Source organism: Rattus rattus, chromosome 6, assembly GCF_011064425.1.
Source record: "Rattus rattus isolate New Zealand chromosome 6, Rrattus_CSIRO_v1, whole genome shotgun sequence".
Classification (NCBI taxonomy): domain Eukaryota; kingdom Metazoa; phylum Chordata; class Mammalia; order Rodentia; family Muridae; genus Rattus; species Rattus rattus.
This window is the reverse complement of record NC_046159.1, coordinates 92,243,494-92,384,427: the sequence shown is the minus strand read 5'-3', so window position 1 is coordinate 92,384,427 and position 140,934 is coordinate 92,243,494. Positions and strand designations below refer to the sequence as shown.

Genomic DNA, 140,934 nt, shown 5'->3' with positions numbered 1-140,934 from the left:
CCACAGAAACTAGTCACCTTATTTTTGAGACAGGGTATCTGGCTGGCATAGAGTACACCAAGAAGACAAGCTAGGCTGGACTTTTTTTTAAAGTAAAGTCTTTAAAAAATACTTTTGACCAAATTAGATATATGACAAATTACTATACAACGTACTATTTATAAACTGTATATGTGATAATTAATTTTAGTATGGTATCAGGTGGAGATGACGAAGGAATATTGTTATACAGTTGTTATACACATCACAATTTTGCTGTTTCGAATAATACATAATTAAAAAGGCTTCCCTCACCGATACTGAGCTGTGTCTCCTCCTTTCCTAAGAAGGCCAAGGCAGACTGCTTATCTGATGAAGATGGAGTTTCCGAGCTAACTGAAGATGTACCTGAGTTTCAAACAAACCAGAGGGTAAAGACGGGGGTCGAGGCAACTGTATTGGTTTCCTTTCTGTTAGTGCAATAAGATACCACGACATAGAAAGAAGAGCTCACTTGCGGAGGAGAGCTCACAATGGTGGAGAAGGAGAGTTCATCGGAGGAGGAGAGCTTTTCACAAGGTGGAGAGGAGGAGAGCTTAGTGCTCAAATGGCGGAGGAGATACCACAATGGTAGGAGGAGGAGAGTTCATGGCGGAGGAAAGTTCACAATGGTAAGGAGCTCACTTTAGGAGAGCTCACAATGGAGGAGAGAGCTCACAATGGCGGAGGAGGAGAGCTCACAATGGCGGAGGAGGAGAGTTCACAATGGTAGGAGGAGGAGAGTTCACAATGGCGGAGGAGGAGAGCTCACAATGGTGGAGGAGGCATGGTAGAGGCTTACTTCCTTCAGCAAGGCTGTGCCTCCCTATAACCTCCTTAAACAATGCCACAAATGAGACAGAGTATCCAAATTCGCGCCTATGGGGACTTCATTCAAGCCAACACAGTGACAATTCTTTCAATCACCTGAGTGGCTCTACTGAAAGGGTGTTTGGGCAGGCTGAAGCTGCAGCCCAAGGGCTTAGTTATTTAGTAAAGAAGTACAGCGGACACCTGCAAACAACAGCACGGCAGCCACTGGGAGCATAGTGCTCCATGATGCATGTGCTCTGCTGCACCCCAAAGCCTTTGCCGTGACAAGACAGAGTTTCTGTCCTTCTCTGAACCAGACCTGGCTTTTAGTAGATACTAAAGCAAGGGCAGACAAACACACACTGGCTTCTAAATCCATTTTTAGAAAAGATTTATTTATTTTATGTATGTGAGTACACTGTCACTGTCTTCAGACACAGCAGAAGAGGGCATCGGATCTCACCACAGATGGTTGTGAGCCACCATGTGGTTGCTGGGAATTGAACTCAGGACCTCTGGGAGAACAGTCAGTGCTCTTAACCGCTGAGCCATCTTTCCAGCCTCTAAATCCACTTAAAAAAATAAATTGAATAAGGTATGACTGGACCCCAGCTAGGCATTAATAGAGGTGTGTAAGAATAGTCTTTTGAAGGGATAACAAAGGATTTTTAAACCAAGCTAAGCACTTGGTCTCTCTAGAGAAGCACCTGATGGTGTGATGTGTTCCTGGCAATGCCTTGGACTGTGTCACAAAGAGGTGTGGAAGTAAATTGCAGAGTGCCTTCCACCAAGTGTGTTCTTGTGTCATGATGTCAGACGCTCTTCAGAGGCAGGGCTCTCCAAAGTGTCTTGCACCCAGTTATTTTGACTGGAATAATGCTCTAGATGAGACAGTGGGTAGGGCCCTGATGCAGTCTGTCTGAGAGGCTTGGTCTTGCTCATTACTGCTCTCATAGACTGATCGACTCTTTCTCTGTGAATAGCGGCACTACTTCTCTTGCTCTTAGGCTTCCCTGTCCTGCTTAACGAGGGAAGCCAAGGAAGAAGCTGGACAAGTCTGTGTGGTTTCCTTAGGTTGGTGGAGCCGTGGGGTGGAGCTAACATTGTCATCTTCCTTTGTCCACAAGCACCTGGTGGGCAGGCACCTTGAGCCAGACACCTTTCAAGATGCTGCTGTACACTGGTGGAAACAACAAACCAAACATCTGTCTTCTTGTAGCTCATTTTGTGGTGGGGAGCAGGAAAAGAGCCTTGTAAGTGTCTGCTGCATCAGCAGATGCTATGAAGAGCGTTAAAGCTGAGCCCTGGGCTAGAAGGCATGGGAATGGTGTGATGGACTGAATAGCACACCCCGAAGGTAACCCTTCCCCTATTTGGGAATCTTACCTTACATGACCAAAAAATCACTTTGCAAATGCAAACTGAGTCGTGACATGAGGAGGTTGGAGAGATGGCTCAGGCATAAGAGCATTTGCAGTTTTTGTAGAGGACCTGAGTTCAGTTCCCAGCATCCACATCGAGCAACTCACACCTGCCCTCTTCTGGTCTCCTCAGGCATCTGCATGCATGTGTGTGCACACGAACACACCCCCCCCCACACACACAGAGCCACAAACACACATGAATAAAATTAAAATATTTTAATAATGATAATAGATTAAATTGGGAAAAACATGAAAACTTGGAAAGTTTCTAGATAAAGATAGAAGAGAAATAAAACAGTTTTGTTTGAAGCCACGATGAGAGCTGCTGAGAATGCACACATGAAAACCCACCCTTTTCCATGGTCTGCTAGTCACACACCTGCTTCAGTATTACTGACCCCCTGATGGCTCATCTACCTTGTCACCTTGTCCCGGCTTGGAACTGCCTAGGAGACACACCTCTGGGAATGTCTCTAAGAGAGTCTCCTGAGCTGTTTAGCTGAGGAGAACCTCCCCTGAGTGTGAATGGCATCCTGGATGAGGGGCTTTGTCAGAGCCTCCTGGGTCCTCTGCAGTGTTTCACCCCTCTTGTCAGACCCTTCTGGGCCCCTTGCAGGGTTTGACCCCTGCTGAGCCTTGGGGATGCATGTGGAAGCCTTTTGTTCCTAACAAAGGAGCAGCCTGGCCCAGACACACCTGGTTGTGTCAATTTGTTCCTGCCTTTTGTCTTTTCCCAGAGTTTTGATTTTGGGATTTAGGCTGGTCTTCCTGGATTTCTCTCCAGTAAATTCCGGGCACATATTCTGTCTTTTGTTAACGAGGCCTTTAGCTGGGGTTTCCCACTGTGTTTCCCAGATTTTTCCACCTGGTCAACTTGGGGTATATATTCGGTAAATAAAGCTACAGAATTGCCTTTTCTTGCTTAACACGAATAACCCGTGTGTGTGTGTGTGTGTGTGTGTGTGTGTGTGTGTGTGTGTGTGTGTGTGTGTCTTGTGTTCCCCGCAGGCTTACACCTGATTGGTGCCATGTCGGTGCAGGCATGGACAGGGCTTAGCTTGAATAGAAGGAGAAAGCAAGTTGATCACCATCATCTCTCTCTCCTGCCTGACTGCAGAGATAACATATCAGCTGCTTCAGGCTCTGGCTGCTGCAGCTGGCTCTGCTTCCTGCCATGGTGGACCGTTCCCTCAGACCATGATGTGAGGTAAACTCTTCAGGAGTTTGTGTCAGGTAGTCCATCACAGCAGTGAGGGAGGCACCTCCTATACCCCTTAAAGCACACACACAAGAAACTTAATCTGCGATGTGCAACGTTAGAGTTGGGCCTTAAAACGGTGATTAGGTCTTGAGAGAACAGACTGATGCTGCTATTGAATGAGTGGGTTCCTCACTTGCCCTCCTCTCATGTGTGATGTATATATGCCATTTGCTCTTCCACCATCCATTATGAAGATTCTCATCAGGTGTGAGCCCTTTGACTTTGACCTTCTCAGCTTCTAGAACTATAAGAAGTCAATCTCTGTTCTTTATAAATCCCCAGGTTGGGAACTGGACATGGTGGTTCCAGCCTGTAATCCCAGCAGTGGGGAGGCTGAGGTAGGAGGGTTACAAATTCCAAGGTAGCCTAGACTACATAGCCTGTCTCAAAACAAGTCTAAACCAAAACCAAATAAAATATTACCCACTCCTGGTGCTGGAGAGCCGGTGGGCTGACCAGCTCAGGTACTTCTTGGGCCCAGATCCAGGCCTTTGAATTAGCCCACAGCAATACCCAGCCCATCTATGAACTGCTGGACTGTGTGAAGGGGCTCATCCTACAGATCCAAAACAGCAAGATCGCCATGACGCAGAGCAACAACAGGATAGGCAAGAGGAGTCCCAGTGAGGTTCCAGTAGTGATAGAGTAGCAGAAGGCGGAGGTCTCAGACCAGATCAATGAGTCATTCACAGGCAAGGAAGTGTGGACAAAAGGCTATACTGTGGGACACACTGTGACACACTACAGCTTTCATAACAATTTTTTTTGTTTCTGTTTCAGAAGAGGTTGCAAGAGTGGAGGATGGATGTGAGGTGGGGGTATTTTTAAAAATTACCCACTCTCAAATCTGTTACAGAGGAGAATGAGTAGTTTTCAGGCAGGAGGACCCGATATCATCATCTGTCACTAGTACTTCACTCTAAATTCCACCAGTGATTAGAGAAAGCCACTCACTTGTGCTTCTATTGCCCGCATCCAAAGAGAACCTTGTGTGTATTTTTGTTTTAAGGCAAGGTCTCCTGTAGCCTAGGCTGGTTTGGAATTTACTCTCTGGTCAAGGGTGGCCTTGAACTCCTGACCCTCCTGCCTATATTTCCTCAGTGCGGAGTTTGCAGGCATGCCATTACCTACGTTTATGACTGGAAGTTGCCTTGCCACTTGGAAACCTCAGAAGTTCCCCACTCCCTGGAGCCTGGATGATCAGTTCGATTTGCTTTGATGATTACAATTCCATGATGTGACTTTTGTCCTGGTGTAAGACGATCGCTGTAGGTGACCTTGGAGAAAGGAACCATAGCTTTAAGAAAGAATTAATCGGGCCTCAAATAGACAGACGTTCTCAATTACAAGTTTTCTGGGGTGAATGCCTTAGCCAAGGGGGAGCCTGCTGTGGGGAGGTTTTTTTCCTTTTTGCCTGTATTTGTTGGTATAGTGATCCTGGATTATCTGGGCACACTTGCCTGGGCCTTTATATGTTGATGCATGGAAATTCCATGTAGCAAAGTGACACTGAGGCTGGACACTTTGCTTTGCAGATGGTGGGAGGGGCTATGAGCCAAGGACAGGAGGATATAGCTGCAGGTGAGCAAGGCAGGGACACAGGTTCTCCCTGGAGAAAGGTGGGTGGCCCATCAGACAACTTGATTTCATTTTGGAATTTTGAAAGAATAAGCTGGGTTGTTAAGCCAGCAACCTAGTGACATTTTATTACAACAGCTCTAAGGAATGTGGTGTGAAGGTGGGGCAGGTGAACCAAAATTTGAATCCAGGCAAAACTGAGTCCCGAGAGGAACTGTAGGGCATCATCTGGGCAGATAGCCCAGCAGAGGCCGGTTGGAAGCAATTTGTGACTGGCCAGAGCTGAGGTCAGCAGGTATTCAATGTGCCTGAAAGTGGCTGGCTATACCAGTTCATGCCATAATGGTATTGGTTTGGATGCTATTAAAAATTACAAGGGAGGGATAGAGTGTTTGTTGAGAATGTACAAAGCCCTGGGTTCAATGACCAGCATCGTATAAACTCTGTATGGCAAAATATATCTGTAATCCTATCATAAAGAGACGAGGCTGGAAGATAAGTAGTTCAAGGCCATCACTGGCTCTATTATAAATCTGTGGCCAGTCTAGGTGACATGGAACCCTATCTGAAACACACACACATACACACTCAGGCAAGGAAGTCATTGACTGCCCTCAGGCAGGGATGCAGTCTGCCCTGATTCACCTTTAAAAGTGTCAAGCTGATGAAGGGAAAGAAACAAGGGGGAAGCTGGAGAGTGGGCAGCTGCTGGGGGTGGGCAGAGAACCTCATGGCTGTGGGGCACCCACACACATTCTCTTCCTCTGCAGGAAACCTGAGTTACCTGCTGGCTTCCTTCCTACCAACTGTATTCTGTTTCTTTTAGCAGAGGAGACTCCAGGAACTGGGTATGCAATAGAAAAGCGCCTCCTGTAGCAGAGCTGACACCCGATCTCCACCCAAGGCTGAGGGCCTCTCGTGGCCTTGTCTTCCCCATGCAGTATGCATGTCTCCATGCAGCTACAGCTATTTTTAGAACATTATAGCCGAAGCACTCTGATCTTTTCCACACAGGCCGTCAAGGGCATTTCCATCTAAGATGCTAACCTTTAGAAAGGCCAGGGCTGATTTAGAATGTTTGGTGTGTGTGTGTGTGTGTGTGTGTGTGTGTGTGTGTGTGTGTGTGTGTGTGTGAACTGCTGGAGACAGAACCTAGGGCCTTATGTGTGCTCTGCTGCTGAGCTAGATCCTCAGCCCTTTCCCTTCTTTGGACACAGTCTTGCTTTGCAACCCAAGCTGGCTTCCCATCTAAGATCCTCCTGCCTCAGTCTCTTGAGTGTGGAGATTATAGATGGGTACCACCTTTCCCAGCCTTTCAGTTTGTTTTCTATTGTAACAAAATACCTGCAATTGAGAAACTTACAAGAGAAGACGTTGACTTTGGCTCAGCGTCCTGGAGGCTGGGAAGTTCAGGATGTCACTTCTGGTGGGGACCGTATAGAATGTCACATTGTGGTGGGTTTCAAGAGGATGTGCAGACATGCATGGAAGAGACAGCATGGGAGGTACCCTGGCTTTATGACAACCTGTTTCCATGGGAACCCACCCTGTCCTGTCAGAAAGGCCTTAGCCTCTCTAAAGCCCAGCCATCCTTAAAGTCTCCCATCACAAGGCTTCTCCACCTCCCTTCCCCACCTCTCTCCATGCAGGACTTGGATCTGTCAGTCAGTGTGTCTCTTAGAGGGGATAAGCCATCCTCGCTCACAGCAGACTTGCTTCAGCTGTGTCGGGGCTTCTGTGGAGGACTTCCTTTCCTCAACCTCAACAGGGTCTTAGTTGTATCTGACTCCTATAACACAATCTGGATTGACCAGAAATCAGATGCTCCTTCCACCATTTTACACAGGTGGGGGCCACTAAGAGACTTCTAAGAGTAGTTCTCAACAAGGTGGCCTTGAATTTCAGCACATTCAGTGCCGCAATAAACAAGAGTGAATTCTAATTTTTTTTAACCATCAGTTTTCCACTGTGTTTGAGACCTAACCTAACCCAGGACTTCCTGTTAATCATAGTGACTCTGAGCTATATCCCAGCTCAAACTGTGGCAAGGCAAGGTAAAGGACTTTGAACCTCTAGGGTGGCAACTTGCGAAACAGTGGTGGGGGCCACAAAGGACAGCTAGTACATCTTATTGATGGTTTACTTTGGTACTGTCTAAGGGCCTTCCAGGGCTTCAAGCTGTCCTCAGGGCCTTGGCTTTCCCCGGTGGTGGACATCGTCTGTCTCATAACAGGCCAGGGTGGACACAGGGCCTTTCCGCATCTATTCCTTAATTGTCCCCAGCCCAGCAGCAATTTTCGTATTGGAAGGATCTCATTCTGGTCTCTCCCACTGTTTTCTTTTGTTCACCAGCTGGGAGAGCCAAGGAGGCAGGGTTGTGTAGGATGTTACGGCCAGTGGCTTGTCCATTACCCAGGTCTGTGTGGGATGTGCCTACTGCATTCTCTCCCGGAACAGCTCCGAGGGTCCTGTGATCGGCCTCACGCATGTTGTCAGAGGCAGCAGTTAATATGCAACGTCACGGGAAATCTACTACAGTGGACTCTCCCCTCTCCTCCCCCAATCCCTCATTTCCAGATTTTCATCAGCCAACCATTCAGAGATCATTAACGACACACTACAGTTAAGAACTTCTTGCCCTTCTCTCTCATTCTGGAAAGCCAGCACGGGTCACTTCTGCTGGGTCATGAGGAGACTCAGTGCCTGCACAATAGAAGATTTTTCACTTTAATTAAATAGTTGCAGGATATATGAACTGGCACTGCTGGGGTATTCTGTGGGCATCTTCAGACATGTTTTTTCATCCTCCAGCTGCTTATCCACTTAGCGATCTGAAGTGGAAACCTCTGGTTTCTTTGGAAAGTCAGTTATGTCACATGACGTTTTACTGAAGCAGACACAGGTGGAAGAATGTTTTGCTATAGCAGACTCGTGAAAGTACACACGATGAAAGAATATAAATTTGACCCCACAGACGGTGGGAGTTAGAATATTTTTTTGCTTTGCTCCATCTCGCTATTCGTTGATAAGAACACACATGTATTGATTCGCCTTACATTGTCTTACTGAGCTCTGCTTGTGGTGACACCATTTGAGAGAAACTTGCCAAAGATCTTCTTGTGAGGTTCCTGTGGCTTCTTGCAGCCTCTTGTCACTTCTGCGGACCCTGGCTGGTTGGCAAGCCTTGAGGCGCCTCTCACAGCTCCTTGCTGTCCTGTGTGGTGTCTGCTGAGTTGTTGGGGATGCAGTTACTGGTCTGTGGGTGGTGGTTTGCTAGAGGACTGGATTGCTGATATCCTGACAATGAAGATTGGACTCGACACCAAACAGGTCTACTTCTCCTGTGTCCTAATAACTTTTCTCTTCCACTACCTCTGGTGGATGGTGGACTAGAGGGGAGGTTGAACCCTTATTAAAGATGGCTGAAAAAAATTATGCCTACAGCCACATACCTCAAAATAAGGACCAGATCTTCCAGAAGAGACAATGACTTTCCCAGGGCCCTCCAGGGTGTCCTCAGCCTTGTCTGGCCCTGTGCTGTTCCAGTAAACATGTCAAAAGCTGGGACATTCTACATTAGGCTAGGTCACTTGGCCATTTGGCTGGCTAAGCCATCAACTCCAGGGTCTTACATTTCTGGCTAGCACAAAGGCTCAGGAACTCTTGCCCACGTCCTTGCCTTTCATTCCCTTGCAGAGTTGAGCCTAGTGCTCTGTTCCTTTTATTTAGGTCAGAAGTAAGGACGATGGCATCTCGTGTGTGGAGGTGGTTGGGGGAGCAGGGTCCTTCCTTTGGGAGTGGGGAGAAAAGGGCTGCTTTAGGTAATGGTTCTCAACCTTCCTAATGCCATGACTCTCTGATACAGTTCCTCACATTGTGGTGATCCCCAACCATAAAATTATTTTCATTGCTATTTCATAACTGTAATTTTACTACTGTTATGAATTGCAATGCAAATATCTGATATGCAGTATATTGGATATATGACTCCCAAGGGGTTTGAGACCCACAGGTTGAGAACCACTGGTTTAGGGCCTTGTTTAAGAAAGGAGAAGGGCTGATCACGGATGGGATGAAGTGGTCTCTGTGTGTATGAACTCTGCTCCAGGGGCTCTTGCAAGGATACAGTAAAATAACTGCATCCTTGAGGCATCCATCTGATTTGCACCCTCATTAACCACCTGCAGTTTACATTTCACGATCACTCTGCTGGGCCCATCACCAACTGCAGTGGTTAAGGGTGAGGCTGCCCTGTTCCCATCACCCACCATGCAGCTGTGCCGCCTCTGAACATCTCCCAGGCTCAGAATGCCATTTGTAAAATAAGGAGGAGAGAGCCTGCTTCATGGGGCTGTTAAGGGGTGGAACAAGCGGTGCATGAGGAGTTTGTCACCATATTGCACAGAAGAAGCAAGTTCCCCTGAGGGTTTAAGCAGTCATAAAACATGCAGGTGAAACTGACGGGTCTTACAAAATCCTCTGCAACTGTTGTGCTGGGTGCATGTTCTGCACGTGCTCCTTCCGTGCTTGTGTGGAGGGAAGCTCTATCATCTCAGCTGTACTGTATGGGAAGTGTGAATGGTCTCTGTGTAGCCCACATACCAAGGACTCCAAAGTGAGAGGAGGAGGATGACCCACGTAGTGCAGAGATGCACATCTCCACTCGCTCCAAACACAAACGGGGTTTCATAATATTGACACATTCTAAAGTTCACGTGGAAAAACAGGAGCGATTCTGGACAAGGAATCTGAAAATCAAAACAAGACAGACTCACTGTAGGGGGTGCTGAAACTGTGAAGTGGTTAAACCATCCTGCGATGAAACTATCAACATAAAGAGTAGCTGGGGGCAGATCACTTTCCAAACACAAACAGAAAGGTGAACACCAGAAGGAAAACGATGGGCAGATTAATTAATGCTGCTGGGTGAGGCGGGCAACCCTGTAATTCCAGCACTCGGGAGACAGGCAACTGGGTTTGGTTATGAGGTCAGTGGGATCTGCATAGTGAGATCTTGCTCCGCCCCAAAGAACAATCTTTTGGGGAAAATATTTTCCACATACATGACAAATTAACACCTTTAAGCATGAAACCCAAACAACAAAACCAACTTTCCCAGCCTTGAAAGTGAGCAAATAGAAAATCAGGCAAAATTCTCAAAAGTCATAGCATAAACTGGTTAAAAAAACAAATCATGCAAAAGAAACAATTCAGGAAACCAGCAATCTGAGAAACAAAAACTGAAGCAAATAGTCATTTAAATTAAATTTGCGGAAATAGCCCATGTTGTCAAGGAAATGGAAAAATGGTCATTTCTCAGGGATAACTAATAAGTCTTGGATGATCATTTAAAAATATACACCTTGTCTTTGACCATCTGTTCTCACCTCCAAAAGTTTGATCCTGGGCATGGGCAATGAGGCCTTAATCTATAAGGATATAGGAACAATGTGTAATACAACCATTAAAATATATGAAAGAGAACAATGAAATGGGAGAAAATTTATAATATCTTAAGTGAAGAGCCAGCATATACAGTTGCAAGGGATTACCCCAGGCTTCCTCAGAATAAAATACTATTTAGAACATTCGAGTATGTCAAAATACCAAATGTAATTGACTCTAGGAGGCTAATATATGAGAGGGCTAGATGGCCCTCAATTTTCTACATATGGGAGAGATTTTAAAAGTGTTTTTTTTTTAAAAAATAATTGTACAATCCAAATTCTGTTGAAAGCATTAAAAGACACGAAATTGCACTGGTCTGGAAGCTCCAAGATGGGGTTCTTTTGGAAAGCCAAGGCCACCTGCTAGTGAGTGGTGAGTCATCACCACAGGCTTGCACCTGCCTCCGCAGACGCCACACTGGCTGCTGTGCCTTTCTATGGGTAAATGACCCACTTGTGCCAACAGCCACCTGGGCCTGGCCTGCATCTCTAGAGCTCAGGCAACTCCGGATCTTAGTTGTGGGAATAGAGGGCCTTGCAGAATTCACAGTTGCGGGCCATTCATTCTCCGTCCAGATGCGCTCTGTTGCCGTGGTGCTGCGTTGCAGCCACAAGCTAGAGCGCCCTGGGCAAAGCCCCAGGCTCGACGCCAGGAGAACCATTGGTGTCTTGTCTAGTTCTCTCTGGCTTTGACTCTTTAAAAAGCCAGTAAGGGTGGACCAGACGCAGTGACCACAGCCTGGCCACAAGGTGGCCCAGGGGCGAGCATCCTCTGCAGGGCAGAGGGCTAGGAAACTGAAGCTCCGGCCGGTGGCCAAACCGGAGCTGATGGCTGCCATGGCGACGGAGCCAGGGGCCCTCCCTGGCCCTGTGCCCGCGCTGGAGAGCAGCGGGGTGACCTGGCCCGCCCCGCCCCCAGGCCGCGGCCGCCTAGCCGAGACTGACCCTCCGCAGCTCCTGTAGTCACGTGGAGCTGGGAACCCGGCGCGTGGGGGGAGGTTGGGGACGGGCCTGGCAGTTGTGAACTCGAACCTGCTGCTGTCGCCGCTGCAGGGCGGGGAACCGGCCGCAGAGGCCGGCTTGGTGCTCTATGGATGGGCGCCGCGTCCCTGCAGAGCACGCGGGAGAGGTATGGCTCGAGTAGGGGCGCAGGGGCCACGGAGGGCGTGCGGGGGCAGCTCCACCTGTGGGGCGCGTGACCGTGAGTGTGTGCGGCTGTGGGGTTCGCGCGCGCGCGGAATGGGGAGGAGGGAGTGTTGCTGCGCGGGGCGAGCGCACCTGCGCACAGGCTCCGCGGGCTGCGCCGTGCGTGGGACCCGAGATGGCCCACTCGCTAATCGGAACTGGACCGGCGAGCCAGCGAATGTGGACGGAGGACACGCACCGATACAAAGGGGGAGTGTGTGGGCTTGCTCCCACCCGGGGCTGCCTTAGATATCCAAGGGAATTCTGGCGAGTCCCAGGCACACTGGCGCTCTCTGCTTAGACCCTCGGGAAACAGGCCTGGAATTTATGTTGCAAGGAGAGTGGGGGAAGGGGAGCTAATAGGGATTCCAGAGTTACTGCCTAGGCAGCCCTTTGGCCACCGAGAAAGAATCTCGCCGCAGTTGGAGAATTCTTCTGTGGCCCTACCACGCTAGGAGGTGGCCCCTAAAGGCAGCACTGTGCTTGCATAGTGAAGGGTCATATTCATGCTTTAGTCCAGTGCCCGCTAGGTCATTCGGCCAGGCTGGGTATGGAGCTTAAGGCTGAATGAACCCTGTAGCCTTGAATCTGGGAGGGACTGGGTGATGACACAAACCTGCCCTGGCAGAGCGCAGAGCCTCACACTCCCTTTTTTTTCTCCCTTCCCCAGGTAAGGCTGACCTCTCAGCAGTTAGAGGTCTGAGCTCTGCCATGGGGATAGGGATGTCTTTATTGCTACAGTTTTCTCTGACATCCGGGGGCTACCGAAGTGTGGGCCGAAGCAGGCGCTGCAGCAGAAGTATCCCCAGGAACATCCCCAGAAGGAGCTGGAAAAAGCCTCACCCCCAGCTCTGCAGTCTTCAGGGTAGAGTTTGGCCTTTCTTGTGCCCTCAAACCAACCCCAAACTGAACGCTCATGTCTCCTATACTTGCAGGACAGGGACGTACTGGGGAAGGAATCCATTCTCATATCGTGGAGTCTTCCCTGGGTTCAGGCGGGGGTGGAGTGGGGGTTGATGGGGTTGTGAGTCATGTCAGTAGTCCCCCAAGAGAGCAGGTTGTAAAGGACTCGGGAGGCTGCCTCTGGACAGAGGCCATGAGCAGACATGAAAAGTCTCTGGGAAGTCTTACTGCCACCCCTCAACTGACTCTGTGTAGGAGGCTCTCAGGAATCTGGGCTCCCTGTGGGGTATAGCCAAAGATGGGGCAGTCCTTGGCCCGGTTTGGGCAGGACCAGGCAAGGGACAGAGATTACAATCTCTTCTTCCCACTCCTTTCTTTACCCCAGCAATCCCTAGCACCCTTAAGAGGTGCTGAGCCAGGGTTCTTCCTCACCCCAGGGGAGGGGCAGCAGACTGTGGGTGTTCCTTGGATTGAGAAGTGCTTCCCCCCAACCCCCATCCAATGTTCCAATTGCAATTGCTTGGGTGTGGTTGGAGAAGGCTGGCAGGCAGACTGTGGGTAGTCCGGATACGTGGTGGCCTGGCATTAGAGCCACCTTGCCCACCTCCCGGGTCTGAAGAAAGGCTGTTCCCACTTGCCCTCCAGACTTAGAGCCGAGCTGGAGAGGCTGAAAGTACCTTCCCAAGGTTTTAGTCAGATGGTTTTTGAGGAGATCTCCGCACATCTAGGTGTTAATGAGGAGTACACACTGGCCTGGATGTTCACCAGATCCTGTCCCCAGCTTTGGTTTACTAATGGTTTACAGTGTCACCTCAGGCAAGTCCTACCACCATTTTATGCCTCAAACTTGCTTCATGTGTCAAGTAGGGAGCTGCGATGTAGAAGGGAGTGCCTGCCACAGGGAAAGGCAACAGGAGGTAGGGTACAGTAGGAATATTCAAAAATATTTTCTGAAAGTCCTTCTGACGTAAGGTAGATACCATGGGAGAAATCCCAAGGAGTATCAACATGCCTCCCTTCTGGAAGTTTCCAGGGCAATAAAGATACCAAAATAGCAACAAAATAGAACAGCGATGGCAGTTCGCAGAGGGAAGCTTTCTTCTTCCTTGGGGTCGGAAAGGAGAAACTGGGGTTAGTTCCTGCAGTGATTGTGCTTTTCCATCCTCAGCAGAGGAAGAACCGATGCTGGAACGGCGCTGCAGGGGCCCCACGGCCATGGGCCCAGCCCATCCCTGGCTCTTTTCTGGGCCCTCCCAGGAGTCCTCCCAGCCCAACAGAGGGTTGAGGTACCAAGGCAAATCAGTAGCACAGCCAGGAGGCCCAGCCCCAGTCAAGGTCCATCGTTGTGCTCACTGTCGGAAGCGTTTCCCAGGCTGGGTGGCCCTGTGGCTTCACACTCGGCGGTGCCAGGCCCGGCTCCCTCTGCCCTGCCATGAGTGCAACCAGCGCTTTCGCCACGCCCCCTTCTTAGCGCTGCATCTTCAGGTTCATGCTTCTGCAGTCCCTGACCTGGGTTTCATCTGCCACCTATGTGGGCATAGCTTCCGGGGCTGGGTAGCCCTGGTTCTGCATCTGCGGGCTCATTCAGCTTCAAAGAGGCCCATCATTTGCCCTGAATGCAACAAACGCTTCTGGCGACAAAAACAGCTTCGAGCTCACCTGCGGAGGTGCCAGCCCCCTGCCCCTGAGGCCCGGCCCTTCATATGTGGCAACTGTGGCCGGAGCTTTGCCCAATGGGACCAGCTCGTTGTTCACAAGAGGGTGCACGTGGCTGAGGCCTTGGAGGAGGCAGCAGCCAAGGCCCTGGGTCCTCGCCCGCGAGGACGTCCTTCAGTGACTGCTCCCAGGCCAGGTGGAGATGCTGTGGACCGCCCCTTCCAGTGTGCCTGCTGCGGCAAGCGCTTCCGCCACAAGCCCAACCTGATTGCCCACCGCCGCGTGCACACTGGCGAGCGACCACACCAGTGCCCAGAGTGCGGGAAGCGTTTCACCAATAAGCCCTACCTGACCTCGCACCGCCGTATACATACGGGCGAGAAGCCCTACCCATGCACCGAGTGTGGCCGCCGCTTCCGCCACAAACCCAACCTGTTGTCGCACAGCAAAATCCACAAGCGCTCAGAGGTCTCAGCTCAGGCTGCCTCCCACACCGGGAGTCACTTGATTGCAGCGGAGCCTATGGCACAACCTACGCTTGGGGTGCCCCTGGGGTCCCTGAGGACCCCGGCCGAGGCACCTGCGCCCCTGCATAGCTGCACTGACTGCGGCCGCAGCTTCCGGCTGGAGCGTTTCCTGCGGCTACACCAGCGGCAGCACACAGGCGAGAGGCCCTTCACCTGCACAGAGTGTGGCAAGAACTTCGGCAAGAAAACGCACCTGGTGGCGCACTCACGCGTGCACTCGGGTGAGCGGCCCTTCGCCTGCGAGGAGTGTGGTCGCCGTTTCTCACAGGGCAGCCACCTGGCAGCCCATCGGCGCGACCATGCACCAGAGAGGCCCTTTGTGTGCCCAGACTGCGGCAAGGCTTTCCGACACAAGCCCTACCTGGCCGCGCACCGACGCATCCACACAGGCGAGAAGCCCTATGTGTGTCCCGACTGTGGCAAAGCTTTCAGCCAGAAGTCCAACCTGGTGTCCCACCGGCGCATCCACACAGGTGAGCGGCCCTACGCCTGCCCCGACTGTGATCGCAGCTTCAGTCAGAAGTCCAACCTTATCACACACCGGAAGAGCCACATCCGGGATGGCGCCTTCTGCTGTGCCATCTGCGGCCAGACCTTTGACGATGAGGACCGTCTCTTGATGCACCAGAAGAAGCACGATGCCTGAGAGGGACCCAGGAAGACAGACCTAGATGTCCTTGGCAACAGGGTGTCAGTGGCCTGGGTGGGGTACCTACACTGACGCTGTTAGAGGGACAGGCAGAGATCCCAGAGGGATAGAGGAGACAGTGATCTGGGCTCTGTTTAGGAATGGACTTTCTCCCAGGTGTCCAGGGAACCCATTTTAGAATGCCGGGACCTGGCTTTGAGCTAGTCAGGCCCCCAGCTGGTTTTTCTAAAGGTCAACTCAGACTGCCCTGTACCCTGGAAAAAATAGCAATAGCAGCCCCATCTACCCTTTGAGTCCTCAACTAGCCACCAGTGGGAAGGGAGCCACTCCATCCTCTGGTGTTAACGCCTTAATGTCCCCAGTCTTTACTATGAGTTACTTCAGGTCTTTTTTTTTTTTTTTTTTTTTTTTTAAAGTAGGTGTGGTATAGTCGTTAGCAAATGAATCCTGGAGCAGGGAAAATGGGCCGGCTGGCTGCACCTTGGTGAACCTGCTGGCTTGTTAGGCAGCAGCAGACATGAAGCTGAGCTGTTTCTTTCCTTCCTTCCTTCCTTCCTCCCCTTCCTTCCTTCCTTCCTTCCTTCCGTCCTTCCTTCCGTCCTTTTTCTTTTTTACCAGAACCTTTCTGCAATGCCTCCAGCAGAGGTACCCAGATGTGTAGCGACCCATCCACAGCTAGCAATTCCATCTCTTTTGTGCATATTATCCTCCCAGGGCATTTATTTACTTCTTCACCTGCCTGGTTTTTTATCTGCCCGCTCTTCCCCAAATATAGGCCTTCCTGGTGATTTTGTTTAAACCCCTGACCCTCCCCAACTCTTTTCAGAGCTTCAGGGGTTATGTGAAAGACTAGCTGGGGGGTTGGCTGCAGGGAAAGTCCTGGGTAGATTTCCTTTTTAAGGTCTCCAGGGTATAGATGCTAGCCTCTACCCACGCACCTGGGTGCTGGGTCACCGTTACCTCCAGAAGGCATTGCTTCTATTGTCTAATTGTTAGAAATTCTTACAAGGATTGGGTTCTGCTTTCCTACGACTTCTGCCTACTGGGTCTTGTTTTGTTCCTTGGATTGAAACATAACAACCGTTTACCTTCCTTTACAAACTAGAGAATAAAGATTTGGTTTTAGAACTCGTGGCTGCTGGTGTTCTTTTCTGCAAGAGCTGAAGTGATGGGGGAGCAAATGTCACTCTGTTTCCCAAAAGGGAGCCTGGCCATGGGGTTTGGGAAGCCACTGACTTCCCACCCCCACCCCGAGTCCTTGTTGGAGGCAGAGGTAGATATACCCAGACTCTGCAAATTCTGTGTGGTGGGAAAGAGCACCAGAGAACAAGGATGCTCATTTTGGAACCAAGGTCTTGTAATATGAGACCCAGGATAATCATTGTTTTTCTTATCACACGTCACATCACAAGAGCCTCCTTTGAAGGGCGGGTGGTGGGCCTTCATGCTTTGGTCACTTTGCTCACATCTGCAGCCTTGTCTGGGCATTGTCACAAAAAAGGGAAAGAGATGTTCTGAGCAGCAAAGATAACTTTCAGCTCACATATCCCCCCAACACTGATTACAGATCCACGCAGACATGAGCTCAGCCTTTTCTAGGGTCAGCTCAGAGTCAGCAGGTCCCCTAAGCTCAGGTGGTGGTGGTAGTTTGATTTTTTTTTTTTTTTTTTTTTTTTTTTTTTTTTGTCTGGCAGGGCCTCCCTGGTTGGTGTGCTGAATGCACATCCCTCATTGATAGCTTCACACACAGCTGGCTGCTATTCTTGTCAGGCACCACAGGCCCTGCTGCCTGTCAATTCAGCATCAATCCCCAGAGTAGTGAGTAAGAATAATGATTTGTTTTGTGAATGGACTTTGCTAAGTTCTATCTGATCTCACCTGATGGGCTGTTCTGCATGCTCTTGTGCTCCCTTCAAACTCATACAAACACCTGCACAGGGTCCTGGAGTGCTAATTGCTATAGGCTGAGACTCAGGTCTGTCTGTCTCTGACCCTCTTTGTCAAGATTGTGTGTGTTTGTGTGTTGTGTTCATGTATGTTTGTGTACATGTGTGTACACATGGAGGCCAGACCAGGAGAGGGTATTGGGCTTCCTGGAACTGGAGTTACAGATGGTTGTGAGCCAGCATGTGCTCTGAACTGCTGAGCCAACTCTTTGGCTCCTCCTTTCAGCTTTGACCATGGCTGTATGCCAAAAGAAAAAAGAAAAAGAGAAAAAGAAAGAGAGAAAGCAAGCAAGCAAGCAATTAGTGTGCTGGTTTTGGTTACATAATACTGGGTTTGGGGAGATGGCTCAGTTTGTAGAACATATATGCCTTGCAAGCATGAAGACTGGAGTGTTGCTTCCCAGAGGTCACAATTGTAATCCCACAGGTACTGAGAACCCAGTATCTTCCCGGTTCCCTCAGTTAGCTTAGACTACTTGAAGTTCCAGGCTAATTACAGACCTTGTCTCAAAAAAGATGGAAGGTGCCTAAAGATACATAATGTGATCCTCTGACCTTCACATGCACCCCATACACATACACACTTTATAACGTAGATCCCTGTGCATGTGTATATATATGGGCATCAACACATAGTTTGCCTTTTTGGGGGGTGTGGGGACAGGGTCTAATACAGTTCTCCAGGCTGGCCTTGAATTCACTATCTCATTGTGTAATGTAGGCTAGCCTTCACTTACTGTGCTTCATTCTTTCCACACCGGAAACAGCCTTGGTCCTGAATGTCAGTCTGGAGAGTCTGTCACTCTAGATTCAAAGTGCTGTTCCTGGGCCACACTAGCTGGTGGAGGATCAGAAGCTAGAATGCTGCTCTGAGAGGTAGGAATGGAAATCCAGAAAGGTATATAAGCAGGTGGAAAACCTTATCCATCTATTTCACAGGCAAACGTCCAGAAACAGGAGAGTCTCTCCTGTGATTACTGCACATGAATTTGTAGGAAATGGCTAGAAACTTGGCCCCCATTTCCATTGTGCTTAACAGCTGAACATCAGCTGGGCCTAGGGGCTTGATCAGTTACGGACTGTTGCCATGGTAGGGGTTAAAGGACACCCACCTTGATCCTAAACGCACCTTCAAAGTAGCTCTGGAGAGAAAATGCAGTTTCCCTGTAGTTGACCCCACTGTGATTACCCAGCTGTGACCAAACTTGAGACAGGGGTGGGAGGAATTCCTATCAGATGTATAGGAAGGGGTGGGAACAAACACATTTTCCTAGAGGTGTTTGGGAACCAATCACCCTCCTTGGCAGTCTGGACCTGGTCACCAGCTAGAAGATGTTTCACTCAACTCAACTCTAGTGCGCAGTGAAATTAGGTGCGGTTAGGTAATCTCTTCAGACCTGTTTTCTCAGGTGGAAAAGGCGCCCCTGACTGCAATGATTTCCAAAGCCATTCGCAAACAGTTCCAAACATCACTTATCATGACTCAGTGTGGTCAGCTGATGTGCTGGCTAGCAATGGCTCACTGTACACTCATGAGGCAAAAGAGCCCTGCAATATGCAACAGGCAAGTGTGAGCAATGCCACCTAAACACAGCATTCAGGGAATAAAGAAAAAGAGTCCAATAAAGTAGACGTACTCTCCAGAGGGCTCCTAAAAGCGGTATATTTTATGTGTCTCGCAATGGCTTCCAAGCAAGGACACCAAGTAGCACCTCGCTACCGCGGTACCCCGCACTTATGCCGAGAGTTCAGATGTCAATACACGCTTGTGCGTGAAGCAGAGCGCTCAAAGGCAGGCAGATCGGAGGCACCAGGTGGTCAGGCACAGCATCATCGCGCTGTCGTGGAGCACAGAGGGACCCCTTCTCCCAACCCAGCAGTGTTCAACTCACTGATAAATTGCTGAGGGCTGCGCGGCCGCAGGCGAGGTCAGACCCTGGCTATTGGCTCCGGAGAACAAAGGGGCCGCCCCGCGGGTTGCTCCAATAGGACCCGGAGTGTCATCTGAGCCGAGCATCCAATCCGCAGCGGGGCGGTGCAGGGCGGCCAGCCAATCACGTGCGCCCGCCTGCCCCGCCTGCCCCGGGACTGGCCATGGCCCGGAGCCCGGTACCCAAGTCGCCCCTTGGGTAGCAGTTCCCGTTAACCTTAGCCACAAAGTCAAAGGTATTTATTTCTCAGGCCCCCTCCCACCGAGTCCCTGTGCAATTCTGGCGGGGAGGGGCGGTTCAGGGACGGACCAGCGCCCGACCGCTGTTCCGGTGCTGCTCCGCTGTCCCGGACTGTAGAGGAAAGATGGGTACCGGGCCTTGAGGTGCCCGGGATCCCGCGTGCGCCTCAGCTCTGGGCCCCAATTTTCTGCACCACCAGCTCAGTGGGAGGGACCTGAGGTTGGCTGGGAGGGCAACAGGCCAGGGCGGTAAGGTCAGGAGGGTAGGACTGTTGGAGAACCTAGAGGCGGCCCCTCCTGACCATCTGGTTGTTCTGAGTTCCCTGTCTGTGTCTGCACCCTGTGTAGAAGAGCTTGGGGCAGCAATCCCAGTGTCGGCTACAGAAAGACTCGTAGTAAGGGGATCCCTAAGTGAGCGATTCCGTGAGCCGGGATGAAGATGGAGGAAGAGGAAAACACTTAGAACTTACAAATGTGTGCGCGTCTTGAGGGGTGGTTACTGAGACTTCTTTCAAGTAAAATGACCACAGCCTCAGTGGGTGTGGTGTCTGGCGACACGGAGTCCGAATGGTCTCTAGCAGCAGTGGGAAGTTGGGTGTGGTCACCTGAGGCTGGAGGCAAGTGACAGTCCAGACTCTGCATTTTTATTTGTTTGCTTTTGGATTTTAGTTGTGTTAAGCAATAACATGCAAATATTTCATAGCATTTGTGTCCTGCCAGTTCCAAGAGTCCATGATTCTGTGCTTCTTCCAATCAGTTGTGGTTGACGTTTATGTAAATGAGCCCTCATAACCGAATTTTGTAATGGTTTACAAGGCTGGGGCCTCGACTGTGTGTTAGGAATAGAAGCATCCTGTCTTCGGGTGCGTTTGGTGTTCTGGTGGAAAAGCACGGATGACAGTTACCCCCATGCGTACTTGTTTGGGTGACACATAAGTTAAACAGTACCTTTGAGTCTTCAAAACGTGTCTGTCTCTGGCAAAGTGACCCCTGATTTGGGCCAGGGAGGGGAGTAAGGGCAAGGTTCACTGAAAGATAGACAAGTAAATTATAGGTAGGCAGGCATGTGAGATATTAGGTGATATACTGGGGACAATGGGGGAAAACTAACCAAAGACTATATTTTGAATGGCCTTGCCAAGACATTTTTGTCTAAATTTCCAAGTATCAGGGAGCTCTTAAAGTATGTTAAGAGAGTAAAATGTCAAAATCACACTTTTAGAAAAATCAGTTTGGAACTTGGTGATGGTGGCCCACACCTTTAATCCCAGGATTTAGGAGGCAGAGGTAGGCAGATGTCTGAATTCGAGGCCAGCTTGGCCTACAGAGTGAGTTTCAGTACAACCAGGGCTACAAAGAAACCCTGTCTTGTGAAGGGTGAGGGGAAGAAAGAGAGAGAAGAGAGAGAGGGGGAGAGAGAGGAGAGGGAGAGAGAGAGAGAGAGAGAGAGAGAGAGAGAGAGAGAGAGAGAGAGAGAGATCAGTTTGGGTTCTGGTGGCAAATGGATTTGGATGGACCAAGAAAATCAGTAAAACTTTAAAACCATTCATTCATTCATTGAATTTGTATGGGTATGTGTGTGTGAAAGAGAGACAGAGAGAGAGAGAGAGAGAGAGAGAGAGAGAGAGAGAGAGAGAGAAAGGACAGAGGACATAATTTTTGAAAGATGGTTCTCTCACTCTACTATGTGGATTCCATGGATTCCATGGTATCAAGCTTAGGTCAACCAGCTAGCATGTCAAAATACTTTAACCCACTAAGCCAGTAGCTCTCAACCTTCCTAATGCTTCCTAATACAGTTCCTCATGTTGTGGTGACCTCTAACCATAAAATTATTTTCATTGCTACTTTCATAACTGTAAATTTGCTACTGTTATGAATCATAATGTAAATATCTGTGTTTTCTGATATGGTCTTAGGCAACCTGTATTGAAAGGGTCATTCGACCCTCAAAGGGGTCTTTGTCCCACGGATTGAGAACTGCTGCATTAAGCTTGTTTTGTTTTTTGAAGTTATTTAGGTGAGAAATGGTGAGATCTGGACTCAGGATTGGTGTCAGGTGGCCCAGGCTCCTGATTCCCATGCTAGGTGCCATGAGAAAGCCTGGAAGAACTTTGCTGACCTTGGGTGTGGGCTCAAGGGAGAAACTTGGGCTGATGATTCAGACTTGGGGTAACACAACTCACCTAAGGTTGGTAGAGGGAAAGGGGCCTTTGCTCCTGTGAGGGCTGGCCCTGGAGGAGCTCACACTGCATGGACTACTGGGCACAGTCTGTTTTTTTATGTCCTACAAGGCTGCACAGCCTCTGTTCCTGCCTCCCTTAGTTCTGGCTTTTGGAGTGAATAGCTGTGTTAATGTGGCTCTGGATATTCAAAGACTCTTTAAAAACACAAAAAACAAAAACAGGGGTTCATGTAGCCCAGACTAGTGTTGAACTTGATATGTAGCTTAGGCTGGACTTGAACTCCTGGCGCTCTTGTTACTGGAAGCTTAGTTTACATGAATGTACGACCGTTCAGCTTTGAGAAGATGTATCTCACGACTGATTGTTTCTGTTGTCACGAGTGGACAGTACAGAGAGCTGTGTTGATATGCTTCACGCTGGCACCATTGTATACTGTTGGAAATGCACCTTAAAAAGACTTATTTTTACCTTATGTGTCTAAGCGCTTTGCCTATGTGTATGTCTAAGAACTACATACATGCAGTGCCTATGGATCAGAGGAGGGAGTCGGTTCCAGTTCCAGGAGTTACACATGATGATCCGTCATCATGTGGGCTCTGAGAACTGAACCCCATCCTATGCAAGAGCAGCAAGAGCTCTTAATATCCGAGTCACCTCTCCGGCCCCTATGCCTTATGTTCTAAGAGGCTCTCCTCTTTGCTTACAAGTATAGCCTTTCAGTCCTCCTTGTGTCTAAGGGACAGTGTTGTCTGTCCCAATGTTGCCTGTCTCCCAGTGGTTGTTTGAAACTGCAGCTAATATTGGACCATATTCAGTCTTTTCCAGCACACAATCTCACAGTGTAATTTATAAATCAGACATACAGAGAGGGTAAGGTCAATTAACGCTTCAATATAACAGTTAGGACAGTTGTACCATAATAAATGTCATGTGGTTCTTGGTTCTCTCAAAATGTCTTATGTATTGCACCAGGTGAGGTTGGCCATGACTAACTGAATCTGGAAAGCACACTGTGGGCAAAGGGCGGGCCCCTTGGAGCTCCCTTCTGTGTCCTTGAACTTCTGTCTCCGTAGCTGATTTGAATAGGAGGCATTTGCTTGTGTCTTCCAAGCTTCCTGCTTGCCTTTTGGCATGTTTGAATGAAGTCTTTTCCAAGGCAGAGAAAATGTGTTGTTATTGACAAAGGACTGGGGCAGAGGAGTGACAGCATTTAAGTCTTCAGTCTAATTGGCCAGCCATTTCAGTGCTAGTGGAGGCTTTTCTGTGTCAGGGCTCCGGCAGGGCAGCCTTCCTAGAGCTCCTCCTGGAAGACACAGTGGCATTGGCTGCTAGTCATGACCACACGTGGCCTCTGACTCACACATGACCAGTGTCATTGAGAGACTGAATCTAAAGTTAGCTTATTTGAATTGAGGATGTTTTTGCTGTATTTTTAAAATGATTTTGCTTACTTTTATTTCATTTGTAGTAATGTTTTGCTTGCATGCATGTCTGTGTGAGGGCATCAGGTTCCCTGGAACTGGAATTACAGGTAGTTGTGAGCTGCCATGTGGGTGCTGGGAGTTGAACCTCTGAAGGGCTGAGTCATCTCCACTTTATTTGAATTTAAAGAACAGAGTTGGGCATAGAGACCAAACTCCTGAAGATGAGGAACCTCGGGTTTGTTTACGGTCACCTTCCAAGTCTCATGCCCTCTCTTGGAGGCCACATAGTTACAGAGTTAAGGTACCAGCATATCCAGAACTTGAACAATGACTTAGCCTCTTGGAGGCAGGATTTCCACCCATTCTTTCTTTCCCCAGGTCACTGTCAAGGTGTTTAAGGAAGCCTTACCCCCTCCTCCAACAAGGGGGGGATGTGGGTGCTGCAGCTCCTCTGCCTCAAGGGGAGATCTGTGAACCCCCACCGCACAGAGATACAGAGGTTTTTCTCATCTATCCCAATGCAGATGTTGTCCCAGCTCTCCAGCAATTTCCTGGTGAGGCAGGCAGGCAGGGAAATCGAGCAGAAGGCAGTCACTGGTGGTGCTCTGGGGAGAGGTGGGGTCAGTGAGCTCTAGGAGGGAATTGGCAGGTAGGGGGGTAGGGGGAATTGGCAGGTGGGGAGGGCCCCTAGGCAGACTGTCTCCTGTCTGGGTCTCCTGGAAAGGTAAAAGGTCATTAGTCCATATGAGAGTTCAACAGGGCGAGGACTTTGTGGGACCTCTTGACTGAGGAAAGCCAGTGGCTGGGCTTTTGTCATTGGAAGTCTACTTTACTACTGAGGAAGGAGATGAGAGGTACCATCTGCTTCTCACTTCCATTCCTGGGCAGGGTCCTGTACTGTGGGAGGGGTGAGGAAATCTGACAGGTCCCTGAGGTGCTGGTCCCTGGCACTTGGCCTCATCTCATTCCTACTTCTGTACTTCATGTTTTTCAGTCTATGCTGACACCAAAGTCCCTGGTTATCTTCCCAGTCCCAGGCCCCACCACCTGCTGCAGGCCACACTCCCCTCTTTGTGTTTCTGCAGTTGGCAGTGCAGCTGGTAGCTTGGGGACTTCCCATCAGGGGAGTCCATTTCCAAACTGCAACCTGACCCAGTGTGGGGATCTAGGCTTGAGCAGGCCATGGGAAGATGGAGGTGACCAGGGCTTTATCTTGTATGTGTTCTGTCCTTATGGTATCCGTGGGTGGGGTGAAAGGAAGAGAGCGTCAGGACTAGAGGTCAGGCTCCCTGTGATAGACCAACATGTGTTCCTGTCTGGTGAGGCTGTATAGGAAGGTGCGTGTGTGTACACCTGTCCCTGTCCCTTAGCTTCTGTGTCCTGCTGGGTGGACAGTCAGCTCACTCTTGTCAGCTGACTGGTGCGTCAGGTGGGCTCTGAGAAGGCTAAGTGGTGTGGTAGAATGATGGATGGAATGAGAGACAGACACCCTTGGTAAGAGTCTGTGGTGACACAGAGGACCCAATAGGGTCCACGCGCAGGGCCTGCCTTGGGCTTGGTTTTCCTAGGATGTTGTTCTGTAGACATGGAACATCTGAGCATACAGGAAGTAGGTCTCAAAAGCCATGGCCTCCCTCCCCCATCTCTGTCTCTTTCCGTATCCTCCCTTGACTCTTTTGAGCATGTGTGGGTCTCCTTCCTTCTGTCCCCACATTTGTCCCTCCTGAGATCCCAGAAGAGTGCTTTCCCCTGCCTGCTGTGGCCTGCTGTGGCCTGCTGTGGCCTGCTGTGGCCTGCTGTGGCCTGGACAGACATATTAAGGTGGTGCTCAGGTTGGGTCACCAGGAACCGAAGCCTTTCTGGTTCCGTTTTTAAATCAGTTCTTAGAAGCCAGAGTAGGTAAGGTGGGCTCTGACTGTGTGGTTTAGGGCCTGCCCCGTGTGGTGTAGGTGAGACCTGGCCCTCTAACCTGGTTCTGCATTTCTGACCCACACTCTCTGTCTGAGTTTCCCCATGGGTATGTGACCTCTCTGTTTGCAGTTCTCAAGGCCTCTTGAGGTAGTCCCCAAGGTGTGGGATGTAGAGGGACCAGGAGACAGTGGGTGCAGGCAAGAGGGAGCTCCAGTCCCCAGATGCCTCTTCAGGTAGAGGTTGCTTTTAGCTTCCTGTTACTCCCTTGTGTCTGCCCACCAGTGGGTTTCAGTGTCTAGGAGAATGCACAGTGGGAGTTCTCCCCAGATCCACATGGGGAAACCTGCTTCCTCCACAGAAGAGATCTCCACAGGGGTAAAAGGCTGAGGTTTGTTTTGTTTGTTGAATAAATATTAGTAAGAACGGTGACATTGCCAGACAGTGGAACTCAACCCCCAGATATAGCCCAGGCAGATGCTCTCCCAACAAATCACGTTGGTCCCCAGGCAGGAGGACACGTCACATGCAGCATCACATGGTCCACCTGGTCATTGGGGTGCCATCTGTTAGATAATGGCTCTAATCCAAATTAAAAATAAACATATTTTTATAAGGGAAAAGTTTCTATTTCAGCCAGCCTACGTCTCTCTGGAAGATGAGGCTCTGGGCTTCCTTTCTGTTCACGTCTCCAATGATGGCTTCCAGACCCTTGAGGAAGACATTAGTGGGTCATCAAGCTTGCAAGCTTGGCTTATTTAGTTTTGCAAAGATCTACAGCTGTTTAGAGAGGACAGGGCCAGAGCTTAGCAACTGCAAGTTTCTAGAGAAAATGTTCTGAGAAAAAGAAAGGTGTTTCTTCCCTTCCTTACAGCCGGGGTTTGTCTTTCCAGTCAGGGCACTGGTTTCTAACCTGGGTAAGTACTCCCAAAGCAGACTCAGGAAGGTGGCCTGGGGATTATCCAATCGAGAGATAGTCTCTGTTCAGGTCTCTAGGGCCCAGAGTTTGTTTTCTAGTTGACGATAACCCAATCAAAAGTACCAAGAAGGCCCTGTCCAAGGCCAGCATGAAGTCCACAGGGCAGCTAACATAGCCCCTCCTTGTGTTAAGGTGGCATTAGTGGGTGAAGCCAGACCCTAACTTTAGGAGAGAAAGTCATGTGTCTGTGGTGGGTAGAATGAGCCCACCGTAAGCCACAGCTCAAAGCCAGGCACAGTGTTGGGAAATGCACAAACCAGTAAGTGTTGGAGGTGAGCTGGGGAGATGCTGGAAGCCTTGAGTTCTAGCCCTAGCCCTGCATAAAAAGGCCAGGCACAGGTCAGTGATGGAAGCAGTAGGGATATAGGAACAGGGGGCCATAAGCTGAAGATCTTCTTGGGGTACCTGATAAGCATGGGTAGCCTGGGATACACAAGACCCTGCCTTATACTCCTCTAAATAATGGGAGGGGGGAGGAAGAAATGTGAGGGGAGTTGGCTTGTCCATGGAGGTCCCAGGATAGGCCAGCTACTGTGGAAAGGTGACACTTAAGCAGAAGAAGGATTCAAGAGTGAGACAGGTGGGGATGAGCAGAGCAGTGCAGCTCAGACTTGGGTATCCAAGAAGCTCCACGGTCTGTCTAGGGTGTCCACACAGCTACACTGCCTCAAGCCATACCCAGGTATAAAGGGAAGCAGTTGGGAATCAAAAGATGAGTGTGAAGTAAGATAAGATCGATGAATGCCAGATCATGAATAAGGAGTGTGGGCTAGCATGTTCTTGGCAGTGATGGCATCAGTGGCAGTGGCAGTGGCAGCGGTAGCAGCAGTGAGATGTCCTGGAGGGGTTTACTCTGGGGCATCGGAAGAGTGTCCCGCTGACTTAGGACACGTGGGAGAAGGTCTGCCTTCCACGTGTTGTTTTGGTTTTGCGATGATGCTGGGGGTTGAATTCCAGGCCTTGCACACGGCTAGGCAAGCGCTCTGCTCCTGGGAGTCACATCCCCAGTCCCTCCAGGTATCTTCTCTAGCAGGTTTCCCACATCTATCTTTGCCTGATAGACCTGGTCCTCGGGTGGCATGGTGCTCACACACCCTCTACCCATGCTGAGGGCATGGGCCTTAAGTCTCTAGTGGGGGGTTTGTCCAGTTCAGCTGTTTAGTTATCTTTATGTCTCTGGGCACACCAAGGCCTCTCTTGGGCCCAGGTCCTCTTTGTACATGAGAATTGTGCCAACCCAACCTTTCCATCTGCACATTTTTACCTGAGGGAATGGATAGAACTGAAAAACAAACAGAAACCCGAAACCCCCCCCCCAAAAAAAAAAAACCCAAACCAAAAAAGCCTGGGCTATGAGAAGGGAGAGGGGCTGGGCAAATGGTCTGGACCATGTGCCATTGGCCACTCTTTCTCTTTTCTTCCCTCTTAGCCCCCAGGTGGCAGGGCTCAACCTCATCAGCACCGATGCAGTAGGAGACCTGCAGGGATGGAGAGGGGCCCTGCTGGCAGCACCTCAGGTAAGAGAATCAGACTCCCCATCCCAGACCCCTCGCCCTCCTTGGAGCCAAATGTAAGTTGATGTCCAGAATGTAGAATTTCAGTGTGGGTACCAAGACTCTGAAGGTCATTCAAAGAATAAAACAAGGACATTAATGTTGAGGGGGGAGGAGCAAAGGTGGGCTGGTAGAGATATGCAGCAGACTGGGTAAAAAGTGGGGTGTGTTTTGGGTGTGGAACTGGGGCTTAAAGACTCTCTGGCTGGTCAGATATGGAGAATGAGCTTTCAGGGTAGGATGGCTGGCTAAGAGAAGCTGGTATTGATTGAATCCAGAGTACCATAGGTCCTGGGGTCACTTGGAGTGCAAGGTCTTCATCTCTCTGCGGCTGCTATGATGACAGACAGTAGGCAGCCTGGGGATTTCCTAGGCACATGCTGCCTGGAGTGGAAAATTTTCCTACCTGGTCATGTGCTCTTGATAGGAGCCCACTGCAGGCCTGCAAAACCCCCCTACTGCAAATGGCCCTCTCATCTCTTAGTAGCAGTTCTGTCATGGCAACAGGGAGCATCATTTTGTTATTAACGAATGGGGACAAGTACCCACAGGCCAGGGGCTTTCATCACATCTGAGCCCAAGAGAATAGACCTCTGGGCAGGCTGAGGTCCAAGCACACCCCCTTCCTCAGCTGTAGGACCTGCAGGGACCTGTGCTGTCCACATTCCTCTCTACTTCTCAGTGGGCAGATGGAGAAGAGCTCTGCTCAGGGTCATCTTTCTGGTTGGATGTCAAACCTTGCAAGTTTAACTAGCAAGGCATTAAACATGGGGATCTCTGGGTTACTTTAATTGGCAGCCTGTCAATCAGGGACAGTGATCTCTTCTCAATGAATAAACTTCAGATTCACTGCCAGGTTGGATACTTAGTACCAAATGCTTCCTTTGTCCAGATTTCAGTGCAGGTCAGGGGACAGCCCTATAATCAATTCAACTCATTACACTCGGGTATTCAAGTCCTAACAATATATAATTGAAGTCACTACTTTTCCTTCTAAAGCATGGCTTTATTAAAATGAATTTTCATGAGCAAGCACAGGGAAGACCAACATTTATTTGGAACTGACTTTTATTGACTTTTATTAACATTATGCACCAGGAATCTATCATAAGTATTTTTCCCTGAAATAAAGTGTCTTAGTTGCTTTTCTGTTTCTGTGATAAAACACCATGACTGAGGCAACTTATAAAAAGAAGCATTTGATTTGGCTCACGGTTTCAGAGGATTAGAGTCCATAATGGTGGAATGGAGGGACAGCTGAGGACACATCTTAATAACTGAGAGAGAGAGGAGGGGGGGAAGGGAGAGGGCGAGAGGGAGGGAGGGAGGGAGAGAGGGAAGAGAGATAGACAGACAGACACAGAGAGAAAAAGACACTCAGAGACAGAGACAGAGAGAGTACTGGGAATGGCACAAATCTTTTGAAACCACAAAGCCTGCCCCAGTGACACACTTCCATCAATGAGATCATACTTCCTTCTACCAACTGGGGACCAAGTATTCAAACATATGGCTCCTGTGGACGCCATTCTCATTCAAACTACCACAGAAAGTCTGTTGACACTAAGACGTAGGTCAGTCTTCCACCCTGGACTGGTAGTACCACCTTGAGTCTTATGTCACACTCTTCAGTTCCATCAGCCCATTTGTCTAGTGTGTGATGTCCTTAGCTCTTTAAAATTTCTTTTGGTGCAGTTCCTGGGCTAGCAGCGTCAGCTTACGAGCTTTATGGGGGAGCAGCCTCAGCACAGCAGGGTTTTGGTTAAACATTTCCTCACCTAAATGGACTTTAGTTTCAGAGCAAATAACAAAAAACAAAAACAAAACAAACAAACAAACAAACAAACAAACAAACAAAAAACCCTACAGAGTGGAGGCCCCTCTCCTTTTGACATTTTACCTTAGTGAAGTATGATTGATGAACCAATATTGGCATAGTAACTCCCAAAGCCCGCAGTGTACACGAGGGCTAACCCTTGGAGCTTTTTATGGGTTTGGTATAGAATATAGAGTAGTGTCGTTGACTCCAAATACAGTACCCAACTGACTTTCCTTCCTACCTCTAGCCTGAAGGGCCAGTTCCTTTTTACAGCAGTCGCCTTTTCAGAATGTTGTGCGCTGGAACTACACAGCATGTGGCTTTTCAGATTGGCTTCTTTCACTTAGCCATATACACTTAGGTCTCCCCAGAGCCCCAGCCTCTGTGACCTAACAGTGGGCTTCTCTTTATGACTAATTACCACTCCGTATATACACATAGCAACATCTACCCCTGATGCTCACTCCTCCAAGGGCATCTTGTTGGGAATTGTTCTTTACTTATTTGGGTCAATACAACACTGATTGCTGAATTGTACCATAAGCTTGCGTTCAGCTCCTTAATACGTCGCTGAAGCGTCTTTTGAAGAAATTGTCATTTTTCATTCCTTCTGCCAAGGAATGAGCCCCTGCTGCTCTACATCCTCGCCAGCCTTTAGGCTTCTGGCAGTGTTAGAATTCTGTGGTAGCATCTTACTTTTAATATTGTATGAGCCAAATTTTCCTTTTAAGGATTTTCTTATAAAATTATATACATTATATATTTTATAAGTTAATTTAAATGGGACTATGCTGAATTTAAGTATTATTTGCCTTTTCATTTCAGAATATATTTATCCTGGGGTTCTGTACTAGTTTTACTTCTTTTGCTGCGATAAAATACCCTGATCAAAGCAATATAGAGAAGAAAGAGCTTATCTGACTTACAGTGCCAGGTCACAGGTCATCATTTGGGGAAGTCATGGCAGGAAGCCAGTCAGCTGATCACGTCAAGTCACATTCCAGAGCACAGAGGGAGTAAAAGCTCTGGAACTGCCTGCTGCAGCCCTTCAGCTTTCTTCACATTTACAGTTCAGAGCCCGGGTCCTGAACTGGTGCCTCATGAATTGGGGTGGGTCTTCACACCTCAGTTAACAATCAAGACAGCTCACCACTGACATGCCCACTGGTCAGCTTGATCCACATAACTGTTCATTAAAACTCTCTTCCCAGGTGACAATTAAACCTAACAGCACACGTTCTTTGCCTCTTCAGTAAAGTTTTGTGATTTTCTTTACAAAAGGTTTCTGTGCTTTTTAAGGTGTTCACAGTTATTTTACAATGATTACGTTTGAATGCCTTGTGTCTGACAGTCTTGCTGAGCATTTCCACTTGTTAGTGAATTCTCTGAAAACCTAAGCAGAGGAGAGGTCCCCCCCTTCCAGTATCTTTGTGTTTCCCTATATCCTTTGGCTGATTCCCCAAGGACAAGGTTAAATAGTATCAATGATACTATTTATTCTTATTCTTAACACTGTCTTCTATCCTTCCTGTTGAATAGAATGCTTGCTGTAATTTTAGTACACTTTTTTTTGTTAAATTTCCCTATATTCTTAGTTTGCTAATGCTTTCCCTCCTGCCTCCTGAAATGATGTTTTCATCATATGACCTTTCTGCATCTACTGAGAATGGCATAAGACATACCTTTTTTTTTAACGCTGAAGAATTAATTTAATGCTGGAGCAGACCTCGTGGCTGCTGAGCACTCACTCTACAGCCCCACATGGTGTCTTTACTCTTAATAAGATGATCTCAAGAATTATATCAAGCCAGCCTTGCTTCTCGGGGGTGGGCGGAGGATCTCTGCTAGGCTATAATATATTCTTCCTGATTCTGATGAACTTGCTTCGCATATGTTTGTGTTTGTTTTAGAGCAGGAAATCTCTGCCTAATCCCCATTCCTGTAAGCTTGCCTTAGAGTGCTCCCCATTTCCATAAGCTTGCCTTAGAGTGCTCCCCGTTCCCATAAGCTTGCCTTAGAGTGCTCCCCATTCCCGTAAGCTTGCCTTAGAGTGCTCCCCATTCCTGTAAGCTTGCCTTAGAGTGCTCCCCATTCCTGTAAGCTTGCCTTAGAGTGCTCCCCGTTCCCGTAAGCTTGCCTTAGAGTGCTCCCCATTCCCATAAGCTTGCCTTAGAGTACTCCCCATTCCCAGCCTCCCATTAGTCTTTCCTGTTACTGAACAGGTGGTCCAGAGCTGGGAGCAATTCTTTCTGACAAATTCAAAGGTATTTTTATTTAAGAGTGAGGGGCTTGTGTCTGTGAATGTATGCTGCACACGTTCAGTTCCCACTGAGGCAGAAGACAATGTCAGGTTCCCTAGAGCTAAAGTTACAGCTGGTTGTGAGCCACTCCACGTGGGTGCTGGGGACTGAATTCAGGTCCTCTGGGAAGAGCAGGGCATGCTCTTAGGTTCTGAACCATCTCCCAAACCTTCCTTTGAATTTTTTATAGAATGTGTTGATGTAGCCATGTTGTATATATCTCAGTTTGGTGCTAGAATTCAGCTACCACATTAGCCTCTTATAAATGTTTATACAGTCTGTTTTTTTTTTTTTTTTTTTTTTTGTTTTCGGAGCTGGGGACCGAACCCAGGGCCTTGCACTTGCTAGGCAAACACTCTACCACTGAGCTAAATCCCCAACCCCTACAGTCTGCTTTTTAAAAGCATGATCTTATTTAAAATTATTTTTTAATGTGTTTTTATTTAAAAAAAATTAAAGACCAGGCTTTACATAACCAAGACTGTCCTGGAACTCACTATGTAGGCCAGGGTAGCCTCGAACTCACAGAGCTCTCTCTCCCTGCTTCTGCCTCCCAAGTGTTGGGATGAAACGGCTGTGCTATGCTGTTTTTATTTCTGTGTGTATGTGTGTTTTGCCTGCATGTTTCTGAGCATCGCCTGTATGCATAGACACCGAAGGGAGCATCAGATCTCCTGAGACTCTATTACAGGTGGTTATGTGATACTTTGTAGGTGCTGGGAACGGAACTTAGATCCTCTGGAAGAGCAACCCGTGTTCTTAATCACTGAGCCATCTCTCCAGTCCCTTTAACCTGCTCTGAAATAATTTTTAATTAATATTTTCTGGTAAAATTAATTACTTTATATTTACAGATTTAGTGACATAAAGGCTGCACATGATATTTTAGGGTTTTGGGACTCCTTTGGTACTTTTGCTAGTCTTTGTTTTTAACTTTATTAACACCCCCTTTCCACTTTGAATGTGCTGCTGTGCTGACGCTGAAGACTGTTGTTTACAAATCTTTCTCTTGGATCACAACTGTTTCACACCACAGCCTTTTTATCAGGTGTGAGCATCTTACTGAAGATGCACATGTTACAAGGCCCATAAGTCCTTACAAAGCAAACCCAGCTTTGTGACCGGAACTCACATCAAGGGACACCGACTTGGTTTCTAATTCACAGATTAGTTTTTACCAGATCTGATGGTCACATAAAGTGAACCACATCCATACAGTCTTTTCTGAAGCAATTTTCACTATGACTTCTTACTGCCAGGAGCTTGGGTGTAAGGTATGGGCTGGTAGCTCTTTCCCCGAGCTCTAGTGGATTTCCTTTATTGAGAGGGATCGGAATATGTCCTCCCATTTGGAGCCTTTGGGGCCTACCTACTTTCTTACTCTTGGGGAACTTGCTGAACTGGGGATCTTACCAGTGTGGTGTTCCTGCTTCATGGCTATCGTATTGGAGCAGGGGCCCTGCCAAGGAAGAGGAAAGGTTAGTGACTTGGGGTGTGGTACCCCTAACCACTGAGGGACTGAGCATGCCTTTGCCTACAGAGCATCCAGTTCCAAACTCTTAGAAACAGAACAGCAAGCTTTTGGATGGTGAGATGGCTCGGCAGGTGGCGCTCTTACAGGGCAAACCTGATAGCCCAAGTTCAATCCCCAAAGCCTACTTGTGGAATGAGGACATCAACTCCACAGAGTTGTCCTCTAACCTCTGCATAGCCACCTTGCATCTGCCTACACACACACACACACACACACACACACACACACACACACACACACACACTCATGTGTGTGTTGGGGAGGTATTTTTTCTTAAAGTGATAATTTTGAGCATGGCCATCTTTTCTCCCTGGGTCAGAAAGCATCCCTGCTTGGTTTCTTTAATATCTCTGAATCTTCTGGGCCTTGGGTAGAGGCAGGACAGCATCTGCATGCCCATGGCCTTGGTAAGCCAGCCAGGCCCTTGTCTTTGCTGTGGGCTCCCTCCTCACTCCACATTCTGCCTTTCATGTAGAGTCCTTCCAGTCTTTCCCATCCCATCCCATTCTTTCTTTCTTTCTTTCTTTTTTTTTTTCTTTTCTTTTTTTCAGAGCTGGGGACCGAACCCAGGGCCTTGCGCTTGCTAGGCAAGCTCTCTACCACTGAGCTAAATCCCCAACCCCCATCCCGTTCTTTCTTATCCCTGATCTTCCCTTTATTTAAAGCTATTTGCCTCTCACCCTTTCAGCTGTCCTTACCTGTCCACAACCCCCTCCTTCTCTAGGCTGTTGCATTCCAGAGCGATGTCTTCTGACTTCTCCCTTTGCCTCTGCAGGAGATGGGGTGGCAAGGATCAAGCAGGAGAAGCCAGAGTGGCTGTTGCAGACTGTGGCACCTCAGGCCGTGCTTCCAGAGAAGGACAAGGAAAACATATTTCAGCAGCAGAGTGGTCTCCCACCCTGCCAGACCATGGGGCGGCCCTGGGCTCTGGGGTCACAAGAGGAGACTGGAGATGCACGGTGCGCCCCACTTCCTGAGCACGATGCACCGCTGGCTACTCGAGTTCCAGGGACAGCCCCAGGTCCTCTGAGCCCCTCACTTTCTGCGGGTGGGGGTCACTTTGTGTGCGTCGATTGTGGGAAGAGGTTCAGCTGGTGGTCGTCCCTGAAGATTCACCAGCGCACACACACAGGCGAGAAGCCTTACCTCTGTGGCAAGTGTGGCAAGAGCTTCAGCCAGAAGCCCAACCTGGTGCGTCACCAGCGCCACCATACGGGCGAGAGGCCCTTCTGCTGCCTGGAGTGCACCAGACGCTTCAGTCAGAAACAGCACCTACTCAAGCACCAGAAGACACACTCACGGCCTGCCACTCACACGTGTCCAGAATGTGAGCGCTGCTTTCGGCACCAAGTGGGCCTCCGCATCCACCAGCGAGCACATGCCCGAAACCGCCTGGGTACCCGGGTCAACTTACACGAGATGCTCCGACATGCTGCTGCACGTCGCTGGGCGTATCGCCTGCGCCCAGAATCCCCACGCGGGCACCCCGAGAGTGCCTGGCTGGGGCTCTGTCGGAGTTGGTGGGGCCAGCATGGTGCCCGGACAACAGCCCACACCCGCTTAGGTCCTAGTGAACAGCGCCAGTTCATCTGCAATGATTGCGGCAAGAGCTTCACGTGGTGGTCATCGCTGAACATCCATCAGCGCATCCACACGGGTGAGCGACCCTATGCGTGTCCTGAGTGTGGCCGCCGCTTCAGCCAGAAGCCCAACCTCACGAGGCACCTACGCAACCACACGGGTGAGCGGCCACACCCTTGCTCACACTGTGAACGCAGCTTCCGCCAGAAGCAGCACCTGCTCAAGCACCTGCGCACACACCTGCCTGGCGCCCAGGCTGCAAGGTGCACCAGCTGTGGCCAGAGCTGCCCCAGCCGTGCAGCACTGCGAGCCCACCAGCGTGTGCACGCAGCTGCAGAGCTGCTGCGCTCTCAGTCTGCAGTCCGGGGTGTTGTGCCCAGCTCTGAGTCACAAGCTGAGATTGCCCAGAGTGTGGCCGTGAAGCCCGAAGGTCCCCAGGGTGCTAAGGGGGTGCTCTGTGGCCAGGGGTGCGAGACCCTGACTGTGCCCAATGAGCAGCGCCAATTCATCTGCAATGAGTGCGGCAAGAGCTTTTCATGGTGGTCAGCGCTCACCATCCACCAGCGCATCCACACAGGCGAGCGGCCCTATGCCTGTCCAGACTGCGGCCGCTGTTTCAGCCAGAAACCTAACCTCACACGGCACCGGCGCAACCACACTGGGGAGAGGCCCTACCTGTGCTCAGCCTGTGGCCGTGGCTTCCGACAAAAGCAGCATCTGCTCAAGCATCAGCGAGTCCATCGTGAAGCTCAGGCACCACACCCTGTCCCAGAGAAAGAGCTGTAGTGAGCCCTGTGCACCTGGTGGTGGTGGATGGTGGAGTGTGTGTCTGTAGGGTGTATATCAGGAACAAGAGGTGCTCCCTGAGTTAGGCTCATCAAGGTTCTGAGGCCTGAGGGTGGTGTTCTAGAAGCATCTCAAAGGAAGCCTGAAAAGTGCCTAGTAGGGGAGGTGAGATCAAAGCTGTGAATGTCTAGGATGGGCTGTGATTGTTAGTAGACCATTCAGAATTGGCTGCCATCCGTAGGTACCTTGTGAGGGGTCTGTTGGGGGCCCTAGGAAAGCCACCGTGTATGAAATGACCTGGGACGGATCAATGGTAGCACTAGCCTGTCACACAGGTTACAATATGGTCAGTAGGGTGGTCGGTCCCCATGGGAAAGCCGGTCACAGACTCCAGGATACCAATAGAACAAAAGCTGTGGCTAAGAAGGGGTTAATTATTGCCCCACTGGCTGGTCTGATGGGACTCTGAGATCTTGCTGCTTGGGGCCTAGGTACTGCAGACTGGCCTAACTGAAAATGTGTATGAAGATTGGGAGTCGTGGTGCAGTCAGGTGGTCTCCTCCACAGCTTGGCTGCTTGGGGGAGTGACTATGCAAGAACAGGCTGCCTGTGCAAAGTGTATGGATTTCTGTGACTGACTTGGGTCCTTACCCATGCTGGTATTGGAGAAAAATGAAGAACTGAATATTCCACATGGTGTCACTGTTCTTTATGAATCATCCTTACTGGAGCCCAGATGTGTGAGCTCCCTAGGATAAGGGGTGTGTGTGTGTGTGTGTGTGTGTGTGTGTGTGTGTGTGTGTGTGTGGTGTGCAGGAGGTGTAACCATTCATCTGTGTCCTACTCCTACCCAAGCTGGAGGGTAGTTTTCTGACTTCCACTCTCATTCATGTCACTTGCTTGTCTCTTCCCATGCACCGATCCTCCCTCCCGCCCTGTCCCTCTGACATCACCTCTCATGTCTCTCTAAAAAAGGGTTGCTGATGTGTTGGTGCTGACAGAAGCCAGGGCTCCAGCCCAGGCTATGAGGCCTTGGGTTTGTACTCCTTCCGGGAGATGAGTACCAGGTCAGGATACCCTGGAAGCAGGAGGAAGGTAAAGTCGAGGAGGAGGGAGAACTATACTTGCGGGTGTCCTGGGGCCTGTGTTCCCGAGGATGCAGAGCTCAGCCTGGCTTCTGGTCACCACTCTAAATGGAGAATAGCTTGGCCTTTTATTTTGGAGATGCTTTAGTTGTAGTGTTATGGAAGGACGGGTAAGGCTACAGGAGGGCAAACAAGACCCTTGCGGCCATTGCACCTCTCCTGAGGAGCACAGCACCAGTGAAGCTTAGCATCAAGCCGGGCCTGCTCTTTCTTGGTCGAGTTCTTTGACTGTAAACTGGGCTGAGTCCTGCGCTGGGTGAGGTGTGCTGATGAGCTCTGAGAACCAACAGGAGCTGAACCTGCAGAGCTCCCTGTGCCCCTCCCCACACCACTCCCCTGTCTCCCTACCCTGCATTGCCCTTCCCAGGAGGGTCCAGTGTCTTGCATCTCATCAGAACAGAGTCCTTCCCTTTTTCTTCATCTTTGTCAGCTAGCAAATCCTGAGTCTAGCCTGAGAAGATGACCTACTCCTGCGAGGATCCCAGGGCACCACCATCTGGGGCTAGAGGACAATTGCCGTCAGGGTAGACTCTGCCGAAACACTGGCTCCCTAGAGAACCAAGTGGGCAAGGGTGGTACAGGCATTCACGGAAGATAATGGATGTGCTCCTTCCTTCAGTGGACTAGGTTCTCTCCCACAAATGGCCTGTGCTTAATGTCAAATCACAGTGGTGTGTCAGTAGGACTCGGGGTTAACAAGGCCTAGTTGTAGCCCCTGCTTGTGCAAGTTGGTGAGGATGCCTGTTCACTTTTCCTATTTGTCGACTGTCTCACAGGGTCACAGGGTAGACGGTCAAATACCAGAGGGGTGAATTATGGTTTATATGCATATTGATCTGGTGGGGTCTGCAAAGCACTGGCTCCTTAACAGACCTGTGTACCAGGACTGTGCTAGATCAGTAGAACATGGCCTCTGCCCTCACTGAAGGACTTCCTAAGGAGTCATTTTCATATGTCGTGCAACTTGTCACAGTCTGTATGCCCAGCTCTCAAAGAGTGGCTTCCAGCCCTAGCCTTGTTAGCAAGGCTTTCTTGTTTATTTTCTCATTTAATTCCATGTGGTCCATGATCTGAGTGAAGCAGTGCTATTGTCATGCATTTGGAGGAAAATGGGTCAGTAGTGGACTTGCTCACCAGTCCTTCTACATTGGTGACAGGTCCAGGCACCGGTCAGCCTAAGGTCTATTGTCACGAACATTGGTTTCTCAAAGGAAAGCACAGAGCTGTCAACTTCAGTTCTGATTCCCTTTGTTTGTAAAGAGGGTTAGAGAATATCAAAGAGGTGGCATAAGATCAAAGACAAGGTGGTACTGACCCTGGAGGTTTACAGTGTGGGGTGCTGTGCAGCATTGCAGAGTTTAAGGGGGAGGCGCACACAGGAGGCAGCCCCGAGAAAGGAAACAAGACCCCAGGAGTCTATCCTGTCCTCTGCCAGGTGAGCGAGTGCAAGCCTGCAGGGGCACTGTGCAAGCCTGCAGGGGCACTGTGGCTAAGCTTGCTAAAGGCCTCATCAGCTGCTTGGGCCCGGATCCTGCAACCCTTGTCTTCTGGGAGGAGCAGGCTGAAGTTAGATGATATGAGAGACTGGCATTTGGTAAGCAACAAAAACATCAAGTTTGGCAGCAAAGGTGGGGAGGGGTCAGGCTCCTTGGGAGGGTTCATTGCACACTGCCCAGGGTCAATCTGCCATAGGAAGCTGAGTGAGGGGAGGTGGGAGGTGGGATGCAGAGGCCTGAGGAGCAGCTGCCCAGTAGGTGCACTAATCTTTGCTCTGGGAGATTGGGTGGAAAAGCTGGCAGAGTTGGGCTACATGGGACTCTTTTTAGAAACTAAAAAAGCAACTAAGTACACACACACACACACACACACACACACACACACACACCCACCCCTGGGTTTCAACTGGAATTGTGTAGAAGAGCTACAGGAGGCAATAATGCTCCCTAGTAGTAATGATGCTTCTTTAGGCAAAAACCTAGAAACCTTGTCTTCTCCCACCCCTTCCTCCGCCCTTCACCCATTGCCCAAATCTAGAAAAAGGTGGGGTTTTATTGTTGTCAATCAAGGACAGAGTTACAGCTCTGGGGTTGAGGCTTTGGGACCTTGGCAGGTGAAGCACCGGGCAAGCCCTCCTTTGGAAGCTGCTGTTATGATTCTAATAAGCTTCCTGTGTGGCTACCTGAAGAGCAATTCCACTACAGACACGGCGTAGGGGCAGCGGGAGGGGAGAAGACGGGAGGATTTTCCCTGTTGAGCTCTGTCTCTATGAGGATCTGTATACTCAGTTTTTCTGTTGCGGAAAGTACCTGAGAACAATGAAGAAGGTGGTCCTATCCTAAGGGCATAGGTGGCTGGGTTTTCGGCCCTGGCTTACCTGGCTCCATCTCCTTGGGCCTGAGGTGAGACAGAATATCATGGTGGTAGGGGTGTCTGGTAAAGAAGGCTGCTCATCTTAAGGCAGCCAGGAAGCAGAAAGACAGTAAGGAATCAGGGTGAAGGTATATCATTCATGGGAACCCCTCCCCCCAAAGGCCTACTCCTCCAACAAGGCCCCGCCTCCAACATTCCATCCCAGAGTCCATCGGTGGATTAATCCTTGAGCCACTGAAGTAGCAGTTCTCAACCTGCGGGTCATGGCACCTTTGCATATCGGATGTTTACGTTACGATTCACAACAGTAGCAAAATTACAGTTATGAAGTAGCATTTGTTTACACAACATGAACTGTACTGAAGGGCCGAAGCCTTAGGAAGGTGGAGAGGCCCTGCTGAAGGGAGGGCACATTGTCTCTAGATGGTAGTAGCCGAGCTGAACCGATTCTCCACACAATTCATCTGCCACTCGTTTAAAAGTTTGGCTGCATGGATGTTACAGGTCTGGTCTTGGACGTTAAGTGTGAAGAAAGAACTTGGGAACAACAGATGACACCTCACACACAGATCCCTACATCTACAACCAGGTCCCCTCGGCTCCTAACACCCCTCTAAGTTGTAGTTGGATCTCCAGTTTAACTTACAGCTCCTCATTCTCTTCTCCTTATGGCTGCCTGTGGAGATAGCGAATGTTCTTGTAAACATGTATTATTCATTGAAGAGACAGTGAAAAGGGCTCATTACAACAGACTCTTGAGGGTACAGGGATGCTTAAAACACAGTCCCCACTCTTGAAAATTTACAATTTGGCGGGGGTGACACCAAGCAATATTTGGTGAGATGTAGTGGGGACCATGACCTGATATCTGCGGATAGAAAGAGCTCTTGGGAGGAAACGAGAGATGGAAGTCCTGGAGACTTACTCCCGTGCAGCCAGCGCTCAAGGACGGCCAGCACAGTGATCTGTAGGAGCCGCAGGAACATTCTGGAACCACCTGTTTGTCTGGTGGGTCTCAGGCGAATGCAGCACAAGGCCTGAACAGGGCTTGCTGAATTACTGTTTCACCCACGCAAGAGGACCCACAGGCCTTTGTTAGGCTCCAGCTGCTTCCTGACTCTTACAGGATGGTGGTGGCCACATGTGGGCCACTGTCCTGCCTGGATAAGCAAACATGGCTGTGTACACAGAATGTCATCACATGGTCATGCTGTTGTGTGTGCCACAGCACATGAAGATAGGTTTGGGCTGGGGACAGGTGCTTGCATGGGGAATGGGAGGAGAGAAGTGACTCAGCTGAAGTTCAGCCTTCACCCTGTCGTTCCCCTCATAGACATAGGGTTTGGATGGCATCCCCTGTCTCCCATCCTGCCCACAGCTGTGCTTTCCCTTTATATATTGGCGTTGCTTACCTAGAAAATGCTGTTAAGGGTGTGGTCCTGTCCTTCCATAGATTACCCTATTTGCTTTTGAAAACCTTGATCTTCTGTAAGTGTCCCCATTTCTCCTGTGGCCTGCTTAAGAGATGAACCCGTTTTCCCTGGCAGTTGACAGCTCCTGCAGCAGGAGCTGGATGTGGAGGAAGTGTGTCTGTCAGAGGTCAGGTTGTGTATGCCATAGGAACTCATAACTGGCCCTGGTGTGGTTAAACATCATTCCCGGTAGGTTTCTTATGTAACCTTTGCCACCTTTAAAGTTGTGGGTGTTAGAGGAAGCCACCTTGTGTTTCGTTTTAAAAATCTTTTCTCATCTATAAAATGTGATAATAACAATGTTATGATCCCGTTTCATAGATGCAAATGGTTAACTGGAAGTTCCCATGAGATAGTACATGGGAAATGGTGGTGTGAAAAGCAAGGATATGGATAGGCAAGGGGTATTATTAAATGGCAGTGGGAACCCGGAATTTAGTGCTACCTCTCCCACTTTGCTTCTGTGCATCCCCACACTCGTTCGTTCATTCATTCATTATTTACTTATCCATTCATTTGAGACAGAGCCTCGCTGCCTCACTGGCCTGCATGGAAGTCAGTATGGAGATAAAGCTGGCCTCGAACTCCAGAGATTTGCCTCTGCTTTAAGTGCTGGGATTAAATGCATGCCACCATGCCTGACTTCTTGGGGGTTACAAACAGTTCATTTAGGGGACAGCTTTGGTTTGACCACAATAATCCCCAGGAGGGGACTTCATGGGGCTTTAACTCTGCGACTCCATTCCTGGGTCCCCTGCTTCTTTCCCTTCTTGCTCCTCCGGAAAATCGCATTGGTCCCAGAGTCCCGGCCGGCTCCTAGAAGCTGGGGTAGGTCCAAAGCCTAGGGCTGGGCTGCTTCTGTCTAGGGATGAGGGAGATGAAGATCGTGCTCCTCCGGAGAGAAGGATGGCCCGGGACGGGGGTGTCGGAACACTGGGGTGACTCCTCCTGCAAGGCAACGCTGGCCCCAGAATCATCTGGACCCCTTTCTTTCCCGGACAGGCGCAGCGCTCGCTGCCTCCCCTTTCTCCACCAGGCAAGTTGTTAGCCGGTTAGACCTCCCAGCCTCACGGGGCTGCTGTGCGGAAGCGACTAAGCTGGCGACTGCGGCTCTGCAGCAGAGGAAAGGGCTCCAGAGGCGGCGCCACGTGAGTCCCAGACTAGAGCCCAAGATCAGGAGGGAGGTTACCGTATTTATCGAGGCCAGTGGGGGACCCTTGGTGCCGGGTCACTGCGGGCGCTCTACCGTATTTGCCCGGAGCCGTGCAAGTCCTTTCTGGGAGTGTCAGTGCCGCGACTTAATTACTTGTTTACTCAGGATCGCGGGGTCCCGCGGGGGGCGCTGCGGGCACAGGGATGGGTAGATTGCATGCATTCCTCCAGGAGCTGGGACTGGCAGTCCAAAAGGGTGGGGGGCGGCAGCTGGGTGGCTGGGTGGCGGCCTATTTATGTTCCTAGGGGTGGGGTTGCGATGCACAGCTTGCCACATTGCTCGGACCCCTGAATTGACAAGGCTGTGAGAGTCACGCTAGGTAGGGTGAGCTCTTGGGATTAATGCAGGGGTTTGACCAGACCAGCGCTGCAGGAGGCTTTTCGGCTTTATGGGGGCGGGGGAAGAAGGGCGCAGCGCTGCGGGAGACTTAACTGTGTTTTCCTTGGGCTGCCCAGACTCTAGAGGAAAAAGCTGCTGCAGACTGCAGAAGGGGAGCAGGTTGGGCTGTGAGTGTGGCACCTGATGGAGGGACATGGGGGAGGGATGGAAAACTTTGGCTTTAGACCCTCTGGGCCCTGGTCAGAGGTCTAGTAGGGAAAGTGGGAAGGTTGCCCAATGACAGGACCAGGCTCAGATTGGCTAAGGAGACTTTGATGGGTCTGTCTTTGCAAATGCCAGCACAGATGTTTGGGGAGGGATTATGGGTGGAGACTCAGGGCAAAGGATTCTAATCCCTTTCTCCAAGGTGAGTGCCAATTCCACCCTGGCCTGAAGGTAGGGGAAAACAGAGGGTGTCTATGAGACCCCCACCCTGCAGATTGATTGACTGAGGCTGAAGTATGGAGAAGACCTGAAGGGAGGTTTGAAGGGCACCCTAATCAAGCCTTTCTGATGGAGGGAGTGAATGGAGTGGGTCCCAGTTGCTTTTCAAGGCATGGGAGTGATGGCAAGACACCATGCCCTGTAGGAGCAGTGACCCTTTGAGAATGAATGGGTTTGTGGTGGCTGGGGTATTGGTAGGTGTGTGTGTGTGTGTGTGTGTGTGTGTGTGTGTGTGTGTGTGTGTGTGTGTGTGGGGTGGGATGTTTAGTTGCTGAACAGCTAGTGTGTTGAAACATTTTGAGTTTCCACAGTGCGTCAGGAGACTTAGGGCCTAGTCCTGCCTCACCTTGCCGTGTGACCTTGGACAAGTATGTTGGTTTCACCTAGCTTCAATCGTTCCATTTACAAACCTGGGCTCAGGGACACTCTTCTTCTCCTTGTTCAAGGATGCTGTGAGGGTAGTGGGGAATTGGTTCAGAGAGGCATAGAGGCCTGGGAAGACAAGCTCTACAGCAGGCATGCTGGGAGCCCAGTGCTGTGGTGATGAGTGTGGTGGTCAGCCTTTGGACCAGGCCTGTCTCCTTGGGAGCTCTGGCTTTGGTTCAGTGACCTGCAGCTTTTCAAACGTATGATTCATCTTGTTAAACAGTGGGACTGCTTTTAATGGTTAACCCAGGGAGGTCACTTTCAACTTTATGGGGCATGGGGGTATTTTACTTCCTGCTTAAAGCCACTGGTGACCTTCCGTCCTGAAGGTTTTGGGTCACCTCCTCTCCTTGGGCATCTGACTAGAGAAACTGCTCCTGAGAATTTTCTACCCGTTTTTAGCTCATGTCTTGTATGTCAAAGGCGCAGGGCTTGATGTGTCTTGTAACAGAAGGTAGCTCTCTGTTCTTGAGGTTATTTCAGGGTGATGATAAAGGTCATAGGGCAACAGACTGTAAGAGGATGCTAGAGAGGCCAGGGAAGACTTCTAGAAGGAGGTAGCTCTTGAGAAGAGCCCGGGACGACAGACTGTGATGAAACAAAACAAAACAAAGCAAAACTGTAGTTGGGCAGTCACTGGAGGTTGTGGGAAGTGAGTGATTCTTCAGGCTGGAGAATGGCTGACCCTGGGGTCTTCCTTGATCCCTCTCTCCGCTTCTGCTTCTCCAGGGGCTGGTGATTGCATCCGGAAGTGCCCATGACAGAGCTGGTGTCCTCCAGGGGAGGGTCCCCTATAGGGGACAGAGAGGAGGGTCTGGGAGACGATCAAGGCCTGGTTATCCACCACCCAGCGGAGGAACAGTCCCACCGCTGCCCACTGTGCGGGCAGACCTTCTCCCAGCAGCCTAGCCTGGTGCGGCACCAGAAAGCGCACGTGGGGGCTGGCCGGGCAGCCGCCTTCGTGTGTCCCGAGTGCGGCAAGGCCTTCAGCGTCAAACACAACCTGGAAGTGCACCAGCGCACACACACCGGCGAGCGGCCCTTCCCCTGCCCCGACTGCGGCCGCTGCTTCAGCCTCAAGCAAAACCTGCTCACGCACCAGCGCATTCACAGCGGCGAGAAGCCGCACCAGTGCGCGCAGTGCGGTCGCTGCTTCCGCGAGCCGCGCTTCCTGCTCAACCACCAGCGTACCCACGCGCGCATGCCCACGCCACACCCACGCCGTCCCGGTGTCTTCGGGGAACGGCGACCCTACTTCTGCCCTCGCTGCGGCAAGAGCTTCGCGCGTGAGGGCTCGCTCAAGACCCACCAGCGCAGCCATGGCCACGGGCCTGAGAGTCAAGCAGCGGCGCATTTGAGCAGTGTGCTATGATCTGTGGGAGACCTGCCACCACCAGCTGCCTCCAATCCAGAAGCCGCATCCAAGGGTGCTGAGTTGCAGTCCCCTGTCTGGATGGGCTCCTGGGAGGAGGGTGGGGCCATCTTAGGGTGTTGAAAGGCCTCCGGGCCACAGCCCCCTTTTCTTCCTGACCCTGGACCCCTTGGCTGGCTGCATGTATCTTTGGGCACCTGCATTAGTTTGCCTCCTCTGGCTGCCTAGAGCAGGTGAGACCCAGGGCTGGCCAAAGTCCCCTGAGGTTTGAGGGTGGTGGGTGTGTAGTGTTGGCTGTCCAGGTCAGGACTGGGCGGTGGGGCCTGTGTTGGTTTCCATGACTTGCTGCTTACCAGATCTTCATTCCCAGCGTGTCAGACTTGAAAGCGACTTGAAGAGGGACATTTGTCACAGTTCCCAGGCCCAACCTTGGTCCCCAAAGCTCAGCCTCCTGCATCCACTGTCTGGTGGCCTTGAGAAGCCATTCCACTTCTTGTCTCAGTTTGCTTATCTGTAAGTTGGAGATGAAGATGAGAGACGTTTCCTCTTCCCTTGGGTACCACGAGGCTTCACTGTTATCAGAAGAAGCCATTTGTCTGGAGAGTTGTACTAATTAGTTCTGGATTGTGCTCTGCTCAATCCTGGAGGGTGGGACCCTCCAGGCCCAGGCCCTTAGTAGCCCCCACTCATGCCTGTGACAGGGTGTCAAGGTGTCTGCACAGAGATACAGGCCTGCTCTGGGTTGGATGGTGACTGGCTTCCCCTGAGAGGTTTCATGGCTTTGTACTGAGTCCTAGAGGGACAGAATTGCTGTAGGAAGAGTCGAGGTGTGGAAGGATGGCTTCGGGAAAGCAAGGGCTAGGATTTGTTCCACAGATCAGAGGGCGGGTACACCAGACATGTGCCATGAGTACAGGAAGCAGCGACCTGTGATTTAGAATGAGAACAGAGGCCCTGGAAGGACAGACGGATGAACAGAGCTTTGAGGTTCGTTCAGATAATGAGAAGGGAGGCCTCGGCCAAGATGACCAAGGTCATCTGGTAAGAATGCTAGCTAGGGCTTGCTTTAAGACCCATGTTTACAAGTTGCACTCTGAGGCGCTGGCCTTCTCTGCCATTTGACAAACAAGGAAACCAAGATTAGCCAAGATTCGCCCAAACTTGTTCCAAATTACAGCAGATAATTAGTGTTACTAGTGTTAGTAGGTCGTCTGGGCTTTGTTTTCCATTTTGAACCTGAAAACCCTTCATCTTTATTGTTGAATTATTGAAAATGTAGCTGGGAGAACCTGGGCATGTGGCCAGCGGCCAGGTGTTAGGCCATCATGGGTAGGGCGTCACTGGATTTGACAGATGTGGGGACTTGACGTTAGGATGCTGGGGACTCTGAGCAGGCCTCTGTTCCCTGAGCCCGTGCGTTCAGCCAGGCCTGTGCTTGGTGTTGAAGACAGTTCATTGCCCTTGCTCTCTGACCCACCTCAGGGCCATGTGGCTCCTCTGGAACCACTGGCCTCTGCCTGAGATCCCTGGTGGCTGTTGTAATGTGGACTAGTATTTAGTGGCAGAAAATATTTAACAAGGTCCTGGGAGATCAGAAGCTAGTCAGTCACTCAGGTACTCAGACCCAAGGCATGTCGTGTGTAAACAGGCTAATCTTGGCAGTGCTTTGTTGGGGAGTAGTAGTAAGAGGGTTCTCTTAAGGTCCCATGTAGACTAAGAGTGGGTCACATGAATGTGTCCATGTAGTTCAGATGGGCTGGTAGGCAAGGCCGTGTCACTGTAATGTACTGACCATGGTCTCTGCTTCTGTGAACAGATACGAAATGGACAGGATTTTGTGGCCCAGGACCTGCAGGGCGCATCTGGGCATGGAAACTAAAATGGAGTCTCAAAAGCCCTGGGTTCCTGGTGTGAGGACGTCTCCTCAGAAGACCTACCTCTGGAGGTGCCCTGTGTTGATTAGATGAATTAGCGGCTGATTCCATGCCTTGGTGGGAAAACTCCCCAAATCTGACTTGAGTCACAGCTGGGCAAGCCTCGTTTGACCTCAACTCAGGTGTGGGGGAAGAGACAGCACCTGTGTGGAGAGGCGGTTTCTCTCTCCCAGCCTGGCCCAGCACATAGTGGAAGGGCGGGGCAAGGAGTGACTGTCTGTACTATCGCAGCAAGTTGATGGCAGACTGGGCTCAAGCGGCAAAACTTCCCTCAAGATGTGAACAGCACCTGAGGGCTTCCGTGCCCTTTCTGAGCCAGAAAGGATAGCAGTTCAGGGGCTCGTGGTTCTTTCAATCCCGATGAAGGCTGTGGACCTTCTCCTAGAACTCATGGAGCATTCACAGTGCCAAGCAGTTTCAGGAGCCCCTGGACTCCAGCCTAAAGACCTCAGCCCTGGGGATTCCATCTCCCATCCTTCCCTTACTCCACATAAGTGTTGCCCTCCTCTTGGGAATAAAGAATTCTGAGGCTGAGCCCCTTGTAGTCCATCCAGCCTCTTCTCTGCAATCTGACAGTACGTGGATTTCTGGAGCCAGGCTTCCCTCCTCAGACACTGTCCAAGACCAGCTCCCAGGCTTGGTTCTTTCCCCCATTCTGTGTCTGACAGGCTGTAGGATTTTACAATGGAGCCTTCTGCTTGGCTTTGGCTCTGACTGCATTGTGGAGTCTCAAGGGAAGGCTGGCCTGCTGAAGGGTCAGTAAATCATTTCCCTGTGTCTATTCCACAGAGAAGGAATCATGCTTCCACTAGCCATATGCAACCAATCCAGCCTCCTTGCTGGGCAGGCATGCAGCTCCAGACACACATCACCGGGGAAGGTGAGGGTAGAGGGGCACCATGGTGCCTGTGGGTCTAAGCAGTGGGAGAAGCCAGTGGAGGACTTGTGGGTGTTTCCTAAGTAAGCAGGGATACAACCAGGAGGTGAGGTCTTGGGCCACTGCTGGTCAAGGACTCGTATCCACATATATGAGCAGGTCAGTCGAGGGCCCACAACTGTCTCCCTTCCTTTCTAGAATGAGCCATTCATTAGGAAAGGGGGAGGGGCTTTCTTTTCTACTGGGACTTGGTAGAAACCCCTGGATTCCTGACTTGGGGTCTTACTGCCTGTATTCCCCATACAGTTTGGGTTCCAGGTTCTTACAGAACCCCTATGCCTTATTCTGGGGTCACTGAGTGATCAGAGATTGGAGAAAGGGGAGGCGCTACCCATACCATGGGAACTTCCATGCACCTCTTTCCCTTGGCTAACTTAGGGGAGCTCTCACCGTGCCCCCCAGCTAACTGCCCAGCTTGTCTCTTCCCCGCTGTAACTGTGCCATGCCCTCCCCTATGCTCTGAAATGTTCTTCCCCAGCCCCCAAACCCTCTTATTCACCAGGGCAGAACCTCCCAGTGCACCCAGCCAATGCCCCTCCTTAACAGTCCTCATGTTAACACACGGTGTCTTCCTGAGTATTATGTGCTGTTCAGTCTTGTGCTTGTTCCTTCTGTGTTTGTGTATGTATACGTGCTGTGTGTGCACATGCGCACCTCGAGTCCCCAACTAGACTGTGAGCTCCCTGAGGGCAGGGGCTGTCATTTCTTCTTCAACCTCTTTTGGGTCTAGCCCAGGCCTGGGCTCCCAACTCTCAGGAAGACACTTGTCAACTGGATGATGAAGCACATGCTGGAGATCGTCTGAGGTGGAGGGTCGTGTGCAAGGGGGAGCGTGCACATGGGTTAGCCAGAGGTGTACAGTGTTGGGCTATGGGCTGACTCCTTGGATTAATAATAGATGCTCGAGGCCTCAGGTCCTTGTAAAATGGGGGTAGTAGAAGCAGGAGGGACACCCTCCCCCACACGACATACCTAGACCATGGCCACGCAGGAGTGCACATGAATGGACGTCCAGGTTGGATATTCCTGTTGTAGGAGGTGACTCAAATAAACGTTCTCCACAACAGCTTGTATGTGGAACGGTCCTTGGGGACATGGATGGGAAGAGGGTAGTGGCTTAGATCTCAGCCTGTATCTTAACCTCTATCTCTTCTGGGGCATTTCATTCAAGGTCACATGTTCTTGTGTTCAAAGTGGAGTAGTAGCCAAAGACTGTAGGAAGCAGATCATAACCGACAGCGGAGTTAGTACAGGCCTCCCTGTCCTGACAGGGACTGCTATTTTGGTCTGGCTAACACATCCTAGCTTCTTCCAGTCATTCTCAGCCCTAAATGAGACAACATCTGCTCAAGAGCTGTGAGGTGATGCCCACAGGCCCTCAAGAGCTGGGCCACCAAGGAGATCTGAGTCAGGAAATTGTACTTCAGGGTGGGTCATCTCCAAAGGAAAACTTGGCCAGTCACATTTCTTCTTGACTCTAGCCCTAAGAGAGCCTGCTTGCTGACTCAGAGCCGTGGTGAGAACAAGCAGGTCATATGTAATCGCTGTACACCTACACCCTTTCCCTAAGGTGGGACCTGGCACATCTTCTCTAATGCAAGTGTTAGACAGCACCTCAATGTCTGGTGCGCCTCCACGGTGTGTAGTGTTTGGGCCCAACCATGGCTGGGGAGTACTCTAGATTCTGTCATTAGCTAAGGAGGATCATGAGTGTGATGTCACTCTGGCCCTTTGAAGCTTGGCTCTAAGGTGAGGACTGGGGAGTGGAGTAGCCAGGGTTGATGTGTTCCATTCACATTGCCTAAACTGAAGGCAGGGCCTATCCTCCTCTTACCCTGTCCCCGCAGCTCCCATGGCAGAAGCAGCAACTGTGGCCCAGCCTCTGTTGACTTAGTTCAGTCCCTCTTTGTGGTCACAGGCCTGTCTCAAAATGAGCTATGGCCTGGGGAAGCATGAATGGCTTCTGAATTACCACTCTTCACTGAGCCCTTCCTGTCACCCACAGTGTGAGGGTGGGGGTGGGGGGAAACAGAGCTGAGTGGATGGTGGGTAAATCCCAGTGGATGAGCATTAGTGTGTGTGTGTGTGTGTGTGTGTGCACACGTGGACAGACGTGTATGTGTTTGCACCCATGGGTGGGTGTGATCTGGACCAGAGCATCACTGTCTTCTGGAAGCTTGTATGTGAAGCCATGGGTCCAAACCCGGACTCTATTTGGAAGCTTCATTTTAGAAAGATGCCGTCCACATGGGGGAGCTGTGTCCATCCATGTCTACCCTCTGAGGAGGCTCTGTCTTTATCATCTCTAGGTAGGGAAGAGGAGATGTAAAGGACTGTCCTCCCTTGGGCTAGTTGTAGGGTAGAGAGGCAAGAGAGGATTCAGTACCTTCATGGGGTCCACCTGCCAGTGCTGTTACTGCTGTCATGGTCCTGGGACTGGCCCGTCCTCATCTGGCTTGCACAGCCCGGCTTTATGGGAATGGGCTGGGATACAAATAGCAGACAATGAAAAGCTAAGAAATGTTTGGTCCCGGGCCAAAACATAGGTGAGCATCCTGGAAAAGGATCCTAGTCCTCGCCTGTATAGCCTGCTTCAGTTGCTGTCTTCAGATCCACTGTCCCATTGTCCTCACCCCAAGTGAGAGAATGTCTGTGTGTGTGGCACTCGCAGTGCCCCTTATCCTTTTATAGCTATGGTACATGTTGGCCACTGTGATAGTTAATATTGCCATTTTTTAAAAGCCATATTTGAGGTAAGCTTTATTAAATACTGGCCAGGACAATGGACACCAACATTCCCAGAGTATGGGACCAAATTACACTAGTCAGAGGCTAAAATAGTCAAAACCCATAAGGCTATGTACTTCTTGCCTTCATCCAATCAGGGGCAAGCATACCTTCTGACATACTTCTTGCCTTCATCCAATCAGGGGCAAGCATACCTTCTGACATACTTTCTGCCTACACACTACCCACCAATTTATCCCAATCAGCCTATGTCTGATCAGGCATACCCTGTGCAGTTGGGGCAAACAAGCTTGTTTGTGAGAGCGAAAACACATGACTTGTTATCGTACATGAACAACAGTCCCCTGAATTCCAGGAAGTTACTGTCTGTGGGCAAATGTAGCTTACAGGTTAGAGGCATTTTGTTTTATAAATCTTAAGCATACTAATTTAAACTTAAAACATATTTTTAGCCATTACATTCACCCATGAGTTGTATTCTGAGCCAAATCCTTGACTCCGTGGTAGGTACCTATTTATATTGGGATCTAATAACCATCAGCTTAATGGTACCCAGATGGGAATTTGTGCATTTAGTTAAGGCATTCATGACACAAGGGCAATTTTAGTTAGCAGAAACAGAAGGGCCACAGGCCCTGTGATAGCTGACACAGGAGAAGCCCAAAAAGGCGAAATGGAACCAGTCATTTATTTTATCTCATGTCCCCCCCCCCTCTGTGTGTGTGTGTGTGTGTGTGTGTGTGCATTTTAATTTTTTTTAAGTATAGCCAAATTATGTCTAATGGTTTCCGAATGGTTTGAATAGAAACAATAATTTTCTCCCAAAGCCACACAATAACTTTTTTGCTCCACATAGAGCAGGTCAAGTGCCCAATTATATTGTAAAACTGTTTTAGATAATGAATCTATCTGTTGATAGATGTCTTAGGGTTTTATTGCTGTGAAAAGACACCATGACCAGGGCAAAGCTTACATTTAATTGGGACTGGCTTCCAGTTTCAGAGGTTTAGTTCATTATCTAATGGACTGACTATGGTAGGAAACATGGCGCAGTGCAGGCAGACACGGTGCTACAGGCTGAGAGTTCTGCATCTGGATCTGAAGGCAGCCAGGAGGAGACCGTCACACCGGGTGTAGCTTGAGCTTATGAGATCTCAAATCCCCCACAGTGACAAACTACCTCCAAGAAGGCTACAGCTACTCCAACGAGGCCACCCCTCCTAATAGTGCCATTATGGGCCAAGCATTCAAACACATGGATCAATGGAGGCTGAACTTATTTAAACCACCACGATAGACCTGGGTCTATTTAACAGGTACCTTTTCTGGTATGCCAAAAGGCACTCTGGGTAGCCATTTTCTTCCCTATGCCAGGAAGTTTTCATTTGACCTACATTCCAGCCTGTTGAGGGTAAAGGGTAATGAACCCTCTTCTGTAACTTCCGGCTGAAGTTAGACCATCATTGTCAGGGCCCTGGAAGGCTGGAATGCTAGTCACAGGCCAGGAGGGGATTCAGACAATGGGGCATTCACTAGAAACATGTGGTTAGCTGACCCAGCTGAAGAGACAGAGAGTGATTCCATCAGCTAGACTGGTTCACATCAGCTTTCATCAAGTCTGGGGCTTAAAGCTGTTTGGAGAAGTTTATAGTCTGCAGCAGTTTCTGCGTGGAGTCTGTCAGCGTAGTGGAAATTAGGGGATGCCTCCAAAGGCTGGCTGTTTTTCTCAGCAAGGCAGTACATTGTAAAAGCCAGCAAAACAGAAAGCACGCCTCAAAACCTTTGACTCTCTCAAGGTGTGCACCTCCTGGGGCAGCTCCTCAGCCTTTGGTAAGAGTGGAGGTCCGGCATTAGATTTGTGTGGGTGATCTGATCTCACTAGTGTCACCGTGGGCTTTTTTTCTTGCACCCAAGTTCCCCAAATAACAACTCTGAGACTTACTATTTATGGATAATTGCCTAGGCCACAAGCTTTGGCTCATTCTCCCCAGCTTTCCCCTGCTCCTGCCGGAAAGTCTTCCTACTGCTGCACCTTCCCACTGCTGCTACATCTTCCCTTCATGAAGGGATGACTCCTTTGGACTCTAAGCAGATAAACCTTTCCTCCCTCCTTCCCTTAAACTGCTTCTTGGCAGGAATTTGGTCATAGCAATGAGAATTAATACAGCCAGGGCTCACAGTTACCCAGCCTGGGTGTCGTCACAACCCTGCCCTACCTGGTAACTGGAAGCTGGCCAGGAAAGGCAAGGAGCTCTGTGCTGCTGCGGCTCCCACACAGCCATTACCTCTGCCCTGTGGTAGGTGCGTGGTGAACTGCACACACTGTCTTTTTTCCTTTAGGCATGAAATCTTTAGTCAGTAGCAGTTTCTAGCAGCATTGAAGGAGAGCCACCTTGGAGCCTACTTTGTTCTGGAAAGCCATAAGCACTTACCCATGGCTTCTCTTGGGCTCTGCAGTATTTCACAGTTGCTTCTGACCATGTAATCACTACAGCTGCTTCTGACCATGACTTCACTTTATAACCACCATGAACTGAGTACAGCCTGGACACAGGCGTTGTATGTAGGAAGAAGCTGGAATTTTCCTGACAAGGGGTTGAATTGGTCCTCTCTGGCATCTGGAGAAATGCTAGGGGACTGAAAGGCTGCTCCAAGATTAGCATGTGGATCCCAGAAAGCCTTTGCAGAAGCCTTGGCAAGGAAGGCTCCTGGGGAGGGTGGAATGGAGGTGTACTAGGTGTCCTAAGAGGAGTTGGCTGATGGGCAGAGTGACTGTATCAGAATACTATTAATTTTCTACAGGGATAGTGTCTTAGTTAGGGTTTTACTTCTGTGGACGGACACCATGACCAAGGCAAGTCTTATAAAGGACAACATAAATTTGGGACTGGCTTACAGGTTCAGAGATTCAGTCCTGGAGCATGGCATCATCTAGGCAGACACAGAACAGGAGGAACTGAGAGTTCTAAATCTTCATCTGAAGGCTGCAGGTAGAAGACTGACTTCTAGGTAGCTAGGGTGAGGGTCTTAAGCCCACACCCACAGTGACACAGCTACTCCAACAAGGCCACACACCTACTCTAACAGTGCCACTCCCTAGGTCCAGCATATGCAAACCATCACAGGTAGTGTGGGCCCCTGGAGGGAAGGCACCGAATTCCCTGGACTGGGAAAGACCACACTGAAGTGGAAATTCCTGGTTTCTTTGGAAACTCAGTTGTGTCATGTGATGTTTTCCTGGAAGCTGTCTTACAAGAGAATGTTTTACTGGAATAGACACACGGTGTTTTTCTGAGGAGCGTGTGATATTGCTGGAGCAGACACTTGAGAGGGTATGTGATGTTTAGAGAGAATATAGATATAACCCCACAGACAATGAGAGGATGCTCTTGCATTGGTTCGCCTTGCAAAGCTTTGCTGGTCTTCACTGGTTTTCACTTGTTGTGACTTTATAGAGAAAAATGCACCTTGTGGTATTCTGGCTGCTTCTTGTGGCTTCCTTGGACTTGTGCTAATTCTGCAGAGCCTTGTGGTTTCTTCTGGATGGAACTGCTGCTCCTGGACTGGACTGGCATTACTGACTCATGTTTAAAGTTTTGGACTGAACTGTCGATATCCTGACAACAAAGATTGGAATCGCCCCAAAGAACTATTTCTAAACAGGTCTACAAACCCTGTTTCCTATTAATTTTTCTTTTTCTCCACCTTTGGTAGGCCGGCTAGAAGGGAGGTTGAAGTGTTCTGTAACACTAATTAAAGTAGGTTAGAAAAATCTAAGCTTACACTACATCATTTATTGATCACAAAAGGACTGTAGTTCATGCTGTTGGTCCATGACATGGTCCATGTGCTTCCCTTGGTAGCTGCAGCTCCATGGCTCATGCTTGCTTTTCTTTGTACCACAGTTCATGGCTTTGGTGCACACACACCACCTCTTAACAACGGAGAAGACGAAAGCTGTCAGATGGTCACTTCCACCTCCCTCTCTCCCTACTTCCACAAAAGAATCTCTGACCTCTAAAGTAGGCCGTAGCAACGGCATTCCAGAGGAGTCCTCCCTATACAAGGGCAAGGGAGAGCCAGAGATGCTGGGGAGAACTGGATCCAGCTGGTCTTGCTTACATTCATTACTGTAGATAAGAACAACCCTTTGCTCTCCAGTCACCGTCTGGTAGAACTGACTGTCTGAATGGACAGTCAGCAGGCTTCCCTGCTTCCGTGAGTTTCTTCTTTTCTTTTCTTTTCTTTTCTTTTTTTTTTTTTTTTTTTCGGAGCTGAGGACCGAACCCAGGGCCTTGCGCTTGCTAGGCAAGCGCTCTACCACTGAGCTAAATCCCCAACCCCGAGTTTCTTGTTTCTGAAGGCTCCCGTGGCACATAGAGCTTATATGAGACAGCTCTGTGTGCTTTATCTCCCTAGCTTGCCTCCGTTGTAGGGCTTCCACCATGGGTCTGTGGTGGGTGAGGAGAAGAGCTTGTTGCCACTACTCTGCTCCCCTGTTCCCTGTTGTCTTGCTTGTGGATGTCCCAAGCAGATGCTGATGTGACTGGTCACTGTCCTCATCAGGGTATCTCTTGAGGGGGCTTCTTTCTTGCTACACCACCTGCATGGCCTCAGAAGACCCAATCCTTTAGCTCTGGCAGGTGACAGAGTCCCAAAGTGTAAATCCTGGGTACTTTCAAATTGTCATTGTCTCTCATGTATTACAGACAAAAGCTTCTATATAGTGAATGATTTTAAAATGTATGGAATAATTCAGGTCAAAGAAAGAATGGCAGAGTTTATAAATATTTATGAACATGAAACTCTGAGAGCAGTACATTAAAAACGTGTGAGGCATAACTAAAATAGTAATTAGAGGAAAATGTTAGCTGTAAGTACATTCATTAGGAAAGAAGAAAAATCTGAAATCTAAAAGTGAGAGGCTCAGCTTAAGGGCAGGCTGGTGGTGCATAACTCCAGAGACTGAGGATGGCATCAGGGCTACGTTCTGGGCTAGCCTGTACTAGTAGCTAGAACTTCCATCAACACAACAATAACAACAAACAAACAAACAAAAATCCAATTTAAATTTGCAAAAGCAGGCAGAGGGTATAGCTCAGGGGCAGAACACCAATACTTGGCCTGGGTGTGATCTCCAGCATTGGAAAAAAATTTAAAATGTCAAAATAGAAACAGAAATGCAATAAAAATAATGGATTACAGAATAGAATAATGTGAAATAGAATACATCAAAGCTACTTTTTGGTAAGACAAAACAGATAACCTCTTATGGCGGTGGAGAGGGAAGAGAGGGACATAGTGTTGGGAAGCAAAGTGGAGCATGGCCATGTGCACAGTGCTTCTATAAACACCACAGAACTCTATGGACAAATCGTCAAACAATTTTACATTTACAAGATACAGACACTTTTCTAGAAAATTGTAAAAATTTCTATAGTGGTCCTAGTCTGAATATATGCTGGATCACAATTACCCAGAATAGTTGGATTTTTAGTAGAAAAATAAGATCTCTATTTCCACAGCCTCATTAAATGGCTTTCCTGGACAGTCACAGAGAATGTGGGAAACACTTTCAAAGTCAGGTAAGGAAACTCCCGAAACCAGAGAGTACCATGGAGGGAAACTAGGCCAGTCTCTCACTTAGGACTGTAATTACAAACTCTCCAGTAAAACATTAGCAAATTAAAGCCAGAAATCTATCTACAGGGCTGCCATGGCTGGGTGTCTTCTCACTCATATAATGACGGTTTAACCCCAGAACACAGCTTAAAGAAGGCTGGTGAGATACTTCACTCATACGGTGGCTGACTCGCAAGCACGAGGAACTTAGTTTGATCTCTAGAGACTGTATAAAAATATCAGGAGTGACACAGCTAGACCCCTAAGGCTTGCTGCTCTGCCAGCCAACCTAGTAGTTGAGAGCTTGTCTCAAAATAAATAAGTAAACAAAAACCCCCCCAAATAAATAAATACAATACAAAACCCCTAAAAACCGGCAGTTTCCGTTGCTGAGGAACAACACCTGGGGTTGTCCTCTGACTCCCTTAAAAGAATGAAAAATAACCCAAACAAACCCGGAACAGATGTCCCCTGGTCATTTCTGTTGATCTCCCATATTCCCCAGCTCTTCAGCTCACAAATGTCCCTTCACTCACAATGGCGCTCTCTCCTGATAACTCCATCATAGTCCGATAAGCACTGCAGGTCCGGCCTGTTTAGTACACTATGGTCTCCTGCAGAGCAGTAGGGCTGACTGGGGGCTGTGGCTTGTTGCTGCTGCCCAGTACGGGAAAGAATTTTCCATGTGTCCCTTAGTCCAGAAAACCTCAAAATTCGAACTTCGACGTTGCTACTGGATTTATATTAACCGATGCATCACAGTAACACTGAAAACTTAAACTAGAGCCACCACGGTCAAGGTTATGGGTTTATTTCCCCTGCCCTTCGCTGTGATTTGAGACTCATACTGCATCACAGAAAGCTCCCCCGTGGTTTTCCTCTGTGTGGTCGTCCCACATCCCAGAGTTCTTTCTTGTCCGGTACAGCTGTCGACATCTCAGAAGGCTTTGACTAAGGACACTATCAAAATCACCACACACCTATTCTCTTTGTGTTACCCACTTTTACTTCCCTGTTAGCATTGCCCACCAGTGTCCTGGTTGGGTAGCTTCCTGTTATTGCAACAGAATACTGGAGAGAATCAGCTTGTGAAGAGCAGAAGGTTTATTTGGTCACGGTTTGGGAGGGAGGGGTGGTTCATGGTCCTTTGGCTGTTTTGCTTTGGGCCTGTGGTAAAGAGAATCTTGATGGGAAAAACAAAAACAAAAACAACAAAAGGCAAAAAAAAAAAAAAAAAAAAATTCCAACCGCTCAGCTCATGGACAGGGCGTAAAAAGAGAGGACGAAGAAGGGGCTGAGGTCGGCACTGTCCTCTTCAAGGGCACACCCAACGGCAGGGACTAGAAGCCGCCTTTCTCTACCTGCCAGCTCCCACCAACACCATCAGGTGTAGGTCAAGCCAACAAATGTCCTGTCGATTAGACCGTAGCACTTGCCTGTCTGTTTGCTGGGCCCCCCTTACCCCCATCGTCTCCCCTTCAACTCTGAGCTCTGAGCTCCCAGAGTGTGGAACCAGACTTCTGCTCCCCACAGCAGCATCTGCTACACTTTTGCTGTCAGGTGCGTGTCTGCTCTCTGGCTCTGCTTTCTTGGCCATCATTCAGCTAACTGAGGAGTTTGATAATATGAGAAAATCATATTGACAACCGATTAAATTAATTGTACTATAAACATTTAACTAACTTTATTATTGCTGGTATATTTTATTAAAAAATTGAAGTGAGGACAGTCTTTAGCTTTCATAATTTTATAGCCCCCCCCACCCCAATCCGTAGATTCTCTCTACTGTGTTTTCTGGAAAACAAACCTCTTTGGGAGTGATACCGTTTCTGTCCTTGCACGCCCTTGATCTAACTCCTTTGTTTGTTCTCTCCAGTCTGTGGATTGACCCATTATTTCTCATGCTAAGCAAGCGTTCTACCGCTGGGCTACAACTCCCAACCCTTTGTTTCCCATTTAAAGTGCAACCTGTCTGGAATTCTTCAATGAATGGACTATGAAGGACGCAGAAATCTCACAGGCATGGACGCTGGTTTTTGAAGAACATAGCGCCCTCTAGTGATGGTTCTTGGAGAAAAAAGTCTGCCTTGGTGTCCTCTGTCTTCTCTAAGAAGGCCATGCCTCCTAACCCTTCCCAAACAGATCCAGGAACTGGTTGAATCAAGGATTCAAACAGGAGCCTATGGGAGCCATTCTTATTTAAGCCACCATACATCTGCTCTGCAATTTTAAGCCAAATAAACTCTTCCTTTTCTGAGTTGCTTTGGTATGGTATTTTATCACATCAACAGACAATACAGTCTTTAAATCTAGTTTTCTTCTGGACCGTTTGATCACATAGCTACGATCTCATAGGGAGTAGCTAGCTATAATTCTAGAAAAGATTAGTCCTTTGTATCTAATTATTATTTTATTTTGTTTTAAACTTATTTATTTTTGAATAAAATTTTTATCTTGTATTAAATTTTATTTGAGGATAATGGTTTGATTTGTCACTTTATTTTGGTATTTCACCAGATTCTAGCTTGGGGAAGTAAATGGACAATCACATTATAGAAGAAATTGGGAAACAATACAGCATCTCTTTGCATTCTCTTCCAACAGAGTGACTCTCCGTGTACCAGTTATTATTTGTGACGGGGGTGGGGAAGGGAGAGAGAGAGAGAGAGAGAGAGAGAGAGAGAGAGAGAGAGAGAGAGAGAGATCTTGTGAGAAGTCAGCGTTCCATTGATTCAAATATTATATGTCATTTTTCCGAGAGTGAAATGGGGCTCAGTAGGAATCGTTTTTTATTACTGCTATGTGACACTTCTCCTGGGGAGACAAATGTCTACTCCCACGTAGGGAGCTGACTAACTGACCAAAGCCAGGACGTGCAGTCGTGTGAAGCCGAGAGTTTTATTGGGATTGTTTATAGGCATATGGATGAGGGGTTACTTACAGGATCAAAAGCGACTCAAAGACAGCTGCATCCCCAAAGCCTACCCACTGACACGAAAGCTGGGACCTGGAGCTCACTGCCTAGCATGCAGCTTCTTCCTGCCACTGCAGGGGGCTCGGTTGATTTGAACCTCTTCTGGGCAGCCCTGCTCGTCTGAAAAGGGTCATGTACTCTTGCATATCTGTAGGCCACTTGCATCAAATTCTTTTTGAGGATGGAGAAACTTTATCATGAAATCATAGCACTTAACATATATTTTAATTATGGCATACAGAACCTATATACTAATAACAAGCATGTCGAATCAAGGCTGATGAGATGGCTCAATGGGTTAAGGCATTTGTTGCCAACTTGAGTTCAATTCCCAGGACCCACGTGGTAAGAGAGAACCCAACCTGTAAGCTGTCTTCTGACCCCAATATTCATGAGTGCTTCCCACCTGCTGAGTTAAATAGACGTTTGAAACCCAAGTAGTCATGGATACAGGCTAACCCCTGCACCTGCACACAAATGACACGTAAAGCAATCACATGGGGCGAACAATATTGAACATTGTAAGAAGAAACTCTAGAACATACAAGTTGCTACATTTAATAGGCGAATATGCTTAGCAGAATCAAGATAGAAAGTTTGTACCTTGTCAATGCCGAGCTTAACCTGAGCCTTCAGAACAGCTGAGTGAAGGCAAAGGGTTCAAAGCGAGGTTAGTTACTGATGGTTAGGTTAACGAAGTGAACTGGTTAGTGTTAACTAGAGATGGGGCTCACTTATGCTGGGGGGAGAGGCTTGGCAGTTTTTTAAGGTCAGAGCCTGGAGACTAAATGTAAGCCAATTCTAGAGATCAGTTAAAGGGAAGTAAAAGGGCACAGGTTGCATTACGGGTTCGACCAGACGTCAACGTTTACCCTGAAGGCTGGCTCTCAGGAGAAAAGAAGAGCCAACCCTACCCCATTAACTCAAGTTGTACCTTTTTTTCTGGGTTCCCACAAGTGAAGGAAGCTTCCCTGTCTGTGGGGATGCCACTGATGGTCTCAGTTTTCACCTAAAGCCATCTGGTTGGTGATACTGGACTGACCCAGAAGATACACTCACGAACCCAAACTTGCCATAAATCAGGTGTGAGAGAAAGGAGGGCCCGAGAAAGCCTGGCAGGAAGGAAACTGGCAGGGCAAACTCCACAGCCACACGGTCTGCTTGTGCCCATTCTCAAAAGTAGCACTGAGTGCCAGGGCAGGGACAGGCAGGGAAAGAAAAGAGATCTTCACCGTACTCTAGAAAAGTTTCCCTGGATGTCTTCACGCCATACACCAACTGCAAGAAACCTTCCGGGGGAAAGGTAGCTGCTTCCCCTTCCAGAGGGAACGGTAGCTGCTTCCCCTTCCAGACTACAGAGGGCTATTTTTCCTCCTTGATTACAGGTTCCACCACATGTAGCCTCAGCTAGGTCTGTCAGCTGCAGAATGGAAGTGGGGTTTTCCACAAGGAGCTAAAATAACTCCTTAGCTCATACATTAATATACAGTGGTGGCCTGGAATTGCAGTCCATCAACTCTTTGATTTCACAAGAGAGCTACCCCAGCCAGAGATTTACCATCACTTCATGGCTGTCCCAACAACCACCACAAGCACTAGAGTGAGGTTATTTCTGCACCTCACAGGTAGGTGTGCAGCACATTTTCTCCCTTGCTCCCAGGCTCGCCAGCATACCAGGCTCGGTGGCTTCCCCGACCTGAGACTGTAGGATCCTTGCAAAGGCTTTTTCTTTCTTCTTTTTTATTTGTTTGTGTTTTTGTTTTGTTTTGTGTGTTTTTGGAGACAGAGCCTCATCATGTGGCTCTGGTTGGCCTGGACCTCACAGAGATTCTCCTGCCTCTGCCTCCCAAGTGCTGGGATTAAAGTGCGTGGCTAACGCAGTTCATGGTCATGGTACGCTCCAACCTGCAATACCGCATCTTTCTCCCTATGCAATTTCTGTTGGCTTATAGTCCCTTTTTGTCCTGTCCCTACTGAAAGCTAGCAGAGTCAGCTGGGACATTGCAGGTTCTCATTTGCACCGTGTGCTATTAGATACGGCCACTAGAGGGCAGGAGATCCCCATCCTTCCTTAGAGTCAAACTGGAAAGGACGCCGAGCAAAATCAACTCTTGTGGAAAGATCATTCTGCATAGAGGCCAGCTCGGCAAGTCAATCCTTGACCTGTTACATCATGAAGCTGTGTGAAGCTTTATTTTTACTTTAAGCACTCTTCCAAACTAGTTATTTCATTCAACATCCCTGCCTTCCCCTTCCCTTCCCCCGCCCTCCCCACCACGATCTACTCAGGTTTTCTCAGTCCTGGAGCAGCAGAAGCTTGCTAGCTCAGCTCTCGTAGGCATGTGCTAGTCTAAAGTTTTCACCTCAACATTTTTTTTTTTTTTTGGTTCTTTTTTTCGGAGCTGGGGACCGAACCCAGGGCCTTGCGCTTCCTAGGCAAGCGCTCTACCACTGAGCTAAATCCCCAACCCCCCCACCTCAACATTTTAATGAGATGGTTTTCTATGCATTGACCTGGTTGGTGCCCAGGAGAGGTGGGGACTGTTCTTAGAATAGACCTTGTTTATTAAGGTGGATGTGAGGGTGGGGTGGGGCAGTTTTCTTTGCCGATGTATGAGTCTGTGTGTCCCTTGTTCCCCAAATCCTTCGGAATCCTTATAGCATAAGCACGGTTTGCTTTAGATTTATAACAAGGGAACCATGTTATCAGTGTGCCCCTTGCTTGAACACACTCAGGTTCAAACATTTCTGTGTTTTGCTGGCTGAGGGAAAGTTTCTACTTATCTATGAGGGAGCACTTTATTCTGGGAGTAAGCAAATGATTTCTTTGTAGTTTTACCTACATCTTGTCAGCAGTCCAGGTTGAGTGAAGTGGTGGGAATGAGCCAAGAGGGAAAACTACTGGGATTTACCCCCAAACTGGCTTTGTCTAAAACTTCTGATTTTGGTATTCACAAAGAATAGACCTGCTCTAGGTTGCTTTTCTGTTGCTGTGATAAACATCAAAGCAACTTGAGAAGGAAAAGGTTGATTTCAGTTTACACGTTATCAGCTGCAGGAGAGAAGCCAAACAGGGGCTCTAGGCGGGAACCTGGAGACAGGAGTGAAAGCTGAGACCAGGAAGGAGAGCTGCTTACTCTTCCCTCTGGCTTGCTCAGCTACCTTTCTTGTACGGCTTAGGCCACCTGCGGAGGGATGACAGGGGCCACCATGATGAACTCTAATATGAATCAACAGTTAAGAGAATGCCTCTCAGACATGGCCACAGGCAGTCATTCACTTGTGGTTTTCTCTTCTCAAATGTCTCTAGATCTGTGTCACGTTCACAGCTGAAGCTCACTAGGACGAGACCCAAGCTGGCCTTTCTTTCTGTTACCATCTTCTGTCCGCTGCAGTATGAATGACTGCGCTCCCACAGCCTTCTGCCACATGGGGGCCCCCAAGGGCATCTCCAGAAAAACCTGTGCCTGTGCGTTCACACCGGCCCCTCCCTAAGCCCCTTGCATGTTCATCCTGTGTGTTCTGAACTTCTCGGGCTCTACCGATGTAAGACATGCTTCTAGAAAACTCTTTCTTCCTAGAAACATTCGGAAATCCTCCTGCCAGGGAGACTGGGATGACCTGGTAAATCTTTAATTCTCCTTGTGTGCCTCCTAGCCCTCTTTAGGATTCGCTTCCATTGGCTTGAGGGCAGAGATGGCGACTTCATCCCACCAAGGAGCAGCAGCAGGAAGTCAGACGGAGCACAGACTCTGTGAAACATCAATAGGACAGGGGGAAAGACCAAGGTATGTTTCAGGGGTGTGTGTGTGTGTGTGTGTGTGTGTGTGTACATGTGTGTGTACTGTTATAGCTTTGGGGGGTGATGAGCTTAGAACAGAAAAGGCAGTCTGCCCGGTGTTGGGTTGGATTTTAAGAGCCCTAGGAAGGTTTTTCCCCTGGCTGGAATCATGCCGCTCCAACCAGTTGCAGTTGGGACGCACAGTGCTGTTCCTAAGAAAGAATGCGGGACAGCTGCCTGCCCAGAGGTCTGTGGGGGAGGGCTTCATAGCTAAGGGGGAAGAAGAGGACAGAAGTGTGGCAGATGGGGGGGTTTAAGACCCGGCAGGGAGTGTCTCAGGCGTCAGATACCCAGAAGGAAGTCAGTGGGTGCTATTGGATTGTTGGTCTCCTGGAGAAGCAGATGGCATCGTCCTGTTCTGTCTTCTTTCTTCTCACATTTTCCAGTCGTTTCACAGAAACAGTTAGTCATGTATTGAAGGAAATCTTGAGTTTATGTACATTTAATCCAAACTGGCCCTCACCTGTTAACCCCTTTTCTTATGCTGACTGGCTCACTGCCTAGGACTAAATTTCTTCCCTTGCTGGGCTCTGGGGGCCTCTTTGACTTCTTTTCTCTGTGACCACTTGCACCTTGATATGGGACAATCCCTGTCTCACAGAAGCTTCTTCCAATGGTTGAACTCATGGTACCCTTGAGTGGCATCGGGGAAGACAGAGAAGGACTTATGGACTTACCGACCTAACTGCCAGTATAGGGTGATGACTGTTTTCTGGTGGAAACATTCAGTTCACTGTAACCAAGACCTCTGTGCTAGCACAGTGTAAGGTCTTGGGGACTGGAAACAAAATTTTGCTGATGTCAAGTGGTATCATTTCCACTTGACTTCTACCCATGAATTCTGACCAATGAATCTTGACTATGAACAGATGGCACTGTGTACTCTGATATTACCAGGCCCGTGTATAGTCTCTACCCCATTAATGTGGCTACATTGTGATGAGCCTATTGGCTGATGATTGGGTGACTGGAGAAGAGACTGACTGGCACCAACAGAATGGGTCATCCCATCAACTTGGTGATCGAGCTCTTCCTTTGCTGAGGTCAATTTTTGATGAGCATTCAGAAGTTCTCCTGGTTATCTTCCCTGCGGTCCTTCCAGATACCTCTTTCAGACCAATTTACCATTGATTTCCCAGCCATGTTGTTTCCAAATCTACATCATCCAGCCAAGTTGTTGGTCAGAGCCCATGGGTTAGTAATAGTTGCATTAAAACATAAAACTCTACCCCTAGACCTCAAGTTTGAGTTTGAATTACAGATAGACTATACTCATTTCATCCCAATACCTTCTAATGCCTTAACACACTGCCCCAGCTTTTGTATGAAGTATCGACTACTTCTGAGATGAACTTATGGAGATTTTGTGCTCTTCCTTAAAATTTTCTGAGTACACTGAGCCCTCTAGAGTAATTATAAAACTTTATAATCAGGACCACATGGTCTAGAGATGAGGCTTAGCTTGTCTAGAAAGCACGAAGCCCTTGGTTTAATCCCTATGTAAGCTAGACTAGCTGGCTACTGATGTCAGGGTGACTACCTGTCTCTGCTGCTCCGTCATTACAAGCACCTCCTACTTTGAGCTCGGGAGTCTCATTCTTGTGAAGCTAGACCCCATAGCTGAGCTGCCTCCCAACCTAGTGGTTTAAATTCTCAGGAACAAGGAGGACAACTTTCCTCTTGTCCCCTCTCCACTTGCCATGGATGGAGCACTGATGTGTTGTTGCTCTTGTCTCAACAGAGCCAGTCGGGGCCAGGAGGGCAACTTCAAGCAGAGCCAGGGAACATCCACACTACGGCTCCTCCTGCTAGGGAAACAGGGAGCAGGCAAAAGTGCCACAGGAAACACCATTCTGGGCAAAGCCATGTTCGAGTCCAGGTTCAGTCATCACATGGTAACCAAGAGGTGCCAGAGTGAGAGTGTGTCAGTAAGAGGGAAGCAGGTCATTGTTATTGATACTCCAGATCTTTTCTCCTCACTGGGCTGTCCAGAGGTTCGGCAGCAGAACCTGCGGCAGTGCTTGGACCTCTTAGCTGACCCCTATGTGTTACTTCTGGTCACTCCCATTGGTCACTCTACAGAGGAGGACAAGAAGACCATTGAGGGCATCCAGGGTGTGTTTGGCCCTCAAGCCTACAGACATATGATTGTGGTCTTCACTCGGGAAGATGAGCTGGGTGAAGATACACTGCAGAACCACATTGAGAGCAAGAAGTATCTGAAGAAGTTGATTAAAAACATTGGAAGTCAACGATGCTGTGCTTTCAACAACAAGGCGGACAAGAAGCAGCAGGAACTGCAGGTGTCCCAGTTTCTTGATGCAATTGAATTTTTAATGATGGAGAGCCCTGGGACATATTTTGAGCCCTTGAAAATGGAAAACAGTGGAGTCCAGGTAGGACTGGTAGGAGGAAGATAACCCTAAATCGCCTAAATCGATAGAGTTTCTTGCATGATTACCACAGCATCTTTTGGAATAGCAAAATCAGAAATCACCCAAAGACCCATCACTGAGAGGATGCCCATAGTATAAGGCAGATTGTTCCCATGAAAGAGTGGGGCAGCTCCATCCATAGTAACTTGTGCAGGTGTGAAGTTTCTGATACCAAGCAGATTACTGAACAGCAAGCCTGGTGAACACAGAGAAATATAGAAGGATATGTAAGTGCTGGTGGCAATCACTTGTGAGTTGGATATGGAAGATTATTAATTTTATAGTATGCATAGCATACTTATACTGAAACAAGAAACAAGAGGTGGGGAGGGAGAGAGAGAGGAAAGGGGAAGAGAGGGGGGGAAGGGGAAGGGAGGGAGAGAGAATGCATTAAAGATATTGGGGGAGGGCAGGTAGGGAAGCAGAGGCTAGTTCTTCTGGTTGGCATGATTATTAACAGATATAACATGGAGCCTAGGAAGTTTCTAAGAAAAGTCAATTTTCAAGATGGAAAGATATTGTTTTCACATTAGTTATGTGTTTGATTTTCCATACCTGGCGAGGTATTCTCTTATATATTTGGTTGTGAGCCTAGCCTTTAACGGCTGAGCCATCTCTCCAGCCCCTGGCGAGGTATTCTCAATTTAACTTCATGTCAGAGGCTCCATCCCCAATTTGGTGAGCAGCAAGGGAATAATGGGGTGCTGGAAATGCCTCCATCTCTGGGAACCTGTCCCACAGCATCAGTGAGATTGAAAATTGGACAGGCGCACAAAGGAAATTGAGGACAGTGACCTTACTGTGACCACTTCCTTATCAGCAGATATTCTGTCTCCAAATGTGTGAAAAGATGACCTCCTTTACTCCTGTGTGTGTGTCATCCTCCCCTTTATTTTCTAGGGTTGTGGGACTGGAGTGACATATAAAGGAGACAATCTGTGTGGTAAGTTGATCACCTAAACATTTAGACTCAGGTCTACATTCTTCTAATGCTTTGCCCCATCCAAAGAAAAGTGGGAAAACTAACAAATAAGAAACAAAATACATATGGAGACCTATTCTCTGTTCCCAGAGGACTCCTGACGTGTGTGTGTGTGTGTGTGTGTGTGTGTGTGTGTGTGTGTACATGTGTCTGCATGTGTGCGAATCAGTACAGCAGCAGTACTCAGGTGCTGCACTCTGCCAGTGTCTCTGGACTCTTGTTCCATGGAGCCAGCCTTGATTTCCATGGCTCTCTGCCTAACTCAGTTTTTTCTTCCTGGACATGAGTCTAGCATTCCTGATGGGGACCATGTAGGCATACATTTTTTCCAAACTACTTTAATTAGCATTCAACCTCCCCTCTAGCCCACCATACACTAGAGGTAGTGGGGGAAAAAGTTATTAGGATACGGGGGAAGTAAACCTGTTTAAAAATAGTTCTTTGGGGCGAGTCCAGTCTTTGTTGTCAGGATATCAACAGTCCAGTCCTCTAGCAAAACAGCAGCACAGATCAGCAATGGCAGGTCTCACAAAAGCCATTACTGAGTCAGCAAAGGCAGGTCAATCCAGAAGAAACCACAAGGCTCTGCCAATAGGTCTGAGTCTGTAGAAGCAGCAAGAAATCACCAGAACACCACCAGAAGTTTTCTGGTGCATTTCTCTCTATAAAGTCATGACAAATGGTTACCACCAAAAAATGGCAAGGTGAACCAATACCATCGAGCATCATCTACTGTCCATTGGGTTATCCTTGTAACCTTTCCAAACATCACGTATTCTCTCGAGCATCTGCTCTAGCAAAACAGCCCAAGCCTCTTTCCCAGGCTGCCTCCAGAAAAGCACCACATGTCTGCTCTCAGCAAAGCATCGTCTCACATGTCTGCTTCAGGAAAAACATACTTTCATAAGACAGTTTCCAGAAAAACATCCCACTACACAACCGAGTCTCCAAAGAAACCAGAAATTTCTACTTCAGGACCAGGAAACACTTCTCACTGGTTCAGAGTATCTTTGTACTGACTTCCATTAGTTGTGTGTCCTGTGTAGCAACATGGGTCACTACGCAATAGTAGCTAGAATCTCTGTAGTGAGGACATACTGGCCTATGAAGTCACAGATATGTTTTAGCTTATTTTTGGGTCTGCCCTGTGTAAGAACTAAAACTCTCACAGTGAATTGCTCAGACAAGGTCCTTTCCTTTTAAAGTACAACAAGATAATAAAAAAGTAACTTATGAAGTTTAGCAATAATGACAATAATTGTAACTGACATCATGTGCTAGGAAATAACATACACGTACTTCAGTGCCCAAAGTATTTAAAATGCTTTGTATATTATGTGTACAGTTTGTAAGATCTTGGCAGGTACATTAGGGGTCAGGGAAGGCATTCTTTTTATAAGAGTTATGGAATGAAGGTGTCTTATCAATGTACAGATTTTTACAGACCTTGGGATTCAAAATTCAGCCAATGCCCTTTAGTACAAACCCTCAGGAACATATATGTGACTAAGCAAAACCAGTCTAAATGACCTAAGGCAGTGACAGCACCTCAGGCCAGGGGGCAGGAGGGGATGCTAAATGGGACTTGGAGTGTCTTAAATGGTTCTGAGGAAATCAGGCTCATTTTGGATTGGGTGCTAGTAAGCATTGAGGGTAATTCTAAGGCCAGGAACTTTATGACTTTTTTTGTCCTCAGGATGTAAGGTTAGAGAGAGGCTACTGCTGACCTTGCAGTCAATAGAGAATATTTTGGAAGTCTCAACTAGGTTTGCATCAGACATGCTGCATATGGTCATGGCCTGAGTATGCTGGCATCTGTCACATGACACTGATGATCGGCTGAGAACAAAAGACATCTCCAGGTCTGCTGGCTTCTCTCCAAGTACCTGCTTCTATCCACCACACTATATGGGCTCTCCTGTACTGAAGGAGCCCTCCTTTGAAAGAAATAACAAGTAGAAAATCATAATATGTTTTTCCCTTTGAGTTTTCTTGGATGGAGCATGTAAGGCAGTAGGTTTCCGTAAGGTTTTCCATAGCTAATCCTCTTTGCATTCCCTCATCTTCTCAATATACACATCCCTCCCCTCCTTAAACTACTCTTCTCTACTTTCCTTCTACCTATGTTCCACGACCCCTGCCTCCACAAGGGAACCTGCCCTCACTCTTCTTCCCAACTTCCTGCTTCCACCAGAACACCATGTCAATGTTGTGTATATGAGCCACATATTCCTTATCTTGTCATTAGTTGATGCATATCTGAGTTTTTCCCATTTCTTGGGAGACCAGCCTAGATCTCCGTAGTGTGGTTTGTAGTCGCTGGGTATGTGACAGAAGTAGAACAGGCATGGCAGAGGTGTACCATGAGAATCAGAGGGAACAATTTGTCCCAAAGGACATAGTAAGTACTTATTTTTTAAGTTCTACCCAGACACAATTTTATTCTTATTTACAGCCAAATTAGACTTTAATATATATATATACACATATGTTACATGTGTCTGTAATATTTTACAATGTAACATTACATATACATGTAACATATGTATAATATTACATGTGTAAAATATTACAGATACATGTAGCTATGTGTATATCTACATCTATGTATGTGCATGCATATGTATATTCATATATATGCATATATGTAAATAAGCACACATATATGTATATATACAATATACATATATACACATACATGTACATATTACAGTCATTTATACATACATACATATGTATATATATCACATTTGTGGGTGAGCTCCTTTTTATATGTGTGCATCGGTGTGCGTGCATGTACATGTGAACATGTTTGTGTATCTTAGGAACCATGCAATTTTTTATTGAGGCGGGACCTCTTCCTGGCCTGGAACTCACCTGTAGACTAGATTATCTGGCCAAAGTGCCCTCCCTAGGTATTTACTTGGTTTTGCCTCCACAGTGCTGGGATTACAACTGTGTACCACCATACCTAAATTTTTAATTTTTTCGTGGGTTCTGGGCAATGCAGTAGAATCCCCATGCTTATAAGATAAGTCTTTTATCAATGGAGCTGTCCCCCTAGACCCCATATCACATTTTCTTCATTTACCTGTTGATGAATGTCTAGGCTGGTTATTCTATTGTAAATAATGCAACAATAAACACAAATGGTCAAGCGTTTTCCATGTTACTAGAAAGTTAATACAAAAATACTATTTTCTTCTCTGTGAAGAACAACAGTTCTTACAGTCTCTTCTGATAGACAACCACTCCCAAGACTCCTGTGAATGTAGATTAGTGTGTCCTGTTCTGAACTTCAGATGATGAAATCATTTTATGTCTGGTTTCTTCCATTCAGCATGGTTTTGAGTTTCATACATGTTTTAAAAAACCCAAACCAACAACTGAGTAGTTTATTGTGTGAGTATAAGACTAAAGGGCATTTTATAATCAGATTGTCACAGTCCCTGCCTTAGCCAACGACGCCATGCTATAATACCTTAGAAGGATGAAGGCCAATGGAAGCTCAATTTAGCATCGTCATTCTCCTGGAAAATCCTGGGCTTCCTCTTAGTTCATTGCTGCTTTCCATGGTTCCTACATGGATGTTTGGGTTCTGCCTGAGATTAGAGTCCTGCTCCATCAGAGGGATGAGGCCTTTTAGAACTGTTCACAGTTGTATTCAAGTGCAGGAGGAGATGTTGGCTCTATTTTTATTTTTTCTTGTCTCATAGGTTCAAAGAAGAGGCAGCCTCAGATCACAGGACCTGGTTGGGATAGAGACACACCAGAGCTCAGGGTCCTTCTCATGGGGAAGCGTGGTGTTGGGAAAAGTGCAGCAGGAAACCGCATTCTGGGGAAGCAGGTTTTCAAGACTCAATTCAGTGAGAAGCAGAGAGTCACCGAGGCCTTTGCATCCCACAGCAGGGTCTGGAATCAGAAGAAATTTCTGATTATCGATTCTCCAGAAATCTCATCGTGGAAGCTTGATGAGTCTGATGTCAAGGACCACACCTTTCCAGGTCCCCACGCCTTCCTGCTGGTGACACCACTGGGCTCTTCCTTAAAGAGTGGTGACAGTGTGTTCAGCATCATCAAACGTATTTTTGGAGAAAAATTCATCAAGTTTACAATTATTCTCTTTACCAGGAAAGAAGATTTTGAGGATCAGGATCTAGATACAGTTATAAAGGAAAACGATGCTCTCTGTAATCTCATCCAGATATTTGAAGGAAGATACGCAGTCTTCAACTACCGGGCAACTGTGGAGGAGGAGCAGAGCCAGGTGGGCAAACTACTCAATCAAATCGAGAGCGTGGTGCAGCACCACAACAACAAGCCTTGCGTCATCAGAGAGAAAGGTATGACTGAGCATAGGAAATGGTTCTGTATTCAGTGCTTGGGGTAGAAAGCATGACCTAGAGCTATTGCTTTCTGAAGGCTGTGGGGAGGGTGAGAAAATGTTGAGGCTGGGCTGTAGCTCCATACAGTGCTTCCTCAGCATGCACTAAGGTTGATCCCCAGTAGGTCGACAACTGGGCATGGTGGTGTATAACTGCAGCCCCAACACTTGGGCAGTAGAATCAGAAGGACCAGAAGTTCAAGTTCATTGACTGAATAGTGAGTTCAAGGCCAGCCTGGGTTATATGTGACCCTGTCTCTGTCTCAAAACCAGCCAGTAGGTGCATACTATGGTCATGTCTTCAAATTGTCCCAACGTTATGTGTTTTTTTTTTTTAATGTACACTCTCAGGACTAGCTTTTCATTTCTTCCTGACTCCTACCTCACCTCTCCTGTATGGAAACCCCTCCCAGTCTTCTCGCTTTTGCAGTCTGCTGTGGTTGGGACTTAGCACTCAGCTCAGTGACAACAGTTTTGGGTCATTGGTTTGCTTTTCTTTTCTCTGCACATAGAACTCCCTCTGGGTTATTTGTTCTTTACTGCTTTGGAGGTGGGAAAATGTAAGTAGGACTTAGAAGATGACTCATGTGCTTTACAAGTATGCTTTATAAGTAGGCCTGAGTTTGATCCCCAGAACCCATCAGAAAAGCCAGGCACGGTGGTGAATGCTGTATTCCCAGGGCTGGGGAGGCAGTGACAGATGGGACTTCCTAGCCGCCATCCTTACCTACTTAGCAAGGCTAGTGAGAGACTGTCTCAAAAATCAACTTAGATTATGGCTGAGGAATGACAGCTAAGGTTGTTCTCCGGACTCTTCATGCATATCATATGCACATATGTTATACCTGCACATACATGTTCATTTAAACATGCATGAATACCCTTATATACATGTACTAAGAAAGTAAAAGAAGGACTAGAGCAAGAGAGTTAGGAGATAAGACAGGGACAGAGCCTGCATGCTTGTGGTAGATGACAGTATGCGACGCTCGATGATGTGATCCCGCTCTTACCTGTGGAGAAAGGACTGCCCATTTTCTCAGTACTCCCTACTCTATTGACCTTATCTGAGACCTTTCCTGTTTCTACTCATCTGTTCTCTTCTGACTCAAATGTTCTTATGCAGGAAGATCAGTACTCCAAGTGGGTATCACTGTTTACTGCCTTTTCACATTCCCCAAGGAGGGCTGGGTTCCGGGGAGTGCAGGGAAGTGGGAAGGTCAGCAGAAAGCATCTGCAGAAACTCAGTTTAAAACAGGTTTTAGAAAATAGGTAGGGTTTGGATGGCTGGGAAGAAAGGGAGACATCCAGAGAATACATTAGCAGCTTTAAGAAAGAAATAGGACTGGCTGAGCATGCCTTTTGATGGAAATAGGGCTTCAAATTTCAGGAAGGTTGCGTCAGAGATCAGAGAGGGTTGGCAACTTAATCTTTTTCTATAAGTACAGCAGTAGTGATTGGAATACATGATGTGAGTTTGGGAGTGTGTGTGTGTGTGTGTGTGTGTGTGTGTGTGTGTGTGTATGCTATTTTAAACCTTTAGGCAAAGCTCTGAGGCTAGGTTCAGCACAAGTAGTTCATTAGTTGTTCCTGGAAGGAAGAGCAAGATGGGATTTCCACCTTCTTTGGTTTAGGGTAGACTATAGTGACTTGACAAGGAATTTATGATGAAGGACCACAGGGAAGAAACACAGTTAAGTGGAAAGGCATTAGGAACACCAAAAGAGTGAATGTTATCGGATCTTCCTGCACCATTTATAGGGAAACTTTTCCTCCATCACCCAAACCACAAAGAACAGCGCTGTTGGGCATTTATTTTAACCAGGAAGCTCCTTCAGTTCATTAGTGAAAGACACAGTAAAGCATATCATGCTTTGAATGAATTTTATATGAGACAACCAACACAACTGGTAATCTAGATAGAATATGAGATTGCTTTTTACTGAAAATCAAATTGTATAGACTTGATTTTCAAATACTTTTGCAAAGACATTATAGTTATCAGGAGTTGGCAATGGGGAGACTTAGTCACAGAAGGAACAGAGGATAGAAATGAAACATGTGGAGTAGACCCAGCAAAGATAAGGGGCCATCGTTTCTCATAGGTGCCAGGAATTAAGAAGAGGTCCCGGAGAAGGGAGCAGAGTAGATTCAGAGATAGGAGATATGATATGTTCAGAGATGAGTACTGGGCAGAGAATTGTCTAAGTCCCTCTGTTGAGTTCCTAGACCGCATGAGCTGGGAAGCCAGTCTTACATGTGGGGTAGACCTGCTCGGTGATGTCTTATGAGTTTAATGAGGAAACTAGTGCTCTGAATAACTTGGAAAGGTGACCCTGCATCATCCCACAATCATGAGTCCTTCCCAATTTCTTCTGCAACAGAACTCTTAAACATCATCCTCTTGGGAAGGAGTGGAGTTGGAAAGAGTGCAACTGGGAACACTATCCTGGGGAGACCTGCCTTCGTCTCTCAGCTCAGAGCTCAGCCGGTCACCAGTAGGAGTCAGAGTGGCAGGAGGACACTGGACTGGCAGGATATTGTGGTTGTGGACACTCCATCACTCAACCAGATGTCTGGTACTGAAAAGAATCCTGCCCAGTTAAAGAAGGAGATCAAACAATGTTTGCTTCAAAACTGCGAAGAAGGCATGAAGATTTTTGTCCTGGTATTCCAGTTGGGACGGTTCACCCAGGAAGACGAGGCAGTGGTGGAGCAACTGGAGGCCAGTTTTGAGGAAAACATTATGAAATACATGATTGTGCTGTTTACACGAAAGGAAGACCTAGGGGATGGGGACCTTTATGATTTTACTAACAACACAAAGAACAAAGTCCTTAAAAGAATATTTAAAAAGTGCAAGGGGCGAGTTTGTGCTTTTAATAACAAAGAAACTGGTGAAGACCAGGAGACCCAGGTGAAAGCTCTGTTGACAATAGCCAATGATCTCAAAAGGAGCTATGATGAGCATTCAACTTCATGGATGGATCAATTAAAATCAGCAGTAGGTCAAATTACTACGGTATTTAAATGAGCTCAAGTGAGCAGCTTTAAGGCCTAGGGACAATTTAGGGATGTCATCGAACAGAGGTTGGGGTAGATGAGAGGAAGAAGGACTAATGGGGTGGACCCTCTCAAAGAAGGTTCATGACTTTGACGGCTGAGGGATAAATGCATCTCATGATGGATGTAGATATTTGTGTACATAAATTGTCATGTTAGGCCAGGCAGAAGGGAATTAGAAGACAAAGAGAATATGGTAGATAATATTGGAAATGTTTTAAATATGATATTAGGGGTGAAAACCACTTCACCAGTGTAAGTTGGATAGAGTGAGGATTGTCACTGTTCCCAAGGCTCAGGTCAATGTCAAGCCCAATAAGATAATATCCTGAGAACCAGGGTATTCAGACACACACACACACACACACACACACACACACACACACACACACACACACACACACACACAGAGGTATGCCTAGCATGGCGAAGGTAGTTGTGAGCTCAACATTCCAACTTTATTCTTTGTGCCCAGCCTCATGGGTATATGAAATTTATTTCCCAGTGTTCTGTGCATGGTTGAGAAGATCTACTGGAAGTTGCTGGCAGTGAGATGAAAAATATGAAGTCTTCTCCAAGGTGTATTAAGGGTCAGAAATTTTTAAAGATCAGTCATTTTCATATGTACTGAGGATGAGAGCTGTAACACATGTGTTTAGCTACCTTCAAGATCAACCTACTGATAATGAAGTCTGAGAATTAATTTGTTCTTGATATCAAATTTTATCTTCCCCAAGAGGCCAAGAAGTAATCTAACTACCATTAAATGCCACATACTTAGCAAACTAAATTCTAGAAAATGTATGTATAAATATGAGTTGAATCGCATAATAAAGATGAACTGGATTATGCCTTTGCACTTTCCTATTGGTGAAATTTGTCTGTTTGAGGGAAAGAGCCCAATTTGTAAAGAGGTCACTGAAATGTTTATGTATTTTGACCAAGGTGGGATTTTAACATCTCTGGAGCCCAAGGGACTTTTCAATGACTTGTATGACAGGCCTTTGCGCTAGGATCGTCTGTCCCAGACATTTTATTACACCAAGGAAAATTGAATGGGAACAGCCTTCCAACCAGGAACAGGAGGATTCAGGCCTGGATGATTGGCCATGGAGAGGGATGCACAGGATAAGCAGTGTGGCGTATTCTTATTGTAGGATCTAACATACGATACAGGATTTCTTTAGGTCTATTTCTGAGTGGGTGGCAATGGTTGTGTCAGTTGGTCTGAGAAAGCACATGGGACGAGACGGGAGAGTTGCAGGTTTACAAGGGGACGATGCCTGTAGAGAACAGATGAGGGATGAACCGGGTGGGGAAACTTTATTGGTACTGTGTTCTCTCGAAGGGAACGTAAAAGCCCGTAAGGAGCTCTGCAGGGCAGGTTGGGTAGTCCTGAGTCCTGCATGGAGATGTATTAGTGTCTCTGCTGTGCTTCAGACTTGAAGCTTCCTGGAAAGAAGCTTCATGTCAAAAGGTGAGGTGAGTCCTTTGGTGACTCCCAGCTAGCCGTATGCCTTGGAACTGAGTAGCAGTTTCTTACTGAAGCACATTCAAGGCTGCCACTGGCAGTTGGAGCATTCCATGCACATCCACTGCCCACATGTGTCTAGGGATCCCTTCTTCCAAGATTCTCCTTTTCCTGGGGGAAACTGAAGAAAGATTTCCAGGCACTGCATTCCACCTGTCTCTGACTACAGCTGGCTCTAAGTACCCTCCTCCCTAACTCCCTATTCTCAATGTCCCTTTCATTTTTTGCTTTTACCTTTATTCATCTTGGTCTTTCCTCTTGGAGTGACAAAATACCACTTCTGAAGGATTAGAATGAGTCCTTGGTGACCATATCCTCCAAGGCTGAAGGGGCTGCCCTTGCTCATCCCAGTCCTGGGATGGAAAGCCATGTATGTTCCTCTGTGCTTCTTGTGCCACAACTGCCTGGTTTCCTCTCACTGTCCAGGGCTAATTGACCCCACAAGGGTTTCTCTTCATGCCTGCTTGTTTGTGAACACAGGAAGCCATAGTGTCCAGACGGCAGCCATAGCTTACCGTGCAATGGTTCTGTATTAGTTCTTTCCTTTGCTGTGATTGAACACATGATAGCACTAAATTAAGGAAGGAAGGGAGAAGGGAGGGAAGGAGGAAGTTATTCTGGTTCATAGTTTCAACGCACACTCTGCCCGCTGTTATCAGAGCAGGCATTGTGGCAGGAATAGGAGGCAACTGGTCACATCTCGACCACGATTAGGCAACAAGGAATGATGAAACGTGGTGCTCAGATCACTTTCTCCTTTTTGTTCAGTTTGAGTCTCCAGACCATGAAATGCTGTGGCCCACAGTTAGGGTGGGGTCTTTGTCACCTCAACCCAGTTTAGAAACTCCCTTACCATTACACCGAAAGGTCTGTCTCTACGTGATTCTAGATTTCGTTAAGCTGACATCAATATTAATCATCACAGACAACTTTGTTACAGCTGGGAAATCTAGTCCACAGAGCTTTGGGGCCAGAAGCACAAATTACAGTAATACTTGAGAATGACAGAGACTCTTTCGATGCTTCTTGGGTCTCAAGGTATTCTTCCTGCTGGGGACACAGTGGCACACGGAGGTCATTGTTTTAGTGCCTCCTGCATCCTTACTAATGGTTCTCCTTTGAGCTGACAGTCTGAGGTGCTCTTATACTCTCAAGCATCAGAATGCTGACCATCTATTGCCCCTTGCCTCTTTAATATGATGTCACCACTATAATGCAGTGGCTTTTCGAATGGGGGCGGGGTAAGATGGTTTGCCCTGCAGGGAGCATTAAGCCTTTCCTGGAGACATTTCTGTTGTGATGCCCCTGACTTATAGAGGGTAGACATCAGGACTAGTGTCAGCTCATAGAGGGCGTTAGTGCACTGAATGGTCCTCTATAGCAGAACCCCACCTGATCTTTTATGTCAGAAGTGCCGAGGTTGAAATACTGGATGAAATGGATTCATGTTCTATGCTGCAGAGCATCCGTACAGTACAGATCTCTCCTGATCAAGGAGTGGGAGGAATTAATGGTGTGCCAGTGTCTGTTGTGCTGATAACTAGGCATGCGCTTATTCTTTATACTGGCGTCCTCGTCTCCTTCCTCACAGTATCCCCTTGGCTTCCTGTCTCTCTCTTCCTGCACTAAGAAAGACACCCTGAAGACTCTGGCCTTTATAGCTTAAACAGGCTTTGAAAATTGGCTAAATCCTTAAAAGAGAGGAGGAGGTTCAGTGTTAGCACAACCTGTGAATCTGTAAGCAAGAAGAATCTAGAACAGCAGTTTGCAACCTGTGTGTCACAGCCAGTCAAAAAACATTATTTCTAATGGTCTTAGGAACTGGGACACAGCTCAGTAGCAAAATTACAGTTAGGAGGTAGGAATGAAAATGAATGTGTGGTTGGAGGTTCCTAACCATCGGAAATGTGTGTTCCCCAATGCTCACGACCCACAAGCTGAAAAACATCCAGAAGACTCCCAAGGCCACTTGATTATAAGTCCTCTTTTACTACTTTAAATACAATTGTTACCATGTCATGAAAGACCCCTGCTTTCCATCCCATCACCACATTTGTCCTGACACCATGAGCCTAGCCCTTCCCACTGCCTCACTGTTGCCTCTCTAAGACCAAAGCATTAGTGTGCCTCCGGTCTCACATCTCACAAGGGCAGGATGATGTTTAAAAGACACTCTGGTGGCCTGCATTCTTGCATGCCTTCCTACTATTTCTGACAATAGTCATGGGATCTACCCAATAGATGAAGGATGCAGAAATCTAGCTATTATTATTAGCAAAAAGCATTTCTCCCCTCAGCCACACACAGTTCCTGTTAGTATTTTTCAACTACACTGTCTTCACAGATGGTGTTGGTGGCTTGTATTTTCCATAGATGAAAGGGCTAAGTGGAACAGAATCTCGTCTGAGCAAAAGTGCCACACCCCAAACCGTCTTAGGTAGTGGGGCGGGAGGGAGAGGATGGGAGGACAAAGCTTCCCCCTCCTCTCTCTTCCGGAGGGGAGATGCAAATTTCCTGACAGAAATAGGCAGCCCCGGGAGGGAGCTGGTTTTGGCAGGAAGTTCCAGTTGACTGATTCTAGTGAAGTGAGGAAGGAAAAGAGAATCTTTAAGTCCCAGGATGCAAAATAGACACTAGATGATCATCAGCAGATGGGTCAAAGTAGGTTTTCAATCCGTCAGGTTGTACCTATCTTGACAAAAGTCTGGGTAGATTCCAGTAAGGCAGGGACTAGAACAGCAGGGAGGACCCTAGCAGGATGGCCACACCTAATTTCAGAGAGGTCCTGGGGGTTTTCTGCCACTGCCACAGCTTGGGCTAGCAGCCTGGGCCTCTGCATGCGTGCCTTCACTGCCTCTGCCACCTTGGCCAGTTGGTCCTGCACCAACTCATACACCTCATGGAGTGGTGAGTTCCCCGCCCCTGCCCAGCTCCATTACAAGGCTCAGGAATGGGCCCAGTAATTGCTCACGCTGTGCCTCGTGCTCATTGCCCGTGGCAGGGTTGTCCAGAGTGCACATGCAGTCCCACACTTGGCTACCAGCTCCCTCAGTGCGCTGTTGTCCCTGCAGCACACGTAATACAGCAGGGAATCGCCAACCAGGTAATCCCCCCTTGCACATGAACACCAACCACTATGCCATTCCCCACCCGCCCCATCCCCATCCCCGAACATCTGCTTCACCATGGCCAGTGCTTGGAGCACCTACATGGTGAAGTGACACAGCTGGGCAACTAGAAACAGAGTGTGCGAGCTGATGATGTCGGGGTGTCTACCACCTCCATGCCAGCCGATCCACCTTCTAGGCTCTGGCACAGCTTTCTGGGCGGAGCCCAGAACTTCAGAGAAGAAGCACTTCTGGCCTAGGATGCTGTTGCCAGTGGCACATTTGCTTGTCCAGGTCCTGCCCACCAGGATGAACCTCATCTGGGGCTCCTGCGGGGCTCAAGGGACCTCCTCCGAGTCTCGGGACCAGATATGGCAGCGTTATGTCAGACACAGGTTTTCTTTGGGATTCACCTTGTGTTCTAGCCTTCAGTACAAACGGGAAGGACCTACGTTGCCTGCTCCCCCTGGAAACCTGGTGCTCCAGTCTGCTTTGGGCTCTCTGAGCTCAGGCTCCTCCCCACCTCTCTTTTCTGCATCTGGATTCTCTGCGCACCTGCAGACGCTCCCCCTGACGGTTCACCAAATATTCCTTTATAATATTCCTGGGTTTACCAGGGTCTCTGGCCCTGCACACAGGCCAACCTGAGGCTGCTTTGACTCTAATGTCCCCACAGGACACTGCTGTGGAGCACAGGGTTGGTTCAGACAAGGGTAGATTGCAGCCCACCACATGCTCCTTGGGTAACCACAGGAAGTGCTCAGTCTAGGACACAGCTCAAAACTGGAGATAACATGGGGCTCTCTCCAGGTTGTTAGAGTTAGAGGAGAGAGTTCACATTCCAGGAACTCTTTCACCTCTCCTGTCTTAAGCCAGTTCCCTAAAGAGAATATCCCTCCTTGTGGATAATATTTTATTACATTTTATTTACTTAGGGGGCATACAACCATGTTTTATGGAGGCTAATGGCCAACTTTCAGGAGTTGGTCCCCTCCCTTCATTATGTGGGCTTGGGCTTGGCAGCACGTGCTTTTACCCACCCAGTCAGCTCCCTGACTCCAAATCCTGATACCCAGTTAATCCCCTGTCCGCCTAACACTGGGGACCTGGTGAGTGAAGCTCACTTTAGTTTCATTTTCCATCCTGTGTCATTTTTGTGGACCCGGAGTAGATTTAGGATCCTCCCTTCATGCTGTCGGAACCAGTGACAGGTTGGTCGAAGCTCTGAACTCCTAGCAGGCCAGGGTCAGAGTCAGCCAAATGCAGGACCCAGGTCCTGCTGTTTCACCCCAGGGGCTTGCAGACCCCACCCCTTTCTTCCTCTAAGCTCACACAGCAGGCAGCAGCTTCTCTGAGAAGCTCTTACTGTAGCTGTCTTCTCACCTCCTGCTCTTCCTCTCCCCCACCCTGTGCTTCTTAGAAGGCTCTCCGTTTTGGTTTCCTCATTCATGTGCTCATTTCTGCAGTTGGGAAAAACCCACCTACAATATCAGGCAAAGACCAAGGCACAGGACTTCATGGTGACAGAGCAAGGCTTCTGTCTGCAAGGACTTGAACAGCTATCTAGGTGTGTGCGTTGGGGGACACAGCACAGTTTATCTGATATTGAATTGTGTCAGTCATTGGGGGGGGGTGACAGCTAGATTTTTAGTAATAGCCTCAGAAGAAACAACCACACTACCTTGAGTTAGAGTCACACTGGAAGAGCACTGAGCGTGCTTGGATATGTCTTTTCAGGGGCTGCGAGTGCAAAAGACCGGAGGAATGTTGGACTGTTCAGTCCATGCCATCTTTAGCTCAAATGTAAAACTTCTCTGGGGTTCAGGTCATAACAGAAGCTACAGACAGTGACAGCTTTCCCCAGGAGGGACTCACCACACCCTGAGAACTGTAATCTTTACTCAGTGACATTGGGACCTACCTACCCTAGGGAAACACAGAAGAAGAGAGCTGGGGAACTGGAAAAGAGACCAACCTCTAAGCAGTGTCTTCAAGTAAAGTTGGCTTGTCTAGACACATCTGGGTGTGGTGTGTGTGCTGGGGGGACTAGTACCTCCTTTCCACCTCTGTTGTTCCTTTTCCCAGATCTGAGGCGTTCATAAGTGACTTGATCATGGCTGATCTTCACACTCATCCATACAACTGAGTGCTCCCTGGTCATATGTGCCTGATTATAGGAGTCCGGGCACAAAGGCACACTTTCTTGTTAGTCTGTTGTTCCAGCTCATTTCTCCCTAATTTCACTCAGCTAACTACACCTGAAAACAGACTCAGAATCTCTCCAGTTTTCTCTCTGGTGATCCCAGGGCTACAGTCTGCGTCCTTATGTGTGTGTGCTTCTCCATTATTTCCGAATACCTCTTTGCCTCGGCTCAGGCTGTTTCAGGTTTCTCCCCATTATCCCTCCAGTGGGCACAATATTAAGAAGGGGCATTCAGTGAACATGCTGACAGGCTGTCTGTGGCTGAGGGTCTTTGAGCACACACAGGCTTGGCTACCATTCAACCTTAGGGAATTTCCATTCTGCATCGACACCCCTTCCCTCTCCCCACAGCCTTCAGTTTGACTCACCCTACAGTCCTGTGTCATTAACTATTTTGCATGTGGGAATTACCAAACTTCAATAACGGACACCAGAAATGAAGAAACAGCCACAAGATTCAGAGAATGAGAATCTAGCAGAACCTTGGAGTCCTGTCCAAGAGGCGAGTGTAAAAGTGTCCTGCAAGGGATCCAGAAAGACCTCGAGACAGATTTGTGAGGAAGAATATTGGCGGGGAAATGCGTCGCACTCCCTCCAGCACACAGACACATCTGGGTGTGTCTAGCTAAGCCAGGAACTTTGCTGGAAAAGAGTTCGATTCATAGATGATAAAACTTGAAGTATCTGTTGGAGGAAGTCAAATATGTAAGATCTGATGATGTGCAGACTCCAAGGCATCTCCCAATCTGTCTAGTGCAAAGCTTTCCCACACCAGAAATTTAGGAATTATCTATGGAAAGCTAAACTAATTTTCATAGAGACTTTGATTCATGAACATGTTTCTATAGCTTTTTTGCTTCATGGGCTTGGGGGTGGGGCTTCACTATGTAGCATATGTTGTCTAAGAACCTCTGCTTCTCCTGACTCAGCCTCTGTAGCGTTAGCGTTACATCTGTTCTCCACAGTTAGTCACAAAGCTGTAGGTTTAGTAAATGTTTCTTGCTTCCTAGTGTCTCTGAAGCAGTTGGACCAGGGACCTCAGATTGGGAATCCGTTCTCTTTGTCACCTCACCGTCCCAATGATGAGAAAAGTCACAGGCTTTGGCACTCAGAGAATTCTGGGAACTTGGATTGGTACCTGTCAGTGTCTCCAGAAAGACACTGCTGTGCCAGGAGCTGAAGAGGCCACAGCTGCAGGGTTGTCACTTCTTAGCTAGTCCCCAGGTTTGACTGGTTTACACCACCTTAGGAGTAGCTTTTGTTTTTGGGGAGTATATGGTATGGTATTTTTTTTTTTTGGTCTTTTTTCTTTCTCTAGTACTTGTAGCAAGCATCATCTTGGGGGTGTGTGCAGACATCATCTTCCATGGGAATGCTTGTACTGCAAAGCTGCCTTGCTGTTGTAACCAATTCTCTGAAACTCAAAGCACCCTTAAAATCCTGTAGTGTGAAGTCATACCTTTGAGATCCTGCTGCTCTTAGAACCAGCTGCTCCTCTGTGAGCTCTACTTGTTCCCAGGTACTTCCTTCTGTGGTGCAGACTCACCTTTCCTTGGACAGTCTCTGACTGGACTCTGCGAGGCCCCCACCTCTTGCTTTCATTTCTTCTGTGATCATGGACTTCTTCCCAGAGCCTGCTGAAAGTCATTCAGCCTTCAGAGCTGAATTCAGTGCGTTCAGAGGAAGCCTGATGACTTAAAGCTAGAATTCTCACTAGTGGAGTGGGAAGCAAGATGTCTCCACTACAAAACTTATCCTCTTAGGTCTAAGGCCTCTTAGACCTAAGACATCTTGTCACAGTCACATGACAGTGATATCTTGTCCCCAACAGGAGCTGTACCATTAGAATAGATCTTGAGACCTGTTTTTACCTCTAGCCTCTCACCATGAATCTACCTACAGGCACATTTTGATTTTTAGCTACTTTCCAATGGTCTCCAGACTCATCACTATGTGAAGGCTACTTGTAGTGGGACCTGCTATTGCATGGTAATCTTCAAAGGCTTTTCTACATACTTCAAAATGAACAGGGAGTGCAGAGGACTTTTGGAATGGCAGCCATTTTCTCCCTCCCATCTTTCTTAGACAGGATCTCCTTAGCACAGGCTAGCCTTGAATTAACTACATAGCTCAGAATGGCTTTGAAGTGTTGCTCTGGCCTCCACTACTTGATTGGTGAGATTACAGGCATGTGCCGTTATATCTTTTGATGGATTGGTGGAGATAACCCAGGGCCTGGTGTATACTAAATACATACTCTAGCAACCAAACCACATCCCCAGACCCTGGAATCTAAATTCATGTAGTCCAAGGTTTAATCTAGCCATTTATGCTGGCACCTGCTTCCCCTCTTAGGCATCACAAGAGCTAATGAAATAGCCCATCCCTGTGTGAGAGAAGGCTGCACACAATGGGGTGACGAAGGCCACAGAGACCAGTTAGGTCACTAGCTAGTTCTATAGTCTTTCCTCATTCTGCAGACTTTCTGAGTTGGTTTTCGCAGTATGGCATAGAGGTTTATTGATCCCTGGGCTAATTGCCTGGAGTCTGATTTTCACAAACCTTTACCAGCTCATCATGGTTGTCGATGGTTCTGGACTCTCCTCGTTCTTCTTAGAGCCCTCGGTTGTTGTCCACACTAGAAAGGAACCCAGGGTTACATGTGTGGTAAACAAGCACTCACCTGTGGAGCTCACCTTCATTCCTTTTCAAAACCGCATTTTGAGACAGGGTCTCACTCACTAAGCTGCCCGGGTTGGCTTTGAACTCTCTCTATCCTAGAAGCTGGCCTTGAGCTTGTGGTTCTTCTGCTTTAGTGTCTCAAGTAGCTGAGATTATAGGGCTCCTACCAACGGGCTCTGATTTCATTATTGGTTTTGTTGTTTGATTTTCTTTTTCTTCTTCTTTTTTTTTGGAAATTACTGGAATTTTATTTGCTTCAAGCTTCTGACTTGCAACCAAAGACATTGTGCAAAGAAAGCAAAAGTTAAGTTCACTTTAGGGAGAAGGAGACCATATACATCGGTAACACAGGAGATTGGGTGGAGAAAAGAAGCCAATACTCTAGACACTGTAATACTCAATAATATTGTCAATAAAACTAGAACAAAAAATCAGCAATGTTTGCAGTAGACATAAATCTTATACAAGTCAAAAGCTTTTTCTGTTCTTCAGATCATAGAGCATAGAATGGAAAAATGTACATGTAGGTGATATCTAACCACTGTATGTTTGTCACTAGTAAAGTTGCTTATATGTACCACAGTGTAAAACAAAAACAAATGAGAACATTGAAACTCACCTGATGAAATGGTTCCTCCTGGCCATCAGCTCCGCAGAAGATAGAAATCTTCTCATCGGAAGAAATGGCAGAACCGACCACACCAAACTGCTACCAGACTCGACTCACCTGTAGAAGTATGCTATCACCCACATCTTTCCCATCAGAACCTTTTTGTTTTTAATCTTTGAATCTTTAAGGCCCATTTGGTCACAATATGTTACAAATATCCGTGTGTGTGTGTGTGTGTGTGTGTGTTTACACTATGATATCATATGCTTGTCTGGCACTACCCTAAAGCTACTTCTAGATGACAATGAGGATGGAGAAATAACCCAGTGTGCCCAAATGGCAAGTGAACTCACTGGGGAGGAAGGAGAGGGGGAAGAATGCATTTGGCTCTGCTGCCCGCCTGGCTGCTCACTTGTCCTCTCGTCCTGCTCCTCATCGCTGTCAAAATCGCTCACAATGGGTTTGGCTTTGCCTCGGTTTGGCCTTTCCTTGCCCTTCCCTGTGTCCCAGCCTTTCTCTTCCTTTTTATTGTTTGATTTTCACTTCCACAGATTTTGCCCCTGACTCTGATTCCTCTTTATCTTCCTTCTTCTCCTTCTCCTTCTCCTCCTTCTCCTTCTCCTCCTTCTCCTCCTCCTCCTCCTCCTCCTTCTCCTTCTCCTCCTCCTCCTCCTCCTCCTCCTCCTCCTCCTCCTTCTTCTTCTTCATTGCTTTCCTCCTCCCTTTCTTCTTTGGACATGTTCTTCGGAGCACTCTTAAACACTGACTGTAGGACAACCGAGTCTTTGATGATCTGGGATCCTTCCAAGTTGAATGTCTGCATTGTGACAGAGAAGCATGACATCTTTCTCCAGTTTTCCAGGTTCCATACTTATGGTTATGGATTCTTTCCTTTATCTTTTTGAAATACTTTGGTTTTTTTTTAATCAATTAGAATTCCTAATTAACTCATAGTGTTCTGGTAACACTTTCCTGGAAGGTAACAGCTGTCACCCTGAACTGTCTTTGTGGTTTATTACAGTATTGATGATGGACTTCATCTGCTTGGTTAGTTTTGGGGGATTTGGTGACTTCTTAGCCAGAGGGCAGCCTCTTCTTTCATTCACTTTTCCCACATTTTCCTTCACAGGATCTTTATCCATGTTTCTTTGTCCTTTTCTCTTCTTAAGGCCATACTTCCTCTTCCAGTTCTTCCAAATTGTCATTTTCGATGGCCCCACACCATTGCTTTTCAGTGAGGGCATCGTTGTAGTTCACATCCTGACGATGTTGAGAACCCCTCCCAAATATCTTCTCCTCCTCTTCTTCACAGGCGAGCCTTTCCACTTCAGCATCATCTTTAATAATGCAGGAAGGCAGCTCATCTTCCTCTGTCAAGCGAGGTTTGCGCTTTGGGTTCCTAGTATTCTCTCTGCTGGTCCATGTGTTTTATGGAGAGGACTTATGATTTTAATGGTGTCGTGTTTATAAAAAGATAAGGAGAGAGGGAATATGTTTGGTGGATGTGTGGGAAGAAGGTGACTCCGTGGGCCCATGCTGAGGCATCTCTTTCCCCTGAGGGACCAGCCACACTACAGTATAGTATAGAATAGTTTATGTAGGGCATGGGGAGGGGAGTTGAGAGGGTAGTAGAAACAGAGAAAGGCAGAGGGGGGAGGGGAAGGGGAAGTGGAAGGGAAAGGGGGAGAGGGAGAATGTAGATGAGTGGAGTAGAGGCTGGCCATGAGCACATGAAGAGAGGAGGGAAGGGAATAGGGAGAGAGGGGGAAGGGACGAGAGGAGAGAGGGAGAGCAGGAAAGCAAAAGAGCAAGAGCAATTTTATTTTTCATTTTTGTCTTTGAACTTTTTATTTTCAAAGACATTTTATTTATTTATTTATTTATTTACTTATTTACTTATTTTTATTTATTTATGTGAATGCATGTGTGCTTGTATGCAGGAGCCTGCAGAGGTCAGAAGAGGATGTTGGATTCCCCTGGAACTAGAGTTACAGTGGTTGTGAGTCAGTTGATGTGGGTGCTGGGAACTAACCCAGGTGTTTGCAAGAGAGGTAAGTGCTCTCAACCACTGAGTCCTTTGCGAGCCCTATGTTTGCCTTATGTTTGCCCTGTTTTTAAAGAGAAGTTTTCCGTTCTCAAGAATGTTGAGAGGAAGAGACAGCGATACTGTTTGCGTCCTCACTCGTGCATGTCCTTCCCTGTGGTCAGTGTGCCCACCCAGTGGTCTGGCTTAGCCTGTATCGCATTAGTTCACTCAGTGTATATGCTACAGACTTGGAAGGGCATGAGACTATGATATGATATCACACAAAATACTTTACTGTCCTAAAGATCCTCTACGTTCAGCTCATTTATGCCATTTCTCCAATCCCTGGCAACTACTGACGATTGTACTGTCTCTATAATTTCAAATTTCCAGAATGTTCATCAGGAAACAATATTTTTACTAGTAAGATTTGCTTAGCAACACATTCTTAGTCTCTTGCAAATGCTTTCAGAGTAGCTTCTTACTTATTCTTTGTGTTTAGATAATGCTCTCCTGTTTGGATCACTCAACTTGCTATTCACCCATGTGCATCCTGGTTGCTTTCAAGTCTTGATAATTATTCATAAAGCTGATAGAGACCTGCACATGGGGAGTTTTATGAGAGCATCTTTTTTTTATTATTCTTTTAGGTAAATGCCAAACAATACAATTTTTGGATCATATGTGTAGGCTCAGATTTTTCAAAACCTACTTTAATAAGGGTTCGTAAATGTTTTAACCTCCCTGCTAGCCCACCACCCACCAGACATAGTGGAATGGAAGGTTAAAAGGGCAAAGGGAGATGTGGACCTGCTTAGAAATAGTTTGGGTGATTCTAGTCTTCGCTGTCAGGGTATCAGTAGTTCAGTTCCCATGAATCAGCAGCAGTAACTTGACCCACTCTCAAAGACTATTTATGACTCAGGAACAGCAGTTAGATCTAGAAGAAACTGCAAGACTCTGCCAATTGGCCTGAGTTGGCAGTCACTGGAATATCACCAGAAGTTCTTTGGTGCATTTCTCTTTACAAAGTCATAACAAACAATGATCAGCAAACAAGGCAAGGCAAGCCAATGCCACGCGTGGTCAGTGAGGACCAGCGTCAGCAAAACCCAATGGAGACCAGCAAAGAGTGGCAAGGTGAGCCAAAGCCTCACAGCCTTGCCCACTGTCTGTTGAGTTATATTTATACCCTTTCCATCCATCATGTGTTCCCTCAAGTGTCTGATCTAGCAAAACATCTCATGCCCCCTTTCCAGGCAGCTTCTGGAAGAACAGCACGTGTCTATTCTCAGCAAAACATCCTCTCATAAGACAGTTACCAGAAAAACATCACATGGAACAACAGAGTCTCCAAAGAAACAAGAAATTTCCACTTCATATATGACAAGAATGTGTTTGCTTTTGTAAGATGCTAGCAGCCTGTCTTCTGAAGTGACTGTACCATTCTACATTCCCATCAGTAACCAATGAAGGTTCCCACTTCCTCCTATCTGTGCCAGCATTTGAAGCCATCAGTGTTCTGAACTTTGACTGTTCTGGGAGGTGTATAGTGGTGTCTTGTGTCTTTCCATATAAGCCATTTGACATTTGTGTGATCTTTCTGTGTCATGTACCATGTCCTTTGTCCTGTTGTTTGTTTCCTTATCATTGGGACTTAATAATTATTCATATATGGTTTTTGGCATAAACACAGAAACAAAGGTCAACATTCTTCTGTGTTCTTTTGAATATAGGACCAAAGAATAAACCCATGCAGTCACAGCCATCTGAATTTCACTAAAGCGACTAGAGAGACATATTGGAGAACAGGCAACCTTTTTGTAAATGGTGATAGAGAAACTATGTGTCACATGCAGAGGACTGAGACAAGGTCTACATCCCTCATCACAGACAAAAATTAATTACAACTGAAGGAGAAATCTTCATGTAAAGTCTAAAAGTTTGACATTAATAGAGGGAACATAAGAAAAGTAGTTGAAGATCTGGGCCACTTTGCATATTTAGTATCACTCTGGACGTGAACAAAAATACTTTTGAAGCCTGGTGTGGCACTTCATTGTGATTGGTTTTAATATCAACTTGCCACAAATTAGAACCTCCTGAGTAGGACAGCCGCACCTGAAGACCTGTCCTGACTGCCCTGATTAGTGGTAGGGTCCAACTGTGGGCCACCCTGGCTGGTGGCAGCCCAGATGGAAAGGGTGTAGAAAAGGACGGTCATTTCCACCTTTGCTCCCTAGGCCTCCCTCCTGTAGTCAATTTGTACTCTTGCTGGTGCTCATTCCTTCACTGATCTCCGGATCAGCATTTTCAAGGTTTCACTCTGGGCTGTGGGTCCCAGATGCTGACAGACTGTTCTGTACCAGCAGTAGTCTCAGGACGTGGAGGAGCTGGGGAGCAGGGTCTTCGTGGTAGAGAGCACAGCAGGTAGGAATGGTGCCGAGACTATTTTGGAGGATAACTCATTTATTGAGGTAACAGGGCTAGCTTATATAGTCCAGGAGGGAAGGACAAAAGAACAAGAGAGGAAATACACCTAATTTGCATATGCAGTCTTGAGTAAAGACAGGCCAATGTTAAGCCAGTGATCCAGCAGGGAAATAGACGCTTAACTGACTTAACACCATGTAGCATTTGATTCCATGGAGTTGAATAGGCCCAAGCTGGATTTGAGTAGGGAGCAGCCACACTCCTGGCCAGCTCTCAGAGAAGTTCAGAGTATGGGCAATGCTCTACCACCTGGTCTGCCTTGGGAACCAACTGTCTTGAGACAACTCCAACTGTTGAGGTACCTAACTTCAAGGACTGAGTAATTACCAGCTTTTCAGCTTCCAGTTCAATGCCATCTTCAACGCATGGTGAGTTCCAGACTAGCCTCGGCTACATAAGACTGTAATCTCAAAAAACAATCCAAAACAATAATAAAAAAAGATTTAGAAACTTTTGGCACTATAACAGACACACAGAAAAAAGGCTTCAACTTGTCAAAGCTGAAGCACCCACTAGGTTACAGGACAATATTTCTGTTACTTTAAAAGCAGTTTCTTCATTGGCTCCGCCCATAGAACTTCCTGACTGATGGGCTTTAGGAATGCAGGCAGTTTTGTTTCTGACAGTTAAGCAGAAGCACAGGTCAAACAGGATCCTTGGAGGGTCCTGAACTCTCATCAAGCCCTGCAGAAGGTGAGTCTGGCTGGAAGAGACCTGGAGAGAGAGCTGTGAGAGGCAGAGAGAATGGGGCATCTGTGAGGGTGGAACTATTGTGCCTGCATTGCCACAGGAAGCGGCTGCTGGTGGGAGTGGTGGGGGACTAAGAGATATAAGGAGATGAACTGGCATGTTGCCCTGTGTACCAGCCATAAGTGTCTGTCTGTGGGGAAGGACACAGAGGGTAGCCTGACCCTTTATAGAAAATTCTGTGTCTCCAAGGCAGGTTCTTTAGAGTTGGGAGACAACTCAGATCATCTATTTAAGTCACTTTTCTTACCTCAGTGTGCTGACTCCCTGTCTCCTCTTAACTGTACAACGAACAAATTTGCATGTGTACCTCTATGGTCCTTGGGTTGATGAGGGCTGCTGAGGTCTGATTAGCTGCTGGAAGGCACAGCATTGTTGTGTAGGGTGAGCCAGCAGTTGCCTGTGGCGTGGGGCCCCTGTATGCATCCTGCGAGTTGCTTTCTTTAGTACTACATCTCTGTAGTACACCCTGAAATCCGCGGCGGTTCTTCAGGATTGTTGTGTCTTGGGGCTTTTGTTTCTTTTTTCTTTTTTTTTTTTCTTTTTTTTCTTTTTTCGGAGCTGGGGACCGAACCCAGGGCCTTGCGCTTGGTGGGCAAGCGCTCTACCACTGAGCTAAATCCCCAACCCCTTTTGTTTCTTTTTATTAACATGTAATAAGAATATATTTCTGGCTTCAGTGTGATATTTAACTGTAGTAATTAACCTATTAGCTGTGTACTGGTCAAAGCAGGGGATGAACAACACCCCGCCTCCCCTGCTCTGGTTTGAGAAAGGGGTTCTCTGTGTAGCCTTGCCTGTCCTGGAGACTTGCTCTGTAGACCAGACTGGCCCTGAACTCACAGAGATCCTACCTGCCTCTGCCTTCCTTACCCTTTTATGTTTTGAGTCCTTGAATGCCTCTCCTAGGTCTTCAAAAAATATATACTAAGCTGTTGACCACCACAGTCATTCTACTGTGTGCCCCTGCCTGGGCTTTCAGGTATTTGGCACAGTAACGATTTGGGCGCACTCACTTCCCAGACCTGGCACTGGGTATGGCCCTGGAGCTCCTGTTCCAATATTGGCATGAAGGCGGTAGAAGGAGTAGGGATAGCCTTTCCAGGAGAACACTGCAAAATTTCAGGGAGGGAAGGAAAACAGAAAGAATCGGGTGTGGTTACCACTCACCTAATAGGCAATTTTCCTCTTTTCCCGTTCTTTAAGGTCTGTGCCTTCAGATATTCAGGTCAGCTTACCGCAACATGGCTGACTACGAAGACTCTGAAGTGAGGATCATTCTGGTAGGGAAAACTGGAAACGGAAAGAGTGCCACAGCCAACACCATCCTCGGGAAATGTCAATTTGATTCTAAGATCTGTGCCTACGCTGTTACCAAGACCTGCCAGAGAGCATCCAGAAGGTGGAAGGGGAAAGACCTTGTTGTAGTCGACACTCCTGGGCTCTTTGACACCAAGGAGTCCTTGAAAACCACGTGCTCAGAAATCAGCCGCTGTGTCCTGTACTCCTGCCCTGGGCCTCATGCCATTATCCTGGTTCTGCGACTGGATCGCTACACTGAAGAGGAGCAGAAAACCGTTGCTCTGATCCAGGGTCTTTTCGGGGAGGCAGCCCTGAAGTACATGATCATCCTGTTTACTCACAAAGAGGACCTTGAGGGCCAGAGCCTGGATAATTTTGTAGATGATGCAGGTGAAAAGTTAAATAATATTGTCTACTTGAGTGGGAAGCGCTACCTGGCATTTAATAACAAAGCTGCTGAGGCCGAGCAAGAGAATCAAGTGCAGCAGCTGATAGATCTGATAGAGGAAATGGTGGCCAGGAACGGCAGAACCTACTTTTCTGACAGGATATATAAGGACATAGATAAGAGGCTGAACCAATGTCTAGTGGATCTGAAGGAGACTTACACTCAACAGCTCCTTAGTGAAATCCAGAGAATAGAAACGGAATGTGCTGATAAACCAGAAAAAGAAAAGGAGGCGCAGATTGTTTCTGCAAGGAGAAATTATGATGAAACAATAAGAAATTTGAAGGAAAAGGCTGAAGAGAATGTATTTACGTATATTTTCCAAAAGATAACAGAAATTCTTTCAAAACTTTGGGACATTTTGTGATGTAAATTTTATTCTTTTTTTTTCTATTAATGACGTTTGCTCTTTGACAATTTCATACAAGCACACATATAATGTGTTCTGGATATATTTGTGACTTTTTTCTTTGTATCTTTTGCTTTGTGATTCATAGAATTTAACTAGGTCTGTCTGTCTGTCTGTCTCTCTCTCTCTTTCTCTCTCTCTCTCTCTCTCTCTGTGTGTGTGTGTGTGTGTGTGTGTGTGTGTGTGTGTTTATGTGTGTGACAATAGGTTTAGAATCATCTATCAGAGCATGGTGGGCTCACAGGAGGAATTCAACAGAAGACAATGAATCTTTCCCAGACCCTTTCCCAGAATCCATCAGTAGTTTCTTGATTGGCAGGGAGGAGTAGTTTCCCATGAGCTCCTTCTTCATCTATCTATTCCTGACTGTTGACAGACCCATAGCTGCTGTGTACTCCCAATTGCAATCTGTTTCCTGACTCTTAAAGGTTAGTGATGTAAGTGTCCTGGTTAGGGTTGAGCATCCAGTCCTGGGCCTCTGCATTCAACCCTATTCTCTGCAAAGAGAGGCTTCTTTGGTAAAAGATAAGAGTAATGTTTGTCAGGCTGGAGAGATGGCTCAGTGGTTAAGAGCACTGACTGCTCTTCCAGAGGTCCTGAGTTCAATTCCCAGCAACCACATGGTGGCTCACAACCATCTGTAATGAAATTTGATGCCTTCTTCTGGTGTGTCTGAAGACAGCTACAGTGTACTCATGCCTACAATAAATAAATAAAAATTTAAAAAAGACCTTTGTGTTTAGCAAATAATATTTGTCTATGGGTGTAAATATTTAGACTACAGTTTGGAGTCCTGTCAATTTTAGCTAAACAGTATAAGTAGTGAGTCTCTAGTATGGCCTACGGCCTCTCTAGCCCTGGGGTTTTGATTGGCGTTATAGTAGCACACATGAGCTCCTCCTGTGAATAGACCTTAAATCCAATCACATAGCATTTGGCTATCCCATAGCAGTCACACCAGCACTGCTTGGTGTGTTGGCGCTGTAGTTTATGGTGTTTGGCTAAGACTATCGGTGTCTTTTCTTCCCCAGCAGCATACACACCAACTTTCAGCAACATGAAAGCTAGCCTGTAGGGAGGAGGCCTCCAGCCCAGTGCCTGCCTCGTTTTTTCATATGGTGCAAGCAGTGTGTAGAGCTTTTAGCAATAGGGTCTTATCATCAAGTTCTGGAAGGTTCTTTATAATTTGCCATGGTTTGTTAATACAGCATATTGTATTTCCTGAAGATGGTTATGGTAATATCTTACATTTCCTGACTGAGTGAAGCATAATTGATAAATAAAATTGATTGCTTTTTATGTGGACACTGTAGCATATATGTACACACACATATGTGTGTATGTGTGTGTATGTGTGTATGTATGTGTGTATGTGTGTGTGTGAGTGTGTGAATGTGTGTGTGAGTATGTGTGAATGTGTGTGTATGTGTGCGTATGTATGTGTGTATGTGTGAACGTGTGTGTGTGTGTGTGACTGTGTGAATGTGTGTATGTGAGAGTGTGTATATGTGTGAATGTGTGTGTATGAGGGTGTGTGTATATGTGTGAGTGTGTGTGTGAGTGTGTGTGTGAGTGTGTGTGTGTGCATGTGTGTGTAATTAAACCAAGTTAATTAACAGACACGAGCCCCAGCCCAACTGACTTTGAGATTTTAAGTTTTGAAGTTAACATAATTTCCCCCTTACATTCCCCCCTTAACCCCTCTCATGTTCCTCCTTGCTCCCTTTAACTTCACAGCCTTTTTCTCTTTGTTATTGTAACTTGTAGAGGTCTTATTTCCACAGCCACTTATTGTTGATGTATCATTGTTTTTTTGTCAATCATAGGAGAGATGATCTCACTCACTATAGATTTCCTGGTTCTGAGATGTTCCCTGAGCCTGAGGTCCAGGAGCTTTGTTGTAGATGTGTCTGCCAAGTGTGGCTGAGCACCCCCAATCCCCAGTCGAACTTTTTAGGTTGTAGACGAACATGAGATGAGAAGTATTTGCCCTTTCCCAGAACAATGTCCTCCAGACGCACCCATGTTACTGCAAATGATAGTTTGCATGGTTAGTTTTCTCACTACTGGATCAGGAGGTGACAGTTTCCTTCAGGGTCGTGTTTTCCTGTCCTCTTTCCCTCTGATTTCTCTCGTGCTGTCATCTTCCTTCAGATGTCAGTTCTGCCTGGCTACCTTTTTATCTCAGAAGAAATTACAGGGGTTGGAAAGATGGTGCATCAGCTAACTGTGCACTGGCCTGACAGAGGATCCGACCTCTGTTCCCAGCTTCCAGAGGGGCTGCTCACAACCACCTGTCACTCCAGCTCCAGCTCCAGGGAATCCAGTGCCTTTGCCTTCCTCTGGTACTTATACTCACAGTCCACATAGACATGGCCAGGCCACACACACACACCACACACACACACACACACACACACACACACACACACACACACACACACACACACACACCACACACCACACACCACACACACACACACACACACACATTCACACACACCCACACACACACACACACCCACAACCCACACACCCAAACCCACACCCACACCCACCCCCTCACCCCACCCACCTACACACCCACACACCACACACACCCACACACCCCCCCCCACACACACACACCACACACACACACACACACACACCACACACACACACACACACCACACACACACACACACACACACACACACACACACACACACACACCACACACACACACACACACACACACACACACACACACACACACACACACACACACACACACACACACACACCACACACACACACACACACACCACACACACACACACACACACACACACACACACACACACACACACACACACACACACACACACACACACACACACACACACACACACACACACACACACACACACACACACACACACACACACACACATACACACCACACACACACACACACACACACACACACACACACACACACACACACACACACACACACACACACACACACACACCATGAATGCCAAGCAAACAACACACTCATATCCACATACACACACCATGCACAACACACACACACACTTACTTGATTTAAATCAAAGTGAGGAAGTCATTAGGAAAGCAGGCTGGAAGCTCTGTAGTAGGTCTCTGAGTTTCCAGTACAGGTGATTAAGCAGACACAGATGACTACGTGGAATGAGTCCTAAGTGCTAGGACGTGAAAGGCTTTTGTGAGATGCTCTAATCTTTGGAAAAGATCCTTATAACCATCTTCCTAGGAGAAAATGAAATGCAGTACTGTGAATTAGGAGGAGGTAGAAGACTCTAGGGCCCGCCATTTCCACTAACCCCAAGTTCATCCTGTAGTCACCCAGTTCTTCAGGGTTGGTACTTCTGAACTTGAAGCACCTATTGTGCTCCAGTCTCGGTCGCTACTGCCCTCCGGCCTTTCTGGGCTTGTGTTGGATATTGATGATACTAAAACTTTCATTTCTGAATACGTTAGTGGGCGCGTTGGCTCTGAGACTGCCTGTGGTGCTTAACAGGTGCTAGACCACAGTTGCCCTGTAGTTGACTTTACACAAGGCAGCTTATCTTGACTTTGAAATCTCTGAACTGTTATGAAATAGAAATAAAACATGGCAGAACGAACTGCACAGAATATATAATTACACAGACCAACTCACGGCCATTCCTGTATTTTCAATGATATTTAAAAAAAACTACTGGTTCAAAATAACTGATAATAAAAAATAGATGTTTTTGTTTTTATTAATAACTTTTGTTTGTTGGCAAATCCATGCATATGACTTTCTCTGGTCATTCTCCCCCTCTTTGTCTTCCCTTTTCCCTACAAATCTTTTCCTAAATTATGACTTTTTGTTTTGCCTTATATCTCACAGAATTCAACAGGGCTGTTCATGTGATCGTGAGTTTGGGGCTACACATTAAAGCCTGGCTTTATGTACCTCACTAGTGGGTACACGAGTGGAGACTATACTCTTTTCCCCATCCCTATTCCAACTTCCAGAATCTGTTTAGTTAGGGGAGCAATGGCACCAGTGGTCTTTCTAAGCTACGAGCTTCCTTCAGATTGTTTATAAACTTTTTTTTTTTTTCCGGAGCTGGGGATTGAACCCAGGGCCTTGCGCTCGCTAGGCAAGCGCTCTACCGCTGAGCTAAATCCCCAGCCCCTGTTTATAAACTTTTATACATGTATGGGTGCATTGGCTGCATGTCTGCATGTGGGTGGAACACACAGAGGCTGGAAGAGGGTGTCAGATCCCCTGGAATAAGTTACAATTGGTTGTGAGCCACCACTGAGTGCTAGAAATACAGCCTAGGTCCTCTGGAAGAGCAGCTAGGGCTCTAGACTACAGGTTCATTTCTCCAGGTCAATTTTGATGAGTTTTATAATAAATTTACTAAGTATTTTATTAGTAGTTTTGGCTTTTAAAACTCCACCACAATGATTCTAAAAGGTAGCAACAGTGTACACGCATCACACTCCCTCAAGACTGAGCTGTGAGTGGCCAGGACTAAGTCTCTCCGAGTGGAAGGCAGAGGAGAGTTCTGCTTTGGACCATCCAGGGAGAACTGTTAGTACGGTTTATCATGTTGAGAGCTCCTGGAGATCTTCATTTCCTAATGTCTCCTCACAGTCTATTTTGGGTGCCATCTCATGTTAGTGGCAGTGTGTATGGCCCCTCTATTTTCACCGTTCTGCCCTGCGATATGACAACTCGTGGGCTGAGCAGGACAAGGTGAAGAAGCCAGCACAGGAAACGTCTGTGGCAGATTCGGGAAGTGTCTCAGGGCACATTTAACCCCAACTGTCTTACTCTCACAAGGAAGGGTGTGGTCAGCTTCAAGATCACAATTTCTTGAAAATTGGTATGAAAAAGCATCCCCTGGGCTCTTTGCAAAAAAAAACCCCTTCGACTGAGTTGGACCAGAAATTTGGATGAGTTTGAGAATAGAGTTCATGAATTGAAGGAAATAGTCAGTTTATGTAGCAGAGAGGGAACATGAAAAAGGAACAGAAATGGTTGAAAATTACACTGTAGGGCTGGAAGGTATTTATTGCTGACCAGTGCAATATGTTACAAATGCCTGTCTGGACATCTGTGCTCCCAGCATCCCAATTACTGAATCCCCAATTCATGGGCCCCTTCAGTGCACAGGGCAGTACATGGGACGATGAGAGGAGGCTTAAAAGGCCTGCGGTAAAAACTTGAGGTTTGTCATGGCTTCTCTCAGGAATACCTGGTTGCTTGGTGACTCTGTACCAAGTCACCAGATTTCACAGATGAACCTGGGGAATCAAAGTCACTTCATAAATAGGTTTTCCTGGTGGGAGGGTTGCTAATCTGACTCACTTCCCCCTGCCCCATCACTCATTGTGTTAGGGATCCAAAACCTAAGCTCTTCCTGCTGATCTCTGCCTGAGTAATTCCCCAGAGCTGGCGGTCCTCTAGGGCTTATAAACCATGTAGATGTCAAGTACTTGAAAACAGTGTGGAGACATGAAGACATGAGGTTCTTCTTATGTGTATATGTGTATGTGTGTGTGTATGTGTGTATATGTATGTGTATATGTATATGTTTGTATGTGGGTGAGTGGAGAGCTTGAATAGAATTGGAAAGGATACTATCACAAGTTGAAGAGGTATGCACGAGGCCTGAAGCACATGCATATGCATGTGCGTGCATACACACACACACACACACACACACAAAGAATTGTACTTAAAAAGTGAACAAGAGGAAAGGAAAGTGAAATTACACAAGAATCAGCTGCAAAGTAGGCAGTAGAGAAGAGGAGAAAAGCAGTTTGGACAAAGACATCTGACAGCAGGGTGATAATTGTTTATTGTTAAAGAATTATATACAGTCACATAGTGTGTTTGGAGCAGTTGCACTCCTGTTTCTCTCCCCTCTGATTCCTTCTTTAGCCCTCTCCTTTCCTTTCCAATGTCATGTCCTCTCTCTCCCTCATTAAAAAATAAATCCAAACTCCACTTAGTGCTGCCTGTACGTTCAGCAATGTGGGATCATCTACGGGCACATGGGTAGCTTTTTAGGGGCAGTAGTCTTGAGAAAAACTTCACAAATTCACACACACACACACACACACACACACACACACACGCATGCACGCGCATGCACACTAGTAATAATCTATTGCCCACAGCTCCTTAGGAGCAAGAGTTCATGAGCCTTTCCCCATCAGCAATGGATTTTGGTCTATGCAAATTTGTGTTTGAAATAGCCTTGTCATATCCAGAAAATAGTGTTTCACTGCAGATGTTTACTGCCTCCAGTCTTTCCACCCCTCTTCTATAATGAGCCTTGACCCCTGAGGGGAGGAGTATAATATAAACGTCCCATTTAAATCCAACTGTTTCATGAATTACATGAAGTATAAAATACCAAAATGTCCATAGCACACAGGAGATTCAATATCACTGCCAACCAAGTCCTTGTCATTCATGTTTACAGAACATTCTGCCGAACAAGAGCGACTGCCTGTTATTTACTAAGATGGACCCCACTGCAGTCAACTAAGGTCCTGGTGATGGAAAAAGTGACTGATGATTTATCCATTCCAAGTGCTCAGGAGCTACCAGCAGCCCATGGGCACCATATGAGATGGCACAGAACACGGGGACTGCAGAAAGTTCTGCAGTACAGCTAGCTAGGAAGATGGGCGGGTCCCTTGCACACTCCTATTTCCATAGTTCCTCCCCTCACTTCCTCTCTGCTACTCTGTTTTCTGGCTTTAGTATTGTTGCAAAATCAGAGAAGGCCACAGGACCCAGATTTTCAGGTAAGAGAATAGGGATGGGCAGAGAATATAGATGGTGTGGGTGTTGATTTCGGTGAGGAGGAGGCCTCTCTGTTGGCTGTGTCTAGTAAACCTCCTGACAGACTTGTTCTTGGGAGTTGTACTCATTGGTTTCTGTTTCCAGACTGATCATTTTAGGTTGTAATCTGAGTTGAAGGCTGAATTTTACAAATTCCTGTGTGCTTCAGGGCTTACTGTTTCGAAGACACTTTCTCTATGGAGAAAGAATTCCTTCACTGGTCAAAAACATTTAACTTGACTCTTCCAGGAAGAGAATGAATGAATTAGCTTGGAGGGAGCAAGCAGGGAGAAGGTAGGGTTGGGGGAATCCCTAACAGGCACAGCTTGGCACAGCTCCACCAAGCAGGCAGGCAGGGTGTGGTCAGCACTAGCTGTTATCTTTTTTCCTGTAAGCTGCTTCCTAGGGAACTTGCCTTTTGGGGAAACCATTTCTTCCTGAGTTTTTAGAAGAGCTTAGCTCCCTCCAGGTAGTAACCTGAGTAGGCAGGTTACATTCACTGTGGCTACAGTTCTGAAGCCAGTAGTGGATGTTTGGCCTTAGGCAGAGGAGGGATGACTTAGTCAATGAAATCAGCACCTACAGAAATACAGGTCCTGGTTTTACATATGAATTAGCGTCTAAAGAGCCCCTTTGTCACACTGTGCCCTCTGTCTCCCCACACCCTGAGAAAGTTTTGAGAAATTTTCTACCATTGATACTGGGTCTCCTCACTAATCACCAATCAGACTCTGTGCTGAGAACCAATGTTTTATGTAAGTTCGTGGTTTCTTTTTAGTTTGTGAGAAGCTGTCTTCCACCCACCTGGCCTTCAGGCATAAAGAAACGAGCCTTTTTCAGAAGAAGCATCTAGTGTTCTGCTTCACATTTGTAACTGATGGCTCCCTGTGTGAGGACTCTGCCCTTAACAAGGAGCACTCCAACCTGTCCTGGTTACAACTGGCTCTAGAGTTCTCAAATATGTTCACATGTAGTAGGTAGAGGAAGCATTCGGAATGAGTTGAGTGTTTCTACAGGACTGTCTTGGTTAACAAGGAAGCATGGCTGGGTACACAGGCCACCAAGTAGAGAGAAGTAAAGACCCAAGAAAGTCAATTTGCTTGTTTAGCAAACTGAGACCCATCCTTTGTCCACTGCTGTGTCTGTTCCTGGAAAGTTTCCTGTCACATAGTCTAAGAGGAGACAATCATAATACGCTAGAAAATAATTTCATCTTACAGCCATGTCTTTGGTGAGGAAATGCTGCTATGCAGTTACAGCAAAAGCAAGAGACCTTAGAAGCCGGAGTCTCAGATCGGTGCTGCTGCAGGAGAGAGGCGTTGGAGAGGGCTTCTCAGGAAGCAGAGGCTGAGCGGGTCCGGCTGGGTGGTGGGTTGGAGCAGTGCCCCCAAAAAGGGGGAATTCTGAAAAAGCAGAGGAGATGAAAGTGTTTCAAGGACCCTGGGAACAAAGGGGAGGCCAGCGGCTTCAGGGAAAAAGTTCATGCAGGGACTTCTGAACCATTCTAATAGTTCAAACTATTCAGAAGCTGCTAGGGAATTCAAGCAAGAAAAGCAAAATAGAATTTTATTTTGAAAGTGAGATCTGGTGGTAGAGTTATAAAGGGATCCAAGAAGAGGTGATCGGGCCCCACCCAGCTACACTGACAAGGACCAGCAATGGGTCTGATCAACACGAAGGCAGAAACAAAGGGACAACTGAGATTTCTGAATGTAGTTGTTAAGATTTGGTGATGGGTTCAAGGCAGGAAGCCAAGACTAGAGCCACTGGTTGTGTGGTGATACCATTTATCGAGACAAGGAGTCAGGCCCAGGACAGGAGGGTAGTCAAGGGTTCTGTCCTGATGCCCATGAAAGTCACAATGAGAAGCTGAGCAAGAAGTTTGGACAGTACCCATCCACTAGCGGGAGAGGCAGAGGGAAACAGGACCAGCACAAGGAGGTGCTGGTAGGGTTTAAGTTTGTGTAAGAAAAAAAGAAATAGCCTGAAGAATGGAATCCCCGGGTGACCTTTTGAGGATGGGGCAGGAGAAATCAAAGTACCAAGTTTATGGTAAACCGTTTAGTGTTGGCTACAGGAAGTGGGCTTCCAGGTGTTTTTCATAACTTGCCATGGTTGTTTCTTTATCTGCAGGGATCTGAGCTACAATGGAAGCCCAGTACAGTGGTATGGTGTCCATCCCGGAAAATTCAAGGAGCAGCCATGGTGAGAGAAGCTGGGGTGTGGGGCAGAGGGTAGCCAAAGCGCAGGAGAAGTGGGGGGGGGCAGACAGGGAGGGGTACAGTTCCTCCTGTCTTGACTATCAGTCCCCAACTGAATGGCAGAAAACCATTCTGCAGCCCTCAAATTTCTCTTCATTTCTCTGCTCTTCGGCTCCTCTTGACTCTCTTTATGCCGTATTAGGTTATGTCCCTCAGGCTGAGCAGAAGAAACCCAGCTGGTCTCTCACTGGGCCAGAGCTTGGCGTAGCCTTCCCTTCCATCCTTTCCCTCTTTCCCTCTTTTGTTTGTTTCGACTCGGGCTTCCACACACACTGTCCCTGACCAGCTTGGAGCCTGTGATAGCCACCCTGCTCCTGTCTCTCCAGTGCAATGATGGGTATGAGCCACCATGCCTACCTTCAGCACAGCTCCTTACCTCTTCTTTCCTATGGGCAGAAAGGCTGTCCATGTCCTCTCTAGTCACGTCTCTGTCCTTCCCTGAAGGAGGATTGAGAGAAAGCAATGTGGGGGTCATTGGTCCCTCGTCTGGCTCCCTGCTCCCATTGCTTCATTCCAATCAAATGAACCAGTGAGTCACTGAGCACCCCGATCCTCTACTCACCATGTTCACTAATGTCAGTTGAGACTTTGCTTGTTTATCAAACTACCTTAGTACATAGTAGCTTAAAACATCAGCCATTTCTTTGAACCACATCAGTTAACATTGGGCTCTCACTCATGCTCCTGCCAGAGTCCTGATAGGCTCACAGATGTGTCACTTATGTACCTGTGGCAAGGCAGTGGTTCCCTGTCAGTCTTGACAGACTTACAGATGTGTGTACTTGAAAACTTCTTAAATATTTGCCCCCAAATTTTTTATGTGAGGTACATACATATATAAAATAGGTTACAAGTCGAACATACAAAATTTGAAATGAACTTTTGATATATATTTGCTATGTATATATGTATATGTATGTGTGTATAACTTACTGTTTCTTAAAGATTAAAGTATATTTGCCCCATTCATATCACAAGGAGTTTCAGTTGGATAGGATGAGTAAATTTTTGAAGAACTATTGCATAACATAGTGAACATACCTAGTAGTATACTTTACAGTTCACTAGAAAGTAGAGTTTAAGTGTTTTCACTACAAGACATAATTAAATGAGCAATGGAGATGTTAAATTTTGTGAGTATCATTTTAAAGCAATGAATTGTACACTACAGCTACAAACAAGTTGTGTTAACAACTAGTCCTTGACAACACTGAAGAAGTATAGGCCAGGTACAAGAAAAGCAAATAAAACATTAAAGTTAATAAATGTACTGTTGTCTTTCTTCAATTTAAAACAACATATTTGCACATTAGTGAGGTGGATATACTTGGGTTTTGTTTTGTTTTGCATAAGTAAAGCTTGACTGAATATTTGATCTTGGAGGACAGAGCATGTCAAACAGTTTTTGAAGTTGATTGATATTGTAAATTTATAATAAACAATTATAAGATGCCATTCACAACGTACATACTACAGAGCAGTGTTAGTCTTAAGTCCAAGTCAGGATGTCTCAGGCAGTACCCTGGTGCTGCAGGGTATGAGCAGGTTTTTATGCTGTGTGGTCAGTAATGAGGCTGCTGTTTCATCAGAAAACACAGTCAAGTGTTGCCAGAGACATTACAAATGCATTACACCTTCGATTTAAAAATATTTTCTAGTCATTGTGCATTCAGAATCTTTCACTGTTGCTAACTTTTTCTCTTCCTCTCCATGTTCAATTTTGTGGCCCCACATGAAGTCACAACCCGTGCTTTAAGAAGCTTCTGTATAGGCGACTAGCTCTTTGGTAGAGGGACCTCTCCTGGCTGTTACTGTCAGACAAGCCAGTCCAGGGACCTTCACACGGCAGCTGCAGCGGAGTCAAGGAGCAGGCAGGCCACGGTGCTTCAGGGCTTTTGAACATTTAGTCTGCCTGTCCTCCAAAGCACGGCCCAGTGTCCTCCAGACTCAGACCCATTGGGTACACTTCACTGAGAAGAGTTGCAAATCTGCATCCCAAAGAGGAGGGCTTTCAGGGATGGGAAGGAGAGGATGTGGATTGCAGTCTAATCATGGGCCATCACTGATAGGCATTTTTCTCTTCCCCAGTAATGCATATATGGGCCACATTAGACCAGATGAGAAGTAGATAAAGGCAGTTTATTAGGAAGCAGCTCTCCAGGGGGTTCACCAGTCTCATAGGTGGAGGTCAGTGAAGTCACTTATCCAGGCTAAAGCAAGTGGGTTTTATAGAATTTAGGTGAAGAGGGATGATGTGCCATCTAGGAGCTGGGGTTGTGCCCATAAATGGTCAAAACTTGAGCCTGAGGGTGGTCACACTTGGGTGGGAGCTCAGAGACGGAGAGTGATGACATGTTAGCCCGGAGTTTTCTCCAAGCATCAAGCAGACAGGAGATTTCTCTACGTGGGCGGGGTTGGGAAAAGGAGGACAGACGGGGGTTTCCTAGCTTGTGCAGGGGATAAGCAGGGGTTCTAGTTTAACAATCACCATGTGGTGCCAATGCTGGCTAATTATGGCATAGTAGCTACCATTCATGCCTTCTTCCATTCTTCCTTCCTATGACCAAGAAGCCAATGCCCACAAGGATCTTTCTGATGGGGCACTTTCCTGTGTTAGGTAAATACTCATGTGAACTGCCCCTGCCTGCATCCTTCCTTAGATCATCCTAGATAGTATTCTCAGTCATATTACTTCTTTCATCCTGGAATTCTGGTTCCAAAACAAGGGAAACTACCTTAAGGCTTGTACATGTTCCCCTACTTGGCTCTCAGTGGAAAGAAAATGTCATTTTAAAATATAAATCAGGAAAAAATTATGTCCTTCTCTGCAGATGCCCCAAAATCACACTTTGTGTTCCACTCTAGATTCTGTAAGTGAGGCAGCTACCAAAAGTGGTTCACCATTCTCTTCTGAAGCCTTTATTTCCCCTGCTGGGTGCTTGGAAATCACAAAGGGTTGGAATGAGGAGCTCAAAAAGAATATTAAAAAAGGGCAGTGAAGAAAAGAGATTAAGGGGGGGACCAGTTGTCAAGCCCTTGAAGACAGGTATTTAGACCTGGAGGTTATCTGTTGTTGGCCTTGTAGGGCAGAGGTAACAACATGGGGGGGAAGGTCATAAGCAGCCAGAGAGTGGGCATTGGATTGTCCAACTTTATGTGCTTACCTGTTAGGGGCTGAGTCTAACATTTGGTTTTGTTTCCTTGATGTTCTAGAGCTTGGAATACAAGATCAAGGAAGTCCCCAACTGAGAATCATCTTACTTGGAAAAACTGGAGCAGGAAAGAGTTCAACAGGGAACAGCATCCTTGGAAGAAAAGCATTTCTTTCTGGCATTTGTGCAAAATCCATTACCAAGGTCTGTGAGAAAGGGGTGAGCATCTGGGATGGGAAAGAGCTTGTTGTCGTGGATACACCTGGCATTTTTGACACTGAGGTACCAGATGCTGACACACAAAAGGAGATCACTCGCTGTGTTGCTCTGACCTCTCCAGGGCCTCATGCTCTGCTCCTGGTCATCCCTTTGGGGCGTTATACTGTGGAAGAACACAAGGCCACACGGAAACTTCTGAGCATGTTTGAAAAAAAGGCTAGAAGATTCATGATACTCTTGCTCACCAGGAAGGATGACTTGGAAGACACAGATATCCACGAGTACTTAGAGACGGCTCCTGAAGTCCTTCAAGAGTTGATCTATGAGTTCCGGAATCGCTACTGTTTGTTCAATAACAAAGCATCAGGAGCTGAACAGGAAGAGCAGAAGAGGCAGCTGTTGACCTTAGTTCAGAGCATGGTGAGGGAAAATGGTGGAAAATACTTTACTAACAAGATGTATGAAAGTGCTGAGGGTGTGATTCAGAAACAAACCTGGAAGAAGAAAGAATTTTACAGAGAGGAACTGGAGAGAGAGAGAGCACGGATAAGACGGGAGTATGAAGCAGAGATTCGAGATCTGAGAGATGAACTGGAAAGGGAAAGGAGAAGGGCACGTATGGAGAGGGAGTTCAATGAGAACGATCTTATCTTTGCAGAGAGACAACAAAATGCTAGGAGGGAAGTTGAGAACACAAGTATGATACTTGAATTAATCATAAAAGCATGGGAGATTGCTTCCTTTATCTTCAACCAGTTTATGAGAGACTAGATTTCCTTGATAACATGCTGTACAGAGCTCACACCCTCCATGACACATCCACTCCAACAGGACTATGCCTTCTAATGGTGCCACTCCCTGGGCTAAGTATATATGCCATAACAAACACCATGGCCAAAAGAAAGGGTTCGTTTTTATCTTACAGCTTATAACCCATCCCAGAGGAACGGCAACTCAAACCAGGAACCTGGAGACAGGAACCGATGCAGAGGCCATGGAGGAGTGCTTTACTTGCTTGGTGCCTATGACTTGCTTAGCTTTTTAAAACTTTTTTTTTTTTTGTGAATTTCACATCATGCACACCAATCCCAATAATTTCCCTGTCCCTCCATATCCACCCTCTGCTGCTGCACCTCCCCTCTAAAAGAAAACAAAATAAAATAAGACCAAAAAAATAAATCTCCATGTGGAAGCTGCAGTGTGTCACACAGAGAACTACCCTTTTGCACAAACAGCCTTACTTAAAAATGTTGATTGTAATGAGTCAGTCATCTGTTTCAAGGCCTCTGGCTTCTGCTACACTATCTATACTAGATCCTTCCTTTCATGTACTCCAACATTTCATAGATGCAGTGGATTCTGGGAGGGCCAACTCAAAGCTCTGGACCTGGGCCCTGGATGGTAGCTGAGTTGGGCAGCCCTACCAGTTTCCCTGCATCAGTACCAACAAGGCCAGCTCACCCACATGGTGTGGGTAATGGGGGTGGAGGTGAGCTTTGGTGCATTTCTCCCCACACCACCACAAGGTAGATGAGGGGTGGGGGCAGCTCTCCCACACCAACACCATCAGAGCCAATTCTCCCATTCTGCCTAGGCGAGGTGCAGGACTAGCTCTCCTGTTGCAAGCAAGGGGTAGGGCCAGCTCACCACAGTACTGGGACACCAACACAGCCTTAGGTGGCAGCCCAGAACAGACACATCTGTATAGCCTTGGGTGGTAGCATGATCCTGGGACATCAACACAGACTTTGGCTGTGATAGGACCACAGATCCAGATATTGGCCCTGGTAGCTGCTAGGGCCTGGGTGTCATCATGGCCTCAAATCAGTTTGGCCTCTAGTATCATTAAGGCCATCAACATAGTCTCAGGCAGCAGCCTGGACAACTGACATCCAGATGGCCTTTGGTGGCAACACAGGCCACAGCCATTAGCACAGACCTGGCTATAGTAAGGCTTCAGATCCAGACATGGACCTTGTAGGCAGCCCAGGCCAGGACATCACCATGGCCCCAGGTGGTTACACAGGCTCCTCATATCTGCCTGTTCCTCACTGCTGCGATGTCTCCAGGTCCACCTCCCTCCACAGTGCTCCAAATGCTCAGCTTTGCTTTCTTCTCTCTCTCTCTCTCTCTCTCTCTCTCTCTCTCTCTCTCTCTCTCTCTCTCTCTCTCTCTCTCTCTCTCTCTCTTTTTGCTTAACATTTTTAACACACTCAGGCCACTTATCCAAGGATGGCACCTCCCATTGTAGGGGGGGCCCTCCTATATCAATCATTAATCGAGAAAACAAACTGTGGAGGAGTTTTTAATTCAGCAACATGGCTACTCTGGCTGGAATGCAGACATGCACTTAATACATATCTTTAATCCCAAACAATATAGGTAAACTTAGTTTGTAGAAGGAAGCAGCCATGTTTGAAAGTGAGGTCTAATTGAGGGGCAGACAAAGTGATGAATCTGAGAAAGATTTGACAGAATGAGTCAGAGATAGGATATGTGCAACCCTCACAAGAATAGGAAAAATAGAACAATGGAGAGAGAGAGAGAGAGAGAGAGAGAGAGAGAGAGAGAGAGAGAGAGAGAGAGAGAGAACGAGCAATTTTACTGGGACAGTTTTACAGAGACACGTTGCAGAGAACAAGTTAGCACAGGTGAAGACAGAATGAGCCAGAGGATGAGAAGGAACCAGAAGATTAGAACAGACTGCTAGAGTTGATTCGAGGCCCAGTAGAACAATTCAGTGAGAACCCGAGAGAAGCCGGCAGTTTGAATCAGTCAGCTTAGAGAGGAGTTTAAGCCAGGACAGCTGAGCTGAAGCAGCCAGCCAGAGTTTAGAAAGAGCTAGAAAGGTTGAACTTCTTCAGCTGTAAACCTCTGCGATGACAATTACATCAGGTGAGTAAGAGTGACTTTTAGTGAGGTAAATAAAAGTTACTTCTACAACAAAGGAGTCTGATCTTTACTGTCTGAACGTAGACCACTTGTGTGCAGGCACCTGAGAAAGACAGAAGACAGAAAGCAAGCATCGGGTCCCCTGGAGCTGGAGTTATAGGCAGTTATCTAACATGGTGTGGGAACTGAGCTTGAGTCCTCTGTAGTAGTAGCAAGCACTCCTTGCTTTGTTTGTTCAGTTATTATTTTACTGTATATCTATGGCAAGCAGCAGACATTCTTAAGCACTAAGCTGTCTCTCTAGCTCCCTTTTCCTCACTTCGTCCTCCTAAATCAGTCCGCCTGTTTTTTTAATGCCTTAAAAAAAACCTAGATTTTACAATGACAAAAAAAGCGTGATGCTTGTGTTTCTAAGTCTGGTTTATTTTACTTAGTGTAATAATCTCGAACTCCATCTGTTTATTGCAAGTAAATGTCATTCTTTCTTCAATAGCTATATGTGTAAATCTCATATTTCCTTTGTCCATTCATTCTTTTATGGGCCCCTAGACTGAGTAGTATAATAATAGTTGTGGTCATATATTTATCTGTATTTTATGGTTGGGTTGACTCTTTGGGGCACATACCCAGGAGCAGTAGAACAGGACCATATCGTTCTACCTTGGAGTTTCTTCCATCACAAGTATTTTGTAAGTGTGTGGTTGGTACCACATGTGTATAAGTATGCATGTGGAAGCCAGAGAATCTTCTTTAATCGATCTCTACCTTACTTTATATGTTTTTATTAAATTTATTTACGTATGTACATGCACATGATGTGTGTGTATGTAGAGATCAGAGGACAACCTCTGGTTGACCTTGGTTCTCTTCCTGTACGATGTGGTCCCAGGGACCCACCTCAGGTTCTCAGGCTTGCAGAAATGTCTTTACCCACAGACCCTCTCTACTTTCTGTTATTTGTTTTGCTTGTTTTTGAGACTGGCTATGAGGAAGGTCCTGGATCTTTCTGTTACCCCAACTCTTCCTAACACAGGGGTATAGCATATAACCTCAGAAGTCTACTTGTCCAAATGCTAACTAGGACATGTTATAAAGCAGTGGGTAGTTTTGGGAAAACACTAAATATTTACATTTTGTTTGTTTGTTTGTTTGAAACAGGGTTTCTCTGTGTAGCCCTGGTTGTCCTTACTCTGTAGACCAGGTTGGCCTAGAACTCATAGATATCCACCTGCCCCTGTCTCCAGCATGCATCACTGTATTTGGCTCCTAATTACTTAAACTTTTATTACATAAGAAAGATTTCCCATGAAGTCATAAAACAAAACCCTTGGCTGATTGAAAATTATAAACCATGCAAGTAATTTTGGTCAGTGTCAGATGGGAAGTGTGGCAAGAACCGTGCCAGAGGAGAGGGGGCAACACTGCCATAAAAAACTCTTGAAAGTCCCCTTGCTCAGGAAGGGCAGTGGTTGGCTCTGCTCTGTTCCTGGGCAGGCCTGGGAAACCACTGAACCACATTTCCTGTTTATGTCTGTATTTTTCAAAAGCTAGGACCAGATCGCTGTCCCTTGGGGACCCTGGCGAGCAGAAGTGAGCTACATTTTTCCTTTCTCTTTCCATTCTATGGCCCCACGGAGGGTTCCTTTGGTCAGGTACACGGTGTTCCTTTGCTGCTCCCACTAGTCTGGGCTTCATGGGGCACATTCCATGTAGGTTAAAGAGGGACACAGTTAAGCACACATTGGCTGCAGCTCCCTGCTGTGGACTCTCACTAATGACCAGGCAGTCACATGCTAGGCACAGCAATAAAGTGGGACAAAATGATATGCTACCTTATTTGATCCAGTCCTTTCTGTGTAGCTTTTTCTCAGACTCCTGAGAAGCATGTCTTTGATACACACACACACACACACACACACACACACACACACACACGTGCAATACTTGAAGCGGGAGAAATGCCCTTTCCTTTGTCCAGCACAGGATACAGGATGTCAAGCTCAAGGTAGGTGTTCTACAATGGTGCAGAAATGCTCTACCAGCCACACCCAAAGATGTGTTAGAGAATACTTATGAGACCTCAGCCCACACTTTACACTTCAACCATTTCTGGGTACCTGGTGTATATATATGACAAATACTGGATGTTTTTGGGAAATGCAGTGTTCACATCATAAAAACACACAGGAAGTAGATAGTAATGATCGTCTTCTAACGTGTAAACTATTAATACAGATTTAACCAAAGAAGGCAGCCTTCTTTTTTTCTTTCTTTTCATTTTTTAAATTTTTTAAAAATATGTTTCTTTATTAACTTGAGTATTTCTTATTTACATTTCGAGTGTTATTCCCTTTCCGGTTTCCGGGCAAACATCCCCTCCCCTCCCCTTCCTTATGGGTGTTCCCCTCCCAACCCTCCCCCATTGCTGCCCTCTCCCCAACAGTCTAGTTCACTGGGGTTCAGTCTTAGCAGGACCCAGGGCTTCCCCTTCCACTGGTGCTCTTACTAGGATATTCATTGCTACCTATGAGGTCAGAGTCCAGGGTCAGTCCATGTATAGTCTTTGGGTAGTGGCTTAGTCCCTGGAAGCTCTGGTTGCTTGGCATTGTTGTACATATGGGGTCTCAAGCCCCTTCAAGCTCTTCCAGTTCTTTCTCTGATTCCTTCAACGGGGGTCCTATTCTCAGTTCAGTGGTTTGCTGCTGACATTCGCCTCTGTATTTGCTGTATTCTGGCTGTGTCTCTCAGGAGAGATCTACATCCGGCTCCTGTCGGTCTGCACTTCTTTGCTTCATCCATCTTGTCTAATTGGGTGGCTGTATATGTATGGGCCACATGTGGGGCAGGCTCTGAATGGGTGTTCCTTCTGTCTCTGTTTTAATCTTTGCCTCTCTTCCCTGCCAAAGGGTATTCTTGTTCCCCTTTTAAAGAAGGGAGTGAAGCATTCACATTTTGATCATCCGTCTTGAGTTTCATTTGTTCTGGCATCTAGGGTAATTCAAGCATTTGGGCTAATAGCCACTTATCAATGAGTGCATACCATGTGTGTTTTCTGTGATTGGATTACCTCCTCAGGATGATATTTTCCAGTTCAACCATTTGCCTACAATTTCATAAAGTCATTGTTTTTTTGATAGCTGAGTAATATTCCATTGTGTAGATGTACCACATTTTCTGTATCCATTCCTCTGTTGAAGGGCATCTGGGTTCTTTCCAGCTTCTGGCTATTATAAATAAGGCTGCGATGAACATAGTGGAGCACGTGTCTTTTTATATGTTGGGGCATCTTTTGGGTATATGCCCAAGAGAGGTATAGCTGGATCCTCAGGCAGTTCAATGTCCAATTTTCTGAGGAACCTCCAGACTGATTTCCAGAATGGTTGTACCAGTCTGCAATCCCACCAACAATGGAGGAGTGTTCCTCTTTCTCCGCATCCTCGCCAGCATTTGCTGTCACCTAAGTTTTTGATCTTAGCCATTCTCACTGGTGTGAGGTGAAATTTCAGGGTTGTTTTGATTTGCATTTCCCTTATGACTAAAGATGTTGAACATTTCTTTAGGTGTTTCTCAGCCATTTGGCATTCCTCAGCTGTGAATTCTTTGTTTAGCTCTGAACCCCATTTTTTAATAGGGTTATTTGTCTCACTGTGGTCTAACTTCTTGAGTTCTTTGTATATTTTGGATATAAGGCCTCTATCTGTTGTAGGATTGGTAAAGATCTTTTCCCAATCTGTTGGTTGCCGTTTGTCCTAACCACAGTGTCCTTTGCCTTACAGAAGCTTTTGCAGTTTTATGAGATCCCATTTGTCGATTCTTGATCTTAGAGCATAAGCCATTGGTGTTTTGTTCAGGAAATTTTTTCCAGTGCCCATGTGTTCCAGATGCTTCCTAGTTTTTCTTCTATTAGTTTGAGTGTATCTGGTTTGATGTGGAGGTCCTTTATCCACTTGGACTTAAGCTTTGTACAGGGTGATAAGCATGGATCGATCTGCATTCTTCTACATGTTGACCTCCAGTTGAACCAGCACCATTTGCTGAAAATGCTATCTTTTTTCCATTGGATGGTTTTGGCTCCTTTGTCAAAAATCAAGTGCCCATAGGTGTGTGGGTTCATTTCTGGGTCTTCAATTCTGTTCCATTGGTCTATCTGTCTGTCTCTGTACCAATACCATGCAGTTTTTATCACTATTGCTCTGTAATACTGCTTGAGTTCAGGGATAGTGATTCCCCCTGAAGTCCTTTTATTGTTGAGGATAGTTTTAGTTATCCTGGGTTTTTTGTTATTCCAGATGAATTTGCAAATTGTTCTGTCTAACTCTTTGAAGAATTGGATTGGTATTTTGATGGGGATTGCATTGAATCTGTAGATCGCTTTTGGTAGAATGGCCATTTTTACTATATTAATCCTGCCAATCCATGAGCATGGGAGATCTCTCCATCTTCTGAGGTCTTCTTCAATTTCTTTCTTCAGAGTCTTGACGTTATTATTGTACAGATCTTTTACTTGTTTGGTTAAAGTCACACCGAGGTACTTTATATTATTTGGGTCTATTATGAAGGGTGTCGTTTCCCTAATTTCTTTCTCGGCTTGTTTCTCTTTTGTGTAGAGGAACGCTACTATTTGAGTTAATTTTATACCCACCCACTTTGCTGAAGTTGTTTATCACTTTAGTAGTTCTCTGGTGGAACTTTTGGGATCACTTAAATATACTATCATATCATCTGCAAATAGTGATATTTTGACTTCCTCTTTTCCAATCTGTATCCCCTTGACCTCCTTTTGTTGTCTGATTGCTCTGGCTAGAACTTCAAGAACTATATTGAATAAGTAGGGAGAGAGTGGGCAGCCTTGTCTAGTCCCTGATTTTAGTGAGATTGCTTCAAGTTTCTCTCCATTTAGTTTAATGTTAGCAACTGGTTTGCTGTATATGGCTTTTACTATGTTTGGGTATGGGCCCTGAATTCCTATTCTTTCCAGGACTTTTATCATGAAGGGTGAACCCCATTTTTAATAGGGTTATTTGTCTCCCTGCAGTCTAACTTCTTGAGTTCTTTATATATTTTAGATATAAGGCCTCTATCTGTTGTAGGATTGGTAAAGATCTTTTCCCAATCTGTTGGTTTTGTCCTAGCCACGGTGTCCTTTGAAGGCGGCCTTCTTAGCTTGAGCGTTTGGTTAAGAATGGCTTGTTTCTGTTACGGCTTTTCCAATTACTGTTGATGAATTAAAAAAAGAAATAAAGGAAAGAAAGACACATGACTGCTTCTAGATATGGTGAAGGAGAGGGTTTATTATAGATATGTGGAGAGCACAGTCAGTCATCTGGGTTAAGTCCAGAGTGGACATGAGCAGACTGACCTGGGTCATGTGAAGAGAGGGGGAGGGGAAAGGAGAAAGGAGAAGGAATCCAGATGCAGTGGCCAAAGGAACAAAAAGAGTGAGTAATCAGAATGATTGGATTATACGAGAAAGAGCAGCCTAGCTCCCCGGCTTGCAGAGTTCAGGATATACCAGCCAGGAGGCCCTGTAACAAGTAGGGACTAAGGATGCTGGGAGAGCCTGGGGGCCAGTGTAAAATGGCAACCTCAGCCGCTTGTCTCAGTCTTGAAACCTAACATTCACTAACACCACCCAAATCCCCTTGCTCAGGAGTCTCGTACAGTGGAACTGTAGGTGGTTAGTACGGGAGCAACCCCCATCTCCCAAGAAAAAGACCCAAAGGCTAAGGTGAAAAAATAAGTTAAACATGTGCCTCAAACTTCATCTCACCAGGCGTTGATCCAGGAAATAACATGCGAATGGCGGAGTTCAGCTCTGCTCTGCCCTTGAGCTTTGCTGGTTTGTTTGATTTCTTTCTATCCAGAGCGTCTCTGTGGGAGGATGGCCAAGTACAAGCTCTTGTGTGGTGGGAAACCAGACTCATACTCTGAGGATTCATTCCTTGACCCATTTTTTGGCTTCTATATAGAATTAACAAGATCTTAGCTGGGACAGTGGGGTTGTAGTAAAAAGTCATCCAGGGGAGGGAAACTGGGGTGGCTTCACAGAGAGGAGAGAAAAGCCGAGTCACCTGATGCGAGTCGAATGGGCTAGCTGCCTTCTGTCTGTACCATCGTTTGATCCTTCCTCATGAACAGAGACACACCATTACCTAGAAAGCAAAGTGTCCACAAGGGTTGCATTCCACAGGGTTTCCTGTGGCTAGCAGCAGCCTTAACATAAGCAGAAGTATTGTGGGTTTCTGCACTTCCTATGTCTTGGTAATAAAGGCCTTGTTCTCTTGCATATCCCTGCCATCTTCCTCTTTCTCCCATGAGTCTGAGGCTAGAAGTTGCTATGAAAGAAGGCTGAGTAGGAAGGGAAGGAGACATGGCTCTGATGGAGCTTATCCTAGCCCCCAACAGACTCAAAGCTTCCCTTGGTCACATCAAACTCAGCTCCTTTGATTGCTAAACCACAGGGGTGAGATATCGCCGAGGTATAGTCAAACAATGCCAATGTGGTATGCCTGGGCTGATTTTTTTTTTCCGGAGCTGAGGACCGAGCCCAGGGCCTTGCGCTTGCTAGGCAAGTGCTCTACCGCTGAGCTAAATCCCCAACCCATGCCTGGGCTGATTAGGAGCAATCCCCATATGCTATAGGGAATTGTAGACCAATTGTAACAAAAGATACTTCCTGCTCTGAAAACTGATGTTGACGTATCTCAGCTGAGACTTCTATGTTGACTTCTCAGATCCTGCAGACAGGAAGCATCACTGAAGAGTAGAAGTGTGCTCAGTAGACTCCATGCTTGGAACCGACACAGAGAACTGCAGGACAGCTGGGCTAAGCCTTCCCTGAGAGAGTGCCTACAAGCACCGTGTAGAACTGTGGAGAATGTCTATCTCCACCATACAAGAGCTGCTCAGCCGGTCAAACGGCACTGATTTAGACACTGCCAAATGTTTACTTGTAATCTCCTCCCAACTCAATGGCTGAGCACTATGAAAGAATAGAGAAATTTAGAAAAGAAAAATGTTCAATTTTCTGCCGGTATTCCAATCCTAGTTTGTGTGTAAACCTGCCATTCAAGTTTAAATAAAATTATTTCACGATTTCACAAAAAAATTACATTCTTTCTAGGCATCCACTGACTGACAGTTACTTCTTCAAGCTTCCTCAAAGCCTTATTCCTAGAAAGGCTACTATTGGCCTAGCAGAACTTTAAACATGAACAGCACTGTCTGCTTTACATTTTGTCAGTGTGTCAGTGTAGCCATTACCTGAATGAGCCCTCTCGTCTTGGCGAGATTTTAGAGTACATTCTATTTGCTCAGTACTCCTTTCCCTCTATGCTCAGTGACAACGGAGTGCATCCACAGTACCCACAGATCCATTATCTCCTCGGCACAAGGTGCAAGGCTTATCTATAATAAGACGCATTTCAGGTAGCTGATTCAGTCTAGGGATATCAAGATGCCTGATTAGTGTGCCCAGCTCTCAGTGTTGGGGCTACCTGGAGGTAATCAAGGAAGTGGAAGTATTGGTCCTATCTGGTTGCTAGGAGCCAGGGCAGAGGAAACGGTCTGTTTCCTGTTTGGGGACAGTCAAAAACAATACAAGGAAGTGCTGCACCCTTTATCAGGGACTTCCCAGAAACTTTCCAAACCAGAGCCATCATTGTCATTTGCCAAAGGAAGTGATTTGTGGTGGTTTTGCCTGTGCAACAGAGGCTAGGAGTTCCTCTTTTTAGGTAGATCGGAGAGATTAGACACAGACCTGCAGATAAGCACCCAGCAGGACCTCAGGACACATCTTCTGAGTCCTGACAGTCTCTATTGGGTCCTCACCACCCTGCTCCCCAACCTTCTATGAAGGAGGGAGCCTCCGCTGCACAGCTGAAGGGAGCAGAAGAGGTAATGGAGATCTGTCCCTTCTTCCCTTTAGTAACCGATTAGCTAAAGAGGTCACACTCCCTGGACCTCACTGAATCTCCCAGATGCTCAACTGCATTTGAGGCATGATGGGGTTGGTTAAACTGTTTCCTGCAAGAGATCCGAGCCAATGTCCCGTTTCCTTCTTTTGTTGGTCACACCATATCTGTAGGGAACATCTCTCCTGGAAAACATCCTTGTGTTGCAGAGTTCCCACCAACACATGCTGTCTAAGCTCCCAGCCTTCTTTTGCAGGGTCTCTTTTCTCAGTTACCCTTCTAAAGAATCTTCCTGCAGAGCTCACACGCATTTGCAGACCCTCCCTTCACCCCATCTACACTGCTATCAAAGTAAAAGAGGTTCCTGTGAACATGAAAGTATCCTTTGCTTTCTAATATTTCCAAAGCTAGATCTAAATCTGAGTGACAGACCCAAAAGAAAAAGGGAAAGTAACAAGGGTGACATGCCCTATCCCAGCCTCATGGGGGAAGGGAGCACTGACCTTTTCTACCCAAGTCCATGCAGATGTAGATGGCCTCAGGGTACCCACATCCCATAGCCTCAGGGTAAGGCTCTCCTTCTAGGCTGAAGCTGGCTTCTTCAGTTCTCATCCCAACCTCACTCATTCTGACCCATAGGAAGTGCCCATGAGAACTTTTTGTTATGTTTCAAGGGAAACAAATGGTTTGACTTATTTTTATTTTTGTTTCTCACTAGGTTCCTATTCAAATTCTTCCATAGCCCAGGATAGATCTTGCCATGTATGTCAGAGCCACTGTGGTTCAAGGTTGTTTTCCCAAACCGGACAAGAATCATAAAGAGGCAAGTGGTACCAATGGAACATGAAGGTTTTATTGGGGTCTTATGGTGGAGCACAGGGGAGACAGCACAAAGATGATGGGTCTGGGTTGACTCTCTCATATTTGCCTCCTCAGACTCTCTGCCAGGTCCTGTCTATCTTTGACTCTGTCTCAATGATTGCATGTGCTTGGTGGTCTGCTCCTATACATCCATCTGTACTTAGCTCACAAAGGAGGGAGAAGGCACTACCCCCTGCTCCTCTCCAGGAAGACATATACAGTTCAGAATTAGTCATTGTACACATGTGGTCATTGCAGCAAAGTCTCTCAAGAGCTTAGAAGTAAGTCAGTGGTTAGAACATGGTTATAGAATACAACCTATTAAAATACTTTACATCGCGGGGGAAAACCCTAACTGGAGGTCTGGGCCTTTCTATTCTGTCTCATTGTCATTTTCTACCCACTACACAGGGCAGGCATCTTAAGAATCACAGTGCCTGTCCCTCTTTATGGATAAGGAGGAAGCCCAAGAAATGTACAACTATCTGGTCCATGGCTACCCCTGGGTTGCATCAACTCTGACTACATTGGCTAGGCAGCTGTGCAGTTTACACAAGAGAAAGAACTAGTCCTGCTGTCAAGAAGCTTTGATTATACCCAAGAACAGACACAGGATATAAAAATGTGGTGTCAGTGGGACACGATTTATGAGGGCACTGTGCTGATGACTGAGGTAAAGGAGGGCCTATGTGTTCAGAAAGAAGCTATGTAGCTGGACACAGAATGTAGCTGGGCCCTCTGGCCCAAGGACTGCAAAGTCCTCTGTGGAGACAGAGGGAACAGGTGACAGGCTGGACATAGGGTACAGCTACTGGTAAAGTCTCCTTGTGGTGGTTTGAATGAGAATGGCCCTCGTAGGCTCATAGATTCGAATCCTCAGTCCCCAGGGAGTGGCACTATTTGAAAGGATTAGGAGGCGTGGCCTTGTTGAACTGTGTCACTGCGGGAGGGTGGGGGGGACAGTATTGAGGTTTGAAAAGCCCTTTCCAAGCCCAGAGTCTCTCTTTCCTGCTGCTCGTGTATCTAGACAGCAGAACTTGCAGCTACCTTCCTAGCACCATGTCTGCCTGCCTGCCCTGCTATGCTTTAGGCCATGATGATAATGGGCTAAACCCCTGCACTGTAAGCAAGGCCCAGTAAAATGCTTTCTTTTGTAAGAGTTGCCATGGTCATGGTGTTTCTTCATAGCAATAGAACACTGACTAAGACACTCCTGCTTATGGCCACCTTGGACTCATCTGAATGCCCTCTGCATCAGTACCTACAGGTCTTCTCAGAGGCCATCTGAATCTGGGACAGCCTTTCTAGTCAGGACTCTTTAAGGGTGGTCTCCTCAGAGCCTTGCTATTGGGTTAAAGGGTTTTGCTGGAGACATTTGGAAGTTCCATGGTGTAACAATGGCCCTCATTTTCCCACAAGATCGACTCAATTTCCTCCATAAGTTTCTGCAACTGGGCCTCCTGCTCATCCCCTTGTGCCCTGTTGTTGAAGCCACAATGGCGTCTCTCACATGCAACATCCAGAGCATCCAGGGTCTTATTATTGTTCTCTTTAATATATTCTTCTAAAGAGCCCTCGGCCAGTTCTTCCTTCCGGGTGAACACCAGAATAGTGTAAGCCAGGATCCCGTTTCCAAAGATCTCCTGGAGGCACCTGGCAGCCTCCTGATCCTCCGAGGTGTACCGGCCTACCTGTATCACCAGGAGCACTGCATGAGGCCCTGGTGAGGCCAAGATGTCACAGATCTTCTTAGCTGTTGCCTCAGGCTGGTTCTGAGGTGACAAAATATCTGGGGTGTCGATCACCTCAAGTTCCTTCCCCTCCAACTCTCTGCTGCCTTTCTGGAATGTCATGGTCACTGGTCGAGCGCTGATTTTGGACTCAAATACTTGCCTGCCAAGGATGCTGTTTCCTGTTGCACTTTTCCCACTTCCTGTCTTCCCCACCAGAAGGAGCTGCAGTCTCTTTGGGGTGAGTTTTTTCTCCTTCAGATCTGGAAGAATTTTACAAAACCAAACACCGAGAGGGAGATGGGATTAGAACCTATCCTATCCTCTCTGTTTATCAGAGGCCATGCCCCTGAATACCTGAGAACAGTGTCCCAGGATGAGGAGAGCAGTGGTGACAAAGGTTAGCACCTGTGCCCAGGATCTGCCCTGGGCTTACACTCTCAGCCTGTGTCCTGAAAGGTGGAAGTAAACATACTTACCAAGTGGACATTAGAGCCACCAGCTGAGAAATAAGACTCAGATGTCAACCAAACACTGGGTAATCCAATGCCAATATTATTTTAAAAACACAACTGGGGTTGGAGGCTTGGAAGGAAATGCCCTTCTCCTTAACCTGTGGGTGCTAAGACTGAAAGCACTTAAAGTGGCAAATGATAGTTTTCCAAGTGTGGTCCACATGGGAAACACTGATGGCTCTCAGATTACAGAGCACCAACACTCCCAAGGGCTGCTAGGCTCTGCCCTCCTTGCCTTCTCAGCACCCAAGGGTTTTACTTCTGCATGCCTGCACTCTAGCCTGACCTGAAGTCTTCACAGTTCTCTTGAGCTTTTCCAAAGGGGATAGAAATGAATTTGAGTGTGTTCATGGGAGTTGCAAGTCAGCGTGGGCTGTTAGATGTCTGTTCCTGCATGCCTAGCCAAGGCACAGTTAGAACCAAAGAATAGCTCCTATCTGAGCCACTAGAGAGAATACTTAGAAGCTAAATGCATCATGAGATGCAGAAAGGAGATTTTTCAAATAGTGACTAACTTTGCTTCCTGTAAGAAGTGAAGAAGGCTTAGTCTGTGTTGGTGACTATGCCTCGTGGTAGAACAATCTGATTCCCCCCCCAACCCCCGACATCCCAGGTACTTCAAATTTATAAAGAAAAAAATTACGTTGAAAACGCATGTTAAACTATAATGAATCACAATTGGTTTCTTCTAGAAAGAAAACATGGGTAGGTATCTAGCATCTGTAAATTCCATCTTCCTAGGTGGCAATGGTGAATCTCTGTGAAGGCTGAGCCCAGCCTTACCTAGTGGCCACTGAGGAGGACATTCTGCTTGCTTGCACGACATTGTCGATCAGTATGACACATCAGACTCAGCTAATCACCCACACAGGGACTACTGACTTCCAGAGTTGCCCATGTGTATGACCAGCATGTCCTTCTCAAGGAGGAGCTTAGGTGTGAAGACTCTTTGCCTTGGGACTGGCAATTCTTAACTCCTTGGGCCATCGCACCTGTCAGGGGTTCTTCCTGGTGTGAAGAGGAGCCCCTTTGCTTTCTTTAGACTACAGTGGGTAGATCTCTGTGATGAGGGCCTTCACCTGCCTCTCCCAGCACTCAGTGTGTTTCCCCCATGTTCATTTGCATACCAACATTCCCATCTGCACTTCTTGGATCCCCCTCTGCTAGGAAAGTAGTATACCTTTTGTCAATTCTTGTCCAGGGTCCAGGGGCAACTGCCTTGTGGGATTCTTCTGGAGGCTGTGGTCACACCCTTCTTCTTCCATCTACAGAAAAAAAATGCATCTTAAAAACACGCGGGTAGCTATTTTTTTATGTATGTGCATGAGCATACTCACGTGCTATGCACATGCAGGCAGTTATGTGCTATGGTACACATGAAGAGGTTAGAGGCAACTTTTGGGACTCTGTTTTCTCCTTCCCCAGTGGGTACCAGGCTAGGATCTCTCAGCAAGCACTTTTATCCATTAACTCACCACTACAGGCTGTAAATTTTCACTGATTGTATTTAAGGGGTACTTGCCTTTCTCTGGTCAGGGTAAAGTTATTCCACATGCTTGGGGGAGGGTGCTTGATGAGGAGGGGGAAAGAGGAGTATGAGACACTCTCTGGAGGCTTTAGGAACCATATCCCCCACCCAACTGTGGTCTCCATCATGAATGTAAGACATTATTTGTCATAGAGAAAGGAGCTACTAAATGTGTTATGGTAGACAGTCCAGAGCTGTGCAATGAGGGCCTGGAATGGGGAGTTGGGTCACCAGAAGGAGAAGGGTGAAGGAGAGAAAGAAGAAAAGAAGGAAGCCATATGGTCTTTATCTTGTGTTTTAGACATATAAGATCTATATGGACAGGATCAGGAACTTATGGGGAGAGGGTACAGCTTTGGGTCTTGAGTCTAGAAAGAACCATTTATGTTTTAGTGCTGAGAACTGGTGTGGCTGTATACTAGTAGCTGCACTCAGCACTTGTAAGCAAGATGGCGGCCACGGGGACCTTCTAGTGCAAGATAGAACCCTGCTGAGACCTGGGCACCTCAGTGTGCAGTGGAGACATGGTCATTGGCTAGGATGCTCACACTGCCTGGGCTTCAGTGTCCATTTAGGGAAATTGTAGGCCTAACTCTGAAGAGACCTGCTCCTCCAATGTCATAACATATTGTTGTTATAGATTAACTTTGACTTCCCTTTGCAAATTAGAGCCACAGTGGCTCCAGCTCTGCTCTAATGAGAGTGATGCTCGTTGCTTCCTGAGCCAATTCTATCCTCTGTTTCAAGAACTTGCAATGCTATTATCAGGGTCAGGAAGAAAACTGCATGGTCCATGGCTTTCCCAGAATGACCAATTAAACAATCCAATAAAGGCTCTGGGGTGGCGTGCAGGAGATCTGGGTTCATCACCACAGCACTGCTGGATGCTCTATTCTTCTCAGCTAGCAGATTGCTCTATTGTCTCTGAACCCCAGAGAACAGACATCCCTGAAGAGATGGCTTTGAGACAGGCTCTCAAGTGTTTCAGCAAATGTCTGGCTTCGTGGGCTAGCAGTAGAAAGCGAGAAACATTAAGGGTAAAAGGTCATCAGAGAACAGAAAGCTGTCTGGCTTTTCTGTGTCACAGCTCTTTCTACAACCACATACATACACATGAATGTGTATGCACTACACAGCCACATACGTGTTTATAAATATACAAACATATTTACAACATATATAACATACATGGAAATACATGTGTAATACAAACAATAATGGTTTGGGGGGCTTTTTCCTCCTTATTTTTTTTATTCAAAATAGATTTTTTTCAATATGATATATTCTGACTATGGTTTCTTCTCTCCCAACATCCTCAAGATCCTTCCTGACTCTACCCTTATCAGAATCGGTACTCTTTCTGTCTCTCACAAAACAGACATATAAATAATAATAATAATAATATAGTAATAATAATAGTAATAATAAGAAAGAGAAAACAAAAATAAACCAGAATAGGACAAATAGGCAAACAAACAAAAACATATAGATGCAGAGGCACAGGCGTTCACATGCACAGGAATCCCCCAAAAACTTGAAACTGGAAGCCCTTAAATACCCCGACAAAACATGAGATGAAGAACTTCCAAACAAGTGTGCTGCTGACTTTGGGGCTAGCTGTCTATTGCTGGCGTGGGCTCACAACTCAACAATTAGTTTTGTGCGCTCTTTGACTTTTTTCATTTTGTTTTGACTTTTTTTTTGTCTTATTGGTTTTTTGTTTGTTTATTTTGATTTTCATGTTTTGAAATTTTATTTTGTATTTTTTAAGAGAGGGAGAGAACGTGAAATTTGGTTGGAAAGGAGGTGGGAAAAAGAAGAAAAATGCAATCAAAATGTCTTCTATGAAATACATTTAAATAAAAACTATAAACACGATACCCACCATAAATTCAGTCTGCATCCATTTAAACACACATACACAAAAGCATACAAGCAGCACACATAACATTTATACAGCTGAAAACACATACACATATACAACACATGCATACACCAGAACAATACACATATGTAAACTCATGTATCCACCCAAATATGACACATACATAAAAATACAGCATACCCAATTCAAACACAATGCACGTAAGTAAACAAGCATGCAGATGAACAGAAATGCACTTACATAGCCACTTAAATATGCCCGTCAGTACACAAACATACATACAACATATATAGATATGTAAGCTATATACACATATAAACATACCACAAGGCATGTAATCACATATATACACAAACACAAATGTTTATAAACAGTAAATATAATCAAACACACAAACACAAATAACACACACTCAGCATGAACTCACATCTAAACACAAACACAAATCAAAACAGGACACACTGTGCGCACACATACATGTAAACATACTCACATATTGGGACTTACCACTGGGCTGGTTGACCGGCAAGAACGGCTCTGTTTCCCATTTTCAGTCGCACTGGGCTCCAGTGGATTTCCTGGCTCTCCTGGTAGGGCCAGAAGGTTTCTCTGAAAAAAGGAATGGAACGGCCAGGGGAAAGTGTCTATACAGCATGAGCCAATGGACCCGAGCGTTTTACTGTAAAGCCAATCCATCTTTCAAGCCATATTTTGTAAGCAAAATATGATCTGAGCTCAAGAAATGGCCTTCAAAATAGCAGCTCACTGTGCGATGAGAAACAGGAAACGAGCAGAAACACAAACCAGTCACTTCCGCTCAGTCACAGCCTAGGCAAATTTTAAAGAGTACACGGTCGCGGTTATTTTTACCCTGATCCAGGATAGCAGAGCTCAGTCAGAAGCTTAGGAAACTGCAGGTCGGGAACAGGAATCACTGGCCCCACTTTTTGGAGCCAAGCTCACTTCCTAGGGTGATCTTCCCCCAATCCATCTTGTAAATCTCTTTTCTTGGAACAAGGTCTAAAAATTCATTCTTTCTAAGGCTCTTCAAGTGTGGAGAATCTTTTAAAATCATCAGGCTGGTCCCAAATTTTTGATCACCAATCAAGAAGATGAACATATCTAAGTTACATGACTTTTACTACTTTGTCGAGCCAGGGTGTCACAGTGTAAAGTTTAACAGCTTACAACCTACAGAGAGCAGCCTGCTGGTCTCCAGGGGTTGGAGTTCACTGATTTAAAAAAATAAAGATTTATTTATATTTTTTAGTAATGCCTATGTTCGTGTGTGTGTGTGTGTGTGTGTGTGTGTGTGTGTGTGTGTGTATGTGTGCATGCCCAGAGGTGCCTGTGGAGGACAGAGGTGTTGGATCTCTTGGAGCTGGAGTTACAAACTGTTGTGAACAGCATATTTGGGCGCTGGGAACAGAACCCAGTTTCTCTGAAGCCACATATACGCTTCCTTTTTCTTTTCTTTTTTGAGACAGGGTTTTCTGTGTAGCCCTGGCTGTCCTGGAACTCATTCTAGACCAGACTAGCCTTGAACTCAAGAGACCCACCCGCCTCTGCCTCCTGGCTGCTGGGGTTAGAACCATACACCAGCACTGCCCAGCGCAGTGTACACACTTAACTGCTGACTCATCTCTCCAGGCCTCACTGAGATTTTTGGTAATGATTTTTATTATAAATAAAAAGTAAAAGAAAAGAGAGCAACATAAACGGAATGGGCTACTTGACATTGTATTCGAGGAACTGTGGCATCACTAACTGGTTCGGGGAGGTAGCTGTGGTCCTCTTGAGGTGCCCATAGGATATCCTGATTCTAATTTTACTTCTAGCTCACTTTATTTTGAAGCCAGTTGCTCATGGACGTAGGTGCTGCCTCAAAGGGGAGATGTGAATAAGGCACGATAGTTAAGCAGGAAGCCTCGTGAAGAGGCAGGCTTAGGTCTTTCTTTAAGCAGGGTTTAAGATGGCAGCTCTTTGTACTCCATCTGGAAAACGGCAAATAACATATTTACATTAACTTGAAATTAGAGGTGCAAATAGACCAAATATTTCCCCCAAATCTGTTCTCGAATCTTGTATCAGGTTAAAAAACAAGACATTCTATGGTGATTTGAATAGATAAATATAGAATAGTGCATTTTCAGGGCATACTGTGTCTTTCATACACTCCATACATTACCTAGTAAACTCAGTATGAGTAGTTTTGATTTTCTATTAAAGATGTCAGCAGAAAATCAGCCTTACAGTAGATTTGGAGTTGTAACTTTTAAAACAATTCTACTTGAGAAAACACACTTGTTCTCAATTGCATAATTTTATCAGTACAGCACAATCCCTGATGCACATGGAATTTGGCAGCATACATCTTTGCATATTTTCAAACTACGAAAAGCCCCTGCAAAATAAGAGACCACCTTACCATATTCCTCAGCAAGGAAGCCGGGCATCAACTCAATGTCAGTGGACAATCATTCTTCATCTGTAAATCAAGGGAACTGAGGAGGGTTTGTCTTCTTTTGAGATCTCAACAAACTCAATGGAGTGTGTGTGTGTGTGTGTGTGTGTGTGTGTGTGTGTGTACCCACATACATACACATACGGAAGAAAGCAAAACATAGAAAAGAAAAAGCAACACAAACCACAGAGCCTCATAGGAACATCCAATGGATAACATGACTGGCAGGACAATCTTAGTTGTAGTGAGGATTTTGGAGTTTTGGTTTCTTGAGAGACACAGAAATATTATAAGAATATGTTTTCCTTTTAATCCCAGATGTGAGGTATGGGGCTGCTGCAGACTGTCCACAGCAGCTGACTGTGATATGCCTCATGCTCTAGCAGGGGCATGATTTTGCAATTGTGTGATATTTAGAATTTGGAGGACTTTTAAGAGAGTATATGTGCTAGGACTGGGGGTTGTTGGCTATAGAAACAAGAAGAAATTAGTTACCCTGATGGCGAAGATCAAACTTGTCCCTAATCAGCAGGAAGTTGTCTAAAGATAAAGTTTCCCCCTTTCTGACCCTTGACTTTATTTAGGGTTCTCTTCCCTTTCCTCTCTATCCTTTTCTCTCTCTTGTCAGGTGAGTTGACAGGATGGAAGAAAGAACCCACTAAATACCAAAAAGACAGATGCACCTAGTGACTGAGTTCAACCTTTGGAATTCAGATAAAGGTGAAGAGAATTAACTCCATAAAGCCAACCTCTGACTGACACACATGTGCTGTGCCACCGACATTCATATGTCCTCTGCCTCAGACATAAATAAGACAAGTGAATGCAGATAAAAAGAATTTCTAAGTCATGGATCCAGGCAAGCTGAGGTGAAAACACAGCAGTGAAGAGACTATGGATTTTTACCATGAAAATTAACTGACAGGAGAAATACAAAGCAAGATTTGGAGCCTTGCACAACTCGTCTGTGTGTGTATGACATTAAGTGGCAGCCAGTTGTAAAGCATTGTGGGTGATACAAGGGGCATGGCCACCAAACTATCCTTAAATATGAACTAAAACACTTTCCAGCCTGCTACATCACAGCAGACGCTACCCTTGGCAATAGGAGGCTACAACAGTATGGATAGCTCTTGTGTTTCACATGCTGAGTCACCACTAGCGCATGTAATGTCTGCTGGTGCTAATTTGACCCTTTGTGCTTGGAAACGTGTACACCAGTTATCTGAAGCCACACATACATGTAGATACCGATGTCATTTTGTGTGACAGTGTGACACAGGGTTGTCGTCTACAAAATTCATGTTTGAGAACCACACAACTGTGTTACCAACATATTCCCTCCACACACCTGTCATACTTTGCGGCTGGAGAGATGGCTCAGTAGTTAAGATCACTGGCTGTTCTTATGAAGGACCTGGGTTGAATTCTCAACACACACGTGGCAGCTCAGAACTGTCTGTAACCCCAGTTCCAGGAGACCTGTGCCCTTTTCTGACCACTACATGTTAACAGTCATGCCCATGGGGCCCCTGTACACATGCAGGCTAGCACTAATCCACAATAGATAGGTAAATAAATAACTTTAAGTAAGCTCAGTTCTGTCTTGGACTGCGTGCATGGCTCTGTGGGCCTATGTTGGACACCCTGGTGTCAGTCTCCCAGTGTTGTAGTTTAATTTATTCAGAATGTTGTCCCAACATGATTTGTTTTTAGGACTTATATATTACTCTAAATCATTCTGTCCATCACCTCTGTAAATGCTGCTGCTTTTCCCATTCATAATCAGAATGAAACATCTATTTTTAGTTCTGATAGTTACTGTTTTCTGCAAGATGGCTTTATGTCTTTCAGGTCTGTGGCAGCTCAGGCCAGAGATAGCTGGTATTTAGCTACTGAGAATTCAGTACTTGTTACTGCATCCTAATTGGGCCCAACCTGACAGATGCAAGATACAAATGTGATATTCTGATGTTGAGCTCCCTCCAACCTTTACTTCCCAGACCCTTACTTTTGATGATTTAATTTCTTTGGACGGAGTTCCCTGTCTTTGGTTTTGAATGGAAGTTTGGGGACCTTCAAGGGTCTGAAGCCAGTGCTTTTGTTCCAGAGTTTGTATTTTACCAGGAACTGAGGAATTAGTGCTACTGAACAGAGAATACTTTAGTTTTCTTATTGAGTCTCTGGACTCATTCACAGCTAAGGGAAAATGCAGGCCCTAGGGAGTTCAGCTGACACCCTCAGTTACCATCCAGGAGACCAATCTTCCCTTTGAGTTCATAGTTCACAGATCCCAACTCAACTTAAGGTCATTCTGCTTCTCTCTCTCTCTCTCTCTCTCTCTCTCTCTCTCTCTCTCTCTCTCCTTCTCTCTTCTGAGCTAGGGTTCCTTCATATGGCCCAGGATGTCCTTGAACTTGCTATCTTCCTGTCCTAGCCTCTTGAGTGATGGGATTGGCTTATCTTTCTCTGTGTGTTTAACTCACATATGTTAACATTCACTTCATGCAAATCAAATACTTCTTTGTTCAAATCTCTTCAGCGTGTCTGTGTTGAAGGTGGCTCAGCAGTCTTTCTCACTGTCTTGTCCTATGAACTGCATCTCTGTTGCAGAACTTAGACACCCATTTCTTGCTGGAAGACAAGAGGAGCATACGGTTGCTCGTAAACAGTGAGGGCCCTGAACAGTCCATCTGACTCTGGGGTTTTGGAGAAAAAGTCACAGTTACAAAGAACCGGCTTTTAAGAAAGGGGATGTGGATTATGGGAAGAATAGTGGCACACAACTGCCAACTTTAAGTAGCACTTGCTGATCATTGAGGCATCTCTAAGGACTGTGCTAACTCACTTCAGCCTCACAACCACCTGTCGAGGAGGAAACTGTTCTATTCTCGGTTTAACAGACAAAGAAACAGACACAGAAAGCTGAGCTTTCCGTGAACTACTTTGAGCTTGCCGTGACCAAGTACCTAACAGAAATAACTTAAAGGAAGAAGCAGTTATTTTGTCAGAATGTAATCTTAGAAACAAAAGCAGACTGTGGGTCAGCCACAGCTACCAACAGCAGGACTCCCCCTTTCACAGATGCTGAGTGGCTTCCCTGAGGGCCTTCCAGAAGTCTCCAGGGAACAGATTTTCAACTGTCTAGGTTTCTTACCCGGGGAGGTGCATTTATGTTAAAGGGGTTTTCGATGACCACCCATTCTGCCTCCTACCCCTTTGACTAGGGATCTGAGCCTGACTGCAGAGTCCTGCTGTGAAGTCACCCCTCATCCTTAGAAGGCGTAAGAGATCCCCACTTCTGCTGCATGGGCCATATGGTTGCCCGTGTCTCCACGTATTAATGACTCTTCTAATAAACTCTTTAGTACACAATCACCTTTCTTACCATCCATATTGGACCTGCAACCAAGACCTCTCAAGGTTGTTTCGTGATTCCAGAGGGTTTGGAGTGGGATTCTCAGACAAAGACATAGGACATGGAGGCTTTTCTCCTAGGAAGTGGCTTTATTTGGGCTGGCGCATGCTCAGCAGATTCAAGCCGTGAGAGCAGTAGGGCTTGGCCTTGTATACATTTTCAATTCTTCTTCCCCTTATATAGTATAGAAGTATAGACTCAAAGACTACATGGATGTTACAGCATTGCTGTGACCCTGGAGCAGTGAGGCTTCAGGGAGATGAGAATGCTATACTAAGGCGTGTTGCCTTCTCTCTCTCTCTCTCTCTCTCTCTCTCTCTCTCTCTCTCTCTCTCTCTCTCTCTTCCTTTCTCTGTCTCTACTACCCTCTCAACTCCCCTCCCCATTCTCTGGTCAATACTATACCGTTCGTCCTGTGTGGCTGATCCCTCAGGGGGGGAAGGGATTCCTCAACTTGGCTGGCAGAGGCAAGCCTTTCTCCCACAGCTGACCACACATCCACCAAACATATTCCTTCTCTCCTTATATTTTTATAAAACACAACAGATTCTCCTTCCAACAATTTTATTGCCATATCCAGAGCATTTGTGCCGCTAATAGAAAGCTTGTGTGCCCTCATATTCTCTCTATACACAACAAGAGTTTAAAAGAGCACAAAAGGACACAAGTTTGTATTTGAGCTGCCATAAAGATCCTGCCTCTCAGGCCTTGTACATCATGGACCAACACTTAGGACAGAGAGCTGACCATCTCCCTCCTACAGAGGCACAACTCACATGGAAATGTGTCCTGACTAGCTAGCAAGTCTCAGAGGGAGGACAGTGGACATGGAGCAGAGCTGGCCCAGCCAATCAACACATTAACTGAGGGCTAATACAAATGTCACCTGGCCTAGGCTACAGAACCCAGGTGTTCAGCCGAGGGAAGGACCGGGTGTTGCTGTGAGTATTGGTTAGCTGTGGTCTTTTTGAGAGAAAATATAATATTTTATTAACTCTTCGAGAATTTTATACATGAACACAATGTGTTTGATTATACGTATCCCTGACTCCTCCCAAGTCTAACCGTTACCTCTTCCCATCTTCATGTCCTTCCTGTGGTTGTTTTTTTTTTTTTTAAATAAAATTCATCAAGTCCAATTTATGCTGCCCACATATTCCTGAATGTGTGTCCTTTTACTGAAACATGGTTGACCTACCAGGAGTCACACCCTTTAAGAAAATTGGCTCTCTTTCCCCTAGAAGGTATCAACTCTGTGACTGGCATTTTAAGTGAGATTACCCTCTGTGGTATGAGTGAACCTTGTCTAATTAGTTGAAGACCTTAATAGAGCAGACTTAAAATTTCCCCAAAAGAAGTTTGGCCTCAAGATTAGTGCAGAAAATCTCCCTGGTATGGGCAATGTACAATGATAGACATGAAAATGTCATAATGAAACCCATTTGTCTGTCCACTGACTAAAAATATTAGTTAAAAGAGAGAAAGAGGAAACAGAAAAACTTCTTTGTTCCTAGCCTATCCGGCTTAGTCAGTGGATTTTGGACTGTGGACACAAGTCCCCTCACCTTCCTGGCTTAGATCTCTATCCTGCTGGTCTATCTTCTTCATTTTGAATTCCTTATGAATTCCTACAGTTGAAATTGCCTTTTAAATATCTATCTGTCTGTCTGTCTGTCTATCTATCTATCTATCTATCTATCTATCTATCTATCTATCTATCTATCTATCTATCTATTCATCCATCCATCTATCTCTTTCTCTCTCAATGCAGATAAAGATAAGATACAGGTACAATTGCCTGCTTCCTACTTTACTCCACAGACCCACAGGAGCCTAGAGGTGCTGATCCGGGTCCAGCTCACTCTGCTAAAACCTAACCAGACAGCAGTGTAGTAACTCAGGATTGAGCCCCAGGGTTTGGAAGCCATTTATGACTGGACACTGTGTGGCAAACAGTAATAAACTCCATCAATTGTTTTCAGTGGCTTTTACGTGAGTGTGTGGATTTGGCCAGATGCTGTCAACATTGGAAGATAATCAAAATTTCTAATTCTCTATATATTCTAAATAGGAATCCCTGTCTGATGTGTAACTCAATCTTGTTTCCCATTCTCTGTGCTGCCTCTAAATTCCTTTAATTTCTTCTCTTGCTTACAAAGACTATGAATTTCATGTACTCCCATTGGTCAATTCCTGGGGTTATGTCTTGTACGATTGGAGTCCTTATCAGAACGTTCTTGCTATATGAGCATTCTCCTGAGTTTCTCCTGAGCTTTCCTCTACAGTTTCAAAGCTTCAGGTCCATCACTGTGTTTGATCCATTTTGTAATGTTTGGTGGGGTGAGAATTAAAGATCTTACTTTATTCTTCTGTGTTTAGATGTGTAGTTTGATATCGCTATTTGCTGAAGAAGCTTTTAGGTAATGTATGTTTTTGACAAATTTTCAAAATATTAGGTGTCTATAGCTGTGCAGTTTATTCCTAGGTCCTACTGTAATTCTGTAGCTCATTGGTCAATGTGTCTGTTTTTCTGACAGTACAATGATGTTTTCATCACTGTGGCTCTGTACCATGGGTTGAAATCAGGTATTGTGGTATCTGCACCATTGCTCTTTTGGCTAAGAGTTGACTCTTCGTCATCTTTTTGCTTCTATATAATTTCCCCCCCTTTTTTCCCTAGTCGAGTAAAGAATGTCATTAGAGATTTTATGGAGATTATGCTTTTGTAGGTTTCTTTCCGCAACGTTGCAATTTTTACAGTATGAGTTCTGCCAGTCTATGAGTGTAAGAGGTCTTCCTCTCTTTACTATCCTCATTAATATCTTCACTGCCTTAAAGGTTTGTTTCTTTATTTTTTGCAAGGTCTTTTAATCTCTATGCTCAGGGAACCAGTTTAGCTCGGTTGTGATTATTTCTAGGGATTTTTTTCCTGGCTGTAGCAGATGGACTGTTTGCTAACTTCCTTACATGGTTGCTGTTACTGCACAGAAGCATTACTGAGCTGTCTGTGTTGGTTTTGTGTCCTTGATGGAATTATTTCAGTTTCTTAAGCAATTCATGACTTCTCTTCATTAACAATGTAAAGAAGAGCTACCAAATTGTTCATCAAGAAAAATATCTGATCATAACAAGATTGTGATAAACATTTTATATTAAGCCGTGGTCCCATAATGCAGGGACCTAAATGCAGAAGCTAAAACAACCAAATAAATATACTAACTTCTTTGAGTCAGCAGTAACAGACTCACTCAGGGGTGAATGCACACACACACACACACACACACACACACACACACTCACACACGCAGAGACATATACTTACATACAAAGACACACACAGATACACACATAAACACACACACATGCAGAGACATATACTTATACACAAAGACACACACAGATACACACATAAGCACACACACACACACACACACAGAAAGAGAGAGAGAGAGAGATGAAAACTAAATATCAGTGCAATTCTTTAACTGAAGAGTCCTTCATTGCTAGGTAAGAATGCTAAGTAGTTAAATGTTAGGGCATCTACAGATGAAATTCACTACGGCCATTCAGTCAAAAAGAAATATAGTTTGACCATCTATTTAGATGCTTCTATGGCTCGAATAGAGTTTAAAAACCTCCCAAAGGTTTTGCATTGGAAGTTTGGTTCTTGGTGTGATGATGCAAGAGGTAAGAGCATTTAAGAGATAAAGCTGATTATGGATCCTGTGATCTACAATACCATTCTGCCAGGCAGAGTGTGTCTTCTGATGCAATAGAGGCACAATTATTATCGGGGAAACCAAATCCATTCTCCTTAGATTTGAGGCCCATTCCATATAAGCGAGCTCATGCCTGGTACAGTTTACCTGGCTCAGAGGCCTTGACTGACAAAGTCATAAGCCTCTGGGGGAAACTTCTACTATTATTTTCCTAAGTGGTAATGTCAAATTGTCTTCTCAATACCTATTTATATCCACCGATTAGTGTTTCAGTCTCGGTAATAGAAATTTCTGTTTTCCATGGCAACAGTCAATGCATAGATTTATAACTGGTTCAAGGGTCAAGAATGAGTGAAAATAGAATTCATGACCTTAAATGGGACAGCTATATCACCCCTTCCATGGCTCATAGAACAAGGCAAAAAGTACATAAGACCCAGAGGATGGTATGGCCTTTAATACTCATGAATTCACTGTAGCTCTGTACTGCACAAAATGAAGAGGGCTTGACTTATCAACATTTCGTCGTGGGTAGGGGAAGGGGCTATGAGTCCCCACCTCTCCCTAAAGAACTAATGGCAGCAAGTGGTTGTTAGAAGAGAGTAGTATCATTTTCTTCAGTAGTATAGTTGTCAAAACTACAGGAAATAAGCCATACCCATGCAAGCAACTCTAATCGAACTCTGTGTCACACACAACAGGAAAACATGAAACTAGGAGGGAGACTTAGAGAGAACTAGAAGGGTTCATTGAGAGAAGAAGCAGGATGAGTGGGTACTGGAGAGGTAAGAACAACTCTGTTTGTGTGTGTGTGTGTGTGTGTGTGTGTGTGTGTGTGTGTGTGTGTGTGTGTGAATAAAAGGAGGGGAATAACCCTCATGGAAGGATTTAAGAAAGTATTAAGGTAGTTCTGTTCTTGAGAATGTTCTTCCAAGAGCGAGTTCTATTTTTCCCTGTAGTCTGGTTTCTGGTCTTGCCTTAGAGTTTTTACCTCTGGGTGTGGCAATTTCCTCTGAATTGAATCATTTCCATGAGGAGGAAGCTAAATATATCCATGAGCAAGGGGAAGCTCATACGATTCAGGAAGAAAAACATTTACAAGACTTAGGAAGATTCTGAAACTTATAAGACTTCAAGAGATCCTACTCAAGGTTGTGCGTACCACAGCATTCACTGGAAAGAACAAACTCTTCTGAGGTGTTGAGGGCAAGTTTTTTCAGAAAGCCTCAAGAATGCAGCTTTGATGAATCATGAATGTCATCCTATGTTAGGTGAACTTTTCAGTGAGGTAGCTACCTTTGAGTCATCCATATGCCTATAAGCAATTCCTTATCTATCTTTTTGTAAGGAATCACAATAACCTCACTGGTTCACTAAGCAAAATGGGTTGGAATTCTTTCTGTGATCTTTCACTAGTGCCCTATCTAAGATGAGTAAAGATTTTTTTTTCCTATCTCCCCAGGGGGGAAAAAAATCCCACATGTGATTTTACAAGCTCTTATACACACGGCTTACTGGCTGCTCTACTTCTGGGTAAACACCACCATAAATAAATAAGGACATCAAGTTAGTTGTTACATAGACATTTAAATCACCTAGAAATAGAGCCACTTTTTCAAATGACTAAAATAATTACCCTGCATGATGTAACCATGAGAGTTACCCTAGGCTATCTCAAGTACCACAGCCTGAGCAATGCTAAGCCTGGACCTTCCCCCAAACTGAGCCCTCAGCTTTCCACCAACACAGAGAAGAGGGTTAAACAGAACTTTCTGACGCTCCTAGGATGAGTGCATGTAGCAGGTTGTTACTTGGAGATATGCAGGTGAAAAATGTACTTACGATCAAGACTTCTAGGACACTGAAGTAAACAGAAGACACAGGGATGTGATGTGTCAAGAAGACCCAGAGTGTCAGCTCAGTTGGAGCGTGGGAGCTAAGGTGGAATTGTAGCTATATTCCAACATGGCGCCAAAGATGCACCTTATATCTCCATGCTGACCAATCACTGATTAGAAGCTACCTTGGCACAGGAGATGACCTTTCAAGATGTTGCTGTTCAGCTAAGAGTGATCCTCAATGGTGGCTAGGGATGGTCCATGCTCTGCTGAGCCCCATCAGTGGTTAGTACTCCTCTCAGTTTGGAGATTAGGGCCACACTCCTGCAGAGAGGAGCAACATGCAGTCCTGCAGCAGATGGTCCAAAGCAACATACCCACCACTGAACAGGGTCTTCAGAGCCAATGCCATCAAACGAAAGCACTGGCTGTCACTTGACCTCTCAGCAGGTACAAGAAGGAAGGGATTCACCCAGGGCTAAGCTGAAGCATCCACAATAGGGGACTGTTTCCTGTTTTTCTTTCTTTCTTTTTCTCCCCATCTTTATTAAATTGGGTATTTCTTATTTACATTACAATTGTTATTCCCTTTCCCGGTTTCCAGGCCAACATTTCCCTAACCCCTCCCCATCCCCTTCTCTATGGGTATTTCCCTCCCCATCCTCCCCCCAATACCGCCCTCCCCCCAACAATCCCGTTCACTGGGGGTTCAGTCTTGGCAGGACCAAGGGCTTCCCCTTCCACTGGTGCCCTTACTAGGCTATTCATTGCTACCTATGCAGTTGGAGCCCATGTATAGTCTTTGGGTAGGAGCGTAGTCTCTTGTTTCCTGTTTTTCAAACTGAAACCTTTCACATCGGCTCCACCCCTCTAATTTCTGTGTTCCTTCAGGGTTTGTAGAACTGCAGCCAGATTCCTTGAGGACAGTGTGAGAGCTCATCTGTCCTGCAGAAGGTAAGCTGGGTGGGAAGCTGCAGAGCATGTGGGATAGATAGGGGATGGGGGCGATGACCACGGTGCAGCCCGGCCACTCTGTACATGATGTTGAGAGGTCCTGGAAGACTTCTGGGACTGCTCAGTATGAGGCCCATCATTGCATGAGCAACAGGAAAGACTTGCTTGATGGCAGCCTCTGCCCATGTCGTCATTAGAAGCTGTTGCCTGAAAAACCCAGCGCTTTTCCTTCAGATTCACTGCTGTCCCTGAGGCAGATCTTCAGAAGCAGGAGGCAGGTCACCAATGTGCTCTAACTCCCTTCAATTCCCCACATTAAATCTCAGGGCACTGATGACTATTTGAGGACCATCAACATGGGCAGGATTGAAATCCTGTTGCTGACTCTGTGTCTAGGTCCACCTTATGATTCTTAAGAAAGAGGCTGTGACTTTGAGAGTACGGGGGCTGGAGTGGAGGGTGGGAGCTCTGGAGCAGGGTGTGATATGCAGGGGGGGTGCATTTGTAATTCTGGATGAGCCTGTGAGCTGGAGGCTTTGCAGTCTCCTTTCCTAATGCTGAGGGCTCTAATACAGGATCATTCACACGCTGGGCCAGTGCTCTGCCACTGAGCTGCCTGAGCTGCGGCTCCAGCCCTGTGTGAATTTCCTTCACACAAATGGCATTGCATAGCAAATGCCTTAATCCTGAGTAGTAGTTATACTTAGCGCTGCAAACAGAACTTGCCCTGTGCAGTCCCCAGGACCACCATGATGGGCTGGTTGCTTGTCCCTTTTGACAGTTGGAGGGAACTGAATCTTACAGGGCTTCAGAGATTCTCAAGAATGGTCAAGGCCCTGACCACTCTGAAGCACTTTCTGCGTTCATTCCTAGGTTCTCTGGGTGACCTGGAACCACTTCAGACTGTTGTGAGATGGGTAGTTTTGACTCTTGGCTCTTGAGAGCCTTGTTAGTATGGAAAAAAGAAAAATAAATCCAACTGAGAGACTGGAATGCTTAGGGCAGGCTTGTCTCCAGCTTCACTTCCTGGGGGAAAGGCTGTCCTCTCCCTTCCTGTTCCAGGTGGTGCATCTGATGAGATGTTCATGGGCCTTTAAACTCATGACCTGAGGATGAGACAGGTCTCTGAGAGTTCTAAGGGGCATGGTGGAGGCAGAGGGTCTTGCCCTCCAGTCCCTGTACTGACTAGTGTGAGTACAGGGATGTTGGGTGTTGTTTGGACGTGTTGGAACTACTGTTTCTATACCTATAAAATTAGAAAGAAATGGTTTATCCATCCTTGAATCTTTATATGGAGAAAATACTCCCATGAAATATGTATGCTACTATGCATATATTGAACCATATACTTGCAAGGAACAGATTGCTGGACAAGGTCTGTTATTTGATAAGAGTGTTTTGGTTTCTGCAGTTTTACTATGGATAGTGAAACTGTCTCTTTGTTATTTGTTTTCTCTATTTGAGTTGGCTAATTCTTCAAATACTTAGGGAAAGTGAGGCAGAAACATCTGAGTTTTAGTAGAAAATATTTTCCCCACTAGTAACTTGCTAGCTTGGGGACTTGATGAATAAGGTGGAGACAAAAAAAAGGAAGGATAAATAGATAGGAAGCTTCCATCAATTCACATTTCCTGGAGTGTTCTTACATGAATATTGGCTGGTGGGTTATCTTAATAATTTCCTCTTCTTGAGCGCAGGCACTCTGTAGAAACCCCACTAACAGAAATCCCACTTGGTCATGATGAGTCATGTTTATAATGCCATGGGATTCTGTCTTGCTGATATTTTATTAGAATTTGGTATTGATAATTGTATGTGAGATTTGTTTGCATTTTGCTTCAATCTTTGTCAACTTTGGCCCGTGAGGTTTATTTGCCTCATAGAAAGCTTGGGGAAGCTTTCCTTCTTTCCCTAGGTTCTGGGCAGTTGAGTAGCATTGGAATTTTCCAGTTACCTGGAGTTTAATGTAATAAAATTGTTCTGAGAAGCTATGAGGAACTGTGTACTTTGATGTGGAGCTTGAAAAGTAATTTGTATATCTTTCATGGTCCCTGGACTATCTCACTGCCTGTGACTTGGATCTAAACTAAAAGGAGGTATCTATACACAGAACACATTTGTGACTCAGACATTAGCTTCTGAGCTTTTTACTTAGGATGGGATGGTGGCCTACAGTTCCGTGCCTGGTGACCTTCAAACACTTTGCTAAACACCATAGTTTATCTTTTATCTCCCTGGAGTATGAGAGTTTTCGAAAAATAATTTGAAGCTTGAAAAAGTAAGGCCAACACTGCCCTTAATAATACAGAGTTAAACAATTTCTACACCTCTACCAAACCCTCTTTTCTTTCGGAGCTAACAGTCTCTGCAGTAGATTGTCTGCATACATTAACATATGCTTCCCATCTAGGCCATGATCTCAAAGTCAACCTGAGATGTTTAGCAAGACCTTTGTCTCAAAACACAGAAACAAATAAAGACATACTTTAAATCTGGCCACTACATATGGCCAGATCGTTAATGCCTTCTACTGACTGCTTTCTCATAGGACAGAATGGTAATTGCTTCTCCCTGGATTCCCCTGAGCTGATGTCTCAAAAACAAAGTCGAATCTGTTTTAGAACAAAATATATCTAGATAACAATATGATAGTAAAACGTCAGATTTCAAGCTGGGTGGGTGTTTTCCTCACAGGGAACGGAGAAGGGACTGCAGTAGGCTAGAATCTTAAGAAGGACATACTATGGAGTGTTCTAGATGAGAAGTCTCTCAGAAGCCTTAGGCTGTTTAGATCTGCAGTGGGGGAAGACAGAGGGTCAGAAGGTCAGTGTGGTTTCCATCTTATCTGACCCGGTTTCTCCCCTTCAACACCATAGCCAAGGCACCTGGATTCCAGAGCTTTCACATAAGACCATGGCTGAACTGGATGATGACTCTCTGAGGATTGTTCTGGTAGGGAAAACAGGAAGTGGAAAGAGCGCCACAGCAAACACCATCCTGGGGCAAAAGATATTTACTTCTAGAATCGCACCCCACGCTGTCACCCAGACCTGTCAGAAGGCATCCCGCAGGTGGAAGGAAAGAGACCTCCTGGTTGTTGACACCCCAGGGCTCTTCGACACCAAGGTGAACCTGGAAACCACCAGCATTGAAATCAGCCGGTGTGTCCTTCAGTCCTGCCCCGGGCCACATGCCATCATTCTTGTTCTGCAACTGAATCGATTCACCATGGAAGAGCAAGAGACCGTTACTAGGATCAAGGCTATCTTTGGGAAGGCAGTCATGAAGTACCTGATCATCTTGTTCACCCGCAAAGACGAGTTGGAGGACCAGAACCTAAACGGTTTCATTGAAGACTCAGATACTAACCTTAAAAGCATCATCAAGGAGTGTGACAACCGCTATCTGGCCATCAATAACAAAGCAGAGGGGGCTGAGGGGGAAATGCAGGTGCAGGAACTGATGGGGTTTGTAGAATCCCTGGTGCGCAGCAATGGCGGGCTCTACTTCTCTGATCCCATATACAAGTATGCAGAGCAAAGGCTGAAGAAACAAGTGGAGATCTTGAGGGAAATTTACACTGACGTACTAGAGAAGGAGATTAGAATAGTGGAGGAGGAGTGTGGTCTTGGGAAACTTAGTACTCAGGAAGGAGAGGAAAAAATACAAGCCATTAGGGAAAAATACAACCTGAAGATAAGAAACCTACGTGAAGCAGCAGAGAAAAACATATTCACTTGGATTGTTGAAGAAGTTAAGAAAGTTCTTTTGAAAATATGGCATTTTTTTTCTTAAGGAGTCTGCATTTTTTTTCCCATTTATTCTGAGCATTTCTTCTGTCTCACTCTCTACAACTCACACTGCTGGCCCTTTCCTACAGCCACTGGCACATTTAAGAGATAGCAAACCCAGGAATTCAATGCACCAGGGTCAGGACTCAGTGTCAGGCTCCAAGGCTGGCTCACACTTGGCGCTCAGCTCCCTATGCTAGCCTGTCCTCCCGTTCCCACCATGATGAACTGAAATGCCTTTGTAACCATGAGCCCAAATAAACACTGCTACCTTTAAGTTGCTTCTGTGAGGTGTTTTGTCACACTAACAGAGAAGGCAAGATAAGCCTTTTCTCAGGTTGTAGTTCTGATTTTATTGTTAAAGGAGATCATCGGTGGTGTTATCGAAATATAGGAGCTTTTGTTCTGGATTTCAGAGTCAAATCCTTAACCACTGCTCCCCAACCCCCTACATGCCTATCATGGCTACACACCAGGGTTTCCTCTAGGAACCATTCCTAAGCCTTCCTTTGTAACTCTTCAGTCACTGCCTCATGTTGCTTAATCCTAACTCCACACAGCCTTGGCTGCCCGCAGGAAATGATTTACTGACATAGAATCTAGCTTTGGGCTGGAACACAAGGACAGGGAGAGAGGAGAAAGTATCTCCCCACACTTGCTGTGAGAAATGTCCCAGACCTCATGACTAAGAGTCAGTGCTCGCATGAAGACCGTATCCCACCTGACCCCAGGATGTTAGATGCTCACTGTTCTGTGGATTCCTGTTTTTGGTCTTCTGGATGGGTTGGCTCTGTTTTGTTCAGATTTTCTTTCAGCATTTGCCCAGTTCTTGTATCTTTTGTGAAACTCTATTAGGATATGAAAAAAAAAGACAATTGCTAATTTTAATTGGTGATCAGAAATAGGAATAGAAGCATGCATATTCCAAAGAAATGGCCATTTCCCACACACCCACTCAGCAGGAGAGGCTCGGAATCTGACTAGCAGATTCCACCCCAGGACTGATATATCTATGAATTCCTGCAACCCAGCTGAGGAACCTTTCTGGCCCGTGCCTAGAACCCATTTCCTTTTCTCCTTAGATTGATCTTCTTTGTGCAGTTGGTGGTGTTAGCATGTTAGCTTTCCTTCTGAGCTCTGCCCAACATTACCTAGCAACAGCCAGGTAGAGCCTGGCTTGCTATAAAAAGACAGGCCTCTCCCTCTATCTGACCCTTTTCTCTCACTGGCCTCTCTCCCTCTCTGGCCTCTTGTCCCTTCCCTTTTCTCTTTATGTGTTGCCTGATGGCCTCTCCTCTCCTCTCCTCTCTTCTCCTCTCCTCTCCTCTCCTCTCCTCTCCTCTCCTCTCCTCTCCTCTTTGTGTCCCCTCTCTTTCTCTGCCTCTCTTTCCCCCAAAAACTTCATTCTATACTAGAGTGGTACCTGGGAGTGGGGAGGGTTGCCCACCATACCTTGCTTTACAAAACATATCAGATGGGACTTAGATATTCCTGATAGCAGCTAAAGATCAGTTGTTTGCCCTTAGACTAATGTAGTCATCGTGGTCTCCAACTCCTTCTGACTAATTCCTGACACTCCCTGATGGCTGGCTCAGAAGGTCCAGAAGTCATCAGACAGATGCAACGTTATTCCAAACACCTGCCCAACTAGAGTGGGAGCTATGTGCAGCCAGAAGCTATCCATGAATACCTGGTTAGAAGAACCCAATAGTTATCAAGTAAACCATCTTAAATATGTACTCTGAAAACAAAGGGTAATTGTCTCTCAGAATAAAGTGCTCTGTGGTGAGCAATTTAACTATATGTAAAGTCAACTGAAGCTCTAAAGATGAACTACTGCATGACCTTCCCAGAGCTACCGACATTTGCATCAACTCCTTGGCTCCTGGAAAGCCCAGAAAATTCTCACAGATCTCATTTCTTTGCATTCTCAGTGAGTCAGCCACTTTCCTGAGTAAAAACATGGAGGAGCTTCACAGACACTGGTTCCTCCTCCCACCAGCTCACAGAGGAGCTGGCCCCAGAGGAAACCCTCAGAGAGGTCCTGGCCATTTCTGAAGGCATGACATTCCAGCAATGTGCCATACCCTCAAAGTCCCGAGAACATGCTTCTGCCTCAGATAGCTCCCCTCTATCCTTCTCCATTTACAACACACACACACACACACACACACACACACACACACACACACACACACACACACACATTATTTTTTACAGAATGTTTCACTTGAACTTTTTACTTTTGGCATTGCTAATGAGGTCTTACACAGCACATGTCATCAATTGGTATGTTTGCCATTGTGGTGCTAGCAGTGAATCCCAAGCCTCCAGCACCATTAGCAATTGTATAATCACATAGTGATATCCCTAGTGCGTGCGTGCTTGCTTGCTTGCTTACTTACTTTTCTTTCTTTCTTTTTCTTTTCTTTTCTTTCTTTCTTTCTTTCTTTCTTTCTTTTTCTTTCTTTCTTTCCTCCTCTTCCTCCTCCTCCTCCTCCTCCTCCTCCTCCTCCTCCTCCACCTTTTCCTCCTCCTCCTTCTCCTTCTGACACAGAGTCTCATTAAATTGCCCAGGCTGGCCTGGAAAGCCATAATCCTCCTGTCTCAGCCTCCTGAGTGCTTGGACTATAGGTGTACATCACCACACTAGGCATGTTTTATTTTAGAATGATTAGATTCTTTTTTAATGATTTGTTTTTATTGTTTCTGAAAATAAGTGTGTAGATGTGTGTATGTGTGTGGCTGTGTGGAGGTGAGTAAAAGGCCAGAAGCTTTTGATCTCTCAGAGCTAGAGTTCCAGACAGTTGTGGGGCTGCCTGACATTGGTGCTGGGAACCGAACTTGGTTCCTCGGTGAGAGCAGCTAGTGCTCTTAACCACTGCACCTGGGTGTCCAGCCCCACATTCTCTTATATTAAGCATGTTTTTAAAGCTATAAAAATCTACACCCAGATTAAGGAGCACAATCCCTAATGTTAGAAGCGTAATAACTGCATGTATTTCTATTTTGTATAAAATTGAGTCCTAGTGAATAGAGGGGAATGGTTCCTGCATCCCCATGCCTCTGCGTTGTTGTCTTAAGCTGATGCAGCCTCTGTGCATTGGTATCCACAATGACTGATTATGGACACCTGCAATTTTAAATAATTTAACTTTTTTTTCCCAGAGCTGGGGACCGAACCCAGGGCCTTGCGCTTGCTAGGCAAGTGTTCTACCACTGAGCTAAAACCCCAACCTAAATAATTTAAAATAATTTTCCATGTGAATTTCAAATCTGCATGGCTTCAAAATATACACTAAACCTACAAAAGAGGGGTGGCAGTTTACACGTTGGGGACCATGTTACCCCATTTCTCAAGTACACGCCAAGGGAGAAAGAACACACTGCGGTCATGTGCCACGAGACCTTGCTCCTGGGGAAGAAGAAATGCCCCCCATTGCTCTGCCCTGAGTGAGACTCTGTCTGACAGGAAACATGTATCTCACTCTGGTTCAGTGAGAAAAGTCTGAGGTGTCTGGGCAAGGCACTGTAGAGGAGCCTGAAACACCTCAATGGGAACTCTCTGGTGAGGTCTCACTGTGTCCAGCCTATCCTCAGGACTCATCCCAAACACTGAATGACTAGACCGCCCAAGGTTCCAGGTAAGGCGAGGGATGTCAGGCCTCTAACATTCTAACTCTGCCCTGTGGGGCGACCATGTTGTTATATGAAAGGTCCAACCATGGGGTGGTGGAGAAACAAAACAGCTGAGGTGGAGACAGCCGGTGTGGCGTTGCTACAAACACACAGGTAAAATGTCAGGAAATGATCTTGTTTTCATAATTTGAGACCTTTCTGAGAAATGGAGGTCACAGGCTCCCAGAGATATGTAGAGATCAAAGGGAACAAAGCTGCATAGTGAATCGAGAGCGTTGTTCTGTGAGTGCAGCCGGCACGTGTAAACAAAGATGTTAAGGGTTGAAGGTAGAAGCCTGTGTT

At 46.5% G+C, this 140,934-nt stretch overlaps 8 protein-coding genes and 1 pseudogene across 17 annotated transcripts; 7 read left to right on the top strand and 2 right to left on the bottom strand.

Annotated features, from left to right (window-relative positions):
* The first annotated feature begins 11,339 nt into the window (after positions 1-11,339).
* Positions 11,340-16,592, top strand: Repin1 (replication initiator 1). 5 transcript variants are annotated; one of them, XM_032906590.1, is made up of 3 exons: positions 11,340-11,670; positions 12,468-12,591; positions 13,801-16,592. In XM_032906590.1, exons 1-3 carry the CDS (start codon positions 11,632-11,634, stop codon positions 15,456-15,458), a joined length of 1,821 nt encoding a protein of 606 aa, XP_032762481.1. In that variant the 5' UTR covers positions 11,340-11,631; the 3' UTR covers positions 15,459-16,592. The 5 variants fall into 5 exon arrangements, with proteins under 5 accessions (XP_032762481.1, XP_032762480.1, XP_032762482.1 ...); XM_032906589.1 differs by having other exon boundaries at positions 13,798-16,592; XM_032906591.1 differs by having other exon boundaries at positions 11,341-11,670; positions 12,397-12,591; positions 13,798-16,592.
* Positions 16,593-19,489: 2,897 nt separating this feature from the next.
* Znf775 (zinc finger protein 775) lies at positions 19,490-36,339 on the top strand. Of its 2 annotated transcripts, none has more exons than XM_032906582.1 (3): positions 19,490-19,573; positions 27,504-27,591; positions 34,056-36,339. In XM_032906582.1, exons 2-3 carry the CDS (start codon positions 27,561-27,563, stop codon positions 35,645-35,647), a joined length of 1,623 nt encoding a protein of 540 aa, XP_032762473.1. In that variant the 5' UTR covers positions 19,490-19,573; positions 27,504-27,560; the 3' UTR covers positions 35,648-36,339. The 2 variants fall into 2 exon arrangements, with proteins under 2 accessions (XP_032762473.1, XP_032762474.1); XM_032906583.1 differs by having other exon boundaries at positions 19,496-19,573; positions 27,511-27,591.
* Positions 36,340-41,532: 5,193 nt separating this feature from the next.
* On the top strand, positions 41,533-45,098 carry LOC116903852 (zinc finger and SCAN domain-containing protein 2-like). 5 transcript variants are annotated; one of them, XR_004388305.1, is made up of 3 exons: positions 41,766-42,592; positions 43,825-44,700; positions 44,838-45,098. XR_004388305.1 is itself a non-coding variant. In XM_032906587.1 (2 exons), the coding sequence occupies exon 2, from the start codon at positions 43,853-43,855 to the stop codon at positions 44,465-44,467; it is 615 nt and encodes a 204-aa protein (XP_032762478.1). In that variant the 5' UTR covers positions 41,533-41,757; positions 43,825-43,852; the 3' UTR covers positions 44,468-45,098. The 5 variants fall into 5 exon arrangements, 4 of the variants coding, with proteins under 4 accessions (XP_032762478.1, XP_032762479.1, XP_032762477.1 ...); XM_032906587.1 differs by lacking the exon at positions 41,766-42,592 and adding an exon at positions 41,533-41,757 and having other exon boundaries at positions 43,825-45,098; XM_032906588.1 differs by having other exon boundaries at positions 41,766-42,166; positions 43,825-45,098.
* Positions 45,099-62,180: 17,082 nt separating this feature from the next.
* Gimap8 (GTPase, IMAP family member 8) lies at positions 62,181-74,242 on the top strand. Its single transcript, XM_032906581.1, has 5 exons — positions 62,181-62,470; positions 64,265-64,919; positions 65,859-65,901; positions 69,657-70,283; positions 72,709-74,242. Exons 1-5 carry the CDS (start codon positions 62,379-62,381, stop codon positions 73,356-73,358), a joined length of 2,067 nt encoding a protein of 688 aa, XP_032762472.1. The 5' UTR covers positions 62,181-62,378; the 3' UTR covers positions 73,359-74,242.
* An 8,550-nt stretch (positions 74,243-82,792) lies between these two features.
* Positions 82,793-90,032, bottom strand: LOC116904385 (annotated as a pseudogene).
* Positions 90,014-91,110, top strand: LOC116902843 (GTPase IMAP family member 9-like). The gene has a single exon (XM_032905173.1). It carries the CDS (start codon positions 90,031-90,033, stop codon positions 90,901-90,903), a length of 873 nt encoding a protein of 290 aa, XP_032761064.1. The 5' UTR covers positions 90,014-90,030; the 3' UTR covers positions 90,904-91,110.
* Positions 91,111-97,598: 6,488 nt separating this feature from the next.
* Gimap4 (GTPase, IMAP family member 4) lies at positions 97,599-104,620 on the top strand. Its single transcript, XM_032907252.1, has 3 exons — positions 97,599-97,776; positions 98,592-98,786; positions 103,288-104,620. The coding sequence occupies exons 1-3, from the start codon at positions 97,599-97,601 to the stop codon at positions 104,214-104,216; spliced, it is 1,302 nt and encodes a 433-aa protein (XP_032763143.1). The 3' UTR covers positions 104,217-104,620.
* A 10,461-nt stretch (positions 104,621-115,081) lies between these two features.
* On the bottom strand, positions 115,082-121,544 carry Gimap6 (GTPase, IMAP family member 6). The gene is made up of 3 exons (XM_032906580.1): positions 121,277-121,544; positions 118,537-118,621; positions 115,082-117,104 (listed from the first exon to the last, which is right to left on the bottom strand). The coding sequence occupies exons 1-3, from the start codon at positions 121,463-121,465 to the stop codon at positions 116,464-116,466; spliced, it is 915 nt and encodes a 304-aa protein (XP_032762471.1). The 5' UTR covers positions 121,466-121,544; the 3' UTR covers positions 115,082-116,463.
* Positions 121,545-132,666: 11,122 nt separating this feature from the next.
* On the top strand, positions 132,667-137,230 carry LOC116902842 (GTPase IMAP family member 7-like). The gene is made up of 2 exons (XM_032905172.1): positions 132,667-133,162; positions 136,044-137,230. The coding sequence occupies exon 2, from the start codon at positions 136,076-136,078 to the stop codon at positions 136,955-136,957; it is 882 nt and encodes a 293-aa protein (XP_032761063.1). The 5' UTR covers positions 132,667-133,162; positions 136,044-136,075; the 3' UTR covers positions 136,958-137,230.
* The last annotated feature ends 3,704 nt before the right edge of the window (positions 137,231-140,934 follow it).

Bases quoted from the DNA above. Each gene is read 5' to 3' on its own strand.
- LOC116902842 (XM_032905172.1), top strand. From the start codon at position 136,076: ATGGCTGAACTGGATGATGACTCTCTGAGGATTGTTCTGGTAGGGAAA.
- Gimap6 (XM_032906580.1), bottom strand. From the start codon at position 121,465: ATGGATTGGCTTTACAGTAAAACGCTCGGGTCCATTGGCTCATGCTGT. The intron at 118,622-121,276 runs GTAAGTCCCAAT...TTTTTTCTGTAG, and splicing joins GCCGGTCAACCAGCCCAGTG to ATGGAAGAAGAAGGGTGTGA. The intron at 117,105-118,536 runs GTATACTACTTT...AAATTCTTCCAG, and splicing joins TGGACAAGAATTGACAAAAG to ATCTGAAGGAGAAAAAACTC.
- LOC116903852 (XM_032906587.1), top strand. From the start codon at position 43,853: ATGACAGAGCTGGTGTCCTCCAGGGGAGGGTCCCCTATAGGGGACAGA.
- Gimap4 (XM_032907252.1), top strand. From the start codon at position 97,599: ATGGCACAGAACACGGGGACTGCAGAAAGTTCTGCAGTACAGCTAGCT. The intron at 97,777-98,591 runs GTAAGAGAATAG...GTTTCTTTTTAG, and splicing joins CACAGGACCCAGATTTTCAG to TTTGTGAGAAGCTGTCTTCC. The intron at 98,787-103,287 runs GTAGGTAGAGGA...TTGATGTTCTAG, and splicing joins CTCAAATATGTTCACATGTA to AGCTTGGAATACAAGATCAA.
- Znf775 (XM_032906582.1), top strand. From the start codon at position 27,561: ATGGAGAGGGGCCCTGCTGGCAGCACCTCAG. The intron at 27,592-34,055 runs GTAAGAGAATCA...TTGCCTCTGCAG, and splicing joins CCCTGCTGGCAGCACCTCAG to GAGATGGGGTGGCAAGGATC.
- LOC116902843 (XM_032905173.1), top strand. From the start codon at position 90,031: ATGGCTGACTACGAAGACTCTGAAGTGAGGATCATTCTGGTAGGGAAA.
- Repin1 (XM_032906589.1), top strand. From the start codon at position 11,632: ATGGATGGGCGCCGCGTCCCTGCAGAGCACGCGGGAGAG. The intron at 11,671-12,467 runs GTATGGCTCGAG...TTATTGCTACAG, and splicing joins CTGCAGAGCACGCGGGAGAG to TTTTCTCTGACATCCGGGGG. The intron at 12,592-13,797 runs GTAGAGTTTGGC...TTCCATCCTCAG, and splicing joins CCAGCTCTGCAGTCTTCAGG to CAGAGGAAGAACCGATGCTG.
- Gimap8 (XM_032906581.1), top strand. From the start codon at position 62,379: ATGGCGACTTCATCCCACCAAGGAGCAGCAGCAGGAAGTCAGACGGAG. The intron at 64,920-65,858 runs GTAGGACTGGTA...TTTATTTTCTAG, and splicing joins TGGAAAACAGTGGAGTCCAG to GGTTGTGGGACTGGAGTGAC. The intron at 70,284-72,708 runs GTATGACTGAGC...CTTCTGCAACAG, and splicing joins TTGCGTCATCAGAGAGAAAG to AACTCTTAAACATCATCCTC.